Source organism: Acanthaster planci, linkage group LG13 (assembly GCF_054643075.1).
Source record: "Acanthaster planci isolate LZ-2023a linkage group LG13, COTS_SCS, whole genome shotgun sequence".
Lineage (NCBI taxonomy): Eukaryota > Metazoa > Echinodermata > Asteroidea > Valvatida > Acanthasteridae > Acanthaster > Acanthaster planci.
The window spans coordinates 8,561,970-8,706,148 of NC_141789.1; the positions used below are offsets into that span (position 1 = coordinate 8,561,970).

A 144,179-nucleotide genomic window follows, 5' to 3' on the forward strand; every position below is an offset into this window, starting at 1 on the left:
TTACAGATGTTAAGTAGTCGTGGCCCGCACCACCCTGCTTTGTGCTGCGAAGGTTTCGATTTCTAGCTAGGTGTCACCCCGAGTTAATCGAACCACTGCAATTTTGTGCAACCTGCTGAAGATGATTAATTGGGATGGTTGTTAATTGACATGACACCTCTGACACACACAGGGTTATCAATCTCACCAATCACCCATAATTTCCGTGTTACGAAGACCGCAGCATCCAAACCTTTGGAAAAGTTTTGAGAGCTTCTTGGGTGTTTTTAGCCTGTGGGAACTGCAACTTTAAAAGCCCTGGTTTTTGTGGCATTTCAGCCATCATCATTCCTTTTTTTTCTTTGTTTTGTCCCATTACATGATTATTATTCATTCACTTGTATTGATGACTCCATCGCCAATGAAACCCGGTATGACATGATACGTGTAATCTTGTATATTTACACTTTTGTGGAAGAAGTCTAGCCTCAAAATAATTTGCGTGGTGCTAATTACTTCGACAGAGGTTAACCCTTTACAGCAATATTTCGTGCCAATTGTTCATAATAATTGAATACGGAAAGACTGGGAGCCGGAACCGGAAATTAATGGGAAGCACTGTTTTGGAGAATTTCGGTTTGACCCGTCAAGTATAATTTGCGCAGTGATGGGGGCCCCTTAGCCACAAAAATGTATGGAGCATTTTATTCTGCTGCCGTGCCTGTTTCCATTTAAAAGATCTATAAAATCACTGACTTGGATCAATCCGACAAAACACTTCGATTTTCCTTTCCTTCTTGTTTGGCATGTTTCTCATCTAGACTTAATCCTAGTGAGACCACAAAGGGGAATAACAACGCCACTGAGTAAAACATCGCCTAAAATTGTCGAGGAAAAACTCTTATTTTTAGGCGAATGAGGGAAGGAGAAAATTGAAGGAGCGGGCCAGTCGATTTGCTGTTCAACTTAATGGTGGCATCAGCAGGGTATAGATTTCACTCCCAAGGCACAGGCGGTATCCATTTGTGGTCTAGGAGGAGTAGATGGCACCATCGAAGTTGCCATCAGTCGCGGCCCCACAAGAGCTAGCAATGTCATTGCCAATTTATTGCGGGGTTTTCTCCACTAGGGCGCTCCGATTCGGAGAGCGTATCACCAGCTCTGTCCTCGGCCTGCCAAACGATTACGGGATCCCCCGGTATTTCGATCCGTCAGGGATGTTTCTAATATTCATCAGCTTTCTCCCCGTCTCAGTAACCAATTAAAGCGATATGTTTTAATGGGCTTGCTTTTAGAGGGGCCGGGACAGTTCTCCTGCCCGTCATCAGGTGAATTGCTCCCGGTGGCAAATCAATCAGAGGCACGGTGCTTAGTAACGGAGCGCAAAGCGTATTGTCTCCAGATAATGACCCGCTACGTTTCGCCCTCAAAATATCAAATACCGCAATAGTGTGCATGATACATTCATCAACTTATGAAAGTGGACGCAAATTGCCACAAATGCCCGCTGCTGAACAGAAAGTACATGTAGATAGTCTTGGAGACTTCAGTGATCGTCTTAAAACAAAAAACATCTTGTTTCAAGGGCTGCAAACCGATTTCGCATTTGTTTTCTTCTGCAGTTATCACAGTTGATGCGACTGAAAAGATAATTTATTGTTAAAGTATATACTCTGACCAAAGTCTTAGGAAGTCTGAGTACAGCTGATATTGTAAGGTATGCATCCACATTAAGATGTATTAATGCTGAACTGAAAATTTATACTGACTTCATGAGGATTGGAGTAACTTGACAAAGCGACGATGTGGAAAATTCCGTTCATCTTTTTCCAATAGGTTGTGACCTTGCCTTCCTCGCCTTTTGTGCTTGAACTGCTTTCCTGTTCGTGAACTAGACCACAAGGAAAACGGACTATTAGTGATTCCTCTTTGAAGTTTAACAGAGATCATTAACTGCCAAAGAAAGCCGAATTTTTTTAATGAAAAGGCTCAAATGGTAAAAAGGGCAAAAGCACTCTTGAGATAAAAACCGAAAAACAGGAAGAAGAAAATGCATGGTAACCTATTTGGAAAGGCATCAGCCACCAGGCATGTTGAATGATATTGTTCTAAAGTAAACGAGAAACAGCTTTTTTAGCACGGTAGTTTTTATAATTTCTGGACTAGACAGCACTTTTTGTTGTACTTTTGCCAAATTTTGTTGCAGGTTGTTTGCTGGAAGGAGAAATATTTTCTCCACTAATCTACAGGTCAACGGCCGACCTGGCAAGTCTTTCTTAGTCGAGTTAGCCCCACGCAATACTCCCAACTAAATGAGCACCAGTCTTAACTTTCCACTCTGGAATAAGGACAGAAGTAAAATACCGAACCGAGACGACATTCCCCACCGGAATTCTTTCGATTTTTCGAGGGTCAACGAGCCGCCGCCTCTCTTGCCCCTGGAGCGTGACGGCCAAAGGGCTCGTGAACGAGCGGTTCTTCCTCCCAGCCTCCGGCCCAGGCAAGCCCCCTTTACAGGGCAACGGCGGTCTTCTAGGAGCGACGTGGAGGGTGGCATCCCGGGGAGTTGTAAATGGGTGACGCGTTACCGCTTGATCTCTATTTTCCGTCATTGTCCAATTGATGGGGGTGAAAATTGAAGTAAATGCGTTGTGTCAAGTTTGTGCACACATTACAGTCTCTGTAAGGAATTAAAAAATATTTTTAATGGTTGGTTGAATACGAAGTATCCAACATTGTGTAAGAAGGGAATCTGATCACACAAGACGAAATTGTTTATTACCGCACTTTTGTAGTAATTGTTAGAAGACGAAAAATATATTGATTCAGCCTGCATCTTACTTCTTTGTGCTTATTATAAACATTAGCTTTCCATGAAGCGCTCAGACATTTGTCAGTTTTAGAAGTGACTGTAAGTTTTAAATTAAAGAAAGTTCCATGATTTGCACAAACCATGAAACAACGATCAATGTACAATGTCAATGTACAAGTACTTCTTTGAAGTTGTTAGAAAAATAAATAAATATCAGGTTGGAAATCTAATTTTGGAAATCATTTGCAGCCTGTGCCGGTCTGTCATGACTCATTCATCATGGAACTGCTTGGTCCCTTTGTTTGAAGCCACCTCCTTCAGTGCCTGAGTGGAGTTGTTATGAATGGAAGGCATCAGTATATGGCTAGAAGGCCATGTCAGACTTCAATCCTCCCGGGATTTGGTGCTAAATTGACGCTTTCGGGCCATTTTGAAAACCACACCGTCACAGCGAGGGTACAAACCTGTGGAATTGAGTGTACTTCTTACCTTGACATTATTGAACACATATATAGTGACAAAAACAAAAAAAAGTTTTAAAGAATACAAATAGACTTGCAAGCTGAATTGCAGAATAAAATCGCAACCAATTATTTTCAGTTAATTTTCTTTTATTTTAACGGATAACCTCCAGCAGTAGGTGCTCGTGTTGAAAACCTATCCCTTATCAGTCGCTCAATTGTTGCCTCTTTCCATAATACATTTTAACCTACACTGTAAAAAAAGTTGGGCAAAACAGTGTTGGGCATTTCTAATTTGCCCAACCTTGGTTAAAGCTACATCACTGTTGGTCAAATATTGACCAGATATTGGGAAGAATCTGCCCAAAGGTTGCTAAGTTGATATTTTTACCAACATTGGGCAAAATACCAACCCAAAATTGACCAACCTTTTTACAGTGTAGTGGGGCACACGGATTTTGACGCTGCCAAGAGCTTGCGCTTGCTACCCCAACTCTAACAAACTTGCAATTGGCTAGATCTCCCCACATGAAAATAGCTCAATAGCGAGCTTAATCTTTCTCAAAGTGCTGTTGTTTGTTACATGTGTTGCCATAGAGAGTGCAATTCTGTAAACTATGAGGATGCATATCGGATTGTCGACGGAGGGGATGAAGGTGATGAATGGAGGAAGGCCTGGGTGTTTTTTCTACCCCTTTGATCCCCAGCAGTGACAAAGGGATAAAAGTTGACACATCCAAGCCTGTCTTAATTCATCACCATCCCCAAGTCGTTCAACTGATCTTCACCTGACACTGAAGCCCTTTCCCCACCTCTGAAATGTTTTCAATTCCTCCAACTTAAATCTGACGAAATCTGGTTCTGTTTAAAATTCTGAACAATAGCAAAAATGTGGGCCCTGAACTGATTAGTAAACTAAATCAATATGGAATTAGAAGAGTCGCTCTGGAGTGGTTCAAAATTATATACGGTAAGCGATAGGAAACAGTATGTAGTATGACAGAACACCACCTCTTCGTTTGCATCAATCAGATGTGGAGTCTCTCAAGCCTCAAGACTCGGTCCTATACTTTTTCTGATTTACATTAATGATACTCGTATCTGTAACTCATCGAGTTTACTCTGTTTTATTTTATTTGCGGGTGACACTGAGGTGTTTCATAACAGGCAACTGACATTATTAACCGGCTTAAATGTAATAAATTATCCATTAACTTAAACAAAACCAAATGTCTGTTGTTTTCTAATTTTAAGGTTACTAGGAATATCACTGCTTACTTAAATAATACTCAAATAGAAAAAGTTGATACCTGTAAATTTTTAGGTGTAATTATTGATAATAAACTTTCTTGGAAGCTACGTTGCCAAAAGGGCCTCATGTCACTTTCTCAGAACCAAGGCATCCTAAGATAATCAAAACATGACTTACCTTCAGATATCTTATTCTTAATTCATAATACCTTCTCCTTGTCACACCTTCAGTGGGGTTTTTAGCATGGGGTAACACGTTCCCCTCCTATATTAATAAATTGTATATAATGCAAAAGAAAACATTAAGAGTTTTTAATAATTCTAGATCCACAGAACATTCTGCACAGTTGCTTAGTAAATATAAAACCTTGTCAGTCTTTGATTTATACATATAGGCCTACCACCTCGGTGTATTGATGTATAAATTTTCAAACGAAAAATCTTCCCTTAATTATGTTCAATAATTAACAAAAACTCATATATTCATTCTCATAATACAAGATCAGCCGCAATACCTCTACTAAGCACGAACACCTCTTTAGTTTTCCACTGTCAGAAATCAAGGGCCTCTTCTATAGAACCATCTCAAACCAATGCCTACTTTTAGGTCACTGGAACTTTTCAACAAGTACATTAAAACGTTGCTGTTGTCACATTATTCTGATAATTAGATAACGTTGTCACTTTTGCCATTCAACATACTGTCCAAAATGTATCATTATTATTATCTCTGGCCACTTCCTTTTTTAAGTTTCTTTCTCAAATGTTCCGCTATCGTTTGTCATTCGGTTAGTTTTCCTTTTTCTTATTATTTTTTATTTGAGTAGTTTACTCCATCCCTTGTAGTTATTATCGTAGACACTTATTTAGTCAATATGAAACAGGATTATTGATGCAAACATGGACAATTCATTCTGTTTCTGATCTTGTAATAGGCCCTACTTAATAGCCTTTTATTTAAATAATTAGAAACAGGTCCAGATCTCGTATAAGCATTTGCTTCTTATCTGGACTCCTCATATTATTTCTGTTTTTTTGATACTAAATTCATGTGAATAGTTTATATAAGATATGGAAATAAATAAACTAAATTAAAGTGAAAAATTCTGTTAATACATGTTATGAGATAGAAAATAGATCTGAAATTTTCTTTCACGGATCTAGAGCCATTATACAAACTTACATGAACCTGGCTTTCTGAACGGTTGCCTAAACAAGAAAGAAAATCGTGTAAACTAATACGTGAGGAAGACCCGAAAAACTGTTTTCACCTTATTACCAATTACCAGAAGCATCTTTTTCAATGTCATGCGAACAATTTTCAATTTACAAAAGCGGAATGACATAAGGAATGCTTTACCTCAGACTTATTGTACTTTGTTGTCAAACTGTGGGCAGGTTACCATCAGTAATTGTCACTTCAGTGGAACCCCAATGTAACATTCTGCTAAATAAAACAACCACCTCAGTTGTTTGTAACCACACCTAAGAGCTAATTCAGTTTTTGCTGAAAAAGGCCCAAGCTTTGCCCTTGATAACGCAGATCACCAAATAGCACAGCATACACATACCCGCCCCATATTACACCACTTAATCAGTCCCGCGTCGTAAATTCTCACCATTGTCAGGGGGCGCCAGTGTAGGGCCCCAGATATTTGTCGAATATGGCGGCTTAACTCATACTAGATACAGGAAGAGGTCGGGGACCAGAGACGGTTGTGCTTTGAGATCGAAGGTGATCAAACAAGTACAGAATTGCAAGGTACATGTAGTGCGAAGTAAAGTGTGTAACTGGTCTACGACAGGTGAATCCTGCGCGATCAGTTGGGGAAAGTACAATGGTGGGTTTGAAAAAACAAGATGCATGCGCATTGACTTCCTTGAAATGAGATTTTCTCTACTCCTTGGTATAAGTTATGTCCTTACTCCTTATAGCACAAAGGGAGGATACATACATGTATATCATAAGGGATACTTGTGAAATTATAGTTGCAAGAGTTACATATTCCTGCTGCCGCGTACAATCTCGATTCAATGGCTTTATCATAATTGGCATGCGGTCCTCTGTATAGTCTCCAGGTAAAATGTTACCCTTTTTGTCTCCTCCTTTTGACAAACATCTTGATGAATAAATATAAACAGCATTGTCGATTTCGGTAGGTTTTCACTTCCAGTATTCTTTCCTGTATATTCCTCGATTCATTATTTCATCACTTCCTGTAGGAGACATGGTCTTCCCAAATAGATTGACACTCATAAGTTCATAACACAGAAGGACTTTGAGGCTTTGACTGAGTGACGTTGGTTGATCAAGAAGTGACAACTTTACGTGTATCCAAATACGAGTACAGTATACATTTTCTTAATATCTGACTAGCTTCAGAAAGGTAACCATTTTCCACCCAGACTCGCCAACTTCATCATCGCTTCAGAGTTCAGACAATATAAAGCTATTGTGAAGCATGAGTGATTGCATTTGACTGAATTGGACATTGCGAATTCCCTTCTTATCATTATTCATTACACCATTAAGGTGGGTAGTTTTAACCGAATCGACATGCTTGCCTGCTCAGCTGCAGGTTGTATTAATCTAACCTAATTCACTGCTCAAGACATCTTTAGTTCGTTTTTACTCCGTTAAGCAATCATAGTTGACGTGATCAACAGCCAAAGCGTGTATTTTTTCTCACTCTCTGGTCCAATTTTTCCCATTTAGCAATTACGCCGCATGAGTGGATGCACAAAGGAAAACACGTCTCCTAATGGCCGGCGAGCCAACGGAAGATTTTACCTCTAGTCTGCCTGACAAGCCTGGACGGCCTGTGTGCGTGTATACGAGGCGCCGCCCGCTATCCCTGCCACGCCATTACAAACACCAAGCGTCCCACAGGAGCTGAATGCTCGGTTACTGGGACCCATATTGTCTGTCAGGCGTGCTCCTCGCAGTGGGGTAAAGAAGCCCTTCTTACCCAAAATACGAATGAATGCTCAGTCACATGCGGAACCCAAGGCATTGTTTCTGGTTTTCTCCTATGACGGCTGTTGGTTTCGGCTAAAACCGAGTGTGCCGTACTGTTTATTAGAGCTATGCGCTCACAGAGCGTACCTTGAAAGGGAAAAGACAAGGTAGTCGGCATCATGTTAAAGCCACGACGTTACTATTTTTGGCTTGCAGTCTAATGTTCCTTTTTTCCTAAAGTTTATGTAATCACAACTTTTCGACTTTTTCTGACCCATGAAGAAAGGTGGGATGCATTTTTGGTAGTTCAGATAGCGTCGTGACGGGGTGCGCCCCCCGGAAAAAAATAAGGGGAAGAAGAAAAGGAAGGAAGGGGTTGGAAATCACCATTTTCTCGAATTTTCTTCGGAATTGACCCATTGCAGAGCTATTGGTTCGTAAAGTTGCTGGTGACGAGGCTTTGCCCTATCCTTAGAAAAATTTGGGCGAGGACCATAGATGGGACCCCTCGAAAAAGTAAAGACTTACCCCGGCCTCTATTATTCTCTCCACCCGCTTAACGATCTCTCTGTATTTGAGCGCATTTGTAGATACATTAATGTACACTTTAAAAGCAATAAATCTCTCCTAGTTTTCAAGATATGTATGTGTACTTCAATGACAGAGAAGGGAGGTCGGATACTACATGTGCTTGCTGTTCATTGCAATCCTGGGGTTTGGCAGTATCTTACGGAATGCCTGCAAATCATTTCGTGCAATAGGCCTATACAGTTGTATCAGAATTCTGATGACATTGATGCTTCTTCTGACACTTATTTGCCCACAGCGGTTGTTCAGAGAGGCACGTAAAAAGGACTGGCCTCCATCAAACATGTACAATGATTTGCCGCTTTATCACAAGGCAGTTTTGATAACACGTACAACTCTGGGCGTTTAAGGTAAAGTTACCTTCCATATCGCCTGTGGTAGCAGTCACTGAGTCAAACTACCGTGTTACTGTTTCCTTTCAGCCCGGACAGTCCCCCCTAGCCTGGTTGCTCCACACAGGTCAGCCCTTTTGTGACATTGTATCATGTTATAATAAAGTAACAATAGGATGTCTGCCTAAATTAGCCTACGTGATGCCAGCAACTAGCACCTGCAATCATATCTACATGTATATATACATCGGCTAAATCTAACCGATTGACTATCTAACCAATATCTAACCGATATTTGACTATATGTATTCAAAAATCGTTTTGTTGATTCCCCAAAACAGTATATTCCATAATCAACTGGACGACCAATAACGTCAATCAAATAACGAAGGCTTCTGGCCCTTTCTATGCTTTCTCATGTTTTTTTTATTATTGGTAAACTCGTCAAGAAACATCGAAGAAACTGCGAAAACTTTTTTGTAAATCGAAATGCCTATCATATCACAGTTTGGAAATGCCCCAGACTGATAACAGTTTCAACAAAAAAGAAAGAATAGAAACATATACATAAGGATGGTTTAAGGATGGCATAGTTTATAATCTTTTAATTTGTTCATAATACAAAACATCATTTGCACGAGTCAGGGGAAGTGTTAATTCATTATTTACATACATGTACATACAAATGATACATATACAGGAAATTTCAAATATGGGACTACTACTGCAACACTGTGAATAAAGATGAGATGAATTGCGATTGAATACAGGCTACAGTTTGAGTACACAAAATATCCAGGTAGAAGGTATACTCTTAACATTTGAACATGAAAATGACCATGAACACAAACACATGGGCTGTTGGTAAGGAATAATGCAACCAAAAGCCGTGCTGCATAAAAATGATGGTGTTTCAAGTAGATCTGAATTCATCGAGTTGACTTTTAAAAAAGATTGGATACGGAATATTCAGAACTATCCGGCGTCAAACAATTTGAAAACCTGTTGCTACTCCTTGTAGGTAGCAGATGCCTTCTCGTTTTATGGGGTTTCATTCGACGAAGTTTTACTTCTACAGAGTTCCACCCGTTTCGGAGTTTTTAAACTTTTACTTTATGTTAATTACGTTTCTTTTGCTACATGGGAGTGCAAAATGCACTTTACAAAACCGATATATTGTAAGGAGAACTCGGCGAACAAAATTCATTTGTATAACAACAAAAAATAACGTTACAGGAAGCTATGCATAATTTTGGTGAAATTCAGTCGAATAACAATCAAGGAAACTCTTGGCACCTTCAAACAAGTCTACGGCCACTGCTCCCCACCCAGACTTTCATATTCAATGGAGATGTCGCGCAAACTTTCCGTTTAATCTGTGAGACCATGTGCAAATTCACTTCTGTGTCGTATGATTTCACCCACCATAAGGAGCCGTACCGTAAAGGCTTTGGTATTCGGAATCTGGGCTGATTGAAAATCAGATATTGTTACAATTCACCATCATCAAAAGAAACAACCCTGCGACAGGCAGTTTGCAAGTATGCTTTCAAACATGTTAACTCCATACATTGTACATGTAAATTTCCAAATTCGTGTGGAGTCCAGTAGTCATGTACATGTAAAACTATTCACCCCCTTCAAAGTTTGAACCATCGATAAGTTGGATGGCGAACATGTCAGGTCACAATGTTCAAAATTTACCGCTGTTAATGCAGGTCATTGGGATCACAAATGCCCAACTAGTTCAGTTAAAAAACATTCAGTAAAAACTGTGTAAGAATCCCATTCCAGTACACCAACTGTGTAGCTACACAACAGTTTAGAAATGCTATTAAGCTATTGCACCATTGCACCCCTGTAAAAAAATTGTTTTACTCAGAATCGTCTTTGCACGCTGCAAAGAATGGTTGCTGTCCCATTTGCGGGAAGACCAGAATATTTATTTCACAAGTGTGGTTGGGTTCGGATATCGGTTAAAAGTGGGTGTTTAGTATGCCATTTTGGGGTTACGGTTTTGATTTGAGATAATAATAATTAATTTTACACTTTCAATGGCAATACAATTTCTGCACTATGTACATAATCAAAAGTAAATCACATTTATAGAGTTTAGATTACTCGCCAGGTAAGAGACATCAAACGTGGCCAAGGTGTGAGTAGAAGTGGTGGGCGTGAAGGCCTGGATAAGCCGGAGAACTGACAAGGTAAGACATAGCCCCTGAAGCACCGTGCAGGTAGGGTAGCTGTGACCCGTACACCAGTCCCGAATTGTAGGTAGTGTGTAAGCCGACATGATGGGGTGGCGGCGACTGAGGGTTGTTGGTGGGGGCATTCGGATCCATCCCTGGATTCTGTTTTTTCCACTTGGTGCGGCGGTTCTGAAACCAGATTTTGACCTGTGTTTCGGTGAGACTGAGGGACAACGCCAGATTGAGCCGCTCGCATACGGACAGATACCTTGTACTCTTAAATTTGTTCTCTAAGGCTACCAGTTGTTCGTAAGTGAATGCCGTGCGGGCCCGGCGGGGCTTGCCAGCCTTACCCGGATCCGAGTCCGACCGCTTACGCTTTTTCCCCGGTGAGCCGTCAGACTTGGCGTCACTGTCATCGCTGTCCACCTTGTCTCGATCGTCTGATGCGATGTCGTCGTCGTTATCAATGGATCCCTGATCTTCCTCGCTGTCCATACTCTCCCGAAATATATCATCTTTCGCTGTAACCCGTTCGTAGTTGGGTTCTTCTCCGTGAGATTGGTCTGATTCTACAAAAGAAATAATACACTGACCAATAAGACTATAATTTCTAAAAAAAAATGATAACGATGTGGAAGTACTAATGTACATGTACACTTGTGTGGAGGAAAGTATGCTTTACTGACATCGCCGCTCAGTTATGATTCAACCACAATAACTTGTGGCGACAGATCTTTCTTACCGTGTCAATTTCACAAATAAAGTTGCACGTCAATTGAAATATTGAAACGATTTGGCTCTGAGATAACAATCTCCCCTATTGCTCTAGCAAACCCACCAGTGTGTGACCAATCCCCATTAATTCCCCACTGATGCTATTCTTTTTAGTTAATTTTACTAAGACTAAAAGAAATAAACACAAGACTAACAAGATTTTGGAATTTTAAGTCTGATAAGAAAATACTACTTTCCACAATAATCCTCGCATTGTGTTTCTTTCAGGCCTAAGGCTAACTAAAAACGTAGTTTATTTCCAGTGATATAACCGCTGACAGCCTGGACGACAGCCCAGTGGCGAGCCACTAAAGCCCCTTCCCAGTTCATACGCCAACCGCTGAGAATTTGCCGTGTGGTCCGTAATTGGGTGACAAGCAAACGATTGAAAGATCATAGGCGGCTTCCAGGGACCCAGGGCTACCTGAGCACACAGAGCTATCGGCGAGTTGCCTTTGACTCACCCGCCGCAGCTATTAGGGTGCTGTTTTTTCAAACAGCTTGGCTGAGTCACCAGGCTAGGCAGGTTTACACCATCATCATCATCAAAAACGGACATCAACAATTCCAAAAATTTCACAAGGCTGCGTGAAATTCATTGGGCACATGTTGCTGTGCTTAACTGGCAAGTGGCAATACATGCCAAACAAGAGCTAATTCCCACGTAAAATACGTATTTCGGGAGACTTGACAAAGATTCCACGCTGCGGTTTTTGTTCATGCATTGAAGTTGGTGCCGTGTATCGTTCTTTTGTAAAACAGGCTAATTCATAACGTATTTTTGAAATCGATTTCTAAAGGTCAATCTTAATTGCAGCAAAGAAGTAAGCGTAGTTAGTAGCCTAAAATGGGCGATTCCTGACTCTCCCAAATGAACAACTTTCAGCAGAAAAGTATTCAAAAAGTGTTAAAGGGCGTTCAATGTCGAGCCCTCTAACTGTACAGAATTGCGTATTTCAGGTCAGTCAAGTCGTAAACAGTTCGCATCAGGTTTGGTGTTTTACATTTTCTTAATCAGACGCGCTTAGGAATAATCTTGCAGAAAAAGGGTTGAACAGCGTATGATAAATTATATAGTCTTACGAATAAGCGATGACTGAAACCATCAACAATACTGGTGAGAGTAAGGCAAAATAACAAAAAAAAGGAAATCTCCATCGCAATCAAGGCATTGTTACTGAGTAAAATCAGGAAAATATAATGCAAAACTCCGCAAAGGTGTGTACCAGTTTGATTTTCCATTTATCACGCGCTTAATAATTACGGTAAAATGAGTAAAATGAATATAGTCCTACATGTAGTTTCCTCTTCCCCTTTAGGCTTTAAGACGTGAATTTTTTCTTACAAAATTAATTGTTGCTTTCTTATAGCAACGATATACAAACCAAAATGCTCGCAGATGTGGCTGGCTTTCTGTGGCGATAAATCGGGATTTTTTCATGGTCCATGCATTGTGTAGCCTACATACATAAGTAAAGACTGATTTTGCGGGTGAAACTGTAAAACTGAGTTGCCCCCCATTTTTTTTACAACGAGATATGTCCGCAATTTCAAAATATCGTGTCATTAATCCCTAACGGGTGAAAGTTACCTCAAGCATGCCGCAACCTACCAAAAGGCGGCCCCTTAAGGCCGAATTACGTCGTCAGTCAACGCTTACGAACTCGTGGAAATGCGCGCTGTGGGATTTTTGGAAGTTTCCATTTGGGCTGTAGCTCAGCCGTGACTTGTGAATCATTAGTTTGAAATCCTATCGGGTCCTATGGCGCTTAGGATGGCACCAGAGGTTCCGATCGGATGGAGAGGGAGGGCTTTCTAGCCCTATGAAGGGTTAAAGTCAGCTTCCTAGCCCTATGAAGGGTTAAAGTCAGCTTCCTAGCCCTATGAAGGGTTTAAGTCAGCTTCCTAGCCCTATGAAGGGTTAAAGTCAGCATCGATGTTGGAACACGGTCGATATAGCACTTGCTCAAAACGCTACCCAATTAAAAACATAAATAGATAAATGAACTCGTACTCTTCGGGTGATTCAATTATTCCAACAACTGAGTCTGAATTTTCTTTTTATGAATACCCAAACGAGCGGTATATTAAGATCTTCTGCTCTGTATATTCCAGAAATAAAAACTTTTTTTTCATCCTTAGTTCTACACTGAGGCTTAATATTATCGACTCTTTTTAGACTAAAGAAGCTGTCCAACAAAACACCAGATTATGCAATGTCTGTTATCATCAGAAACGTTCGTCTTGACCTGCTTTACATTTACATGTAAACTGTCCAAATTATGTTCGATTTCTGTCATGCTTAAAGCTTTCTGGGTGGTGACTGGGATATAAATCTTCCATTTTCACTAAATTTTTATTCCTTTTGCCTTTGAAAGCAACAACAATAGGACATACACTTCTACGTTCGGCGGACATAAAGAGTTTCACACACGTTTCGTTTACCTACCACACATGTAATCAATATTACCATTTTACTTGTGAAGCCGCTTGAGCCAACTGGGTTACCGGCGGGCTTGTTTGAAGCATATACCGTCCATTTCCCTTGACGGCTGATGCTATTAAATCTCGAAGTGCGGCAAAGTGCCAATTAAAAAAAAATCTCCCCCTTGTCTTTATAACCCACAGAAGACCGGTCATCAGAGACAGTGATAATTAGATTGGGGAGAACAAGCTTATCGTGGATGACAATGATTAGCAGGTGGACTCGCATGACTGCGAAAATGTGATCACCAGATGTGTGGCATTATCATCATCGCACTCATTATATGAAACCCATTATTAAGTTGGCACACATCAATATCAATCAAAAATCAATTCTGATTGACGAACGCACAACGTTCATCATTAACACTTTTGTGCTAATTCACACTGAGTGGTGGACATGCACAGACACCACAATCACAAGATCGAATCATGCGTTAATTTCGGTCGGTCAACGTAACTATGTCATGTGCAATGCAAATGTACATCACAAATGCGAGCATGACCTCTTTGCCTCTCCAAATTAACGCATCTCTAGGCACAATTGACCATACTCACCAGAATTACCGGAAACCTTGTTTTCTCCGTTGCAGTGTTTATCTGCACTAACCCACGCTGAAGACCATGGATAACTGCTTACACTTTGCGGTGATGACGGCGGTGCTGCGGGGGACGCAGAGCTGGTCCGGTGATGACAGTGTTCCGGGACGGCGTGGTCATCATTGTAATCACACGGCCGGGGCAACTTGGAGGCCGGGCCGTTGAATTTGTTTGGGTTGAGAATGTCAGCCACAGAAAACGCGGTGAGTTTCACGGGTCTGTTGAGTGCTAGGGCCGGTGCCATATTCCTTTCCGGGTGCTGGTGGTGATTTTGATTCTGGTGATGATGGGCGCGTTGGTGTTGGCTCAAGTTCGGGGATGTCGACGGCGACAAAACTCGACGATCAATCTCTGCACAAGAGCCAGGCGAACGGGAACGCACCGTCGAAGACAAGTCCTCCGAGTCAGTGAGCACATGTTCTCGATCGGTACCTGTGGGTTGAGCAGATGGTCCGTGGCTGATCAGCAGGCCCATTTGGCCCACCTCTGATGCATCCATCGTCTGCTGGTGTGTCAGAGGGTCTAGACAAGACGGGGTCTCCGCTAACGGAGGTGCAGCTTCGCCTGCTAGCCTCTGAATCATCGCCCTAAGATTTCAGACAACGTTTATAACACAGTCCTTTGCCGTCCAGTGTGATGATTCGATACGCTGTTCAAATTTTAGCTTTGAGATGATTCGGTTTATGATTTTTTTTGCAAGAGATGGCAGTTTGCAGTGAGCACGAGTGGATTCCGCGGGCATTAGGTAAGCTCAGGTGTCTCCGACCGAATCCGTTGCTTGAGACGTTGACAACACAAGAAGCACTGTACACGTGCAGATGGTGGCCTAGTCCTACTTAGCTCTTGTGGATAACGCGACACGAGACCTTCGAAATAATGAGTGAGAGACCAACCCGCATGCGTAATAACGCGGAGTAGGCGGGGACTTGGGAAATTCAATGGCTCGCCTCGCATAATTCGGTTTAGTCATTAGCGGCGATCGTTTTAATTGGTTGGCAAATTAAGCAGTGTCACAGGGGAGCTGCTGTGGCTGTTGACCCCACTCACCGCCAGCAATTAGCTTGCTAAACACGGCGGTGAAAGAGCTCACCCGGTTTTACAATCGCGGACTTTCCGCTCGATCAAATGCATTTACACAGTTGCCCGTTCCCAAAGCCAGACTTCCGCGCCTATCCCTATCTTGCCGTTTAATCCGCACTACTTTCTTTCCAAAATAATCGAGTCATAAATGGACATGTTTTTCTGTGAGTTGGTTGGAGATCAAAAGTGTGAAGCCGACAGGCTGTTAGAGAATTGGCAGACAGCGTTATGGGGGCATTTCCTAGAGCGAAAGACAAAGTTAACTGTGTTTATTGTACGGCCTTTAAAGGAAAAGGTCCGACACTGGAGTTGGCCATCGGGGGAAATGGAACGATGGAAAAACTGCAGACTGCAGTCATCAAAAAAGAACAGAGAGATTTAACACCAGTTTGCATTTTATGGGGAATGCAATGAGACCGTGATATGTCGTCATCAAACCATTAGATCATGCCATATTGTGCTAAGTCACCGGAGCATGAGATGTGACAAAACACTTCCCCGCTTTTTTTTCATTAACACTCCACGAGTAGGCGTAAGGCGTGAGGTATCCAGCACTGTCCTCATGTGTAGTAGGCATAAAAGGCCCCTTTCACTATACATAGAGTGTCAGAATTCCCGAGAAATCAATATAATTGTTTTTAGAGCGTTTATCCAATTGACTTTCGCCTCGCTTTTAATTTTACGAAAAGCAATTATTCACAGGAGAAGGCGTAATTCTTTTGATGGCATCTGCCGAGACCGTGTTATTTTTCCCCCCACTAGCAATCAGCAAATCACGCTAAAAGCTCCCGTTCCGTCGGCACGAAAGGGCCTTACAACACAGTGATCTCCGCCGGCCTGGCAGGCCGGACGCGAAGGATACATAAATTCATTAAATATTGAAAAAGAGGCAATTACTTTGGAATCAATGCATACTGGGAATTAAGGCAACGCAGACAATAAGGGGGAAACTGACCGGCAATCCACAAAGCGAATTGCCTCATGAATACTAATAAGGAAAAGAGAGGTTGGGGAAGTGGCGTGCGTGTCTCTCTATGTATCAGAGCTCACTGAGTGTTGTTGCAAGGGGGATTTAGGCCCAGCAGCCTGGGCCCGTGCAAACACTAGTGTAATTGATAGTCGTAATCCTATTTACCCCAGTCCTTCTGTGCAACCACTCGGGGCTGGCACCCCGGTAGCACCTCCTTCACGCACCCCACTGTTATGCGCACACAAGCCAATTATAACAAGCTGATTTTCAAGGGGGTGATAAAAAGGCATTATCCCCAGAACTGAAAACGCCAATTCGCAGACAAAACAAGCAATATCCCATCTTAGCCATGATATCACCACATCACACGCCGACCCGCCGACGGCTTAAGGCCTGCAACAGTTAGCCCTGAAATTGCCCCTTTCTTAACTGAAGACCCCCTAAATAAGACCCCCTGGCCTTTTCGGGCGTGCCACTGCGCGGTGTTTCTCCACTTTCTTTCTTTGGTTTGGGTGTCACCATCAGCGAGACAATTACGAACGGCAACATCAGACGAATACTAATGACTTACCAACGATCAACTCTTTTTCCACTTGCGGGACGTCACAAAACAGCTATCCCCGGAAACATATAACAAAGCACGGGTGTTTTGCATCTTTGAATCGTTCCCAAAGAAATGAGGTGTCAATAGGGTTTCCAAGCCCAATTTTCCAGAAGAAAGGGCTAATTGAATAGATTGGGCTCATTTACAAAATGCGTGAAAACACGTATCTCATTTATTGTGAAGGCAGACCAGAAGCAGGAATCATCACTGATAGGTACTACGCTAACGTGAAAGAGTCAAAGAGAATTTTTCTACACGAGTTCGATTTGACAGGGATTGCATTTACAACGTGAAGAGAAAGCAAGTCCTAAAAACTAGGATTTAATCAGTAAAAGAATTTAACGAGCACAGTAAACCTCTGGTCATTCCGAGAATTCAGCACTAATACCGATTCACTCTGGATATTTTGCAGCCGAACAAATTCAAATCCCAGAAGTCACAATATCTTTAATTCGTATCACATTTCACTTAATATCTGAAGAAATAAATCATTTTTTATCCCATGCAATCAAGTGGAGTGTAGAGTTTAAGACTAGAGTTCGAAACTATAACGAAGAACAGCTCAAACCTCTGTTCCTGAAGTTTTGTCGTAGCAGATTCATGTAAATCTGAATTGACTTTGCAAAAAAAAAGAACTCAGTCACGTGGAAGTGAAATTATAAATCTGAGTGAACCGTTATAAAACCTCATAAACCCAATGAAAATGCCGACGAAAAGAGAAACCAAGGAAATGAGAAGTCTTTGATTGTAGGCGGTGGCTATATGGTAGCTATCATCACCACGTCGTACACAGCATATGTATGCTAGTAGCACCTAGAGGGTTTTCAAGGTGCCTTTCCCCTGTACGGAAACTCCTACACCACCACACGTGGCAATAGTTAGGTATGTCTCGAGCTGCCGCCAATTATCGTGGCGCGAAGCGTTAAGGCGGCGTTTGTCCCCGTCCCTTCGCCGTTACAGACTCTCGGTCTCGGTTATATAAAAAACATGCCCTCTTTCACTCTAGGAAATAATCACCCGGGGAATTCAGCACTTGAGTTTTTGATTTGGATAATGACATGAAAGTCATGAGAGTTTTGACTTAATGAGTGGTTAACATCGCGACGTGCTCATGTCTGCATGTCGTTTGAAAGATCGTTTAAATTTAAATCCTGAAACTTTGAATTCATGACAAGTTGATCTAATTATCCAGGTGGTTCAAACCAATGAAGCAGTTCCTTTCCTGATAACAGTCACTTTGGACTTTGGAAGTAATTCCCTTTGTCCCTCCACTTTGTCTCAATCCATTCTCTGGTCATTGACGTCTAATGTTAGAGTTTTCCGTTGCAGCTTGGCTTGGATGTTTTTACAAAGTCCAGTTTCTGCCGAAGACTTTGCTTTGAAATGACAACTTTTAATTGGATCTATCTTTGACTTTGTAGACATAACATCTGAGATCAGCATATAGGCCTTAATGTTTTTGTTACTGCCATCTGCTTTGGAGTGACAGCTTTTCATTTCCACCTCGTTCCCACCAATCAAGTGAAATAAAGGACCGGCTATTCACACCGTCGTCTCGGTCACTGACTGCATCGCCCTAGTTAAGTCCATTTCGACACCATCTCGTCAATATACTCTATTGAAAATGAAGGAAAGACCGTAGTTTCCCGTGCCAATCGGACACCATATCCTGCTTGAAATCCAAATAAAGACTGGAAGTTTCAGTCTCGAAGGCCCTGGATCCTTCACAACCCTACCTCAGAACTCGGGTCTGTTGCTTTCTTTCACTTTGGCATCCATGGCTTACGCACAGCCATCCAAACAGTGGGTTGGCGTATAATTATATCTTATCTGGTGGTAAATTCATCCTGGTGAAAACTGAGCACCCTTTGTATCGGGGCTCGCTGACATCTAATTCGCACCCAGATTGCATTTCAAGCGGACTCACTTGTCGCCATATCGCAATACCGAGATCATTAGCAGGTCCTTATTTGCCCAATTACCCACAATCAATCCCATGGCAGTCTGACCGACCACCGAAGGTCAGTACGTCGGATGTTTAACAAGGCCCAGCTAAAGTTGGTTAGTACCATGACCCCCCAAACAAGTCTTATTATGCGTATCATTACTACCACAGAGTTACTTGTTTAAGATTTAAGTTTTTGAACATTTTCCTACACTAAATGGATATTGGATGGCCTTCACTGCAAATTCCACTGCCTAATGTTAGTTGTAGACCTATTGAACTGTGAAAGTAGTTCTTTTTCCGCAGTGGAGACAAAAGAAAAGACAGTGGATCTTTACGAATTAGTTTTCTCCTAGAGAGAAAGTGTCATTGTTTGGTAGCTAGCAGATTAACACGGGAATTTGTCGTATTCCAAATGTGGGTTAAAGGACTGTGTAGGCCTATATGTACTGTTGAAAATCGTTCACTGCATCGCGCTCCGACCCAACTTGACTTTTAGGCCGTGTAAGCAATCAGCGATTCCAGATTAGTCTTAGTAACGAAGTCACACACACGCAGTTTGACATATCAAGAAACTTGATCCCGCTTTCGTCTTCCCAAACCAACGCACGAACAACTCAAGTCAATAGCGGAATAAACATTGCATGAATCCTCAAACACCACCATTTAATTAGAAAGAAGGCGGTTCACAGCTTGAAATGAAATCGTTTGACAGCCACGGCCGGGTTTTTATTCTGTAATTCCCCTTCCCGCTTTGTGGCAGGAAGCGCCGTAGCTAAACACAGTCTTATCCAAACCTTAGTCAAGAGAGCCTGGAAAGCAATTCTCGGCGCAGTTTTACTCGGTACCTGGAGTGATGTTCAAACTAACGGACTAGCCACTTGATTACAGGTCCGTTTATGCAGGTATTTTGGAAATATCTGTGGTTTATAATGAAATGAGAAACATCAAAGCATGTTTTTCACAAAAAATACAAGAAAAGCAAACAAACTTTGAGACAATTTAACGCAATAATTCTTTGCATTTGGCTACAGAACAATATGATGTTTTATCGTATAATTCGCCGTCTAAATATCTGTGAGATTAGGGGAATTTTGTCTTATGTAAAAATAAATTTATATTCCATAAAAATGACAAATAAGGACAAAGTTTTCTTGCCGGAAAAATCCAAATCTCATGCATTTCATAAATAGACACACAGCCAGAGGTTTATGGAAGCTTTTGAATTAGTCGTTTATTCTGTTTATATTTTACTTTTTAGCCGTAAAACTCAGGGGAAGAGCATAACCAAACGTCAAGCTTTTTAAGAGATACTGCACTTTTAAATAAAGTGCATCAAACCTCCGAATTACTGTCCAGAATCCATGCCTAAATTCAGTGGAAAAACCGACTTGCCTGAGGCTGGGAATGGTCGGACCGGCCCAGGCCGTCTCCGCCACCTTGCATGCCGCAGCGATAGGCGGCAGGCACAGTAGCCTTTTGATTTCAACACACCTCACCCCAGGCCCTAGCGGTCTCTCCCTTTGAAAACAACCAAACTCAGCCACGAAGGAAACACGGTGCCGTGTGTTTTGGTTTTTCCCTCTTTGTAAAAATACGCGTGAAGAAGTCCTATTTGATTCCCCGGGTTCGGTTCATGGCGCCCCGGAGCTCTCCGTTTTTCAAAAAGAAAGCTCTTGAGAAAGAAATCGCATTAAAACCGGTAAATTTCCAAAGGAGCAATCGAGGGTAAATTGCTGAAAATGAGTCGGCTATTAGTATTGATTATGGTCTGAAAGACCTGTACCGTGTATGTTGAAGTAGAAATTAGAGCTTATAGGTTCCGGTTTCGGAAAAAGATTGAACAGCAAAGTAAGCACTATATGGCAAACTTATGAACAGAAAACGTGCATGGTTATGAACATGGTCTAGGTGGCTGAGAGAATAGATCTGGGGTTTACCTACAAAAGCGAAGAGATCCACGGTAAGTACGGGGTGGGGATAAGTGTGTTTTTCTGAAGAGGTGTAATATTGGTGAGTTTGGTCATAGTTTAAAACAATAATAAGATCCACTTTTTGTCTTTTTTGAATTTCGAGGGAAAATGGAATGTTATGCTGCACAAGTGCCCTGTTTTGCCACTTGTAGTCAGTTTAGCAGTCTATGGTTACTGAGAACAGACTGATACACCACAGATTACAGGAAATTATCTTGGATCAGGTTTTGAGTGAATAGTTTGAAACATATTTACGATGGATCCACAGTTTTCCCCAAACGGAAATATCTAATTTCGAAGTGATACAGTCTTAAACACTTTCCCCCAAATCTACGACTGGGAATAACGAATTAATTTGCGATCCACATTGCACGATACCACTTGTAACCTAGCTTGCGGTACTCAGAAACATTATCACAGGATAAAAAGATTAAGCCTAAAGTAATTTCTTGACAGTGTTCAGTGCAGAGACCACGCCAGAGCAAATCAAAATAAAATGCCAATAACATACAGGACAAAGGCGACAATTCATACCCACTGGTCCGTGTAACTTGACCAAAACCCAGTAATTAGGCTTTGGATATAACCATTCAAGCTCTAGCTGGAGCGCTAGACATTTTCCCTGGCTCTGTTTGTCTGTGCACATGCACCAAAGATTTCCCTTTTCGTGCTGCCAACCGGAAAACCATTTATGCACGGGTCACTTAGCACGTCAGCGGGATACAAGCGCCAGTGCTCTGGCCTAAAACTGAACTCGATCGATTATGATCAGAACTCATGACCTCTGAAACGCAAGATTTACGGATTCTTATCATCATGATGCCGATGTTTGTCTTGTTCCATGTAGACCTCATTGGCAATAGTAATACAACTTTACACATTGGTAAAATACCACATACTATTTTCCATTCTAGCTTCAGTTCGGTTACGTTGGTTTGAATGGTAGAAAAGCAAGATGGCAGCCCCATGATAGGAGGTACAGTCTATACTGTCTCCTTTCTTGTTGCATCCCGCACGGTTCTTCGTGAAAGGTGGTTATTTGTTGATTGCACACGTATTTTATCCTGCATACCCGAGGTCAGGTTGCGCTTAATGTGTTTACTCCCTATCTTGGGGTATGTTAAATTGGACCACTTGGTCCAGCTACTGCTTTTGAAGGGATAACGCGTTTTAATTAATAAGACGATCCACCATTGGAACATCTTGCTGGATCTTCTGAATAGCTCAGGCCCATTCCTGCTGATCCCAGACAAGAATGTGACATATCCATACTGAGCACCGACATTTTCATTTCTTTCTCTACAGAATGAAAATTCGCGTATATCGCAACCAATTGTAGTAGTAAAAAGCCACTTGCATGTATGTCAACGCCAACGTGACCACCCCCATTTCTGTTTCTTAGGAGCCGCAACTTTTCAAATTCAAAAGGCTATGCATTTCAATGTTCCAAACTATTCTTGAAAATGCTTTTTTTCCAGTTAACCTCATTTAAAATCTTCGTTTTTCTATTTTAAAAGGCACGCTGGTGCCTGTTGGGTTTCTCCATCTTTATGAACAAAACTGTGATGTGTTCCTGGGAGAACCCTTTGATGTTTGTTGATTTATGCACAAAAGCTGCCGGATTTTTTTTTCATATTTTGCTGTTCTGAATTTCTTTTCTTTGGTGATTCACTGTTGTTTGAGTACATGGCAATAACTCAACATGCAACCCTTTCTCAGAAATGTCTTCCAATGAGCTTGAAAAAACAGTTCCCAATTTGAACAGAAAAATTCAGTATTCCCTGCTTGACATCGCAGCAAATAATTTTATAACTTTTAAAACGTGAACTTTTTACAATACTCTGTACAACTGAATTTTAAATTGTTTTCATAAAATGAAGGAGAGCACTGGCTTTCGCAAGAAGTGTGTCTTGGGAGAAAATGTCATCGCCTAGCCCCTTTAATAATGTTGTTCACTCAACCTTCAATGATGATTTCCGGCACCGAACGCGTGTCCCGTATCCATAGTACGTGTCCTAATGACCAGACGACTTACCTCCAAGGCTTTAGCCACGAGGCAAACTACTAATTAATGAAATTGTTACTCCATCCACAGGCTTGTTGAACCAATTAATACATCCCTTACAAATCATTATTTATTGTGGCTTCCTGTCCTGGCACCTGCTTGCAGGCAGCCAACGTTTTGCCCTCTCTTTCTGGTCGTGTATTGAAAACATGTCGTGCAAAAAACAAAATAAAAAAAGAAAAAAAAGCAGATTGCATCGGTTTTGTGTAACTTAAAACAGAACGGCGTTTGCCGAATGTGGTTTGATTATACTTAAAATAGCGAGAACGTATAAGGTTTTTTTTAGCAACCTGGAAACAAAAATATTCTATGCTGAATTTCTTTGCTATCACTCTTTAAAAGTCGGCCATCTTGAATCAAAAGCGACACAAAACTCGCAGACACCTTAAGATTGGAGACAAGAAGAAATAGAAATGACAACAAAGACACAAAAGAGGTTCTTTCAGTTTTCACAATGTATATATTTTGACAGAATACTTCATGCTTGGCCAAAAGTGAGTTCACATGTTTCGTGTGATGAAGAGTAGTTTATTTTACAATGTTAACTGTCCTAGATGGTTATATTCAGATGTTATAACTGTTCACCTATTTGCATTGTTCCACACTCCATTTACCCCTCTATATTGTAGTTTTAACTCTTAGTTATTTTATTCATAGATTCGACTGATCACAGTTTAGACTTTTAACCAATCACGGTCAAGTGTGCTAGCCAATCACAGCCCAGCTCCGACCTTGTCTTTCAGGTTCCGGAGACAGCCATCTCCTAATACATACATGATTTGACATGTATCATTATTATTATGGTTACTGTGAACGGTGGATATTGTTGCTCATATACATGTAGATGTGTGCATTTCATAATGTAAGGAGTCAACCACTCCCTCTTATATACCCATGGGGAGTTGGTTGTGCTGTATGTTCCATTCCAAACCATGGCTGTACTCCAGAATGATTGCTCCTGGGGCCCGGTTGTCTATTTGATGATTGGCCTGGGTGCCAAATGGAGATTGATGTACAGTACAGTGGACCTGTGTGTCCACTGAGTTAATGACTGGCCTGAGTGCTAAATGGGAAATTGATGTACATGGGACCTGGGTGTCCATTGAGTTAATGACTGGCCTGGGTGCTAAATGGAAATTGATGTACATGGGGCCTGGGTGTCTATTGAGTTAATGATTGGCCTGGGTGCCAAATGGAAATTGATGTACATAGGACCTGGGTGTCTATTGAGTTAATGACTGGCCTGGGTGCCAAATGGAAATTGATGTACATGGGACCTGGGTGTCTATTGAGTTAATGACTGGCCTGGGTGCCAAATGGAAATTGATGTACATGGGACCTGGGTGTCTATTGAGTTAATGACTGGCCTGGGTGCCGAATGGAAATTGATGTACATGGGACCTGGGTGTCCATTGAGATAATGATTGGGCTGGGTACCAAATGCACATAGACGTACATCGGACCTGTGTGTCCATTAATTGTGTGGTTGATATGTTTGGGGCCTCTCTAGCCCATATTTCTGATGCCAGCTTGCCCAAGCGAATTCGGTATCTGGCAATTAAGATTTAAAAAATGGTATAAGCTGTGGCAAGAACTTAGAAGCAAATAAGATTTTGTCTTGCGTTTCATACATTCAAGAGCTCACGTATAATAACCTAACAACATCATACTGAAATGATCATTCAAAATAGCTGATAAAATTGATTAATTGGTCTACATGTTTCGGTTTACATGTAACAAAGCAAACCCCGTCGTTGTCGTGAAAATAGTCTGAAACATTTGCATTCAAGAGTGTGGTAATGGAATATATGTAGGCCCCCCTACATGTAGATTTGAGAAGTATGATCTAAAGTGAGTTTCCAGTTAGACAGGCTCAGCCTGCAGGCCTGGGAGCTTGATCCAATTTTAACATAGGTTTTGTGTGATCTTAACATGTGCAATTTCTTTTATTACTCTTCCCTTTGGTCTCGACAATGAAAGATTAAACTGAACTTTCTTACTTTACACTATCATCAAAGTGTATCTGGGGCGCTGACAAAAAGGTTGCATGAAAAGAGTTGAAATTCCAATGGGTTTTATACCTGGTACAAAGAGTCAGGAAGACCTCAAGGCTCAAGTTGAAATTCTCTCAAACGAACTTCTAGCGTGACCGTTACGCCCCAAAATCTATGCGAAATGAGAAAAGGGCTGCAAACGTCATCAACTTTGTAAAACCATCATTTTTCAAAAACAATGTTAAATAAGACCTTATCTTGCAGTTAAAAACTTTAAGGTAACAGTTTGATCATAAGCCCTTTTACTCACCCTGAATATATGCAATGTAGAGACCGTCCCTTTTGTCGGCAGCGTCGACTAACGAAACCGAACAGGATAGTCTAGATAGCAATAACCAGGAGCCTGACCTCCCAGGGTCATTGACCGCCAAGAGGGTAACAGCGAATACGCCATGAACATTGTAGTCCATGGAACTTTTGTCAGCAAACTTCCTTAAAGGAACGGGATATTCCTTTGTTTGTGAATTTGTTCAGCAGAATTTTCGTATCAATGGGACAAAAGTTTGTCGTCGAACTTGAGTTATTCAAGTATGTTACCGCTTATAGCTATGACAACAACGTTAGTCCTCAGTGTTTTTTATTCACTTGTCCATTATGAGAGTAACATTTACAGTTTACTCTACACATGGTTTTCCATTAAGAATTAATTATGTTTGTTACCGGGTGGAATTATTAATTTGAATTTTAGACTACTTTGGGGGAAAACCCGAAGCTTTCAAGCAAGAAGAAGGGAATTTGAACTCAGGAAATCAAGAAAAGAAAAATGACCTTCAAGAAATTTCATCAGTCAAATGTCACTGTTTTTGGTACCATTGCTTTAACTAAAAGCTGCAACTTGCACGTGGAATTTGTCTTTTGCCGCAAAGTCCCCTCTGCATTGGAGTGAGTTCATGTCCGGTTGTTCTTCACGGCTCGAAATGGGGTATGTTACAACGCTCAACCCCACGAGACTCTCCGTCTGTCACCCTCTAAATGAGGTCTAACAACCAGACCATCTTTGGTGGTAGAAAGAAGCTACAGTTTAGTTGGCCAGCCAAATATTCTTGGGTATCCTGTGGCCGGTTTGGCACGCATGTGCCTCGAGCCCTCTACTATGGCAGTTAGTGGGTCCCGCCAACATGGTTATAGCCGTGATTCGGGGGTCTCGGCGCGATGCTTTGAACACACTTCGTGTCTCCAGGCATGTTATTTATGGCGGGATGAAATTTCCCGTCGGATTATTGTGGGAGGCTATTTTGGAATCGATCGGAGATGTTATCTGCCCTTTGTCGGTGCCGAGGTTGAAAAATAACAGCTTTATTGGCGTATTAACCTTTGCCATTGCCCGCTGAATCGGACATGCACCAGGCGCGGGTGTCCCGATTAACGGGCTTAAATTAATTCATGCACACACCATCCACATCTGGTTTGTCAATATTCCAACTGAATTACTGAAGGTTTTAACTCCCGTTTACAAATTACATCAAACTGTACGACAACCGTGGCACAGTCCTTTTTACCTTTCTGTGTGCCTTCTATTTTCAGTCTGTGCTTGTTTTTAAGTGTTTGAATTTAAGTACCAAAACTGGTCAAGTTCACTACCTGCGATTGCAAATTGTTTGTTTTTATCCTATTCGCTCAAACATTGTTCACCTGTACGCGCAGTAGCACACCAAGGTAACAAGATATTCTTCTGCTGTGTTTGGCATATTCATAAGTCTTGAATGTGCGTCGGCTTCTGGATTGCCATATTTGTTTTTGTGTCGTTAGCTGCATTCGTAGTTCAAGTAATTTTGTCGCTACCATGTTGGAAACCAAAAATCGACTGAAACTTTCCATGAGCGCTAAACGTAATAAGATCCAAAGTGAAAACAAACTTATTTGAAATGTCAACAGTCGCGATTGGTTGGCGGTCTCCTTGTCTTCGCGCAAGGGTAGAAAGGCGCGCAGCGTGGAATGTAACCTCAATGCTTTGCCCCGCGGTGTGGCCCAGACCCCCGCTAACACAAAGTCTTGCTAAATTAAAAAATTGTTACAAGGGGATATGTGTCATATTATGATAAAAACCACTCAGAGGAATTTTTATGGATGCGCTAAATTATATTGCAGTGTATCATGCAGAATTTATGTCACTCACACAGTTCATGGATACAAGTAACATTTTGCTACGTGAACTTTTTGCTTGTCTATCCACTCACTGAAGCTCTCCAACAAAAAACAAGGGCGTGGAGTTGTGTCAATGACCGGGTTGATGATGAGTGGGATACCTTCCATGATTCAAACGTGCATACTTACATCATGTACATATACACACATACATCAGTGTAGCAACCAAATTCCCTGCTGTTTGGGATGCCCTTTTGATTTCCCATTTCTACTGCTAGTTTCACTTGTCTGCTAGGTCAGATAAGCAGGAGGCCAATAATTATGATTACCATTTTGCGTTCAGTATAATTATTGCCCTCTTTGTTTTTAGGGGGTATTAAGGGGAGCTCAAACGGCCCATTCGGGGTGAAAAAAATTTATGTGTGGGACCGGGAGACAAGTGTATTCTTGTTTACGTCAACCCTCCCACAAAAATGGACATCTCGTGTTCATTCTCTGTGTTAGGACGACGTGGCCCGAAACAATACTGCATTCGCTTAAATCATCGTAGACATAATTTCGAAAAGTTGTGGTCATATTGGTAATTGGTGTGGAATCATTTTAGAAAAGTCACTTTTGAACAAAAAGTAGATCAAGCATATCAGATACAAAAACAGGTGAGCTAAATGCACTATTTGCTTTCTTTTTTTCCCTTTTTCAGTCGTACTGACTCCTTTCACATGCACCCGCGGCAATCTCGGTGTGAGCTTCAGCAGCTGTTCGTTATTCGATGACTCTCTCTAGAACTAGAAGCAGCTCACCGTCGATCTTTCTCACGCATTACCCACAATATCACAAACCAGTCTTGAGGTTTTCGGTTGACTTTAAATTCATACCATAATTAATTGTGAAAGTAAGATTAAGTCAGTGGAGGCTACAATAGACTCCTCTTTGAAACAATTCAGTATCAGCAGCGATCAATGTTAAAATAGTTCTTTTCAGGATTTTGGGAATGTGAACAAATCAATGACAAGGGTTGGGAAATTAATTTGTCAAACTATGAAACATGAAAAAAGTCAAGCTCGGCATGTCAATACATAATCATACATTCTACCACAACTTTACAGTTACTGATCTCGAACGAGTAGAGTGTCGAGTTCTAAATTAGAATCGCCACTTTGGACCTTTCGGTAGATTTCGGTCTTGGCAGGCAAATGACTTTAATTAAAAGTGTGGCATTGGTATTCATAGCTCACAAAAGGAGGTGGCCGGAGACATTACGAACCTGATCAAAATCAAGTTTTCTATTATGACAGATTTCAATTTTTTTAGACCTTGAAAAGTCCAGACTTTTCGTTTCGGCCTATAATCTTTTTGAGAGTTATTAAAACCCATTCGGAGAGATTCTCTCAAATTTCAGTCTTAACGTGATAACGCTACAGCTTTAAGATTTAAGAAAATGGTCGACAGTGAAACGATGGAGGGGGCTGGAGTGCAGAACAAAACAAACCGGGAACCTTCATTTTTAGTGGAGTTTTAATTCTATTTTAAAAGTAGCAATATTGGTGGATACTTTGCTATGCAAGGCTTGCGATCATTGTTGACCCTTATTGCAATCTTGCACGTGAACATCATTCCTCATTATCCCAACACAACAGTGGACTTGTGTCACAAGTCCATTGTGTTGATATATTTTTACTCGCCAACTCAAAAAAACCTGTGCTTAATGGCAAAGTAAACGACGATTTAAACATATCGTTCAGAATTCCGTACAACCTTCAAGACCTTTTTTGTGTTTAGTTTTGCTACTGAATGTTGCGGTTCTATGCAAGAAGTCTTCAATCTCACAGAATTAAGGGCAAATCTCAAACCATGGGGGAGGGGCGGCAGATAGGGTTGTTTGCCCGATGCATTGTATAATTTCATTTCATTGTAAATTCCTACTGATTTTGCTTCCATAAACAGCTCGGTTTTACTTGTAAAATCTCCAGCCCGCTGTGATCTGCTATTTTGTATCTCTGATTACACTGCTGACGCTGGTCATAAAATTTTTCGTCTAAAGATAAACGCGATACAGCAAGGGCAGATCTAGGAATTTTTTTCTGTGAAGAGATTTTTTTTGGGTATGTCTCATTTTTGCGGACAAGGGAAAACAATGATGAAACATTATATGTGACATACATTGGTATTGGGGCACTTACTTTAATTATTTCCTATTATTTTCCCAAATTCCCCCCTTTTTTGTCTCCGAGACGGGAAGGGTCGACCAACCATTGTGAATTGGCCGAATTGAGACACTCATGTCACAACTCTCCTTATAAACAGCTCCGCACAGAACTAGAATATAGCGCCCTCCAATGTCACCTTGTGCTTTTATTCGCAAGTGCCACTTCCATGATTTCAATCTTGGTGTTCCAGGAGGGTCCTCTGGGATTATTATTGAGTGTTGGTCCGGTAATTGGACGGAGGGGATATAAAGAACGGGTGGCTCTAAAACTTGGTTTATAAAGTGATTCAGTGTGTAACTGTAATCAGTATGAATCCTTGGGGAATAATTTATACAGCCAGCCGGGGCGAATGACCGACGGGGGTGGTGGAGGGTACAAGCTATTTTCGGTGGTAGATTTGTGATCTGGTATGCGTGAAATGGTTGAAACAACTAAAGGAAAAGGCCTGCAATAATGTAGCAACTCTTGGTGTACCGGTACAAATCTGGAAAAATCGGTTGGTGACAGTGTAGGCTATGCGTTGTGCGTGGGTACTTTTGAATGATTATTTTACTCCCTCTTTCGGATGGAACTGGGAGAATGAGGTACGATGTCGTAATTGTAAGTCTCTGTTATAAAATATAGGTACATGTACAAACAAGTGTTTAGAAAAGTGTGTAAACTCTAAGTGCTTTCTTTACACAATGTACTTGCTTAGCGTGATTGGATCTATGGATCATGCATAAGACACGGTTTACGAAATAAAGTATCACTCATGTTTTTGGCATGGTACTCTAACAAGACGACAGATCCACTGTTAATAATTGTCCATTCTTATTTCACAAACATACATAGCCTGACTGTAGTACATAATGCCCCCATGCACCTGTTTCTTTCAACACTGATGTGAACACCCAAGTATACGTCTCGTATCGCACACTTTTACGTTTACACGCTGCTACTTTTTAAAACAATGAGCACAATTTATAGTCTCAATGATTTACACCACAGTATGTGGTGCCTCCCTTGTCACTCTGTAGCGCAACAGCCTTCGCGTAGGTCCAACCTACCCATATGAGCCACACTGTGGTCTGGTGTCAGAGTTCAAGAATACCGTTACTTCGTGCAATTAGAGCTCAATTTCCTTTTTCTCAGGAGATTCAAATTAATTCTTGCCTAAATTGTCCCCTGTGGTGTTTGTTACCAATAATTGTGCGCTAGAATTGCAGTGTGTATGGTTTGTTTTTTCAAATGATTATGGAATCCAAGAGGTTTGGCTTTGAAATAGATCAATGCTTTCACAAAACAACGAGAGAAACAATAAGAGTGAAAAGAGGGCAAAATCACCGATTTACAAGAAATATCTCGGACAGGATCCTTCGGCGTCAATGGTTTATCGGTTTGCTGCTGATGAGTGCTTTGCCCCCCCTCCCTCCCTTGGAAGAAATCTTGCCCCCGAGAAAAATCCTAGTTACGCCCATGGATTCTGTCGCTTACAGATATCATTGGCATTGAGGTGTATAGAAATAAGCTGGGAACATCTTGAGTAACAGAAAGAAAAGTGTTGTGTACTCAGAGGTGATCGAAAAAAAAAATTAGCATTATATATGCCTGGCCGGACCTAAACGGTTATTGCAGAAATTTGACAAAACCAACTGGGGTCTTGTTTATCTGGTTTTATTGCATCAGATCACGTTGCGGTCTCTGTTTTATTTATTTTCATATCAACCATATCAGCCCGCACGATCGGCTGGCATTGCTTGAATCTGACCTTCTCGGGAATATTAGAGCTATAAGTACGCGGCATATTTGGTGGGGAAGGCCGCCTGTCGAGCCCCGCCGAAACTGTGTCTTTTTACTCGCTTTCCTCCTGTCTCGAACCTCGTGGGCCTCCCCATGGCTGTTTTTCAAGATACGAGCAGAGGGCCTGCCAGGTTAGCCATTAGGCAAGCATTGTGACGCGCGTGATATCCCAGTAAGGGGCTTGCGGGGCGTCCTGCGGCGCTCAATTAGACGTATTGAGGCACCGATTCTCATCCCGATCTCCTTCCGCATTGGCCCTATCACGGTAATTGAAAAGTAATATGTCTATTGCTAGCTGCTAGCTAGACAACAGACCAGCCGTCAAACTTTTCGATTGGTTCCAAAGTCCGATGATTACAGATTTTTATTCCCTTTCCCTTGATTTCAGTCATAGCACACGATTCTTAATTTGCGCAACATTTGATCAAGGTGGCTTGCCGTACACACAAGCAAAGAGTTGAACCCTGTTAACTGGAAGTCCAAAGCTTTAAACCGACAACTGACGGCCCGGCGCCCCAAACCGACCGCTTTCCAGTGATTTCATCCGGAGGAAGAAGCAAGGTTTTTTTTTCTTTCTGCTTCTTGCGGCTAAATCGGGGGTTCAATTTAGGAAAGTGGAAATGATTACTCTCGCCCCGGGAGACACTCGAAACCCGCTTCGATAATTGAGCGAAAAATTAAATTGTTTCCACACCGAGGCAGGAATGTCTTTGAAGTTTGCGATTGCCGTGGCTTGATGAAAATAACCTGGGCGTCTACTGCCTGGAAGACCCCATAGCAGAGCGGTCGCGCTCCGCTACATTCGTCCCCCGCTTAGCTGGTTGGAAAACTTCCCGGCCTTAGCGTTTCCTGACCCTAAACCGAACCCGCTCTGCCTGGAGAGAACACTCTGAAATGATACTAGGCTCCCGCTGTGTCTAAACATTGAAGAGCTGATTTTTCCCTTCTCTCTTAGAGGGGACCTCGCTAGACAGGGGATACGATGGTGCCGCTTTGGTTGACACAGGCTTAGTTCTTTTCTTTCGCATGGGCACCTTTGCAGAGTGTGAATAAAGGAAACAGGGAAGCCAGATCGAACCAAAACATATTCAACCAACTCACCTATTTAACCCTAATCCACTGTCTTGACTTTTTTTTTTACAATATCATCGCCATAAATTGTTCACGTGCTAAGCCTTAATTTTTTTGGTAATATTTAATGGTAATTTTGACACTATTTTTGTGAACATCAGACATACCGTGCTCGTGCAGCGCCCATTTTCCCAAGACAGATTCGCCAAAATTTGACACTTATCCCATTGACGTGCTCAATGCATGCGGGCTGATACGCGTGAAGCGATGAACTACCCATGGCTATCAGACTTGTACCCTTAATGTGTACTCGACCGAGTGTCTTATCATGCAAGCCAAATTTGAAAACACAAATATCGGGGATGGGACAGCCGAGTTGTGGCTCCCCGACTGATGCGAGATGGTCCAAAAAGCCGGTCTCTTTTAGGGTTAATAAATTGACCCGAATCTCGAACATACACGTCTTATTGCATTATCGGCTGGAGAGGATGCAACACTCATAGGACGTACATAACCACAGTACAATGACGAAGGGCAGTGTCATAACAGAATGTTATGGGAGAGGAACGTCACACTGGTGTATAATGCATAAGTATGATAATGGGAGGGCGGGTAAGAAGGCAAACCATCCCGAATTTTAGGGGTTACGAAGCTTATTGAAAAAAACCCCACCAAAACTGACTGAACTTTTAAAGCCAAGGTTAAAGAACCCAATACATGTATATCCCTTTGGGTATGTCTCGTCACGTGTCGAGGGTTGAAGGAGACATTTTGTGGTCATCGCGACTGGATAATTCGATGGGTCTTGCTCAGATGTACATGTAAAAGGTAAATTGGTTGTAGTTCAACTTCGACAAGTTTTAGAACTAGAGTTTTGTCCAAATACTCTTCCTATTACTTTCATACACCTAAAGGCATCACCACGATGAAATGAAATTGAATGAAAGTCGTTTACTAACAAAACCAGAACTGCAAAAGTTAGCGATCACTGTCGGTGTGTCGATGTATACCCCTATATAACAAGGATCGGAAAGACTGATATGCAAATCCCAAAGTCGGCAACCCGACACACTAAAGACGTCGTCGGCATTAAAATTGTATGGAGCGAAAATTGCCAGGACAAAAGCAAAGCATTAATCAGGGACCCGCATGGCTGGTCCTGCGAGTAATCAGCCCTTAATTTATTGGTCACGGCTTATAAGCGGTCTCCAATCAGAACAAATTACGGCCGTAATGGCACCGTTGAGATTTTGGTAATGAGATCTGATTAGGCGGTCTCATACCGAATTCGCCCGCTTGATACATGGTCGATGACGGCAACAGTCATAATTTGCTGGACTGAGAGTGTGCGAGATGCATAATTCAAAAGAAGTCAAGCAGCGTAATCATGTGGGTTTTTTCCTATTCTAGTTGGCAGGGTATCTTTTGAAATATCCGCATCAACGTAATGTAGTCTTTTGTGATTAAAAAAGCTATTGCAACCCCCCCCCCACTGATTGGATTTCTGCACACTGGCATAAATGGAGAAGATGGGAGTACCCGGGGTGCACACTTTTTTCCAAAGGGGCGCTTAAAGCTAGTGAAGCGTATGCATAGGTTGTAACCATTGTAAGAGTTCAAATGGGTGGGGTGGGGGCACGGATATCCACGAGGCAGCTTGTTACCGTACGTTAACGAATATAGAAATGTGATTGCAATACACAGAAATCTCTAAGGAACGCTAAAAGCAATGTGACAGCTATTGACTAGTCAAAATATATATTAATGTACCTGGAAGTGTCATTGGCAACCTAAAGTTTATAGCTATCTAATGTTCGGAGCGGACTCTCTTCAAGGTGTTGCACCGATGCAGATAACATGGTCCTGCTGGCACTCAAGACAGACCTGCATGGAACTTGATCTTTGCTTGTTTTAGATACTTGTCTGGAATGTGTTGGTCTCAGAATATTAACTTTTGGTGTGGCATCCTGAGCTGTAAGCAGCCAAGCACTCCGAGTAACACCTATTGTTCAACAGCGCTCGCAATGGTGATCTCCATTCTCGTTGGCCATTCCAAGTTGTTCGAATGAGTAAAGCTGTGGGTTGGTTCCCGATCCCTCCATTGGAATGTGATGAGCGGACCTGTCTTACTCAATTCCATCAGTTGGGATTCAATTTCAACCACTCCCATCACCAACAAAATCTTTATTTACAAAGCAATTCATTGTAAATTTGTATGTGGACGATAACTTTAGTTCTAAGGAATCTTATACACACACGTGCACTATAAACGAACGCCCGAAATATCGAACAAAATGGTTTCTACTTTCAATTTATTTTTGGATAATGTCGCTATCGTATCCACGACTATTTGGCTTGCATAAATGGCCTTTTAAAATAGATTTCCTGACGTAATGCGCAGTTCTCCGAGTGTACTCCTGAGCTCGCGAACATCTGGACTATGACCCGTACGAAAGCGAAATCACACTAGCTTAGCATCTGATGGTTATTTCAAAATGACAGCGGTAGAACCGTTGACCGTTTGCGCAAGGTGATCTGGGTGTAATGAGCATGCACCATTTTCATGCATCAGTGAGTATCCGTCGAAGGTAACACGCAAACGCAGCTAGATTGAAATCCTTATTACGTCACACATACATGTACATGTATGTACTTTATTTTCGTCGATGGAAGCTACCTGGCCCACTTACTGTTTGGACATGGTACTAGTTTAATGCGTGTACACGTTTAATTGTCGTGTCAGATTTTTGTGCACGTATTATATGGCGGACATGAATCCGGGCTTTAATTAGCCAAAACACCGTGCGGCGGGGCTTAACTGGATCGATCTATCCATAGAGGTAATACGGGCAGTAGACCCTATTCGTGGGGAACCCTGTTTTAGTCAGATTCCCCGACAAAGTGTATTCATTTCGAAATATTAAATTTTAAAACCCAGGCTCTATAGAGCCTGAAAGTTAACGCCTGATGGCGCGCTTTCGGAACCCTTGGATAGGAAAAATAGCGTGCAAAGATGTTAGAATTTGCAATATTTTTTTGTTCAGTTTCTTCTTTAAAAATTCCAACTTTGAAAAAGGGCTTTGAAAAATATTTGCTGGTTTATAGAAAATGAAAAATCCCCAGACCTAAAAGAGAAATATCCTGCCAAAAATTGACCCATCACTTCCAAAAATCTAAAACACATGAAGAACAGTGCAATACGGCAGTCTGGTACGCAGATGGATATTTACGGTTTGAAATTTTATGATAGCCTGTGGGGGTAAAAACCAAAATAAAAACAGATCAAAATATTTCAGATATTTTGATAATTTATAAGGTAATAAACATAAAGCAATATTCTACTTTTACGAAAGATTCTAACATTTTATCTAACCTTTGCTGACAACAACTGCGTGATGTCAACTCAACGGAATCTGGAACCCATCGGCTGCAGGTAGGTAAATCTTTGCCAAGTTGTACGAACTACGATCTCGTTTTCAAGAAAGCACGGCGAGTGAAAACAAACGTGAATGAACAAAGTGACCCAAGTACAACATCACCGGAGTGAAAGGACGTTATTAAATTCGTTTTTTACCAGTCTTTAAGTGACTTTTCCGAAATATTACTTGAGTCAGACAAAGGTAAAATTCCGACATGAGTGTTTCATGGGGTGGTTTCGGTATTTATCCAAAAATTATCGAACGTGATAGGACGGCCCAATGTAAAATCCAATAGGAGGACCGCACACAAGGGTTCCGGAAGCTCGCTGCCTGACCTTTTACTTTCAGGCTCTATTCTAAGATTTCATTCCGACCCCCACATCACCTGGTACCATCCCATTAAGAGTTTGAATTGTCTACAATACGTTCAGAAATACGACTGAAACTGGTTACCCTGCGAATACGGTCTATTCACGATGTCGTGCGCCACCAAGACGGCAGCGGGCCAGTCTCCAAGGGGGGGGGGCTTGGCAGGAAGCTGCGCCCCCAATCAGTAAATAGCATAAGCATGAAAAATATTTTGATTTCGATCAACCCTCACCAGCACCCCTTTTTTGGGGTGCTGCAAGGCGACGAGCGAACTGACACGGCCGACAATACCTGCATCTAAGAATGTTTCTCTTGGACAATCCTGCTTTAAGTGTCAACAGTAATTTTGATGTGTATTTCGTTCAATTGTGCACTATGTAAAGTGTGTCCTGAAAATGAAATAAATGAAATAACATAGCTTCCAACCCAGAGGGGCTTCCCTGGTGATCCTTGTGTTGTGACTGCACCATACTTGACCGTGGGCGAAACCTGGCCCAAGATTTTATCAAGAGTCGCAAGCACTATTCTGGTCAGGGAACCAGACTTACACGAAGTCAGGATTGGGCGATACCCGGCACGATATGAAGGAAGGGGGGGGGCTAATGTGATGCATAAGCTGTATACCCTATGGCTATTATGCCTATACTGCACCCCCTCGGAAATCTGAAAGGAATACATCTACACAAAAGAAGCCACAATTGAAGGGGGGGGGGTCCCCCTTTGCCACATATCTTGCATCATATGGATTTGGCATACCCCATGTATCTATGTGTATTGAATTTCCAATCTACTTTTCCATACCCCTCTCTCCCTCTAGGAGTCTTGTACACGAAGTGCACATAAATCGAAACCCGAAATTCCAGATAAAAGAATTTCCCCCTATTTCATCGTAAACTGAGCATTAAAAGTGTCTCTTAAATTTCAAACAGTCACAAGTCCAAGATGTCCAAATCTTCTGCAAAATAAATAGCATATTCAGTCTGTTTCGCCTATACATTCACGTACATGTATTTGTAACCAAGTGGTGCTGGTCTTCTCCGACAATAACGTGGGCAAACATTCGAAATAAATGTCAGAGGAAACCGTCGAAGTCGGTGAGTACAACTCATTATTTTATCGACTACTGTTGCGCTTCCCACTATTGCCCCGTTGTGTTAGTATTAATTGGCTGTCGAATGTAACAGCCCGTCTGTTAGGTTTGCCCAGGGATCTAACCTACACGTGGCGAGTGGCACAATGGGCGCCAGCAAGCGGTCCACCTGCGTTAGCCGAAATCCAGGGATGAAAGTCGAATCCAGTTGGACAGCGATGATAAATGGGGACACTGTAAAGGGCCTGAGCTGGACAAAACTCTTCCTGAAGAGCTGCCGAGGGTGCCATCAGGCCGTGGTCATAGAGAGACGATGGTAGCATAGGGTATGTCAGCGGTCGGTCATCGGAGCTAAACGTTTTTATGCTACCTGTGACGGCTGAGGGCGTGCTGCCAACCAGCGGTGGGGTGGGAACGATAAGCTGGTTGGTTTGACTTGGAGGGCCTTGCAGGGGTTTGACTACCTGGGTCCGAGAACGGCATGATGCTGGATGTTTCCCCGATCTAACATGCACCTGGGGGTGTTGACGCTTCCAACGCATGCGCCGATTTTGGAACCAAGTTTTGACCTATAATTATACACAAATTGGCAAACAAACGAGGAATAAGCTGTTTGAATTCATATACATGTAACTTTGGTTGTTAAAATGTTAATAATTATGTTTTATAATTAAAATCCCATTTCATGTGTTCACCTCAACATAAGAAATTCAAAAGAATGAGTTTTATGTAATTTTTCATTGTTTTATTACTCATTTTGTTCAACTGCCCCTCTAACATCTTCAAACTGTACCTGGTTGTCCTCAAGCATGAGTTCTTTGGCCAGTTCCCTACGAGCCCCTGTGGTGAGGTACATACTCGTCTGAAATTGCGCCTCCATTGTATCCACTTGCTCCTTGGTAAATGTAGTTCGCCCCTTCCTCCGCTTGAGCTTGGGCAAGTAGAACTCCTCGGAGACGGGCTCCTCCGATGCTGGCCCTGAAAATTTGGGAAAAGCAGGCAAAAATAATGCAAAGGCAAGGGGGCTTGTGTTTTAGTTGTTACTGAAAAATGGGCTCGATTCGGAAAGAATTCCATGTACAGAAGCCGTTTAACACGATGTGCAAAATTCCTATGAGTCTGGTCCAAAATACAGTGTTTTCTAAATGAATGGCTCAATAATTTGACAGCTAAATTTTTATTGCTTTCGGATAGCTAATAGTTTACTGCAGGTAAAAATAAGTGGCATGTGAAATTCATTCCTTCGATTCAGTTAAGTAGAGTTGTCACACAAAATTGGTACAATTATGTCCAAAATTTGTAAAGATTCGCTATCTAATAACCTGATGGCACGGCTGTAATGTTATTGTAATCAATGCATATATAAATATACGTCAGAAGTTAATGAGAAAGCGTGTCGACCAGTTATAACATGCACCAGTCTCTTGTGCCATGGGTTTCTCTATCTTTGATGTTCTGGGACTCTGATATTCAAAGTTCCAAAGTTTCGGCCCATATTTTATCTCGTCCGGAACCTGGGGTGTCAATGGTGTGTATAGGCCTATATCGCGACTGCCATTAGGAAAGGTAATTTAGCCTACACAGCACAAAACAATATAATACAAGAAAATAGACAAGCACATTGAAAACCGGTCTACAAGTAACATTTCTTTTGTGCTAAACAAGCTTTAATGCCAATGTCAGCGAGGCCTATATTTCCATGATGTGCCTGTCTCACTCTGAAGAAAGAAATGCGTAAGACTCCACTTCCTGGTGTAAAAGTTTGACTACAAAGTTGGCTATGAAAATATGATAATTGCACCTCTTTCCATTGTACGTAGAGATACTCCGTTGGCTTGATTTTGCTACATTTTTTTGCACTTGGCATAGAGCTGTGCCTGTCGATCAGAAACCTCCGAAGTTAGTCAGGGTTCAGATTTTTCAAGTAGAAGCATTCACATTGTTTTCGGTTGCAAAAGTACACTTATTCGATGTCAAAAGGATCTGATTGCCTGTACATAATCAGTACTAACTTTTAACTCCCACCGTTCTTCCACTTATGATTGGTACGACTGCCATAGTGGGCCAGCTGGTTGGCTGCTGTTCAGTCACCGAGGGAACTTGATGTTCAGGCTCCTCAACCGATTGTTTGTGCGAGTATACGTTGGTGGCGATCTTCAGGAGGCCGTCACCCGCGCCAACTGATCCCTGATGCGGATACTGAGAAAAATAGTCGTTACCAAATGATGTGTTAATATGGAGGGGTGTCATGATGCGTCGAACAGTAGCTGGATCCATCGTCTGACTCATCGGCCAAGACATCCACTGAGGAGTGGTCATTTTGAAGTAATCCACCTTGGAACTCACAGACACGAATGGAGTCGAAACGGAAACATTTCCAGTCGATATCACCGGTTGATAAGTGGTCGAAATTGCTTGTCTAGGACTTGGGCAGGATGGAGTACCATCAGCATTGGTGGTATAGTTGCTAGAGTTGTGTCCCCGGTCCGTGTGGAAGTTACTTTGGTCAGCAAGTGCGGAGACGGTGTCGAGGCTGTTCAACATGTCGGCCATGGTGTTGTTGTGTTGGCCGGTCTGAATAGTTAGCCCCTTGTTAACACAAAACCTCTGGATGAACGTTTCTCCACTCCAGACCTAAACTGGGTAAGCCACGGACATATATGTGTGTTTCCAGTGCAGTTTCAAAGAGCGCTTTTCCCTGAAAGCTGCATGTTGATTAGCCTATGCCGCTTTTGTCCCTCGAAGAATACGCACAATTAGGTCAAATAACAAGGGAATTAGTATTGCCCCTGAACGGAATTTGGTGGTTGTTAGGTGCTTAACTGTCCCAAACTAATGTGCTTTCTCTTTAATGCCTGCTTTTCCAAGTATTCCTACCTCATTGTGTCTCCAGATTATGGTGTACTGTTCGCGACACACATTTCCGCCTCTCCCTAGGCGACGCAACTACGCGACGAGACAGCACGACACGACGGTGCAACGGCACGACGCAACGCATTAAACCCAGCATAAATGTAATAAGAAAGGAGGTGACGCCACGACAAGACGGAGCAGTAGTAGCGTTGCATCGTAGTGTCGGGGCGACATGACGATGTGAAGCAATTTTGGCTGCTATAGAACACCATAGTTCAGGCAGAAGAAATGCAACAAGGAAAGGAAGTAAGACAGCACTATGCGACGGGCGACGGCCGACGCGACGCCCGACGCGACGCACGACGCGACGCACAACACGACTCGTCGTGTGTGTACACACGTAATGGCAAGAAGGCGACGGTGCAACGTGTCGGCATGACGCAAAGGAGTCGTCGTGCCATCGCGCCGTGTCGTTGCGTCACCTTGGAAGAGGCTAAAGAAAGGCAGAAATGTGTGTCGTAAATAGTACATCATACCAGATAGCACATGACTCATGTGAGACACCTAATTTAAATTATAAAAACCGAAGCCTTTGAACACTATAATGACTAGGACGCTGTTTAATGATCCCTCTTTGATGAAGTAATGGATTTGGGTTGAACAGGAATCGAGTTGTCAAACCTGTCCACTGTATGGTGCCGGCTCAATTAAAACCATCGCTTAAACTCAGTGTTCTTCCGAATGGGCTGAACGACGCTTCATGTAATCCTTTACCTTTTGAGCGTAGGCACATTATATCTCCTTGATCATTAAAGAAATTAAAAATTATCTACAATTTCTGTACTCGACTGCGCTAAATCTTCTGATCAAAAATCTATTTCGATCCAGCAAATAAAAGTGTTTTTGACTACCGAGTAAAAGAGCACTAAGCTGTAAGCGTCACTGCATAATTACTTCAATTATGAATGCACATAGATCCCTTATTATAGCATTTTTAGTTTGGATTTAAGAGATCTTATAAAGTCATAAAGCAAGGAATATTTCAATTCAATCTAAAGCAGGAACATTCATTTCTTAAAAACCCACGCCACTTGGTGAAGTTAAGTCATCATGAATATTCGAACACTTATTTTTTCAATAAAACTTTCCTCATTAGGTTACTTTTGTAAACACATAAATTAATTCCAAAGCTTGATGATTACAAGGAATACAGGATTGCCGGTTTGCCTTCGATTTCAAGCTAAAACGAAATACCAATACATGTTTGTTCAATTCAGTGCATATTAGGGAAATCCTCCGTGATTTTTGTAAGAATAAATGCAGCTTTATTGAAATACAATATGAAATGGAAACAGAGGATTTTGGACGTTCATTCCATAGGACACGAAAAGAAATGCTTCTATTACCAATTCATATACACCTTTTCCTTAATTGTCTGGGAAAACCAGGTCAACATATAAAAATAGTTAAAAAAGAGGGCATAACAGATCGGTAATGGCTAAGTCAGCTCAGAAAATAGTGATGAATTAAGTGTTCTGAGAATTTTGTAGGAATGTTTTCAGTTTGTATTCAAGTGTGTTATTCAAATGGCAGTTTGGTGCGGTGGAGGGTGATTCCAGTTTCTTGACAAAGATCTATTTGAGAAAGTTGTTGTATATTGAGGTAGATGAAATTTTAATGAGGACCCATAGTGTTATAATCATGCATGGGTCTAGTGAACCAAAAAAGATTATATGCAGTGATTCAGGAAGTTAATCATTTACAAATTTATAAGTTAAGACATTTTGTTTTTTTCATTTCGGAAATGAAGGGGTGATCTTTAAAGTGAATTTTAAATACAATCCAAATTGCCTTTTCTGCAGTTTAATCAAAATAATCAAGATTTGATTGTGTAAGCCCAAAGTACTGTACAATAAAAGAGGTAAGATTAAAAAATAGTATAAAGTACCTAGAATGCTCTATAAAAGAATGCATTTCAATCTAAGACACCTTTTTGGGGGGATTTTATTTTCTTTTTCTTTAATGTGAAATATTTCCAAAACGACATCCATCAAGACAGACCTGGGGAATTAGGTAGGTGATGAGAGTTGCAATATAAGCTGGTTTTTAATCTTAACTTGACAGTTGGATGTATTCAACTTCTTTTGACTATGGGACTATCGTGATCTGCTGGTGACTGGTCTGTGGAGCGATCGATGGAAGTTTGTCTTGACCGAGGAAACAATTGAAAGCTTAATCCAATTTCGAAAGAGATATTTTTGTGTATGGAGTCTTGGCCTACAGTTCTCTATTTTTCATATTTTCGCGAGAGGAGTCAGCTTACGTCACTCGCTGTTTCGTATGTTTCCAGCTGTTCGGTTGGAGGTGAATTTTCCGCGCGTCCAGCTGGGGGGGGGGACATCAAGGAACTGTTTCCGCTACGGTTGAGTGTTCTCCTTTGCAGAGCCTGCCCGATTCCCCAACCGTAAGATGTTCTTATTTATGCTATATAAGATCTTATACTTACCTTACACTTACTTAAGTTAATGTCGTTAATGAATCGCCATTGTTTCTTTGTTCTTTAAACCAGTGTGATCTTGTTTGATTTTTTTGTTGCCTCCGAGAAAACCAGGCTTTTAGAATAATTTACAACGACTATAACGGTTTGAAAATTTTAAGATCGGAGCACAACAAAATGTTATGATTTATACTGTCAGATGCCTTTGATAAATCTAAACAAGACACCAACATGTGCTTATTCTAAAGGAAGACCATATTCACTGCTATTTGTACAGCCATGTCAGTGAGTGATTACTCCTAAGCTCGTGTTGGACACTGTAAAAGATATCAATTTAGATTTGGAAAAAATGTTGTCAAGTAACTTGGAGAGGCATTATGAGACATGTACTGGTCTGTTACCAGTTTCACCCTGATCCCCAGTTTTGGGTCCGCTGTTTTAAGTTTATGAAGCAAAATACCCTTGGAAAGGGAAACATTTTTATAGCAGTATTGCATTACAAGCTCACAAACGGAGGAAGCCAAACTGAGATTTTTATAGCTAATTAAAAACGACGAAGGCACAAAAGAGATAAAAAGGTTCCCTGGCCAAGACTTTCGGCGAGATCTTAGTGTACAAATGGGTCAGATTGCTCTGCACCTAGCAGAGTGCGCCCTCCTGTGAGCTTTAGATGTAATATAAACAGTCTGGTGCTGCTCATTTTAGCACGTACAAGTTTAATTCGGATTCAGGATAACACAAGGTGTAAGACTCGCGGTTGCCCAACAATTAACAGGGTATCTTTGCATCCTGTGACTCGAAGTGGTAAGCATGCGCCTGTTAAAATCAACTTTTGAAAAAGCCCAGCCTGTAATTTTGTGATATGTTTTGTATATAGTCAGCCAGGAAAATTCTTGAAAGGGAAAGGTTGGCCAAGAACATGATTTGGAAATAGTTGCATCGTGTCATTTGTAAGTTGTACCATCTTCGACTGGTACTAGTGACTACTCCAATGACCATGACTCCTGCCTGTCACTGAGTGACAGTGTCACTAGTCCAAATGACTTTGACCTCACAAATCGCCTTTTTAAAAACATATGGACATATGGGCGATAGCAGGGACCAAGTACCTTCCATAGGCTTTTGCTTCCAATTCATTTTACTCAAAATACGTGTAGTTTGTACCACGAGACAAATCCTCCGAATTCACCTCTAAAATGTTCTTAAATTTAAAATGTCTAATGTAGTTACTTCCTGAACAGAAGTAAGGCACTACTTTGTAGCGTAGGCCTTACTGCACTCCACCTTTTTGATGGTTCCACACGCTATGGCATTGTGAAAGCTTCCCAGCAAATTATATCAGATATAACATCCGTTTGCGCTTGCTCAAGCAAATCTTCCCGTGAAGATTCTATAATGATAACCACATGTAACCTACAAGGCTACATGTATGGAACTACCAACACTGACTGAGTTGGAGTATATTTTGTGGTATTTAACCTACATTATTGGCAAAAAATGAGGTTTTTTTTCTGACATCCTCACCTGTCATCAATCAATCTCTCAATGATCTGCACACATCTGCATTCTCTGTGGCCGTTATACCACGTGACAAAAACAGGCGCACAATATATTGCAAAGAAAATATTTTGCAAAGATACCATTGTGAAGTTGTGAGACTAATAGAGTGTCCGTTTTCCATGCAATTCAGGGATTTATCTATTGCAAAATGTTCAAGCCAATATGTGATTAGTGTGGTTCTCTGAGGACAGATTTCCCAGACGTCTCTATACATAATCTAAGTGGGAGTAGTCGAAATTATGGGGACTGTCATCCAAAGCAACATTCTGTTCATTACACGAATACGCTGTGCCTATTTTTGTCACGTGACGTACGACCACAGAGAATGCAGATATGTGCAGGTCATCGAGGGATGAAAGGTGGAAAAAACCTCATGTTTTGCCAATAATATAGGTTAAGCGCTACAAAAAACACTCAAACCTGGTAGTTTCATATAGGTTAGCTATTATTATTGGGTCTTTAGGGGAAGATTTGCTTATAAAAGCAAGTGCAAACGGATGTTTTATCTGGTACAATTGCTGGGCAGCTTTCAAAATGCCATAGTGAGGAGAACCATCAAAGAGTGGAGTGCAGTAACGCCTTAGGAGTAGTGCCTTACTGTGCAGGAAGTATGCGCCCATCTATGGATTAAGTGCAAATCGGAGATCCTAATAATGATAATATATGATTTACTCACATATGAGATGAAAAGAGAAGCTCGAAGACGCAATCTTTCCTCAAATAGCGATTTAAACTAAATCCTGTTGATGAGGTCACAGTCATTCACAGAAAGCATGCTGTGTTGGCACATGCACACTGACAACTCTTTCCTGAGCAGCGTAATGTTCAGTGTTCAGTTTTGATGTGGTCACAGCCACTAGAACTGTGAGACACACTCTGTTTGCCTCACAGCTCCAAATTTTCATTGCTTTAAAATACCATGAGATTCTGAATGTGCCCGGTTATTGTGTCTAAAACTGGGCTCTCTCAACCAAATCTTCCCTTAAAAGCCATCCACTCTCAATAATATCTCATTAACACGCAGTCACAACGGTTTTTGGACCATCCACAAGCTATTTTGGGGTTTCCTGACCTTGTCTGTGATGTTGGGGTATTAATGTATCCTTCCAAGATAAGTTTTGTTTGAAAGGTGATGAAATGTATGCTACTTGTACAAAGTTTGCTCTAAGAAAATTTCTGCAAAAGACATTTTGGGCCAGATTTTTTATTCACGCTTTGACATTTTGCAACGGTTTGTTGAAAATCATGGGAGCCCCAAAAATGGACAAATATTGACCAAGTGGTTCCAAATACTCTTTCACACCCACCATTCAGTCACTAATGTCTTTTTAATCCAAATGATTTTTCGAGGTTTTTTTTTAAATGGGCCAAAAAGTGAATGCATATTTTCACCTAGTTTCGGATTACGCTTGAAGTGCATGCAAATACATGTATATTGTAAACTCAATTATGCGCAGTGCAGGGGATAGTTTCGTTGACAGCTCGCTGTACAGCTGAAAAAGTCAAGTTAGGATTTATGCAAGTTCTATTGTTTAATTAATTGGAATTCAGATATATGAACTAATTTTCTCTGAATTAAAAAAATTCTTCAAAGAAATCAAGTTGGTTCTGGCAGAAAAATGGATTTCCCATTGGTTTTTTATACTTGAAGTTTTTGCCATGATCCATATCTGGTTTAACTGATCCAGAACTTGGGAAAGTGTCATCATCACTTTCATCGATCCTGTAGGTTGAAATTAGAAGCTTAAATTTTGAAAATAGTATCTCCAACACACTGACCACCTTTCACTGGAATTTGAGGATTTTTGCCGCTGCAATCTGACTGAATAATTTTCTTGATCCCGAACTAAGAAAATGACTCTATTATTCGGAGTACCTTGGACTGCACAGTGTACGAATTGCCTTTTTGAATGCCATCTGCTTCATGTAGTGATTCATGTAGTGTTTGCCGATAAACATAAAGATGACGTCGTGATGCACTGGCCAAGCTAGCCATGTTATATGTACTTAGTAGAATGCAGTGTCTTCACACACACATGCCAACGACTGTTTCCTGAAAAGCACAACGTCCAGTGTACGACTTGATTTGGTCTCAGCTACCGAACATTGCACCACTCATTCTAGCTCTGCTTGTTGGTTTGACCTTATTGGAGGCGGGGGGGAGGGGGGTGGAATCTTGTTTTAATTGCACAACCATCCTAGCTGTGTGACTAGACTGATCAGCAGGCCGCGCAACATGCGCTGTGCTAATTGTGACAGGCAGCATAAAGCAGACCTTGTTTCTACCTCATCCCCAATGGTGTCACGCAGTGCATTCTTTGGGATATGCTAATTGTGACAGGTAGCATAAAGCAGACCTTGTTTCTACCTCATCCCCAATGGTGTCGCGCAGTGCATTCTTTGGGATATGCTAATTGTGACAGGCAGCATAAAGCAGACCTTGTTTCTACCTCATCCCCAATGGTGTCGCGCAGTGCATTCTTTGGGATATGCTAATTGTGACAGGCAGCATAAAGCAGACCTTGTTTCTACCTCATCCCCAATGGTGTCGCGCAGTGCATTCTTTGGGATATGCTAATTGTGACAGGCAGCATAAAGCAGACCTTGTTTCTACCTCATCCCCAATGGTGTCGCGCAGTGCATTCTTTGGGATATGCTAATTGTGACAGGCAGCATAAAGCAGACCTTGTTTCTACCTCATCCCCAATGGTGTCGCGCAGTGCATTCTTTGGGATATGCTAATTGTGACAGGTAGCATAAAGCGAACCTTGTTTCTACCTCATCCCCAATGGTGTCGCGCAGTGCATTCTTTGGGATATGCTAATTGTGACAGGCAGCATAAAGCAGACCTTGTTTCTACCTCATCCCCAATGGTGTCGCACAGTGCATTCTTTGGGATATGCTAATTGTGACAGGCAGCATAAAGCAGACCTTGTTTCTACCTCATCCCCAATGGTGTCGAGGAGTGCATTCTTTGGGATATGCTAATTGTGACAGGTAGCATAAAGCAGACCTTGTTTCTACCTCATCCCCAATGGTGTCGCGCAGTGCATTCTTTGGGATATGCTAATTGTGACAGGCAGCATAAAGCAGACCTTGTTTCTACCTCATCCCCAATGGTGTCGCGCAGTGCATTCTTTGGGATATGCTAATTGTGACTGGTAGCATAAAGCAGACCTTGTTTCTACCTCATCCCCAATGGTGTCGCGCAGTGCATTCTTTGGGATATGCTAATTGTGACAGGCAGCATAAAGCGGACCTTGTTTCTACCTCATCCCCAATGGTGTCGCGCAGTGCATTCTTTGGGATATGCTAATTGTGACAGGCAGCATAAAGCAGACCTTGTTTCTACCTCATCCCCAATGGTGTCGCACAGTGCATTCTTCGGGATATGCTAATTGTGACAGGTAGCATAAAGCAGACCTTGTTTCTACCTCATCCCCAATGGTGTCGCGCAGTGCATTCTTTGGGATATGCTAATTGTGACAGGCAGCATAAAGCGGACCTTGTTTCTACCTCATCCCCAATGGTGTCGCGCAGTGCATTCTTTGGGATATGCTAATTGTGACAGGCAGCATAAAGCAGACCTTGTTTCTACCTCATCCCCAATGGTGTCGCGCAGTGCATTCTTCGGGATATGCTAATTGTGACAGGCAGCATAAAGCAGACCTTGTTTCTACCTCATCCCCAATGGTGTCGCGCAGTGCATTCTTTGGGATATGCTAATTGTGACAGGTAGCATAAAGCGAACCTTGTTTCTACCTCATCCCCAATGGTGTCGCGCAGTGCATTCTTTGGGATATGCTAATTGTGACAGGTAGCATAAAGCAGACCTTGTTTCTACCTCATCCCCAATGGTGTCGCGCAGTGCATTCTTTGGGATATGCTAATTGTGACAGGCAGCATAAAGCAGACCTTGTTTCTACCTCATCCCCAATGGTGTCGCGCAGTGCATTCTTCGGGATATTGGGGAGCACAATTTTTGTTCACCAGGTGTGAAGTGAACAAATTTCATCCAACCAATATTATCACATTTCTAAAATTCTAATTAAAGTGGAGAAGTTTCTTCTAAGGGAACGTGGATACGTGTAGTAGCATACAGCAATAGAAAATTTAAACTGAAATTATAAGACACCTGTACACATGAGAGAAATTATTTCCTTGATCTTGCTGTTTTGAATCAGGATACAGGAAGAAGATTTCCTGTCCAGGAGTGACTGTAATATTGGAAGCCATGCTTAGAAATAAAGTAACCACTGGGGACAAGGTTGGCCTTGCCATGGACCTCGGAAAGGAGCGACCATGTTGCCAGTGTGATCAGTTTAGACCAAACTAACGCTTCACCTCTCCTTCAATTTAAACATAAAGTTACCAATTATCCTGGCACATTTTTACAAAAAAGAGATAAACATAGCCGTCTGTTATTTTTTCATCTGGATAAAGTACCCTGTAATTCACCATGGCTGCACCATTCCACTTAAAGACTAATTTGTTAAGTTACGTGTCACATATCAGAGTTCGGAAAGATGTGGATTTTGTGGTAGTCAAATCAAACCTGGGCAAACACTTGACATAAATGATGCAATAAAAAGTGTAATGAAGCGAGACTAATGTTAAACATGTTTTTTATTCTTGATCAGATAACAATGTTGGTGACTGCAGTTCCAGATGGCCTGTTACCGTTTACTCACTCCTGTAAGGCTGGTCTTAGCCATCTTGACTGTCTGCCTCACCAGCTTTATCTTCTTCTCTCTCAATGACGATTGCACCTGCACCAGCATCGACATCCTATTGCAGAGGATACGTAATCTTCAGGAAGAACTGAGGACTAAAGATGAAGCTCTCTCAAACTGTAGAGGTTCCAAGGGGAATGAGGAGGAGACTTCTGAAGGGGAGGCTGGCTGGGACCCTCATGTCCTGTGCATCTATGTACCCCATCGGGATCGATTTGAGGAGCTAATGGAGTTTGTGCCGTACATGGACAAGTTTTTGTCACAGCAGATGGTGCGACATAGAATTGTGGTTATTAATCAGATTGACACACATCGGTGAGTTGAGTGCCCGTGTGTACATGTTCTAGCACCTATGTGAATTCTACCCTTGCGCAGTGGTGTTCTTATGTTTGTGTAAGGCATAATTTGAAAAGGTCCTGGCCAAAGTGGCCCCTACGTTTTTCTTAAAACACACTTTTTGTAATTTGCAGATTTGTAACCTTCATCAGTGTATGGAAAACTGTATGGAAGGGTCCACTCTCTGGACAACAGAGGGTGCTGTTGCTGCGATATCATTCAAGAAAGACACTGTTTAGTTTATACGTTTTGCTGTTCAAACTGTGAACCCAGCATTTGCACATTACAAACATTTCTGAGAAAGGATTGCTCAGTGAATTACTGTCATGCACTCAAACAAGCGTGAATCAAGAAAGAAAAGGAAATTCAGAACAGCCACATGGCAAATGTTCCAGCAGTTTAAGAAGCACCAAACTTATGTGCTCAACAGTCTTGCTCTTAAATATTAAAATTTGTATTAGCTTAACAACAAAAGGCACTAGTAAAAAAAATACCTAATATAATAGCATACCTAAACGTCAAATAAAAAATAAGGTTGAATTGAAACTCAAAGGTATATTTTCAATGGCTGTAATATAAAAAACAAACTGCATTGCATAGACGCTTTGACGCTTTGCTGCCAGGTGGATTTTTCTCGAGCAAGACAAGATGCTGTCTCATTTTTGAGATTTTCCGTTTTCAATGTTCTTCAAAAATTCATCATTTTATTTAATGGCCGTTTATACCAAAATGAAGGACTCTTTGGGCACTACCCAAAAGCTGACAGGTAAAATTCATTGACTCCTGAATATTTCAGCGAGGCCTGCAGCCTTGGAAAAAGAGCCCAGATTGTGCGGTGTTACGTAAGATTCTTTTGTTCCCGAAACCGGCACAGCGCACTGCCGACTCCTTTTCAATAGGGTCCAGATTAGCTTGCAGCGGTGCTGTGTGGCTCATCGCTGCGGTGGTAGAGAGCTTTTGTCCCCAGTGGTAATCCACTCGCTCTAAATGCCTCAAACGGTGGTATACTGCTTCAAAACAAGGCTGGATTTTCTCCACTATTGAGGGCGAAAATATGTTGGTAATGCCCAGCGGCTCAGTCTTTTGTACTGAGCACGGTCTTTTGTTATAAGGCCCAACTCTTTTGTCCCAGTTCTGGGCTCCCCAGCTCTGCATATGCATAAAGCCTATGTACTTGAAAACGGTCACCCGGCGGGAAGTGGTTAACCTAGTGGAAGAAGCTGAATTCAATTCTGCACAACTCACTGGCCAAGTTTAATCAGTGATCATTTATCTACTAGAATTGATTTTGCCAAGTAAACTACATGTGCATGTTCTGGAATGCACCACCTACATGTACATGTGCTACCAAAACTAGCCAGTGGTTCCTTATCAGACTTAGTCCTAGATGTGCAAGATTTCAATATGTTTCTAGATAAGGGCACTTGAATGTGTGCCCATCTAGTAAAAGATTGGTCACAATCACCGCAGCCTTGACCGTGAGGTGTGTGAACCAGTGGAGCTGTATGTGGTCAGTAATCCCCATGACAGCATGCACAAAAAAAACACACATTATGCTTTTAAGGTGTCAAGGTGATGAATTTGTCTTTGACACACTTTGTGTACAATTTTACACTCATGTTAAACGTATGTAAACTATTTCGCATCCTTGTTTGGTTAAAGGTACTGAAAGTGCACTTTTTCAAACAATTAAATTGTACACAATTTCCTGAAACCGAGGGTGCTGTTGCCTTGCTGCCCTTCATAGAGGCCACTGTTTAATTACATATTTTCATATTCAAATAGTGAACCTAAACTTTGTTCCATTCTGTGGAAACATTTCTGAGAACTGGTTAATCAGTTGCACTTTGTCGTGTACTTACATGTACATGTACATGTATACTGTGATGAACCAAAGATAATGAAATTTAGAAAAGCAAAATATCAAATGTGTATTCCAGCATTTTTTTGGTACCGTTGCAGCGGGTACCGTGAACACCTATTTCCAAGGATGGATTGTGCCTGGGAGATGTTAATTAATTTTAGATTTTTGCCTTGCCCGACGTGTGTTATTACACTGTATACTCAGTGTTTGCCTCAGGAGGCTTGTGAAAAAACCATAAGCGTACCTGCTGCTACATCTGGTTCGAACCAGGCAGCCAACACCGGCAAGCTCGGTGGTCGAGGGTTAAGACATCTACACTACTAAGCAGAAAGTTGTGGGTTCGAGTCCCACCTGAGTACACTTGTGGTTTTTCACAAGCCTTCAGGGGAAAACACTGAGTATACAGTGTTAAAATACACGTCGGCCAGGGCAAAAATCTAATATTAATGATCGTCTCCCCGCTGCAATCCATCTTTGGAAATATTTAACAAATGAAGACCAATTTACTTTTGATTTCAATCATATTACTGATATGCAGTGACCTTTTTTCCTTCAGTGAACGGTCTAGCTTGTGCAGTTTATTCTGTGCATGTACACGTACCGGTACGTGATATATCTGAAGTGAAGAATGAAGATCTATACACCTGTAGTGACTCTTGTGTAAATACATTGGGTCATCATTGGGTCATCAGATTACATGGTAACTTTTTTTTCAGGAAGTACCACACATTATCTCCACGTGATGTGTCAGCGACCATCTTTTCAAGAATAATGTGTTGGTCTAAGTCAAATGATGGAATTTATTTTGTAGGTAAAAGGAACTGGAAATTGTTTCGATTAGTAAGGATTCATGACAACACATATGAGCATACAACGTGTCATTGATGTCATTCAGGTTTTGTTCTCTTTTGCCTCTTCTTTCCCCATCCAAGGTTTAATCGGGCATCTCTCCTCAACATTGGCTTCAAGGAGACTCGTGATAGGTGCAGTTACATTGCCTTGCATGATGTGGACCTTCTACCAAGGAACCCTGCAATTACGTACCACTATGCCAATGTGCAAGATGGACCCTACCACGTGTCTGCTCCAGACCTGCACCCAAAATATGACTACAAAGAGTTTATTGGTGGGATAATGCTGATGACCACCAAACAGTTTGAGCAAGTATGTACGCCTGTGTACCGATATCCACTGTTCAGAGGGTCCGGTTCCATGTGACTGACATGTCTAATTGCAATCTTTACCTTAAGTTTACAGTCTGGTATTCATCTTTGTGTTCAGAAAGTCAGGTCAGTTTTCAAAGTGTAGGTTTACATGGCAAGATTGGTTGATTTTATCAGAATAATGAAATGGAGGGGTATAGTAGAACAAACATGTAAATCTACAGGAGCAAAAGTACATTCAACTGTAAGAGAATTTCCAATTTGTAATACGGATGTTTTCACAATAATGCGCCTCCAAAAGTTTGCAACGCATTAGCCAATCACAATGTGCAATATCTGTCAACCCTTTTCGATCGCGCATTTGGTCAACAGAATTCGTGCATTGTGATTGGCCAATGCGTTGCAAACTCTTGGAGGGGTACAATTGTGAAATGCCCGTATTTAAAGATGGCTCCACATCACTTAAAATATTGAAACACTGCAAACGAGGTGGTGTCACAAATTTCTGGAATTTAAATGTACTCTTTCCAAGAAGGTTTCTTCAATTTTGTGTTGACCATTCTTGGTATCCTCTGTGATGTTAGCGGTTTCTCTGTCCAAAGTGAAAAAAAATTGTGGAAATCTTGTGCAGTTGATAACTAAACTGGCCTCAACCTCGTCCCCATGGTGTGTGCAGTGCACTCCCCTGCTACATGTACCTGCCTTCATCCTGTGTTTGGATCATTTGCATATCCAAAAATCTGGGATATGCATGCCAAGTGTAAAATGACAGTAGGACATTGGATATTTTCTGACCACTTACTACGTTTGTCCAACCAATCACAGAAATGCTCAGACAAAATGTAGACTAATGTACTTGAAATCATCGGTCCTGTCGTATACTGGTAAATCTTGTTTATAACTACTGGGGCAGATTTCACAAAACTCATCTTATCTTGCAACTCATCTGAGGACTGGTAAGATGTGTCCCTACTCTAAGATTGATTGTAGCTAAGACATGTTCTAAGATCAATTTCACTAAACCCACCTTAAGAAAGATGCATCATACCTCAAAGAACCAGGTTAATTCGGCTGATCTCTCAGCTGGGATTCAGCATTCCCCCAAAGAACTTAGCTGTGCCACGCTCGATACTGAGCGAAAATTGGCATGCATGTAACGACACTCTATCATCGCAAATGTAAAGTTTGAACTCAATCAGACATGTAGTTTTGTTGTCACTATCATTTGAAGTTCAAGGCTACATGTGCTCTAGCCTGCATGCATTGAACACAACAGTGGAAAAAGTACTTACCTTGACTGAACTGTCTCGGAAAAATGGGCACTGCACAATAACAGTGTTGTTGATTTTTCTCATACTGTAACTGGTGTCAAAATAACCGCAAAGAGTTACTCTAAAAACTCCTGAAGGCTCAGCTCCTGAAAGACACGCACTATGGTAATACCGGAAAGAATGTTGAGGGAGCTGATTCGTCCTCCCCTCCGGTGACACGTAAGGTTAAGACATACTGTGATGGCTGTTTCATGTTTCCTTATACCGCTTGATGAAACAGTTGTTGGAAGAATAGGGAACACTAACTTTTGGGCATAAAAATTAAGTCATTAACTAACTATGCAAAGATGCAATCTGCACCAATTTGTCCTTCCGGTAGCAGTCAAGATCAGTCAATGACATTATGTCTATGTACTGTAGAGGGAGAAATGGAAGAAATGTCTGACTGGATGTGACTGTTTAACAGCAAAGGAGGTTTCATGCCCCCAATTAATTTCATCATTCTGTTTTAAAAAGAGAAGTAGGTGTTTTATAAGAACAAACCAAACATAAGAAAGCTATCCAAGTCTGTCTCTGTAGCTGTTGGCAATTGTTAATTCGTGACACTTGTCTATCATTTCATTACGATTATTGCACACATTAATGAGAAAAGATGACCCTCTGGTAGTCAGATCCATCTTACTTCAAGATAGGTTGCTAAGGAAGTTAGGATGTATTGAATGCATCTTAAGTTTATTGTGATTGATCCTAGGACGAGTTGCAAGATCAGAGACATGACCCTTCCTAAGACACGTCTTTGTGTCTTGTGAAATCAAACCTATGCCTGTTAATTGTTGCTTTACAGAAATGCCCAAATCTCATCTAACCAATATGAGGTACATGTACTACATTTTTTATAATCAAAATGGAGGAGAGGGGATTGTTTAAAGGAAAGTGGACGTACTTATACTAATTCACAGGAAATGTGAAAAGGCGTAATGCACATTGGAATTAAACACCAGATGCAAGAGATATGACATTTTCTTGCTGTTGCTGTATTGAATCAGGATTCAGCATGTTCAGGAAGAAGGTTGCAACCCAGGGTGAATTCAAGTAGAGGGGGAGCGTAATGGGGACAAGGTTGAACCTGGCCTTTGTACCACTGCTGCTAGCCATTTAAATGCCATTTTGAAGATTTGCCTCTACATTCAAACCAGTAGCAATCCCTGTCATTAGGATTGGGTAACATCATTTTTCTAATGTGTCGTCACATAAAAAGATAGGCATCAGTCCTATAGTGGAGATGCTGACATTACACTATTGGTCAGAGGCAAAATGTGGGTTAAATTATATCTTCCTTGGTGATTTTTCCATTAATAGAAAATTGTGTCCTTCAAAAATGAAATAACATGTTTGCCTTGTCCCTTTTCCAACCTCTTACATGTACCAGTTGAATGGATTATCCAATCGATTCTGGGGATGGGGTAGGGAGGATGACGAGTTCTATATGAGGATACAAGAAGCACAAATGAAGGTTAGTAGTAATGTCAAGTTTTACATATATCTAAATGATGTCAGTGTTGTATTCCAAACCATCACAAGTCCTTGCAAATCCCGGCAAGTCCATCACAAGTTATTCAGTCTTAAGTCAATTCACAAGCTATTCAAATGAGCTGTGACAAAAGCATTCTTTTGTCATTGTTCACCCTTATGCTTAAGACTGGTCTTGTGAAAGGACTTGAGACTGGCCTTGTGACTGGACTTGTGAAAGGACTTGTGATGGACTCGAATGCAACACCAAATGATGCATTGCATGATGTTGTAATGGAACCTGTTGAATGGCATTTTAGTAAACTCATTAAATCTTGCTATCATTGGTATAAATCTGACAGAATTTATAAACCTGTTGAGTAAGGTCACATAGTTTTTGACCTCATTATTTTTAGTGATTCATCAATCAAAAGTAGTTTACCCAAGAACGAGGGTGGCAACAATTTGGAGCTTACTTGTTCGTGTTTTTTCAGAAACTTCTTTTTTATCTGACAAATAATAATGAGGCTGGTAACAGCTTGACTTATTTGGGTTTTCGTCTGGAATTACCTCATTTCATTTTGTGTCCATGCACATGTACATTCACACTGACGGAGCTAAGAGCAAATTTGAGCTTGTACTTTCATTAATCAGGTCTCAGCTAACTCCACTGGGATTGAAGATTATTCTATTCTTTCAGTCCAACTGTTTTAATTGGATTGAGGGGCACTGTCACATGGCTGGTTTTCTGTAGGCTTGTTGTAATAGAGTACGTAGGAAATGTTGGGGGGCAAAAATGGTGTAAGATCGCGTTAACGAAGGCAGCGAGAAATAAAGGGAGATTTAATTGACTGTGGGATTTTTCATCAGTGGTTTATCTTGGGTGGTTTGAGCAAATTCTATGCATCAGTTATAAGAAAGCAGTCTTTTTGTCTGGACTCCAATTTGCAGTGTGTGGGCTTTATCCAGTTATGTTCTGCTTTTATTGACTGCCTAATTTCTCTTCAGATTTTCAGGCCCCAGGGCATAACCACTGGCAGGAAAACCTTTTTTCACATACACGACAAGAAAAGGAGAAAAAGAGACATGAAAAGGATAGGTGATCAACACAGGGTGAGTAGCATGGAACAATAGAAATCATTCTGTGACTTTGGTCAAACAGCAGACTCTTTAAAAGTACAGTTGGCCATGGGGATAAACCTTATACAATTTGTGTTTTAGTTTGTCTGGTTTGTTACAGTAAGGAAAGGGAAATACAGTGTTTCCCTTGTCCAATAAACAGTTCTTGGAAAAGGAGATCATTGAGTAGTCATCATGCGGCTCAAGCAAAACCTAGCCATCTAAAAACAACAATTTTATTGTAGTGTTTATTGACTCTGAAAAAACTGATTTGAAATACTCACCAGCACATTGAACTGAGATCCTCTTCATTATAAGCAACCTGAGAAATGTGGATTCACATGATGCAGTTTCTGTCAAAAATGTCCAGGTAACACTTGGATTTCAGGTAGTATGCAGTTGGCTTAAATCTTGGCTGAGCAGCATAGCAGAAAAGATTAACAACCTTTGAGTTGTTCTAGGCTGCAAAAAACTTTAATTACTTTAATTGGCATTCAGGGCAACTAATTTAGAATTTGTTTAATGAAACATGAAACAGTGTGAATGCCACATGCATGGCATCTGTGGTGTTGCATGCAGAGTGTTAATTTGTTGTGATAGTTTAAAAGACAAAAACAAACTCTCAGTGCAGATCTTCATGTATTTGTGTAAAGAAAGGAGAAGAATAAAATCCCATGGTGTGGATGGGACATAAATGATTCAGCACAGTGAGGTAGTAATCATGTACAATTTAAGTGTTTGCTTCATATTTCTAATTTTGTTTGCCTTGAATCCAGTTAACTGTGGACTAAACGTTAGACAATTTAATTTAGAATCACAACCTTACTTGACTCCTGGTAAGTATAACAAAAAAGAAAGAGTCTTGTTGGATGCTGAGCACGATTTCTTTAACCCTAAAAAGGTTTGTTCTTTTGGACGTTTTTCTTCCCTTTGGCTTGAGCACCAATTTGGGCTTCCTCTAATTCAGTTCTAATATTTAATATTTAAGAAAATAGAATGCATTTAAAAAAATACACCAAGAACAGCTTTGTTTTATGTTTCACCTAACCATGCACCATTTAACCTTATTTTTTTATTGGGTTATTTTTTTGAAGTGCTTTTTCTTTTCCTTTTCTTTTCTCGTTTTGATTCAGGAGTCTTTTAAACGAGACAGGCAGACAGGTTTGCACAATGTCCAGTACAGTGTGCGCAGCCAGCAGGAACTCAGTATTAATGGTGCCAAAGCAACTTTGTTACATGTGAAGATTGACTGTGATGCAGAGGTTACACCTTGGTGTGACATTGCCTAGAGGGCATGCTAGGTGCTAAAATAATATTCACTAACTTGGCCCCCCCGGCGCTTTGGGGCAGCAACCTTCCTCAATCTTCCAAAACCTCCACCATGCACTGAACAAGTGGCTCATTCCTTGTTCTGCAACTTTCAAGGAGCATCAAGCCTCATTGACAGTGACTGTAGCTACGTTTACTTACTTCAGAGCTTATGGTGGGTTCTGAAGTATCTAGGAAAGTTAAAGTTGAAGAAATACATGTTGTATCTTGCCACTCATACATAGCGGGTAGGAAAGGTAAAGGAATACATAAGCTGCTCACAAAAAATTGATTAGTTATGTCACTATTTGATTGGGTATCTTTCAAGAAACCCACGTGTATACACCTGAACCACTTGCCGATGGTATTATTCCACAAAATGAACTTGTCCTAGGCACGGTATTAATTTCAGTAGAATATGCCTACTTTTTCAAAACAAGAAAACACAACCATAGTCCTGTACAAAGTTGAACTTTGCTCTTTTCAAGTGCGAACCCTTGGTGTTCATTTGTTCAAGATGTGCGCGATGTTTCTTACTGCATCGTTACTTTTTTTAAAGCTCCAAGACAATGTTGTGGCGCAATATTTGCTACAATGGCCACCTGTCACCCTCAGCTGCACGAGGGGGGTTTCATACCTGCTCAACTTCCAAGGACTAGCCTCTGTGTGTGCATACTTTTAATGACCTAAGACATAATGTGGCGTACTGCTTACAGCATTTGCAAGAACCATTCTCAAACAACACATTTATACACTCTCCGGCAAAGAGTGGTTAATGTTTTGATATGAAATGCACCTGGCTTGTAGTATGTCACATGAAATAACGACACAGTGTGATTTAATAAGCAACTTTTTTTCAGATAGACATGTAATCATGTACATGTATCACTTATGATGATATCCTTGAAGTCAGATCATGGGACCTGAGGATTAGGTCAGTTACTTGGACTTGGAGCCTCCCCTGTGATGCACCTAATGGATTACAACAACAGGGGGAATTTTTGTCACCTGTGGACTTCTGAGAATAACAACGCATTTCTATTTGGGAGACTTCCAACCGCTTTTGAATGACCAACTTCTGAACAGTCTACATGTATTTAGAAAGTCCGCTGTGGTGTTGAGGAGAGACCTCTTTGAATCTAGTGCTTCTCAGTTATTGCAAGTCCTTTCTAGGACACTGTAGACATTAAACTGAAACTGTCTTTTGAGCAACAACATGTCAGTTTTCATCGGCATTAACCATTTAACAGGGTATATATTTTTGTGTTATTTTAATAGTTAAAGGTACAGTTGAACACAGATAAGAACAGCACTGATGATATAATTTCATGTTTATAACAAGGACAATTTTTTGTCCCAAGTCTTTGTTCTTCTTAATTTTCCATTCCTGATAAAACAAGGTAACTATTAAATAAGGGAATTTGTGAAATCCCAAGGACCTTGTAAAAACAATGTTCTACTGTATGTAGGTGTGGCCATTACTTTAATGAGTCAAGGAATTAAACTCATTGTACATGTTCATATCATTTCCACCCCAACACTTGTTTATTTATTCCGGGACTGTAAACTTCACTTTCCACAGTTGAACACCTCACTCTATTCATTTATTTTCTTTTACATTGGTTAAACAGTAATCTGGTAGGTATCAGTCATTTATGGAATGATATATCTCTCCAGTATATGGCAAACATTCTAATTAATTTGAGGTGCATGTGATTTTTTTTTTCAGGATGCAAAGTCACTTTCGGTTTGGTTGTGTGAGTGTGTTATCTGCCCTACTCCTGCTTGCCAAATTAATCCATGTGCCTTGTTTTATAACCAAACTGTGTACCCTCAAACACTGATAACAAGAGCATTGTTAATGTAATGTCATGTTTGTAATTTTAGGTCCCGAGTCTTTGTTTTTCTTGGTTTTCCATTACTTGTAATGCAAGGTATAACAAAGTCATTTCCAAAGTCCCAAGGACCTTGTTTTATAACTGCAACCCCCCCTAAAAACTCAAAGAATTTGAAGCCATACATTTCACTATTTAAAATAGCAATTTATGGTGTTTTTACTGCTGTATATAAAAAGTGAGGTTGTACTAAAGTGGGTTGCACATTGATCGCAACCGCAGTGTTGACAAAGGCAGTACAAGTACATGTACAGGGCAACATACATATAACTGGACCATCCTGCTCCAAACGGTTGTCGTGTACACAAATGGTGAACATGCCTCATGCAAGTTCTAAACATTGCAACATGTCCCTCGTCAAAATCAAGAGGTATAAGGTATGTGTCAGATTACTTGTCATGCTGGTCATACGTGTTGGGTTTGAAACGTTCCCTGCAACTTGGTCTAGATGTACACGTATGCACATCGGACTCGGGTGAAGAAGTAGGAATGAAAGCCTCAACAATAGGGAAGAAAATAATCGCCCTTTGAGACAACAGAGCTGAAATACCCTTAAAAATGTTTGATAAGAATAAATTAGCTTTATTACATCGGAATACCAGAGGCTGAGTAAGCTGTATACAACTACATGTACTTTTGTCCAACCGTGACATCTGCACCATGAACAGCGCCCCCGACCGTGACGTGCATGCAGGTCAGCAATCTTCCCGTCAAATTGTGCCGCAGCCGGGAAAGCCCCATTCCCAAATCCTCGGCACAGATTAGTAATACGAGGCTCCGACGCCTAACGGTTCTAGACCGAATTTTTCGGGGAAAAACTCCCGTTTTCTTCTTTTTTTTGGAGGGGGGCAATAAACTTGGATTGTTTTCATGTAGCCTATCATGGCCTTCCCGATGGGTTCAGCAGTACATTTGAGCTTTTTTAGACCGGCGATGTAGTGCCCTGATGCACAGTCTCGGGTACGGTTGCCGTAAGGCTTGATTGTAGGGCCCTTGCCGTTATAGCCTAAAGGCTTGAGGGCAAAAACCTTAGTCTTGAGAGATCAATACCGCTGTATTTTTAGGGTCTTGCTCTCAAGGCTTACAAATTTTTTTTAATATTCCACACAAGTAGGGGCCAGCTATCGGCTGTGTGCAGTACCTGTTTGAATCATGTTATAACATACGGAGTAAGAAAACACCCAATTCGTACACTTTCACTTTAATTTCATTTCGTTACGACGACAGGCCTGTGGTAGCCTACATTTTGCTGCTTCCACTTATGCAGCCAGGGCGAGAATCAAGATGACTTCTCCCATGGGCGTGTTTCACTTAATGTTAGAATTTCTACACGCCCAGAATAATGAAATTCATGTCATATATAATAATACAATTCCGTGTTCAGTAACAACCAGTTAACACCAGTTTAAAACAGCTGTTCTTTTATTCCCCTGTTGTTATGCTCGGTCTAGATTAATGGTCATCAATATGGAAGCAAACTATTCTTTACGTTATATTTGAATGGTATCTTGAAGACGTGAACAGTCATACATTGAATACTTTGCAAGTAAAGATGAATTTTTCTTCCTCGATTCGTTATGATGTGCCATTTTAATTGTTAGGAACTTTATATCAGAAGGCTTTGGCCTTGATTGTTAAGTTTCACTTGGCCTTTGAACTTAAGGTCAAGGCTTTGGCCTTCACCTCGAGAGTCAAAGCCTTGGCCCTACATGTCCTTACCTTGAGGATGAAAGTTTTTGCTCCCGCATTGTTTTACACTCTTTGGGGAGGGAGGGAACTGAAATAGATTTCCCTAATCACTAATCACTCTCATGTTGTTCCAACAAAGGATCCTTTTTTGTGGGTCCCACCCCTGGCGAGTACCAACTAGGAACGAGTTAAATTGGAATAAAATCTGGTATACAGAGTTCTTTAAATTCACGTGAACATAAAAATTCTCCATCCTAAAGACACAGTTGCTATCATACCTCGATAAGCGTTTGCTTAGTTACACGAGAGCGCCTTGCACGAGTACGCAGTTTTCAATAGATAAGATAGTGTTTCCACTTTTAATTTTAAGGAAATTTCCTTATTTTCAGGAAATTTCTACGGAAATTAAAAATTAAAGGAAATTTTAAGGAAAATCCAAATTCTGAGGGGAATTTGAAAGAAATTTCAAGAGTAAAGAAAAAACTTGAAAAACTAGATTTCAGTTGTGTTCCAATCAGAAAATTGCAGATTCAGAACGGGAATTGGGTAGGCCCCTACGGGCCGATGTGTTATACGCGGCGTCTTGCCATTGGGGCCTACACTGCTAAAATTACGTTTGGCGGCAGTGTTCTCGCGGCTGTTAATTGACTGGTTCCCGTCCAAAAGAGGTCCGAAGATAGGGTAACCAATTGGCCTAGTCGGGTATGAGTGGTATTAAGCCCCCCCCCCCAATATTCGGTCTATCGTCAGACCAAAGTTCCAGAATTGATGCGGCGATGCGGGTTTTTGGTTTGTTTGTTTTTAGTTTTTTTCTTGGGGGGGATGGGGTTGGCTTTTTAAGACTGGCAACGGACACGGAAATGAGTGGCATATTTAATCAAAGAGCAAAGGCCAGAAGTAGCACGTCACCCGTCATGCCGCCATTGTTGTTGATCAGCTGGCTGTAACTTTGTAACCTGCCCGTGGACTACTCTTTGTGTTCAACATTAATTTAAGCAGTCGCAACGGCTCTATCACCGGGTACGAGCTACCCCACTGATCTCTATTATACTCAGGGTGCACCACTACAAATAAATTCCCATAGACAGAGGTGATAAATCCCCATACTTCACAAATATTTTAAAAATACTCCCAACTCTCACAGATGTTCAGGCTGCACAGAAAAATGATGTTTCACATGTCTCCGAGGCTCTCTGTGTTGAACTTTGTCGCGCGCGCCCGCGGAGTCGACACAGTGCATGCAGTATCCGGTTCGTAAGTGTGATACCAATTCAGTTTAAACCACGCCCGCTGCACAAGATACACGACCATCGCAGGTACGTTAGTTGGCGGTAAATTGCCATTGTTTTTTCTTTTGATTTTACGTATGGAGTCATCCTGAAAGACTCTTCCACAAAAATCTGCAGCCTGAAAAGTCTGAATTTAACACACCTATATGTATTTCGTGTCTTAACTCCTTACCTTCAATCGTCTGATCGTATTAAGAATTGAAGCTAACTTATACAGCCTCGTTTTCAAACGCGGAAGTGCCCAGATCGACGCTAAAAGCGTTGCACAAGCGGCGGTTATCGATTCGATTTTTTTCTTTTTCTGCCTCATTGTTGAAAATATTCTCACTACTCTTTAATCATTCATCCAAAATTGATCAAGATAACTAATGACTTTAAATACATCGCCTTGTTTGGGTACTGGCTGACGAGAGAAGGAAGTACCGGTGCTTCGCAGAAAACACACCCTCTTAATCAAATATATGTTTCCCGCTCGGGAACCCTTCCCTCTTCTCTCGACGCGCGCATTACATTTCTCCCAGCCTAATTAGTGCGTTTGATTGGCTTCCAGGAGCTCCCAAAGGTAAACGTTCGTCCCTACTGTCTCGCTTGTTTGTCACAGAAGGTATGACCATACTCAGGTCAGGTTCATAAGCTTAAATCCCGAGGGAAGAGAGGGTATCCCCACTTTTTGAGTTGGGGGGAGCTATTGAATCACCCCCCACACATTTTTTGTGGCGAGCCAGGTTGAAACGTGGGTTTTGACTTGTTGCGTGCACGTGCACACTGAGTTTTTAATTAATTAAACTTGTGTTTGAGTGTGATGGTCCTGCAGGATAGGAGTGCATGGCTGCGGATTTGTCTAGACATCAAGGGTACGGATCGACGCACGCGAAGCATTGTGACGGAGTCGGAGTAAAATCCACCGGCAGAGTTGAAGCCGAGATTTGGAAAATATTCACGAGAATGCGGCATGGTACCTAAACTTGACTCAAATGGGGATCTTCCGTGGCGTCGTCAGCGCTTACGCTTTTGATACGAAGGCCGCCCGTCGTTATTTACTTGGCACCCTCTTGTGCTAACTTATTACTGCGAGTTCAGAAATCCAGACTTGACGAATCTACCAGCTGTTTGCACACAAGAAGAAGTTATGTGAGCGACCATGTATGTGACGGGATGGCTGAATAGACTGGTGAAAAGACTTGATACAAGTCTACAGGGTGCGAACGCGTGTGTTTTTCTTGGGAGACGCATGGCTTTCCTATGCCTAGTCTATGTTTATAAAATGAAGGAAATGTCCCTGTCCAGAAAAGTATCGGTAGCCATTTTGAAAACCGTCCCTCGGCAAACGACCAAATACTGCTTCTTTCGGACCCAATTGCACCCAGTCTTGGGGGTATCTTCGAAAGGCGAATGAAAAATTCACGTGGCTATTCACCATAAAATTAAGACGAAAAGTGATCTTCTGGCCAGAATCTTGATTTCCAGTGAAAAATCGGAGGCCAACCTCTTCCTGAGAGTCACAACAGGCAGCGCTATTTTGGTCTGATTGCACTGTTTTCTGTGGGTTATGGGCGCGTATTTGGTGTAGTGCAGCCATAGGCACAGGCATACCAGGTGTGCGTGCCTGTCGTGGCGCCTGCGCCTGTTGAGTTAACATAGCGTATTCCTACCCAAATGGCACCTATGCGATAACAACATTTTACGTGTATTCACAAGAAGTTCTCAATCTTGCGCCGCTACGCGCGATACGATCTTTGGGCATGCCAATGTTTGTGATGTTTTGAAAGTAAATTCAGCGCATTTAATGTTCATTTCAAGTTAATGTTAATTCCAATCGGCCAATGAAGGAATTTTTTCCCACACTCTAAATGACCAGACCCTCCTCACACTCACAAAAGCAGGCATGCGTAGACTGGTCAAAATAATAATTAGCGTTGGGACACTTGGCAACAGCCATGATTATGTTCTCCAGCCCCCTTCCCCACTCCACGGTCAATGTCATGTTCAACCGGAGCGGACAGGTCCAGCAGAAGAGCTACACCTGTCGGCTAGTAAGGTCTAAGTGATTAAATTTGAAGTGTCCATGTGCGTCTGGACACACCATGAAATCGCTTGGGATATCTGTTTTATAGTTATTCAGTCATTTTGACGAGAAATGCAACGGTGATCCATGAAAACCGAAAAGGGGGGGGGGGGACTTAAGTTCTTTTACTGATGTACTTTGTGGCTCACTGGTGCACCGTTGGCAGTGTGCGTTATAGGTATCGCGCACACGCCCTGTTATTAAGCACGTGCTACGCGTTCTCTTGGGTGAGTTCGGAGATCAAAGATCGTATCAGCTCCCTTGAATGTTTTATTGTAAATTTATAACTGATACTCTTCTTACTGTATGATCTTAGTTTTCTTCACTCATATTATTTCAATTATTCTTAGTATTTTCATCTATAGATATGTAGTTTTACCAGGTTCAATTTTAATTCTCTTTTTCTCTTGTCCTTATGATTGTTCACTGGGACTCATGGGAGAACAGTTTGTTTTACTACGAACTGAATGAGTCATCAAGTATAAATAAGAAATAATAAAAAAAATAACAATTAGCATAGCGCCGCGCAACGCGCGGCGCAAGATGGAGAACTCGGCTGAAAAGGTATTATCACCACGGGCGTCATCCAAGTGTGATCGTTAATGCATAGTGCATTCCACCAAATCGTAGGATTTCTGTGCGCCCGAGCTCATGAATATTTGGTGATCCCACGTTTTTTTTACAATGAGACATTTCTTCAATTTCCCAGTTCCATGGCTCTTACAAGTTCCTAATATAAAATGTTTGACTGTGTAACTTGTATTAATGAGCTCGGCGGACGGCTCTAAGTGCCTATTTACTAAGGGTGCAACCTAAGGGTGCATGTGTTCCACTTTCATAGGTTTTACGTGCGATCTTATCAATAATTTGTGATCCCATTGGGATTTTATAACAAGAGGTGCCATCATTGGGAGCGATCATAGATATTTTTTTCAAAAATCACGAATTTGGGACTTCTAGCGTCCAACCTGGCGTATAGTTTACACCTATTTGGGGGCTTTTTTTCGGAGAAAGGCGAATTTTAAAAAAATCACGTGGCTAACTCCTATAAAATTAGAAAGAAAAATGAACTTCTGGCCATAATCTTGCCTGAATTTAGGGAAGCGGGAGGCCAACCTGCCTTGAGAGTCATGATGGCGGCGCTCAGTGTTTCTGTCCGAAAGTTGCACTGTCTAGGGCCAGGGAGCGTATTTAATAATGTAGTGCAACCTTAATTAACGCGTGCGATTAGCCCTGTCAGTTTGGATGCTGAATAAGTTTTTGTCAGGTCAGTAGCAATGCTTTAACATGAAATACGTTTCAGTGCGGAGGCAAATAAAACAAGTACCTATCCTAAGCCTCGTTTGATCCCAGTGTGGGAATTTATTTTTCAATGATTATCATCGATTAATCATTTTACGGCAAGCTATTGCAAATCAGTGATTATTGTGTTCAATTTTAGATAAATGAACAATTCTTGTGAAGTTATTTTCGGTACTAACGGACAAGAAAAAGCAAAATATACCATTAGCTCTTATTGCTAGATTTGTGGATTGAGAGGATATCGTTTCCTCTTTTAACCCGGCAGGATTCGGTTGGATAACATTAATTGTAGTTGGTACGAGGACGTCTGGAGACTACGTACGGGACGGGAACCAGTCTAGAAGAGTTAATTTCAATGGTACGCGGTGTGTACATGTACTTTTTGTACATCCGGCGCACACGTCCATATACACCCAAATGTACAGGACATACATGAGCCGGGAACCATGTAAATGTCAACATGGATAAAGATGCTGTAGATGGTTCGACTGAAAATCCGACGATTTTGGACTGTGTACAGACCGATCAATTTGGCTTGAGAACATTTGAAAATGAGCAAGGAAAACAGGAGTATCACGTGGTCAAATTTGACAACAATGGGGATTCTGGGCTGGTCATGAGCAATGTTCCTGTGACGCTGCCTCAAAATGTCTCGGTGCACGTCGATCAATCTGGAAGGTAGGCGGAATGGAAGGTGTTTCCGACACAGACGTTGGCTAAACATCTCCCAAGCACGGACGTATATAAAAAAAACCTGGACTTGCAACGCCTTTGTATGAAGGAGAAGCCAACCAGTGGCCATTTTACCGAGCCGAATACAAATGCGTGGGTTGGCTCCCTTCTATTGACGTCAGGAAGAACAAAGGCGGGCGTTGCCAGGAAAGCTTTGTATTCGGCTTCGTAAAATGGCCGTGAGTCCTGGATTCATTGATCTCTATAACTTAAGTAACCCCACTAGTGTGGCACAGACTGTCACTCCCGATCCATCCTTAGCCACACATCCGTATACGCAATTTCGTGTCGGCGTATTGAACATTTTGGCATAGCTACTTATCATCGTGGGCGCAATTTCTTTCTTGACTTTTCCGCTTTTTAAATACCATTTATTGAAGGAAATTTTCACTCACGTTATTCAGGTATTTTCCAGTTGTTTTGCCTTTATCCATTCAATCTAATGGGCTCGCTCTCACAGTCACCATCTTTAAAATAAGGTCAGTGAACATTACGTCACTTGACCCCTCATCGTTTCGACAGCTCTTCCATGTCAAGACATCTAAACTACTGCTAAAGTTTTGGAAGAGCCCATTGGTACATGTACATGTAGGGTAAGTGTGGGTATACTCGATCGGGGGGAGAACCCGATCAGCCGTGATTTTTTTCATATAGAAGGGCCTACACTCTGTTCATTTGATTCACGTCACAATCTGTAGGGCTTACAGACTGTGACGTGAATGAAATGACTTGAGTGTAGGCCCTTCTATATGAACAAAATCACGGCTGATCGGGTTCTCCCCCGATCGGGTATACCCTCACTTACCCTAGTGTCTTATCGCTCAGTCCATGTATTACATATGTCTTGACATGGAAATTTCGCCCATGATGACAAGTGGGTGCGCCGAAATGATGTGTGGCTAAGGATGGATCGGGAGTGAGAGTCCGTGCCACACTAGTAGGGCTACTCTATAAGCTGATTAAGGACATTGCAAGTCCAGATTTTTATAATACACGTCAGTGATCCCCAGGCCCCAGAACTGCCAGTGTGGAGTCCAATGTCTGCCTCGCTCCACCATGGGAGCGGGGGGACGTCGGACTCAACATTTCTAGGGTTAGGCTAAACAATCAGTGATAATGGGTCTAAATCTTTTTGACATTCGCAGTGCATTGTGGGCTTAGATGACAAACAAGCAAGACATTTTGCACTATTTTCCCACAGTCACAACTGTGTGGCCTAGTCCATTAATAGGACCCAGGTATTGGACTTCCCCTGTCATGCCTGCTCTGTACCCTTGGCCCCAAACTCGTGTAGGAAAAAGTGGTCAGACGTTGACCAAATTTATTTTTGAAATGTGTTTATCATTCTAATCATTACCTTCTACTGGGGGACATGTTTTCACTGCCCTTTGTTACTGAGATTGTGTACAGGGGTCAATTTTAACGGCAGTTGGCTGGCCCGGGGCCACCAAAAATTCATTGGGTCACTGCATTCTCCCGAAACGATGGCCCGGTGGGACAGTGGTCATTTGAAGAACTTGGCTACATTTTCAAAACTTTCATCACATTTGTTGCCTTGTGTTTCATCACCCTTTTCTTCAAATTAAAAGAGAGAAAGGATTGGGGTACAGATTTACTGATCTCTGATTTGGAGTTCATATAGGGTACATATAGCATGACCAGGTTCTTACATGTACATGCATGCACATAACCATGTGTTGAGACTGTCACAAAACAGCCAACTTGGACAGAAATAGCACCATCTATGAACAGGTTTGCCTCGGATGTTTCACTGGAAATTCAAGATTATAGTCACAAGTTCAGTTTTCTTTTCAACTGTAAAAGAGTTCGCGATACCCGCTGCTTCATGTGACTCGGACCGGCCAGCCAACCCCGGCAAGCTCGGTGGTCGAGTGGTTAAGACTCTGCACTAGTAAGCAGGAGGTCGTGGGTTCGAGTCCCACCCGAGTAAGCTTGTGAGGTTTTTTTCGCAAGCTCTCGGACAAGCACTGAGCATACAGTGCTTATTAATATACGTTGGGTAAGGGCAAAACCTGTTATATATAATGTAAAAGAGTTATCCACACAATTTTTTTTTATTTGTCATTCCCAGAAAATACCCCCTTTCCCAGATAATATTCCCAAATTAATTGTCAAACTACTGGTGTGCACTCAGGTCTGAATGTCCATGTAGCCGCCCATCTCTGACAACTGAGAGTACGAGAAATCATACATGTACCTCACTAACTGTGTAATACAACACAGTGCTCATAGAACAGAAAAATGAATGATACATGTACATTGTGCAACAAAGGAAAAGAAAGATCTGACCAGGCTGAGTTACATGTACATGTAGTTCATCAACACACACGGAACTGAAGTAAATCAGCAGTTAAGTTTGACTTGCTACAAAACAACTATGGATATTTCAACAGTTGTTGATAGTACATGTACTTTGACAATTGCTTTCGTGGAGCTCTTTCTAATTGAAATTTAGGGCTAAAAGAGACAGGGTTGTGGAGACAGGTGCTTTGTCAGAGCTGCCACTGCTTTGAACATAAAGGAGTCAGGATCATACACAAATTGAAATTTGTCTCAAATTCCTGTACGTGTACTACACAGCCATATGGTGGCAATTAGTCACCAGTTCCTTTTTGCTTTTGGGAAAACTTGGTTGACAAAATTGTTGATATAAATATGATATCGCAAATACTGTAACTTAAAAAAACTTGGCCATTTTATTTTAAAAGACACTTTTAAAAGAGAATCAGAAATTTTACAAAGTCTCTAAAAGGTGCTTTAAATTTACAGGTCAAATGTGATTGCAGTTACATGTAATTGCTATTTTTATCTCTCAAAGATTAATGCTCCAAATCGATGGTGGAGCCATTGATGGTCTAACAGGCGACTTGGGTGGAAGTGGAGATGCAGTCCCAATTTCTACAGGCCAGGTCACAGAAATGCCTACCAGCTTTCCTAAGAAGCTCCCCCCAATGCTTTTGCAATCACCAGAGGCATTGCCCAGTATCCGGACTGTGGATGGTGTGTTGCAGATGGGAAGGGTCTCCAGTGTTATGGGTAATGTAGCAGACTGCTTACGCTTGATGCCTGATGCTGATCCCCTGGACTGTATGGACACAGCAGTGCAAGCCACAGCGACACCAGCCACATCAACCCCTACCAGCAATAGCTTCACTGATGTCATTGCTACAATGCAAGGGTCCATCCCAAATGAGAGTGGAGATTGCTCCTTAAATGTCCAGGACACAGGTGATGTTGACACAGTGTCAGGGTCAACAGAACGAGTTGATGACTCGATTGACAATTCAGAATCTCTGATTGGTTCCTCAGAAACATTGACCTCAGTGTCCATGGCGGAAGTCATGGATACCATAACAAGAACGTCTGAACCACAAGTCACTGGTACCCTTCCCAGCTCTGTTCCAGTCGACACTCTTTCTTTGCCGTCCTTGGTCAGCATTGGTGTGCCAAATGTGGAACTCACCACAACAGGTACTATACATGTACATTCAGCACAAAAATGAACGTGAATTTGATGTGATTTGATGGCATTGCACTGAGCATGAATTACTGTATGTCGAGAATGCCCCTTGTGATAATGCAGCAACTAAGTATGGTTACAGTTAAAGCCTAATAAAATATGTCTTTAATTACACCTCTACCAAAACAAATGTTTTACACAGACATGGCTATAAAGCCAAGCATCGAAAATGATTCCCACACCAAGCACAGAATTTTACTAAGCAAAGAAAATATTTGCTTAGTGGAAGCAGACTAGTAGCTAACTTTAGCAGTTGATTCTCGTTATAACAAAGTTGCAGGAACCAGACAAAATTGTTGTAACCAGGACTTTGTAGTTAAAGGAGTGCAAAGACAAAGATAAACGGAAGAATTCCAGAAATTGGTACATGTATTCTTGAAATCTGTTCTTTATATTAGCATTTTGTTATAGCAGTATTTTTTATAAAGATAGTTGACTGTACATGATGTACATGTATTTTTGAATTATTTGCTCAGATGTTTGCTTGATGCATTGATTTGCTCTTCTGCGTACATGTACCTGTAGTTTTATGCAATGGAGCCTTGATTTAGAAATACAGTGGTCCAATTTGACATTCAGGCCTCCAAATAGTACTAGCCCGGTGTACAAATTCTAGTGAAAAATGCTCCGGGCTATCTAGACTTGGTTCCTAGGTTGCCCGGTGGGCTAGTGAAAAGATCAGTATATAACCTACCTGTAGTGTTAAAATTTAGATCAAAACACATGTATTGCATTTGGTGATAATAAATGCACGATTGCAAAACCTTTACCTACAAGTGCATGTGACATACAGCAAATCATGCCTCTTATTTTTCACATCAGCAGTTTTCACATCAGCATTTTCTTCATTGGTATTAAAGCTAACAATAATTTTGGGGTTTTTTTGTTTTTTGCACACGGGCTAGTAAAACTCCAAACGAGCTAGTAAAATACCCAGTTTATTAGCTGGGTGGGGTATCCAGGAAAAAAAGTTAGCGCAAGGCCTGACATTGTACGTGAACATGTACATGTATGCGCTCAAGTTTTGAATTACAGTAATAGCCTTTATACATACTAGTGTATCTCAGTATTTTCTTCATTGACAGGTCAATTGGTAATCAGTCGAGGTCCGATGGTTTACAGCGACCAGTCCAGCAGTCTTCTCAGCATGGCTTCCCCTGTTCCTGATATAACTAGCTCCCTCAAAGAGAACACCATTACACCAAATGTGCTCACTGAGAACCAACCTGCTGTCAAACCTAAGGTACATGTAGAAGGCTTCCAGAATTGACAATTGGTGGTGTCAAATATAAAAGTTGACCCCCAAGTTGTGGCATGATGCAGAAGGTTTCTTGTTCCCTGTCCACCTGTCTACAATTGATGACTTGTACTTGATATACCGGATTCCCAACACTTCTTTTGCAGGTTGCCTTGCACAGCTTTTCTCATGGCATGTCTGTAAAGATAAGCACACACATTATTTGGTCTATAGTTTTGGGATCTGTATGTGTTGCACTGTATTAAGTGTGAGATCCCAAAGACAATGTTGGGACACACCAAAGTCTCCACAGTCCAGTTTAAATTTCCCTTTGAAACCTCAAATTTCCAACAATCTCTAGAAAAGCCTGTGGAGATTCAAGTATGCCACATGCGTGTACGTACACTGTATGTTGGGTTGGTTCACTGAGAAAGTTAGTGTAAAGCTGCACGTATTTACCTTCCACTAGTATGACACTTTTCTCATAGCACAGAGTTGTGTCGCCAACAAGTTTTTCATTCTACATTCAAGTATACAATGTGCAGGGATGTAGAATTCCAAACTTTGTGGGCTGAGGAGGTGGCAAAGGAAGAAGTTGAAGATTGTATGCAGGTAATAGAATTCCAGTGTACTGTTTGATGCCTCTTTTCTGTCATTTGGGGTTCCTCTAGGTCAAGAGGAAAGGTGGCTGGCCCAAGGGGAAAAAAAGAAAAAAGGAACTTGTACCCAGTGTCCCCAAAGCACCAACTACAGCGTGAGTATCCCTAATGTGAATCCAGTCCTCGCATAAAGGAAATAATCTAAACAGTTGGAGGGCATGACGTTATAATAGCAGTATTTTGCTTGACTGCAAAGTGACAAGTGGATAGAGACATACAGGCAAGCAAGGAATCAGTTAAGCATGGAAGAATGTAGAAGGACCAACGGGGAGATGTTGAGAAAAGCAGTGATTAGACAAAGGGGTTGGGAACAAAATGGAGAGAAGAGTTTGAAAAGTCATGGATACTGTTCATGACATCCATGATGTTAGGGAACGTTTCATAATTACAGAAGGTGGTATTTACTGCGGTACCGCTGTTTTTTTTGTGGTACCAGCATTAAGCTCTTTCGGGTAACTAGTGCGGTGCCGCTAAAAAAAACAGCGGTACTGCAGTAAATACCGCCTTCAACAATTATGAAACGCTCCCTTAATGTAATCCTGAGTTTACAGAATACAACACATCAGCATTACTGGATATAATACTAAGGTAAATTACAGGGTTTCTGTCTATTGTCCATTGAAGAGGGCCTTATTACCGGTATTCTAAAGCAAGGTACATGTAGCTGAGTTTGTAGAGCTCTGCACTGTTAGTTACATATACATGCACTTGAATAATAGTTAACGGTACATCTAGGAGTAAAGTTCTGATTCCATCGTAGATGGGTTGGAGGCTCAGGACAACTTTATTCACTTTTCTTTGCTGTGTTCCTTCTCTTGAATTGTAGATGAAATGATTACAAACACGACAAATGCCATACAGGATAAAAACAAAACCCTACAAAGTGTACAAAGCTGGGAAATACAATTTTATGACACGAAATAAATAATCACTCCGCACAAACCGGATTTCTATTGTATTGATTAATAATTGTTTTTCTTTTTTTGTACAACTTTCTCTTTATCTCGCCAGGTATTCTGTGTTTCTAAATGAGCAGCTGAAACTTATGAAGGAAAAGCATTCCAAGAAGCAGTTTCCTGAGATTATCAAAATTCTGGGCCATACCTGGACAAAAATGACAGCTGAAAGCAAGAAGGTACCTAAACATATCCAGTGTGACCCTCTGTATGGGTGGATTGAGGTGGTTGCATTGACCCACACATACACATCTACATCTATGCATCACTTGCTACAAGTGACCCTTGAATCTCTCTGTAAATTTTGTTTAGTGGATTAGGCAGTAACCTTCATTACCCCACTCTTCGGGTAATTGTAGATATCAGGGGTCCAAAAGTGTGACATTTTTGTGTCCCTGTTACATCTGGCCTTTGTTATTTGACATGAAATATCACCGAACATTGCCAGAATTGATTTCAAACTACCGGAGCACTATTTGTTTGGTAGGTAATTTGCATTAATTCATGACTGTTGGAAATTAGAAAATGTGTTCTGAACTTACAAAATCATATGTCAGATGTGACAGGGACATGAAGCAAAATGGACCCCTAATTTCTGGAATTACCCAGTCATCTTGCTTATCTCATTCACCGTTTGTCAGTGGTTAAAAATGTCGTGTTTCACAGGTAGAAATGCATTGGCCAACATAGTAATATATGTAAATACATGTATTATGCCTACCTTTTCTGGCTAGATCAAAGGTTAAATAAATGACCTTTGACATTAAAAAAAAAGCCATGTCACATAAAACAATAGGGACTGTTAGAGATGATTTTTATGTGGGATACATACTGGTACAGGTATGCGGCTTGTGTATGTATACAAGCTTATTGATATGAAAGGCACATATCCTACAGTGTACGGGATAACATACATGTGACCCCATGAACCTTTGATGTACCCACCCAGTTTTCCAAGCTGCACACGTACGTATCCCATAAGCATGTCATCTCTAATGGTCCATATTATGACAACATGTGCATGTGAGCAACAGCTTGCACATTTCTGAGTCAGTGTTGTCTCTGCAAAAATGTTTATGAATAGTGAGGATGATGCCTCAGGTACAAAAACAGACATTTAAAATAAATTCCAGTGGTGATGGAGGAAAAAGATAGCAACGAGGAATATTTTAGGGCTGAGAACATCATTGGGAAAAGTTAACATTGTGGCTGCCTTGTCTTGGAAAATGGGCATTTTAAGAGGGTGGTCTGTCTCATTCTCATGAAATCATGGTCGTTCTTGTTACCAGTCACCACTGGAAAATCCTTGAAGGCTCAACTCAATAAAAAACAAGCATTACAATGGTAGATCCCCGCTCAGCTATTTTAAGGTTAACATTTTGTTGGTTCAGGTTTTATTTAGAATTTGGTATAAAATGCATTACTTGTCAGTCCCATTTTTTTGTCCATAAATAGCTGTGGTATAGCTTTCAGCAGCTTAGTGTACATGTATATGTTTTTCCTTGTTGAACATGTTTGAGGGTACTGGCTGCATGCACATGTACATGTACAAATGTAAGTAAAGAATTACATGTGCATCATTTCAGATGAGGCTGAAGGAATGAAGCAGGAACACGTGTGTGTTGGATCAGAATGTATTTCCCTTTCAAAGATAAATCTTCTTTGTGTAATTAGTGGAACGGTTTTAGTTTAGGATATAATAGCGCTCAGGAGTGTGGCCATCCTCAAATTTGGGTATCTCACGCAAACATAATGTGGGGATAACTTGAATTAGTTTTGAATTGTTCACATTGGTTAAAATGCTGCCCTTTACATAATGCAGAAATATGTGCATGCAGCAGAAGTGGACAAGAAACGCTATATCGATGAACTCCGGGCCTTCCAACACAGTGAAACCTACCAGATGTTGCTCAGAAGACAGGTTGCTAAAAAGATCAAAGATTTGGCAGGTGAGTACTGCAACAACATATAATACAGAAAAGCAATGTAGTGACAAATGTAGTAACACTTGGGAGTTATATGTCTCTCGATTGTAGCCCAGAAATGTCATAGAAAATATGTTGACAGGCTTCTGCTTGTTAGGCCTACAATACACAACAGAGGTCTGGAACCTTGGCACTGTTAGGGACTAAAATACGCTTTGTTTGTGATTTAAAGCTCTGCAAGCATTCAAGACTGTTGAAATGCTTTTTTGTTGCATAAGTTACACAGCAAATTTTGATTCGCTTCACTTAAGTTCCACAATTATGTACTGCATAGGACGGCACATTGTACAACAGTTCATTGCATAACTTAAGCAATCATTTTTAAGGGGCATAAATTACACCAAGATAATCAGAAATGAATTATTTTACCAGCGTTTTAGTACCCATACTTATGTGTAAGTACCACCAGAGTACCGTTTTCAGTTTACTGGTACTCGAATGCCGCGAAGCACTCGTACTTGAACTGATGGTACATGTCCATGGGCACCAAAGTACAGTACTCAAACTTACAAATCAATCTACATCTGACCTTGTCAGAGACGTTTTACAGGGTCCTTCAGTCCTAACTCCTTGCCTGCACTGCATTCAGTGACCCCAATAAACAGGACAATTTCTATGAGACAGTTGAAGCAGTGAACTCGTGAACAAAAACATCTTGTGGTTTAAAGATGGAGTCATATGTACTTGTACAGGTACTGTAGTTGGATGCAGCAAGTTTGCCACATGTTGTTCAGAAGTGTTGCATGCTGCACTTGTTGAAAGATGCCGTGGGAGCCCTCACTCCACCATGTCCACTGAGCTTCAAGGCAAAGCACACACATAAAGAAAGTATTGTGTTATTACAGAAGTCTTTTCTATGAGGTTTATTTTATATTTTTTGAATTGTTTGTTGCAGGTGTTGATGGTGCTACCATAGATCCTGATGTCAGTGCCTCAGTTGTTAATGAATTGCATTTAGAGGTGAGGCCTTGAGAATCCTTACATGTACCTGCCCATATAAAGAATTCACTAGACTATTAAATAGCTGTTGTCAACATTTTAATCTGTAAAGTGTGTAATTACTATGGAATGCTTTAATTGGTAAGTACAAACAGTAATAATCTAAACATTGAATTGAAACCAAGAAACTTGAAACACTGCTGTTTTTGCCCTCTCACCACCCTGCCCCCTGCCCCCTGCCCCCTCCCCTACCAAGTATACCTGCGGTTGTTTCCATTTTTTTTTTGCTTGGCACATTTGGAGTAACTGTGGAATTGAATTCAAAATTGCCATGACAGTCATTCCCAGACTGCACGGCATCAGCACAGTCTTAACAGGAGCCCATGTACCGGTGGTGATGCTTGAGATGATAGTGACATGTATCTCTGTGTTCTTTAGTTTGGAGCACATGAATACCCCCAAAGCTTGAAGGATATATCTCCCCTTTGTAGGGTCCATTTCACAGCAAGTCAATGGGGATTTTCTCAATGATAAAATAAAATCCAACACAGTGATTTCCTGTCGGCTCTGCGGGGAGAGCAAGAGAAGGCATGATTTTACATTGCAGCAATGGTCCTTTGGACTCACCATGCTGCGTAAGATTTTCAGTCTCTGCATTCATTTTTAGCTCATCTGTGTAAGTGAGCCCTTAAGCAATTTGAATTGGAAGCTATTTCTACTGAGATGAAGACCTTCTTGTGTGTCAAACGAAGGCCAAATCGGCATTCCACACTCCCTCTTTTCTCAGACAGGCACCTTCTCTACTACCTGCATGGAAACAATATCACCAATCTCTACACTTTGAAGATTTTGCATGTACACACATGGTATGCATGTACATGTGGTTAGGTAGTTCATTCTCTCAGATACAAAGGAACGTTCAGTATTAGATGACCTCAATTCTATTTTCCAGGAGGATGACCCTAGTGACCTGCTGTGTAAGATATGTGACCAGTATTTCAGCTCAGTTCATAACAAGAAAGAGCACATGTACGGCAAGCAACATCTCCTAACACTGACTGCAAAGCTGTGTAAGTTTCACTGCCTTGTTGTTCAAGCAAGGGCGTGCATTTGCGATCGTGACCAGAAACATGTTCGTATCCTGGTCAGCGGTTGAGCATTTTTCGCGAATTTGGTTATGCCTATGTAATGTCATTGTTCCAGCCAAATTAAATTGTGTTCATCGTAGCTTCAAAATGGCAGAAAATAAGTAGACAATTTTTTTTCAAAAAAGTGAATTATGTTCACCCAAATTTTTTTTATCTGCTACCTTGTACCCTGTCTCTTTGAGACAATGAAACCATGTCTAGTTAGCTGTTTTTTTATCTGCTACCTTGTTACCCTGTCTCTTTGAGATGATGAAACCATGTCTAGTTAGCTGTTTTTTTATCTGCTACCTTGTACCCTGTCTCTTTGAGATGATGAAACCATGTCTAGTTAGCTGTTTTTTTATCTGCTACCTTGTACCCTGTCTCTTTGATATGATGAAACCATGTCTAGTTAGCTGTTTTTTTATCTGCTACCTTGTACCCTGTCTCTTTGATATGATGAAACCATGTCTAGTTAGCTGTTTTTTTATCTGCTACCTTGTACCCTGTCTGTTTGAGATGATGAAACCATGTCTAGTTAGCTGTTTTTTTATCTGCTACCTTGTACCCTGTCTCTTTGAGAAGATGAAACCATGTCTAGTCAGCTGGTTTTTTATGTGCTACCTTGTACCCTGTCTCTTTGAGATGATTAAACCATGTCTAGTTAGCTGTTTTTTTATCTGCTACCTTGTACCCTGTCTCTTTGAGATGATTAAACCATGTCTAGTTAGCTGTTTTTTTATCTGCTACCTTGTACCCTGTCTCTTTGAGATGATGAAACCATGTCTAGTTAGCTGTTTTTTTATCTGCTACCTTGTACCCTGTCTCTTTGAGAAGATGAAACCATGTCTAGTTAGCTGTTTTTTTATCTGCTACCTTGTACCCTGTCTCTTTGAGATGATGAAACCATGTCTAGTTAGCTGTTTTTTTATCTGCTACCTTGTACCCTGTCTCTTTGAGATGATGAAACCATGTCTAGTTAGCTGTTTTTTTATCTGCTACCTTGTACCCTGTCTGTTTGACATGATGAATCCATGTCTAGTTAGCTGTTTTTTTATCTGCTACCTTGTACCCTGTCTCTTTGATATGATTAATCCATGTCTAGTTAGCTGTTTTTTTATCTGCTACCTTGTACCCTGTCTGTTTGAGATGATGAAACCATGTCTAGTTAGCTGTTTTTTTATCTGCTACCTTGTACCCTGTCTCTTTGACATGATGAATCCATGTCTAGTTAGCTGGTTTTTTATCTGCTACCTTGTACCCTGTCTCTTTGAGATGATGAAACCATGTCTAGTTAGCTGTTTTTTTTATCTGCTACCTTGTACCCTGTCTGTTTGACATGATGAATCCATGTCTAGTTAGCTGTTTTTTTATGTGCTACCTTGTACCCTGTCTCTTTGATATGATTAAACCATGTCTAGTTAGCTGTTTTTTTATCTGCTACCTTGTACCCTGTCTCTTGGAGATGATGAAACCATGTCTAGTTAGCTGTTTTTTTATCTGCTACCTTGTACCCTGTCTCTTTGACATGATGAATCCATGTCTAGTTAGCTGGTTTTTTATCTGCTACCTTGTACCCTGTCTGTTTGAGATGATGAAACCATGTCTAGTTAGCTGTTTTTTTATCTGCTACCTTGTACCCTGTCTCTTTGAGATGATAAAACCATGTCTAGTTAGCTGTTTTTTTATCTGCTACCTTGTACCCTGTCTGTTTGAGATGATGAAACCATGTCTAGTTAGCTGTTTTTTTTATCTGCTACCTTGTACCCTGTCTGTTTGAGATGATAAAACCATGTCTAGTTAGCTGTTTTTTTATCTGCTACCTTGTACCCTGTCTCTTTGACATGATGAATCCATGTCTAGTTATCTTTTTTTTAATCTGCTACCTTGTACCCTGTCTGTTTGAGAAGATGAAACCATGTCTAGTTAGCTGTTTTTTTATCTGCTACCTTGTACCCTGTCTCTTTGAGAAGATGAAACCATGTCTAGTTAGCTGTTTTTTTATCTGCTACCTTGTACCCTGTCTCTTTGATATGATGTCTTTCTGTAGCTGTTATTTTTTGCATCACCTTTGGTACATGTGTTGTTATCACAAACACGTTTCTGGTAAGGAGCTGCCAAAACACACCCCTGGCTTAGCAGGTTGGTATGCACTATCTTCAAGCCAATCTTGTTTTCTGGATCTTAATCGGTTGATCCATGATGACAGTAGTGTGGTGCTATGCTGACTACATGATCCATGCCACTCTCTACATACATGTATTTGCTCAATCCTATGTGTTGTGATATTCCATTTACAAATGCAATGCACATGACACTTTTGGCCACACCACTAGCTGTACGTGCAGCTATCCAAAATCCAATTGCCAGAATGCATTTAAAAAAATGGTACAGTATACATAACATTCAATTTGTAAGACTTTGCTGTTAAAGTTGCACTGCTGAGTACACCAGTGGGTTAAAGTTTGTGTTAATGTAGCGGCAGCGCTTGCGCGCCCGCTGGGGGCGGACCCTGACAATCCGGAGGGGGGAGACTGGTCTCCCGGTAAGGGATGGATCGGATCAGCTTGTAACACAGGTCGTCAAATAATCACCTCCAATTTATTCGTCAATGGAAAGAAAACCCTATAATTTAATACAAAAGCACGAACCCTAATTAATTACATAAGTGCTTTAGTTGATTCATGGACAATAATTAAACAACAATGACATCAAATGCAATGGTATTCTGCAATGGCATGAGTGCGTACTGCTTATACATAGCACACATAATACATAGAAGCGAATATGCTATTTAAGCTAACAGCACAACCCAAATTTCTATTCACGGTGGCTTTGGGGCTTTATGCAAATGCACTGACCACGTGACGGTACAGCGCGAAGACGATGTACATGTTGAACGTTTATAAGTGACCATAAATGGCAACGTATAATGGATGAAATTACAAAATAACGGCGCTAGGATATGCCAAATACCCCCCAAACCCCGACTCACCCAGACACCACGGGTTGCGAGACCTACAGTGGTCTGCAGGGCCCAGCAACTCCAAGGGAACAGGCTGAAAACTGTCCGAAATGGTCCCGAAATGTTGCGCTGTCTCCACCGAGATGGCCACGGAAAGAAAAAGGACTAAACGTGGTCGAAGGGTCGGTAACGCACACTGGGCAGACCGGCATATCCAAGCGTGGTATAAATAGTAAAAATGTTGACAATGCCCGTAATTACAATAAAATGAATCCAAGCGTTTTAAAACAGATAATGAAGTCGGTGGAAGGTATTCCGGCTAAATCTTATGTTGTCATGATAGAAATTAAATGGAGCTAATTCCAATAGAGGCGCAAGGCCACGTCAACGTGAAGGGTGAGGGGACCCTCTCAGTTGCTATGCAACAACGTAAACATTGAAAGGATCTTAAAGGCGTATACCATGTGCATGTAGATTATACATGATAAATATACGGGCAACTCCCCACATTAAAGTTCCTAACACATACCAGTACATGTACCTAAAAGTTAGGTACGGTAAAATCTTGATAAGTCGAAGCCCGTTAAGTCGAAACTCTGTTTACCTCAACATCTTTCTGTATTCCCGACAAAAGAATAGGCCTTTATGTACAATAAACTATCCGTAACTCGAAACGTCAATTCCACTAAAGCCGCTTATCCCGAAGTTTTGGCAGGCCAATTAAAAACCCACTGAAGAATGATGAATAAAAAGTGATGAAAGAAAGTTTGCCTTCATTATGAGTCATTACTTTCATGTGCACAACTTTTCTTTGATGAGCCGACCATGTTCACACGGGCTGCTATTGTCACGTCGACAAGCACTGGGTGGGAACAACCGCAACCGTAAAATTAGGCCGTGTCAAAAACGGGCTTCCAGAGCTACGGCTAGATCTATTGCCTGCGCGTCTCCATGCATTTCCAATGGAATGAATACCAAGACCTAGCTCCAGACGAGAGATTCGGATGCAGCCTAAATCAGGCACAAATGATGCGCCCTCAAGCGCTTTGTACATGTATCATGTGACCCAGCACGGAAACCCTGACCGACTGGCCCGTGCGTTGCGTTATGCGGTAACAGCCCGATCATGCAAGCACACAGGTACCTGTACATAACGTCATTGGTTTAGTGTTTATTAATGTACCACATAAAAACATGTTTAATGATGATGTTTGAGGAAATCTTGCACAGTACGGATAGCCTAAAATCCACTTCATGTTTGACTCAGCTTGCAGGCCAACTGCCGTAAGCCAGTAAGGTTGCATGTGCACTGAAGCTTGTAACTTTCAATAACTCAAACGTCGGATAACTCAAACTTTTCGTCCATTCCCCTGAGCTTCGACTTATCAAGATTTTACTGTATTTTCTTCCCTTAAACAACAGGTGAAATAGAGAAAGAAGTCCTGGAGATGCAAGAGAGCAACCAGCATTTGACCACCTCTAGCTTATTAGACCCTCCAAATCAAGCTATGCCAACAGAGCAATCCCTACAACCCCAGACTGAAGAGAGACACTCCACTGCAGCCGGAGGCGCCAGTAGTGTGTCAGGTACATGTACATGTACATGTACCAGGCAGCAGCATCCAACAACACCAGTCAAGATAGACATTGAACAATTCAAGGAGGACTTCATGGATATGAATCTTGGTATGTACAATGTATATCATTGGACTTCTCTACTTTATCTACCTAGTGTTTCTCTATAGAATTGACTTGTCCCTGTTTTACCTCCCAAATCAGTGTGAACCCAAAAGCAGCACCACTTGGGGTGAAGGAACATGTGAGTTCCTTTGAGTCGTGTTGAAATAAGACTTGTGCTAGCCTTGCGTAATTATACACTAAAATCAATTTGTATCAGTTCTGTTGTCCGATTTGGAATAATTTCACCTTTGGGGGTATCAACATTTTGGTTTCAAATAGCTGGTTCTAGTTGCTTAAGTGTTGATACTAGGCACTGCTAATGATTTCTGAGGAGAGTTTCATCCCTAGCCTAATGAGCTCAAAGGCCTTGCAGAAGTATCCATTGAGAGAGGACACTTTGTTGCGTAATAACAACATCCAACCGAGCCAAAAGCACATGGTACACAGCATGTACACTGTGTTAATGTAGTTGCCAAAGAAAAGATGCCAGAAGCAAACTGTGCCAGTTTCGGGAGCAAAAGAAAATTTCATACAGAATACCGCACAATCTGGGCTCTTTTACAAGGCAGCCGGCCTAGCTGAAATACTCGGGCATCAATAGATGTTGTCTGTCAGATTAGAGTAGCCACCAGACAGTCATTCGTGTGGATTTAAACATCCAGTAAATGAAGCTATGGTTTTTTGAAGAATTTTGAAAATGGAAAATCACCCGGTTTTATATCATGCAACTTCAAATTACACTTGGCAGCAAGTGGTTAAAGTGTCCGGGCACATAGTTGTTGCCAAGTGTTTGCAACTTTGCACCTTTGGAAGTGCACTTCCGCGTTTGCAATGCTTCCTCATAAATGGCTGCATCTTTTCAGCCTTTCCAGAGGAATGCGTGGCATTGTACAAAGTATGACAAAAATCGAGGACGAATTTTGGCTTGCAAGGCTGAGGTCAAGGTGACTAGTCATTTCAATGAAGGCTCCCCAGCAGCTATTGCACATGATTAGGATTCTGCAGTAGCTTGCTTGCAAGCTTTGTGCTTGACATGTTCCTCACTACGCAAGTGAGCTTTCACAGTGTCCACCCTTTTAAAATTCACACTTTGCTCACAGTACTTACAGAAGAAGATTTCCCCATGGCATAGAAATCTTAACTGAACTGCGTTGCATGCACATGTGTATTTACATGTACCAGTGGGGCCTATCGCCTGGGTTTACTTCTATTATTAACTAATGCCATTTTGTCCACAGATTATGTAGCCATTTTCAAGATGTATTTTTTTGCGTTGGGGAGATGTTAATTTATATAACGGGTTTTGCCCTTACCCAACGTATATTAATAAGCACTGTATGCTCAGTGCTTGTCCGAGAGCTTGCGAAAAAACCTTACAAGCTTACTCGTGTGGGACTCGAACCCACGACCTCCTGCTTACTAGTGCAGATGTTAAAAAAAAAAAAAAAAAAAAAACATCTTGAAAATAGTTTGCGGTTACCCGCTGCTTCACTTGATTGGGACCGGCCAGTCGACCCTGGCAAGCTCGGTGGTCGACTACACTAGTAAGCAGGAGGTTGTGGGTTCGAGTCCCACCCGAGTAAGCTTGTGAGGTTTTTTTCGCAAGCTCTCGGACAAGCACTGAGCATACAGCGCTTATTAATAAACGTTGGGTAAGGGCAAAAACCCGTTATTTAAATTATGTAGCCAGTTTGTTAAAACAACTGAGAGGCACCTGCAAAAAACTTGGCAACAATTTCTAAGCCATAGAGGAAAGTTTAAAACAAGTAACTGACACCTGTGTCAAATCATGTCATTTAAAAAGCCAAAACAAAAGCAAACAGGAAAATGCAGAAACTGTGTGCTCAACCTAATTCTCCTTCCAAGAAAAGGAAAGAAATACCCTGCAATGTTTCCAATGTTCTTTTATCATTTTCTGTTGTGAAAATTTAAAGAATAATTTTTCACAACTTTCAATAGCTATGGCATCCTTTATTTAAATTTCCTGCCTGTCACATCACCAAAACCCTTTTACAATTAATGAACGATTTGTATGACAATCCATATGTACAAAATCAGTTTATGTAATAAAATCATTGGAATCATTGCAACTGCCCTTGGTCACAATATGTTAATGTTGGACATTGACCTACCATTTTGCTTGACAATGGTGCAACGAAATTCGGAAAGTTTACAGTCAATCTGGACCTTAAAATTAATCTTAGTGAATGAAACCTTTGCTCTTCACCAAAGGCTTCCGTTGTCCTTAGGTGTGGGGCATAAAGCTCCATCAGATTTGTCTTTATGTTTTATTGATCATTTGCCGTGTGGTACTAGCCTTGTCTCAAGATATTAATGCATTGTCTAATTACAGATTGAATTTCGCATGTGTGCACTAATGCGTATGTACCTTGATTAATTGCTAGTATGGCGCATGTTAGAATGGTCAATGTGTGCGTCATGCCACATCACATCATACACAGGTTCACGCATGTCTCGGCATGTGTCAAAGTACATGCCGGCCCAATTCCTAGTTATGTGTTGGAGTGATACAGGTTGGCATGTTTTCAACATAATTCATTCACTTCGTGTAAAAGCAAGCAAGTACATGTTTGTATAAGGGTCAGGTAAGTATTTATTTTTAGTACGTCACTTTGTCACTTGTTGAAGCCATGATTTCTAGGGAATTTTGCGAGTTCCCTTTACAGAAGTGGATTCCCTCTTGAGGTGTTGATCTCGCGAATTCCGTACATTTTCCGTGATCACACAAATTATTGGCTCGAAATGTCCCCTCCTGGCAGTTGCCATCCAAAACTTTGACATTTGAGGTTTGTACAAACTCGCAAAGAAACAGCCGTAAGCCAGTAGCCTTGACATAAACTCACTCATTGGTCATATTTGTTTTATGTAATAGTGCTCCAGGAACACACCTCCCAGAAAGGACATTTTCATCACTGGAATTGAAGTTTCTATGGTTCATATGTGACTTTGCACACACATTGATTATGAGCTCCTATTGGATGAACACTCAAGTTGTATCTTAACTTCAGTTCCATGGTTCTATGTAAATCTGTGTGCAGTGGGCGTGGTTTAAACTGAAATGATGTCACACTTGTGAACCGGGATAGATGATAATGAGAAGTAAGCTTGTGAAGTGCCCCCATGCATAGTATCCTGCGCTATAGGCATATTGAATCTTTGTACTTCTTTACAAATTTTGTACACATGTACATGCTGTTAGTCGTGAGCTTTGTTTCTCAATTGTGATATCAATACAAACTATGAAGTCGTTAATAGGGCTGTGTTATTAGTCAAAATACATATTACAATGTGTAATATGAAGTCTTTTTTCTGAAGTATCATATATGTGTGTGTCAAACATGATTTGTTTTTTAGAACATGACGAATCAAACTAAAGTCTTCCTACCTCACCCAAAAAAAACTTGCTTTGGCCTGACCTATAAAAAAAGTTTTGTCAACCTTATCTCCGTCTGGGCTAGTCTGAAGAAAGTAAGGACACCTTGCAGGACTTTGGGGGGTGTAGCCATTATTAGTCTGTAGTTGGTACACAGTTACTGGTAATGTTGTAGTTGGTAACTGTACAATGCCCCCTGCTAGGAATCTGCACATCACCTATTGTATTGTAATATGCATTGTCTCTACATTACATCTTGGCTTTCACAAGTGAAGCCCTATCTGCTTATACATGTATATACCCAAATCCAGCTTGTTTTATGCAGTTGTCTGAAGCTGTAAGGTTGGCAATGTGTGTAGTGTACTTGAAATCAAATAGGAAGAGATACTTGTACAAGTAAATTTGTTTAATCTGCAACTGTAAGAAAAAATGCCCCATTTCTGTAAAAAAATGCCCCATTTCTGTAAAAAAAGGAGCATTGCACTTTGAAAGCAGCCTCCATAAGGATTTCACAGCATTCACTGACACTAGCCTTTTCAAAGCAGGCCTCATCAGCTGGACATTTCAGAGGGTTGGTTCTTTTGCTAGGAATACAGATGTGCCCCCAAGAACATAATTTGACCTGCCGGAACTCTGTCATGTCTGTAGAGGGCAGTGTTCAATAGCCTTACTCATCAGTTAAACAGATGTCAATCTGCTGTGACTGAGACAGCCAAGCGAACTCATTGATTCTAATTACACGGGAATGTCATGAAGGAGTGAAATACATGGATATTAGTTGTTTTTATCAGATGACACCATATTTTTTCAAATGTTCTTGAAAACACAATAAGTTATCTAGATAGGAACGAGGGCTATTTCCAGCAATTTCTTTGAGGTCTCTTTTTTGTTCCAAAATGTTAACTGTAACATGTCAGAATAACATAGGTCATCAAATTTGCCAAGTCCAAGCATGGTGTGCATGTGATATCAATTATAATGTTCATTATAAAAGTCCAAAGAATCCTTTTCCTCTATGCTTACACTGGACAGATGAAAACTGATATTTTTAGATTTGGATATTACAAAAAAAGTAGAACTTTTGTTTTGTGGATACATACACATAGTTCGAGAGATGGAACTTGGGGAGTTGCGGTGTCGGGACCAGGAACTCTTTGAACTCAACATGCAACTCAGCAATCAGTGCCAGCAACTTCAGGTAATGTACATAAATCTGGAAATCTACCCCAACAACATCAGACTTCAAGTTACATGTATCTTTTCATTGCTAAGATTTTTGCTGCTGGCAGGGGAAAAAACGTTTGTGATTGAATGTGAAATATCATGCGGCTGAGTGTACATGTAGTTTGATGCTGAACCGTGTACAGCAACTAAATGTTACTTACAAATTTTGTCCTTGGAAAGGTAGTGACTCTATAGATGTATATGTACACAATTTGTAGATATCTTTCTGTGATCACTGCAGTTTAGTCAGTACAGCTCTGGTACTAAATATACTTAACAGTGGTGTGCATTTGTCAACCGTTGTATTTTTGTTACTGATCATCAAGGGCTATTTGTATCTTGAGTCCAAAAAACTGGCTCCCTTTTTGTAAATTGAAAGTATGCCACAGTCTAAAAGTAAAGAAATATGTTTCCGAACTGTTCTCTTTACTCTCTGGTCTTCCTGTTGTATGGTAGGATGCAGTTGCTAAGGCAACGCTGGAACTGAATGAACTAAAGCGGGTGGACACTACACTCAGGGCCAAGTTGGAGAGTCTTCGAATGGTTCCCACGCTCTTTGGTGTCATCAACTTTTGACAGAGGCTATTCATTTGGATGCAGCCTTTGAAGAATTATTCGTATGATCTCCAAGATCCCCAACTTGGTTTTAAAACCAAATGTCAGTGTTTCTCATAATATTTATTCCAGATTTCTATCACACAGTAAGAATATGTTGTTTGTACAGAAGCCTAAAGCTCATTATATTATTCTATCTCTGTATTTATTTATCCTTTATGCCTTAATTTCACACTGAGAAAAACAACTCTTCCTTTTCACCCTCATGTCTAGGATGTTGAAAACAACTGAAATTTCCTGAATTAATTGAAAACTTGGACTAACTCATAGCCAATAACACAAATAACCATAAGCAGACATGACTTCAAATGACAAATGGGATACATGCATCCTATTGCAGTTCATCACTCATAAATGACACCTTTAATGCAAGATTGGTAGGTGAACATGCGTTCATTGCTGAGCAGCGAAGTTCCAGCTTTCCTGTTAGTATTAATTCTGCCGGATTAATTTCTGCTGAAATTAGAGCAAAAGGTTGAGTCCTTCTCATCCTTTTGTTCCAGACAAACTAGTTGCTTTGAGACAAGGACCAAGATTCAGCCTCTTAGCAATGCACACACCTCCATGTACGATTCAGCTTCAAATCAGCCTCGAGGGCAGGTTTTACAGTGATTCTTCACTGCTTACGGTCGGTTCACCCACACTGCATGTCACCATGAGTAGCATTCCGCTACTTAGAACTCACTGCCGCCAGATGGTATGAGGAGTACATGTACGAGCCTGCTGGATGTTTGACCCTTCTGCTAGAGTGGAGATGTGCTCACAGTGGCCTGAATAATTCCACTCAGAGGAAGAGCTGCTTTGTGGCAGATTAAATCCAGTCCCGTGTTAAAGATTGATATCACTCCCTCAATAAAATATCTTGAGGAAAAAAAAGTGGTACTAATGCTGTCTTTTGGATAGCGCAAACGGTGACAGGCAGTGATGCATGTCATGACTGTGCTCAAGAATATAGCATCATCTCAAGAATATAGCGTAGTGAACATAGTATCAGCTGAGAATTTTTCATTTAAGCATCAGACATGATGGGACATCACTTTGTGGTCCCAAGATAATAATGACAGTATGGGTTCCGAGTCATCACATCAAGTCATCAAGCACATCAACCCCCACCCCAAACTTTGACTTTGTCATTTCTGCCTTCTCATAAGTGAGATATCAGTCATTAGTTATGGGAGTCACTGAAACTCTGCTCTCATTATGAATTTGAATAAACCAAGTGTCAGTATATCAGTATTTGAAGCCTGCAGAAGGTGAACCCGTACACTGAACGTTTGAGGCCGTGTCGACCATTAACGGTATGCTTTGGGTTGACTGGGATGGTACGGCTGTATCTAGTGGGAATACTGTTGAAAGAAGTTGCATGCAAAAGTGAAAACTGGTCGTGTTAGTAATGTCCAGGTTAAGGTGGGTTCGTACCATGGTGCGAACACGAGCGCCAAATTGTGACGAGATATCAAGTATTCGGGCGTCGAATTCGCAAAAGTTTAAAGGCTGGTTCATATTTCATGCGAAAGCGAAGCGAATTTAACGCCGCGACAGGTTTTTAGCGAAATTTTGCTCGGGTTGAAATCTGTTCAACTTCTGCAAATCCGTAGCGCGAATATGTGACCTGACGTCACAAATTTGTGTTCTTGTTCGCTTTCACTTTTTAACACTTTTCAGCTCAGCGAATTTTGCAAGAGATATATTTCCTGACGTAAAATTCACTTCACTTTTGTGTTTGTCCGAAGTCCGGAGTTTAAAAAGGCAATTTTACTAACTGTTTAAATTCCCGCTTTCAGGTTTTGGAAAACGTTTCATTTTGTTCTTTTGTAGAATTGCCATAAAGCCGTTATCAAAGTGAAATGTGCATGAGCTTTGTATCTACAAAAACGCTTGCTTCTTGATGTGAAATGAGAGAAAGCCTTGATAGTCTTCGGTTAATGATAAGCTGTATTAAGACTTGTCTTGGGGCTAATTGCTCAGCATCGGGAGAAGATTGCTGCAGTACCTGCGTATTTTCGCTGGACACCTGGTCATAGATACATATACATGTACAGGTTTGAATATTTGCCATTTCATGTTTTGGTGGGTTTGTTCAGTTTTTAAAATCCCTTTCAGGATCAGCAACACTAAATTTTGGAGAAGTGAAAAAACTTGGTTTTAGCTCCATGGACGCTAATGTTGCGAAAACAGTAAACACAATAAATCCATTTATATACATTTCGCCTTCTTTGCAGTTGCCATACTCTCATCTACATTCTTAGGAATCGGATCGGGTAGAAATAAAGATTGGATGTCGAATTTTCACCATCTTGAATGGATCGAAAAGAAAAACCATTGGATATTTGTGAAAACACCTGTACATCTGTAACAAAGCATTGCATGACAGCCGGTTAGATGGAATAGTTCCTTGTCATCCTATCTCTACTTCAAACCTTGTAATTTGACCGGTTGTTTATTGCAAAGTAAAGAGGAATGGTGTTTTCGTCCCTTCAAATTTGTAATAATTATTTATCGCCAGAATCATCTACGAGCCGCAAGGAAAGAGTGATTCAGTCAAGGTCGAACATATACCTGCGGATGGTTCCTTTTCACTTTGGACTGTTTGAAATCATCTGCCTTTATAGCTTGTCTCAAATGCTATACTGTGTGAATACAAAAATATTTAAGACTTCCCATAAAGACCAGTGAATGTAAGTTATATATTGAATAAATATGAGTCAACTTGTCATGGAGCCTTGTGTGTATTCTTATTTGCAAAAAAGTGAGCATATACAAATGAATGCATTAAACTGAACCTTGATTTCGGAACTTGGTACTTGTAGTTTTAAAAAAATTCTAGTAGATTCCAGTCCATGCAGTTGCCATCAATACTCGGTATACAAACATCAGCAACGTTCAAGCTGCAAAAATGAAAAGTAGCAGTTAGTGAGGTTTTCCGTTACTTGCATTAGATTGGACTGTGGCAAATACTACGGTGTGTGTGTTTGTGGGGTGGATTGAAAGCGTTTACACTGGAAACAGCACTACCACCTTTCTGAAGAGAAAGGAGCAGTGCGGATTCCTTTTATGTAAGAAAAAAAGTGGCCTGTTGTTTTTACATGTAGAAAAAAAATCCCCCAAACTGGAAAACATCACAAGAGGGATGGGGAGATGGAGCGGTCATAGAGAAAGATCTTGATGTGGGTGATGAGAAAGGGTGAATGGTGAGACTTGGGCCAGTTTTATTAACAGACGAAATAAGCGTCGTTTCGTTGGACATTCCCGATAGCCTCCTATGACAGCAACCATAGCGTTGGGATTTGTGCGACTGTCACGGAAAAGTGCCCGCCCCTGTAATAGTTATTTCAGTATTCATACCGCCGGAGTGGTGGGGCCACTGCGAATGACCATAAGGCCGCAATTCGGGCCTATGCCATACTTTACCAAGTAGGAACAGAGACAAGTCACTTTGTCACGAGCCTGAATGGTCAGTTGTTAGAAGCTAGGAGCATATGTTTTGGAAAAAAAAATCAGTAATGACTAGGCTCACCAGGGATTAAACATCTGTCATGTATCATCCGCTTCAGGTAGAAGCACCCCTTCATCAGTTGAAAAGAGCCATATTGGTCGGGACAGTTCATGTTGGTAGTGATACGACCGTGACGCGTGCATTTCGTAATCGTTCAGTTCTGATCAAAGGAGGCTCCGTTGCTAACGAAATTGCGCCCTCTCTTGCTCCATCTCGAGGCTTATAGGATGTGCTTCATTAAAAAGTGTTTGTTGCTTTTCACGCCTTAGGGATTTTTACCCACGTCCCATCCCCCGTGGCGTAAATTTGTTCAGACTGGGAGGATTGAGGAGGGATGACGTAAAGAAAAAAATGCCCGGGGGTTGTTACATCTTATGACACTTACGCGTTATTCATGATGTACCGGTAGATAAAGATATCTTTAAAGGAACCAGGAAATATAAATATTTTTATAACTTTTACTAGAACCCTTAAAATTGCATCTTTGGCTTTCAATTAACCTATTTTAAATGTTTATTTTGCAATTTTAACCCATATTTTGATGTTTTTTTGGTTGTTATGCTAATGTACATTTGCATATTTATGAGCAGAACTATGATGTCATCCAAGGCACTGAAACTCAATGCTGTACTGATTTGTGCACAGAAAATTTCTAGATTCTTTTAACCACTGCTACGGCAGATTTCATTTTCTTTGGCAATTTATGTCTGCTTGAGTATGTGGCAATAATCCAGCAAAAATCCTTTTCATAGAAATGTTCCCAGATAGCAAATTTGGGGTTCACAATTTGATCATGAAAACATGCAACCCGAACCGTGTCTTCCTGAATTTACATCAAAGTAAAAGCGCCCTCGCTTGTCCAGAAAGGCTTGGTAAAGTTTAAATGTTTGAAAAAGTGCACTGTTCAGTTCACTTAACTCAAAAAAGACGTCAAACAGCTACACAAAGAGTGATTCTAAGAAAAATTCATTTCTTGGATCCTTTAATTAACATGTGCCCCTGAACCTTACATCAAAACAGCGTATTAAAATTTAGGGCCTATAGTTTCAGTGCTAATAAAAAAATTGGATTAGGCCTGAAAGGTCCGAGAAAGTGATCTCAGACTGTGCAAATTTGTTTTCACCACGAAAAAGGGGGATGATTCAATAGCCCATACCTACCCTCTTGTCAACAAGATGCGTATAGAGTGCCCCATGCCTCCACCCTCCTTCATCCGGATGCCCATATTGAGCGCCGCATGAACACTGGCGGCGGAAGCGGGGGAGGGGAGCCGTGGACTCCCACTTTTTTGACTGAGGAAGAATCCCCCATCTTTGGCAGGTCCTTCAAGGATTGATGCCTGATGCTCTCACAAATGGGCCCCTCTCTGAAAATCGTTCAGCCACCAATGCACATGCATGTACATAAAAATCTAATTAAGATATGTAGCTGCTCCCTCGTCATATATAGTTGGGGCAGGGGCTTGTTAATTGCATTCTAAACAGAAGCAAGAGCTTGGCATCGCTTGAAATCGACCGCCAACTCACGCGACAGGTTGTGTTCCTGTGCATTCAATTTGGGCTACTCCATTTCCATTCCCAACCACAGCCGCTTCATTGTTTCTGGATGGATGGCTGTCGATTGATTTTGTGGCTTCGCGTTTTTCCCCGTCTGATGCATGCTGAAATGATGAATATCATTTTCTTTGACACAGCACACCGGAGAGCGTAGCACGGATACGCGGAGAGGCTCTCTCGAGGCAAGGGATCTGTATTAACACAACGCCCCTAGGGGACGGCGTCGTGTTTACTGAAGCAGGCCATCGTGATATACGTTATGTCCCAAGGAAATGAAAACCATTTTGTAATACGAGTATACGTCATATTTTTTATTCAGTGACGTCAGTGAGGTATTACCTGAACTGAGGCCCAACTCCGCCCTTTCAGAAACGGTGACGCGCAGTCATCGACAAAAGTGGTAGGTGTTTCATCGAAATGTGTGTTTTCGAGCGCGTTGTTAATATTTTGTAAGTTTCAAGGATGTATGTACTGATAACCATAAAAAGAATTGCAGACAGTAATGCAGAACAGGTTTTATTAATTTTTGTGACCATCAGGCCGATCGCCTAATCTCTCAGTTGCTTACGTGAGGACTCTGATTGAGAACCAGCCGGCAATAAAAAAACAACAAAACAAAACAAAAAAAAAACCCAAAAACAAAACAAAACACACACACATAGCGAGTTGCCACTATTTACCCTTTAGTCAAAGAAATCTTTTAATTTCAAAAATTCAATATACGATAAGAGATACGCGCCACTCATTTCAGATTTCATGTGTTGAGTTTACGCGCGCAATCCCTTCCTGCTACTTGAAACTCAGGGATTTGAACTGATAGCTTTTCCAAAACTTGTGATAGTTTGTGCCTCACATTTTACATACAAAGGCAATACAACAGTTAATACGTGACGTGACGTGGCATGTATCATCATTAGTTTCGTCCTTTTCACCAACCTTCAATTTCTCCCTACTCAACTCTTCCTCATCACCCACCTGATTTTGGAATCTTTTTTCAACAATAATCCAAACTCCTTATCGCGGCATTACTTAATTTTGTATTCACTCCGAGGTCTCCATTTTATTTTCTTGCTATAATGTCTGGGACATGTTCTTTATGGAAAACCGGTGCACTAAACTAGTTGGCGACAAAATACACGGGCTGCATAGCGGACAGTTCTAATGCAAGGGTCGTTGCGAAACATGCATGACTTAAACATCCAAAGGTTTTGTGCAGTTTAAATGAAGAAGGTGTAGATATTATAATATACTCCGCAGATGTGCGCATACCCATGTCTATGAACACTCCAGCCCCGACTTTAGGGGTACACTGAATCCGTCCTTCGCTAGTACAAAAGTTTTAGAGAGGCTCTGTAAGAGGCAATATCCCACTACTGTTATCTTGCATGCAACATGCTAAAAAGGGGCCGTTCATATTAAGTACGTACGTGATAGGGGGAAGCGTTGGTGCCGTTGCGTACACCATGCGTACAGAAGGAGGGGCGTTCAAGCCAGTGCGTACCGTACGCAACAGAAAATTTGACTTTCATGAATCTTCATCATATCAATACACTTTCTTCATACAAATAGATACCAGAATCAGCTTTTGTGCAGCGAAAAATCATTCAAACACACTATCTTCCACCGTTCTTCCCATCATTTATCCTCATTTGCCAAAGCCCATTACCGCATCTTCCATAAAAACAAAACAAAAAATATCCCTGGTGCCTTTCTCCCTCTTATGCCCTCTACGTGCATAAGAGGGGGAAAGGCACCAGGGATATTTAGGTTTTGTTTTTATTCAACCTTTTCTTTAACCTAGCAAGTAAAAATTTTCCATGGCCGTTAATAAATAAATACCACTTGGGTGATTTATTTCACAATTTGCAAGCGACGTGCGAATAAGAGGACTATAGATTGACAATGCACATTTAATGATGCTAAAACAAGGTACCTTGAGAAATTAAAAGATAAATGTGGAATGAGTATGCGCACAGGGGGAGGGGGTTGGAGCCACTGCGTACGCCATGCGTCCGGGGGGGGTTGGAGCCACTGCGTACGCCATGCGTCCGGGGGAGTTGGAGCCACTGCGTACGCCATGCGTCCGGGGGGGTGGAGCCACTGCGTACGCCATGCGTCCGGGGGGGTTGGAGCCACTGCGTACGCCATGCGTCCGGGGGGGGGTTCTGAAAAGTTTCGGCATTTCGTGAGTACGTACTTCATGGACAGCCCCTAACGCCATTCCACAAACACATTAGAATTCCCTTGGCATACGCCACATCACGCGGTCCTGTTCTATCAACTGTCAGGCTGGAGTATAAAGCAAACCCTAGTTTGAACCGCTTCATTGTATCGTCAGGTCATCGGACGCACAGACTAAAGGGGCGACCTGCCGAAATCCAACAGCTGATTTTCACTGCATCTGTTTCCACCAGATCTGATCCTCATGTTCACTGGCCAGCTTAACAGATTACATGATTCAAAATGCTAGTTCCATAAAAACAAATGCCAAACGAATGAATACTCTTGGGAAGAATTCGATTAATCAATGGCATTTAAGCCAAAGAACCAATAAACCTATATACGACCAGTTTTTGGTAGATCCGTCAGCAACATAATCTCTGTGAAATAGTCAAGTAAAGGAAAAACCTGATTCATGTATTTCAAATTGATGGCTACCATTTTGCTACCATGCAACTCAGTGGTCATCTTGTAGCTAATCGTCGTAAAAGCGATTGGCGTATGTGGGCGAGTGACGGTATGGTAACTGTGCCAGTGAAAAACGGTGATCAGGTAATGCCCAGTAAAATGATGGGAGCAAAACACGAAGCAGTTCCATCGAGTGGCGGATTGTGACACCCCACATCCATGCCGCGCCAATGCATGGTGACAACTTGAGTGGTCAGTTGTTTTGCTTTCGTTTCCCTTATTATGTAGGCGGGTGGGGGTACCGGGTAAATAGGGCATATCGCAATGAAGTTACTCGACATGTGTTTGGATTTGTCGTGTTCAATTAACGGCTTATTTTATCCAGATTTGTTGGAAGTTACATGAAAGTTGACGGCCCCATTGCCAAGTCATTAATTTTCCCTCGGCTCATCTATTCATTAATTTAGCTGTGCCACGCCACCTTTGGTTTCACGTCGGACAACTCACCTATTAGTTTGATGGATGAGGTAGCCTTCTAGTAAAGTCATCTCCAGTGTATGCAAACAAGGACGATCATGTCATCATTTACGATCGGCTTTTTACTTGACTAAGGCCTAGTCGCCACGCCCCACTATGACACAGCGTGTCCGTAGTTCGTCACACACACCCCGCTGCTGCTGGATGCGCACCCCCATGCCTAATTTATCGATCTATGCAGCCCTGGCCGGCTTTCACTTGCCTTTCAATACAAAGTCGTCGCTGAGGCGTGTGTTTCGACGAAGACCAGCAGGTCGTGAAATCGACCAAATCACCTACGAGATAACCAAACTTAATTTCATGCACGGATATGATGGAGGAGTCGGCATAGGTACCGATGCTCCCTCGGCTTGCCGCCTTGACCAATATACAGAATCAGGATATGCTTGGTCACGCTTTGCACGGATATTTTCTTTCCGGTTTAGTGGTTGAGTTTGTGCTTCTTTTCGTCGTTCGATATGTTTGACGAACTGAATATTTTATTTTATATTGGTAGTAGTTCCGTGGAGACTGTGGCAAGAACTCTAACCCTAAAAGAGCTGGTTTCACAGCCGTGGGGGGGGGATTCCACCCCAAAGAACTTGGCTGTGCCAGCTTGATTCTTTGAACTTTAGCATGCATGTAAAGACACTCCTTATCATTACAAATGTGAAGTTTGAACTCAATCAAACATGACGGTGTTGTTACGATCATTTGAAGTTCAAAGCAACAAGCGTGCCAGCCCGCGTGCCTTGAGCACAGCAGACCTCTCTCAGAAAATGGGCCCTGCCACGAACGGTATCTTTGATTTCCACAAAATTGAGGTCAAAATGACTGCAAAGATAAACTCTAAAAATGCGTAAAGGCGAAAAAAGAATGCACTGCGGCGATATCAGGAAAACACTGTTTCTCGCGCCAATGCCTTTTACATACTAATTGTGTGCGTGATGTATTCACTTCGGTAATTTATTCGGTTTTTAAGTGTGACGTCACTTTAGTTTAAACTATGCCCACTGCGCAAAGAGTTACATGGAACCATGGAACAGAAAGTTAACGCGCAACTTGAGTGCTCGTCAATGATAGCTTGCAATCAGTGGTTTGTGCTCAAGTGGGACGAAGTCAATTACAAACCTTATTATTTGCCCATACTTTTCAAAATCACGGTTACATTCGCAAGACAGGTGATCTATGCGTTTATGTCTGTGAAAACGGGCGTTTCAAAATAGCACGTCTCCAAGAGCTTGCAAGCGTTGGCCAATTACAGTGCGCGAAATCTGTAGACCCGGTGCATGTTTGGAAAGGGTGGACTGATTTTGCGCAATGTGATTGGCCAACGAGTTACAAACTCTTGGAGGTACGCTATTGTGAATCGATCACCCGTATAGTGTAATTCGCCCATCAAAATTAGAAACCATTACTGCGGTGGCACAACGCTCGTTGACAGGTGGTACGCGTGCGTTACCTGCCTCTTCGACCAACAGGGTTTTATGATTTGCGAAATGCACGCGCGCGTCAAGCTAAAGAATGTGCGTTTGAGTGCGGTACCACTGCAGTTATGGCGTCTAATCGGATTAGTCTGTTGACAGTCCTTTGGTACCAACTTACCATATACGCGTCCAAGTTTATGCGTGTTTGACGCGGGCACGCTGAGTAGGTGCAACGAAAGTAATTTTGGAATGTATGGTCTTCGCGTGCACGCCGAAGCGTGCAAGAACCCGGTTGGAAAATTTCGTTCCATCTGTCTTTCTTTCGCCGGTGAGGTAGCACTTCAAGGCTGGATAACGGATTTGTATGTCTGTTGGATAACCACAGACAAATATAACGTATAGACCGCCAGACTAGCGTTAATAAACTCGATTCTGAAAAGTATGGGCAAACAATTGACGAATTAATTTTGCAAACGCACCATTTTGAATCTAGATGGGCCAGATTAAGTAAATACAGCATTTTTCACAATCAAAAAACGGCTTCATAGAATTGTGGGGCTGGACTTTATCAATTATGAGTAAATTCCCTGTGTCGAGGGTTGGACTTGCCTACAGTCTTGTTTTTAGTCAGGCGCTGCGCAAATCACGAAATGCTCCTGGATCTGGTGGTCTATGCGTTTTATATGTCTGTGGATAGACTGAGTACATCATACGCCGCCTCATGTTTTCATTCACAGTGACGTCAATATTACCAGCCCCAGATGCAATTTCATCTGCTTTTAATGATTATTACATATGCAATGAGATCCAACTGGGCTAGGAGGTCACAGCAAGGCCGACTGTACGATGCGAAACACGACGCGCGCAAAGCACGACGGAACGATGCAACGCATAAAGGTGCCTTTCCATATGCGCGTCAACACTTGCGCCAAGCGTTGTGTATCCATCAGAATCGCTCCCGGGGCGATTTTGACGGCCGAACGCAGCGCACATAATGTTTTGTGTTAATGGACTCTATTTTTTGTGTCCGTGAAAGTGAAGCGCATGAATTCATCGTGTACGTAACGCACCCAAAATGTACATATGGAAAGGCGTCTTAACACAACGGAAGGCGGTGCTGCGCGAGGGGCGAGGCCTGTAGCAACGATCAGACAGAAGTAAACGCAAGATGGAAAGGACAAAACAAAGGTACGACACGACGGTTGACAGCGCGACGCGACGCCGGAGTGTTTACAAAGGTAATGGAATGGAAGCGATGGCATGCCGAGACAGCACGGTGTAAGCGTTTCGCAACAGTTTATGAAACGCGCGTTTGGAACACAAATAATTAAATGCCGTGACATTAGGATACTCCTTACAGACACTTTTACTGTTACTTATTTCTTAAGGACAAGAATTCTCATAACTAATATTTGTTCCGTTTCATTTGATTATCGGGTTTCTTTTTTTAATTTGTAGGAAAAAGTCCCAATAATTGAAGTGGCTATCTTCAATGTAAAAGTTATATCTACAACCGATCTTATACAATCTTAGGAGCTAGTTCAGGAGAAATCCTGCTTTAAGTCCGTTTGACTCACCCTGGCACAAAATGTATGACAGAAAGTGCAGCGACCGATCAAGTCAAAAACAGTTTCATTGCACAATGCTAATCAACTCCGAGGCCGACACTCCGACCTCGGACACCAATTTGCCAACATTTGGTACTGAGATGCATGAAAATGGGAGGGGAAATCAATGACTCGCTTACCACAGCCCCACACTTTGCCAGTTTCCGCCCAAACGCTGCAACAGTACGTGCACAAGACGACACAAACCACGAGGAAAAGCAATTGTACTACCAAAAGAATCCCAAATCCATTTACTTCCCCTACTCAACCAAAGCACTATGTAGGTCCATCACGAGTGATTAAAACCTTCAAGTGAAGATAATGGTTTTTCTAAGCAAGATATTAAGAACCTTTTTTTAGCCACGAATTTTGAAAAAAAAAAGATGGACTGCTGGGTTAGCTGTTGAGCAGCGTTTTAGTGTCACGATCACGTCTCGCTCTCGATTAGTAGTTTCTTCCGTAATATCCAATTACGCTAGTTGATCAAAGATACATCTTTCGTGGGTGAGTCCAGCTCTCCCACCACGAACGGTTACTTTGTTCATTTGGGAGAACCAGCGCTATAGGAGGACGCCGGATGTGACAAATATAGTTCGAAGAAAGAGTCAATTGCGCACGCCTGGACAAAATGAGATCGCAGTCCAAGGGAATGATCTCATGTTGTTAGTTAAATGATTGGGTTTGCCGACTATGTCATGTCAAATTTCATTGCAAAGTACATCATTAATTAAAGAGGTAAGCGTTATTGAAGCCGAGAACCGAGTTTCCTGTGCCTAGTTAAAGGGGAGAAAACTTTGCCATTGCCAACAACAGGTGGCTACAACATGTCGGTACTAGCTCATTACTTGAAATTCTGTTCAAAGAAATCAAAGCGTGAGCCACTTATCTAAAAGGATTACAAGGGGCAGATCAACCTGCAGATATCTCAAGCCTATATAGGCAATTTTGAAAGTACTATTACAGACAGTGTCTCATTTGAAATTGGAGCCATAGCCTCAAAAATGCACTAAAACTATTCAAACTAATTGTACTCTCCCCCCTCGCACTGTCCTTCAAATCTCGCAGATTTTCATACCTGAACATTGCCCCTTCCGTCATCCTTTCGTGTCTCACCATCTTGCGTTGCAGTGTATATCCATAATATCCCTTGCCCCTCACCACTAAGCCGGTTCGATGTATTTCTACGGTGTACTTGTTCTTGCGGATTCAATTTCGATTTTCAAATTTAATTTTAAATTGAGCAGAACGCCTTTCATGCTCAAAATTATTGTCGATGATTATCAAGTGCCATTAAAGTCGGAGTGTTAAGTACTACGTAGCTCTATATGGCCAAGGTATGTTGGGTAAAGATCACATGATTTTAAAATCTGTTGCATGAATTGCATGTGCCTGAAGCATACTTGTATGAATTGAGACTGAAACACAAATCTATATGAATGAACAACAAAAACTACTGTGGTGCTTGTGTGTGCAGTAGAGCGCGCTTGGATAATACATACTGCTAGAAGCATTGATTACAATAAACTAAAAACTGGCTCCAAGGGAATTGTATGTTACTAAGCCTGCGAGTTCATCGATGGAAGAAAGTCAGACTTGACTTTGTGGATAATGGAGACTAGCTGTACTTTATCGGTGTATGATCTCTTCAAGATGAAGGTTAATCCAAAGATTGAGTCAAAAAATTTTGTTGTAATTGCAAATCATGCAGTGAAAATGGTTTTGATTGCTTGTTAGACGCAGACAAGATATTGCATCGTTTTGTTCATTACTGCATTCCCCCTTGGCAGTGAAAGTAAAAGGAAGTCAGCTAAAAAGGAAGAGAGAAAAAAGAATTAACTACCGTTGCCTACCAACGCTGGAAAGAAAACGTACAAGATGTATACTGATGTGTTTGAGGGTAAAATAACGAATCATCTGAAGCGTGCTTGAAATTATCTTTGACACCCTGGGCACTTGATCATGTCATTCCAAATGGTTTAATAATTTGAAGGGAAAAAAATAGCATTGTCGGTTGCGTGTCGTATTCCTTTGATGGGTATCATTGCATTCGGTTTGTAAGACGGTTATGCACATGCATCCTGACCAATAAAAGTCTGTTAAAGCAAGTAGGTGAGGCGGAAATTGACGATTTTAACTAGCTGAAGATAATTGCGGTTCCCCAAGTCTTCATCTCTATCTGAGGTTATGAATTTCTAGCTACTACGGAGTTTTAGAAGTGCCATCCGACGTGTTGAGATACTGACGTCCTTATAACTCAGGATTGCATATTCTAGGCACGATGTCGACATTCTGAAAATAGACACTTATCTATCACAGGTTGATGGCATCCTTTAAAATTAGATGGCGACATCACCAGATATTAAACGACATCCTACTTTCAGGAATGACCCTACCTTTGAGTCCCTTTGCCGTCTTGCATTAATACCACGTGCGTCATGCGGAGTCCCTTTGGCACCATATGCATGTTTTCCTATTCATAATATTGTCATTATATGATAAATTTCCGCAGAATGACAAATTTTCCATGTGGTATGTCACCATGTGCAATCAAACATGTCAGGACCTCAAAAAGTCGGATGACACTTCCAGGGCCTCGAACACATGTATAATGTTACCATGGTACTACACTCAGGTTTACACGATGAAATACCAAACGTAATTTACGAACTGCACATTAATTTTATGAACACACCACCTTAAAGAGTGCAACACGTTAACTGAAGTGATTATTTCTGCCGCGAGCTCATTAGCATGAAAAGTGCCCCCACAGTTTCTTTTGAAAAGAGGAGATTGTTTGGCCAAAAATGTGGGATTGTGCAATTATGGGCCAGGATCAACTCTTTGGCTTGCAGGAGCTTCCATTTGAGGGCCGAACTGATAACAGTTTCTGTTGAAAATGGTCCTATGCTGGAGAAACTAGAGGGATATCACTAAAAAATGGCTGCGTATACAGCTTTATGAACTATCGCTTTTCCAGGGAATGAGTTTGCTGTTTGTGAATAGTTAAAAATATATAATGTCTATTATTAATTACGTCATAATGTAATGAAAGTTCCACGTCTCATTGCTATTATTTAGAATGTGACTTAAAACATTTATGCACAAAGTATCAGATCCGTTCATTTATTCCTTCAGCTTCCACACAAAACATCCTCGGATTAAAAAAAGTATTAACAGATATGAGGACACTGAAGAGGGATTCATTAATAAAGCAATGCTTGTAGGCATGGGCCCCGTCACTGAGTTATATAAACCTACACAAAACAATAAACAGATTAACATTGCAAACCCGTACACAGCAGAACAAATTAGAGTTACTGTTCATTAATTTAAAATCACTGTTAGGTTACGTTTGAGGGCAGACAAATTTTTTATGCTTCAAGGAGTTAGTAAAAGAATTTCATAACCTGGGGCCCTCAAAGTTCATAGCTTTTTTGGCAAGAGAAGTGCGTATCTGAGCAAGACGGAAATGGGAGGTTTGTCGAGTAAAATAGCTGAGAACATCAGCATTCTAAAAAAAAAGTCCAAGAAATGGATTGATACATAAAGAACCCTGGCTGATGGCGATAACTATCGATTACTTACAATGTCTTAGTGTTGAAAAATTATGGGTCAGTATGAGTATTGTGATCAGTGAAAAGTAACTATCAAAAGGGCCCGTTTTTGTAAAAGTAAGAGTCTATACCTGATGAAGCTCCCCAAGCTAAGATTCCATAACTGGGATAGGATAAGATTAATGTAGGCCTATTGTACAAAGAATATAGAACAGGTGAAGGAATATAGGTTATAGGAGTACAGGTTATAGAACAGGTGAAGGAATATAGGTTATAGGAGTACAGGTTATAGAACACGTGAAGGAATATAGGTTATAGGAGTACAGGTTATAGAACAGGTGAAGGAATATAGGTTATAGGAGTACAGGTTATAGAACAGGTGAAGGAATATAGGTTATAGGTGTTAATAACACCTATGTTTTACATTATCAATCAGCGTAAATTACATTAATTTATAATGAGGTTTTTCCACTTCTTCATTTTGATTATCAGGTTCCCAAATAAATAAGTTAAACTCCCTTTCCATTCAATATCATAATGACCGACGATATAACAAGGCGATTGAAACTGAATAGGAATGAAACGCGTCCAAACGATAGTAAGGATACAGAAAGAACCAAACAACCGTAGAGTTATGGAAAGGCAGCCCTAAGCAGGTGGCCGTGAAGCGCACAGAAAATGAGGCCCGGTAATCCCGACTCTCTTATTCCACCATATCCTAGATAGGACAAGGTGTGATTAAAATTTGGCAGAGAGTGGAGTCACGCAGTTGTGTAAATCTAGATCAATTGAAAACAACAACCCAGAGCAGGTATACCTGATTGCGCAGTGCGTGTTCAATGAATCTAGGGGGCTTGTTGTGACTAAACTGTAAACCGAAACAGGTGATCAACTAAAACTGATGATTCTCCTGGAATATACTAGGCCATATACAAGTGCTGAAAAGTAAGCAAACTTTGTTGATATTATATAGCTTTTAGGATGGAGAAGTCAAATTCGGTTGCACTTTTAAATTTCTATAGTTTTGCCGTGTGAACAATGATGCATTATTACTGCATTATCTGTAATTAAAAATGCATGAATAGGGGTCAGTAGGTAAAACCTGACCCCCTTACAAACTATTTTAGGAGGAAAATTAAAAACATTTGCATGTTAATCGAGGCAAATTCATTGTTTTTCTCAATCACGCTTAAAGGGTGCGTACTATCTCTTTCATTTATTTTATTTTCTTGTACAAACTGGAAATATTGATTCAAGTAATTGCAATCTGAATATAAATTTCCCAAATACTAGTTCCCAAATATGAGGAAAAATTACGCTGAACTACAATACATTATTTGAGGGTATTGGTCTTTTCCAATTCATTTCCAAGTCTAAAATTTAAACCAAACCCTTGTAATGAGACCTCAGAGAAAAGGTTGAGTAAACAGGGTATGAGGGTTTGAAGAAAAATTTCAAATCAAGAAAAAATAGAAAGAAAACAGTGTGAGGGAAAACAGGTTTCTGTGAAGAAAACAGGAAAGAAACAGGAACTGGCAGACCAGCATTCGGCTTAAATAGATTGAGAACATATTTCAGTCTTGTATTTTGGCACAAAACATAATCAAATTATGTTTCAATTTAAAAAAAAAGGAAATTGTTCTTTTATTTCTTCCAGACGAAATTTCCCCACATGATGCTTCCAAACCGTTGTGTGTTGATAATGTATAGATAAATTTGTACCGTGATGTCACAACTTGGATCACTTTTTGCACCTGTTTATGTGTTGAGATGGTCATATTCAAATCCCTCGTCCAGCAATGTGAATGTGAAAACGGAAGGGTACACGTGGCGTAGCCAGGGTGTCATTGTGGAGTAATGAGTAGGGAAGAGCGATGGATGTCAAGGGTTGAGTAAGTCCCAATATTTTCTTAAAATACTAGTATTTTCCATGATTCCTATAAGTTTCAAGGTGGGGTAACTTGGGCTTATGACAAGGGGGACATACACCCTTCTCGGTTACACTACTGCTTGTATCAGGACTGACCATTGATATGCCTGTCAACGAAAGAGTATTCGCCACTTGATAAAAATTATATCTGATTATATCTGACAATTATGTCTCATTTTAGCTTTTCCAAAAACAGAAATATTTTTCTTTGTTGATTGGACATTTTTGTCATATGAAGCCTTAAGTCTAATTCAGTAGTACCACACATCCATTCACATCTTTTGATTGTGAGTTAGAGCTTAATTAAGTGCTACCAAAGTTACCCTGTGGTATGGGGAAACTTTGGCAGGTTGCTGGAATTTTAAAAAATAAAAATAAAAAGCTTATAACAAAGTTTTAAGCTTCCGAGTGTATAAAATTACTTTCACAGACACATTTTAGGGAATCTCATATATAGAATCTTATTCATGTAGCGTGTTGCGAATGCATAACGATTACAACCAAACGGTGTGCCTTGTGCCAAAAGTTACCCCAGGGTGCCAAAGTTACCCCGGTTTACGGTACTTTATTAATTTCCTTGCTTGGTTGTTCACCATCTTTGCTAATGCTCCTACTGATGTCTAACCTCTATTATATTTTCAAGATGTATGTCATCTCTATTATATTGCATTCCTTGATTCTAGCGAAGAGAAGTCTTGTTCTACAGGGTGTCCATATAAAAAGTATACAGATATAAAAATAACTGTATGGCAAAAGTACTTGATATACGTGATGGAAACGTCAGAGTTGAAGCTGATCAAAAATCGCTGACTATGAATTGCGATTTTCACAAAGACTAAACCAAATTAAAGTTGCAAAAATAACCAAAAAAGAAATTCATTTCATTTTACTTCACCATGTGTCGAAACTAATTCAGTTAAAATGTAACTGCAATGAATTTTTTTTTAGACACACAATTTTTCGGCAACTATGTACTCTTTGTCATGGTATAAAAAACTCATTTACATTATAATTGGTTAAATAAGTTCAAAAGTGCATTTTTTTTTAATACTCAAATTATCCATGTTTCACTGGACAACTCAAGGTGCTGTTGCTGTGATGTCATCCAGGGGAGACCTCAAGCGTTTTTGAAACGAGTGGATTCGGTTAGACTTCAGTTTCGCAGGTTCCAGTCAGAATTTGAACAGGTGGTTTCGATCGCTTCTTCAAAATGGCTGGAACCAGCAAAACCAAGGTCCTAACTGAGTCCACTCGTTTCAAAACTCACATAGAATAGCCATTTTGAAGCAGCGTTCGAAATCACATGTTTATGCTCTGACTGGAACGAGCGAAACCGAAGTGTCAGCCGACTCCACTTGTTTTGAAAACGCTCATTATTCAGAGCACAGTTTTTTCTGTTGAAATTGTGAACTTAGAATTTACTCACTGAGGACAACTCTGAAAAAGGAATTGATGCTCGCTCACCGCTATGAACATAAACAACAATGAGCAGGCGAAAGAAGAGAAAACCTAGCACAGTAAAATCTACAAAATGTAGCCCTTTTTATGACATCGTAGCTTTCTTCCTGGGATGACATCACAGTTTTGCTCATGAATATCGAAATGCTCATTAGCATAAAAACAAAAAATGGAGTGAAATACCCTGTGAAACAGTTAAACAAAAGCTGAAAATAAGGTTAACTGAGACACAGAGGTACATTTTGAAGGTTTGTATTAAAACAAATTGACTGCAACTACTCTTAAAGTATAACTTTGAACGTGCTCAAGATCCTGGTTTTTCACTGGTAAGCGCTCTAGTTTTCTTCATGTATTGCGCATGAAAAAAGCTTCCAGGCTAGGAGAAAGGAGGTAATTTGTAATTAAAACTGGCTGTCCCCAGCAAATAAAACCATATTCATTGATGTCGATTGCTCATCTAGAGGCTATGGGCATGGGCTCTTATATGTCGCAGACTGAAAGTATTGAACTAATGGAAGGGGTCAATTTCGAGGAATTTCAATAGAAACTGGCAATTTTCATATTCTTTCCCATTTGTTTTTCTATTCAGTTTCTTGCTGGCTAGCAATTTTTCAATTTGTTAAAATTTTCATTTCTCTGGGGGGCGGGTAATCACCCCTTACCTAATAGCACGATACCCATGAATATGACCTCCAATAAATTCAGAGAATAAATGATTTATGATTAAAAATCTTAATTCGTAGTCTCTTAACATGTATGAATCATTAAAAATCTGTAATTGTAGAAATCCTGTGCGTATTTTGAACAGGAGGCTTTGTTTATGTGCGCACATCACAGCACACCGATTCTGTTCTCAAATTATTCTAATTGTTCAAGCGTTGGAATCGCCTGCTAAGCTGTCTTAATTAAAAAAGGATTACACTTTGCATTCATTTTGTAAGGCAGCACAATCATTCATCAGTAATTAATCTATTAAATAATTAATTAACTATTCATAATACAAACAGATTCCACTTACATGTTATACACTATAATAAGTCCCTTTCCGTGAGGATGTGGGGAGATACACTACATTCTTTGTGCAAAACCCAACACACCAGTCCTCTGATAAAAGCGATAATGAATGAATACGGTACCACTAAGGAGTACTGCTTTTTAAGTTTTCTTATTAAATGATTAACGTGGTCCCTAACGCTTATTCATCACAAATCTTCAAGGGTGCACTGGATTTGAGTTCGACGTCAGCTCCCGAAGAATAGAAAAACATTAGAAACAATGGTTACAATATCGAGTCGGAACTCTCATATTCCACGCAAACACACAAAACGTTTCTCCTCGATGAAAAGCTGAACGAAACAAGCCCGTTGTTGGTTTGGGGCGGGATACAATTGAATCATTTCTCTGGTTGTCGTTCACCTTCTGGACAATTCCACATGATTTGATGTGATTTGATAAACATGTGTGGTAACGTAATAAACTTTCACTTGGTTCTTTCACAGACCTACTTTGACGTCGTTTCGATAGAGCTTTCGCCGGCTAGATGAAAGTGAAATCTGAGGGGTCAGTGCCTTGCTGTTGCCTTTAGAACACGTAGCTTGAAGTGATTTAGGATTTACAAAGGCAAGAGATGGTTTCTAAGGGGTAAGACTCGGAGTGCTGGTTTCAGGAGTTTGTCCTTCCTTTTTTCATCAGGACCCACCAGGCAAAGACTGTTGTTGTATGATAGTTATCTCACTGCCTTGGTGACTATGCGGCCGCATTCTGTCACACCAAGCCCCCGCCGCGAGCTACCCTATTGGGGACTTGCATATAGTGATGCTTATCGATCGTACAAAATCAAGCTGTCAGAAGTCTTTCCACCTACAGGCCAGGGAAACCAGACCAGTTTTAACAAAACCGTTGTGCGTCCGTCTTATTGCTCACCGTTATATTGGTATTGCACACTTGCTCAGTGCAGAAAACTGGGGATTCTGCTGCGTTGTTACGTGATTACTGAGGCATTCCTTCCTTGAATGCATAGCAAAATCAACTTGATGAATATAGAATGGGGAACACATTAAAGATACCACTTGAAACGTCTCAGGAATAAATATTCTGAACCAAAAATGAAAAAGGATGCTGAATTGGCTTGGAGCTTAAAAGGAAAACATACAATAGTCATCCATTTTTGCAGAAGCTCTGGTCTGACAAATTCGTTCCGTTAATATATTTTGAATGATTTATTGTGCTGCATAGGTTTGGATAGTGGCGTAAGTACGGGATTCACGGGAGACTCCCCCCCCCAGTGGATGCCCATGCCTCCCGCGTGCTCCCCCCCCCGTTTGACATCTGTGAATAATCTCCGTTGAGTTTATATTGCCATGCAGCTACAGCTTATTTTATTGTCGTGCCTCTTGAAAAAATTGTTCAACCCCTTGGTGCTCCCCGAACATGTTACGCCACAGAGTTTGGAGCGAGTAAGAAGGTAGTCGCGGTGACGCCATGGAAGATATCATAGGTCTAGATGAATGAGTATGATATGAACTTGAATACGCCTATGTTAAGAATTGATTTCGACCTATGAAACGGTTTAGGTGAGTCAAAAAGACTTCATGTATGACTGGTCGTCTTTTTGTTCTGACTCCCTCTCGATTACATTGATTTTTTTCTAGTGGTTTTGATTGAATTTTGTTAAAATAATCACTGTATTAGAAATTGTACATATGTACAATTTTAAAATATATGACCTCAAACTATTAACTTCAAACCATTTTGGTTTATTTTTAGATGTCCTACTTCTCAAATGGCAGGTGTCCTGTGTTCTGACACAAATCAGTTCTTAATTTCCTGGTGCATTTTGCAAGTTGTTTAAGTTAATATCACCGTCATTTGCCCACAATTAAATATTATTGAACGTTTCTTTGAAATCTCTAACTCCAACATCAGGAGCTGAATGAGTTATTTAGATCAATATCAGTTCCAACTTCAATTTGATTGTGAACGACACATCAAAAGTTAATGAAGACAGTAATTCAGTAATCTAATCCACTCACATAGCGCATGTTGACAACGTTTCGTTTCAATTTGAACTGAAGATGATGACCAGTCAACCGATCCTGTACATTGCTCTCTTATTTTTGGTCTTTTACGCTGTTTCCTGCTCCCAAGTTTACCAGTTGCTAGAGTTTCTTCTTCTGATGATTTGGATCACTTTCTTCATGGCCTACCTAATGGGAATGAGCTGTCAGTTCAATGTTCTTATTGTTTGTTTGTTGCTTCTTTGTGTGTCATCAGTTCTCCTATAGTACATGTTCATGTTTGTTTACCCGGATATTCAGGTGTCTGTTTATTTTATGTTATATTTGATGTTGGTTAATATGTTTGTCTGCGTTTTATCGTTTGTATTTGTTTCAATAGTCACTTCACCTGTGCTCCCCTGGGTTGGGATTCCCCTCCTTTCCCATAACATCTTATTTCCTGGATCACCGTCATTCTCCCTTACAGTTTTTGTTTGTCTTTTGTTTATTTTATTTTTTTATGATTTTTTTAAAATTTATTTATGTGCGTTCTCTATTTATTTAGACATGCACATACACATCCGTTGTTTCATTATTTAGTGTTTTTGTTTAGCAATGATATATGTCACAATTTAAATTACACTGTTTTTTATTTGAGTTTATTTATTTCCATTCCTATAGTTGGCGGTATTTCTGCTGTTGGATGTGGCTAACAAATAAATAAACTATTGCTGGAAATATGAAAGATACAAAATATGCCTGTCAGCCCAAAAAGGATGCATGATTACCTCCCAGCCCCTAGTACTTAACCTGAACCCAGCCTGAAATAAAAGAAATGGTTAAATTCATATTTTCAGCAGACCAAATACATGCAGATGAGCACTGCATTGATGCAAACTAAATAGAAAAAGAACACGTCATCATTTTGGTTTGGACCACCGATAGCCTATTGCTCCCAAACGATCGACATTCATACCTAATGCTTTTTAGTCTTGATATTCCTTCTGCGTCAAAAGTGGATATGTTTTCAAATTACTTTCAAAGCCGCAGGGAAATAAAACGTACTTAACGATCCGAAGAACTTTGACGGCTTTGTTAACCGAAGGAGGATACCTTAGAGCTTTTAGAGGAGGCACGTGTATGCTTCTATTCTTGCGATAGAAAATTCATCGACGTCATCAATACTTGAAGGAGTCCCACCTGGCCTCGATTGTTAGCCTGGGTTTGTTGTCTTTGTATTTTTGTAAGTATAGTCAAGTGTCCCAATATGGTGAATTTGATCAGCGTACAAGATCCTCTCACAGCTAGGCTTGGCTTATCACACCTATGTACAAAAACAAAACCAACCGAGCGATTTATATGCCTTATATGAGCAGTGTCAATCAAATTTTCTAATCATCTTCTCGCACGTTTGATGACATGAGTAAATGACATGCCTGCTGTCTTTGCTTGGAGAAGGACGCGTTGGGAGCAATGAGCAGGTAAATCAGACAAATATCGACCATTTAACTTGAGCAGATGAAGACCATACATCTGCAAAGACCTTGCAAGGAACGTCAAAGCTGTTTGAAATAACACTTATTATATTTTTACCATCAACACTTGTAATTAACGCCAGTATTTCTGCAGATTTTGTCCAAAATGCAGGCCAACAAACTCAATGGCTGGCAAATGATGTAAGTACAGCGTGGCAGTTTATCAAGATTTGCGGAAATTAATAAAGACACTACGACCCAAGGGACGGGTCTCTCAATTTGGTTCCTGGTCCTGAAATCCGGCAACATCAATAGCGAAACGGAACAGGGGAGAAAGAGATGCAATGATGAAATCCCTCCCTAGAAGTAAGGGCTAGCTCATCTCAAGAAAGAGCAGAGAAAGGCTGGGATCTAAGTGACTGAATGTGGGCCAGATCAATATTGGCACTGTGCTCGAGGTTGCCTTCCAGATATAATTGTTATCAAGTGACCAGCGACAGGTTTAGTAATTCTCTGGCACCTGTATAGGTACCCACATATCACTGTGTACTTCACACGGTCTTTATCAAACGGAAATGTACTCCGCGATCGTGAGTTTCTAACCAGTGAGAGGCTTCACTGATGAAGAGAGTAATAAAGGTTTAATCAAGGATGGACGGATAAGATGGAAAGAAGTCTTAAAGGCACTCATGTTGCTCGCAATTCAAGTCGGTGCAGGGTTAAAATGGTAGGCAAAGATCGAGCATAATGACCAATTGGAACATACATTAATTTTTCCACATGTTTGACTGTATTCTTTGTGTGACTGTCTTCAATATCAATTTGGAATAGTAAAACATTACAATTGGTATTTTCTGTATTTACTCCTCGTGAAAGTACGTAAATACTTTTGGTTAGGTCCTTCGGCAGTAAAGAGAAGGTTGACCTTAACAACCTGCTATACACGGCGGAATGGAGACAACACGTGTGAGCTTGATGAAAGGTTGAATTTTTATTGACCGATCATCTTAATAGAACAAAAAAACAATCGAAGAAATAATCATTAAACCACGAAGCTAATAATTCGCACAATAGTGGATTAGAGGCAGATAAATTGTTCTTTGAAAGAGAAAACCTTAAATGTTACAAGATAGCTTCGACACGAAACCTGAATGGTTTGTGACGCCATCGATGACTGAATAGATCTGCATAGGCCTACCTTAATGTGATTAAAATGTGCATTCCCTACGTTGAAAATGACTATAAATGCAGTAGTGGTTTTTTTCTTTGCAAATTTCAAATTAAAACATGAGGAGCTATTCTTCGAGGGCATCAAAATTCAATTACGAAGGTTGATGCATTTGCAGATAAAAGTTTCTTTCCGTCTTAGTTCAAACCAATATTGAATTAAAAGAGTACAGTTGTACTACGTGCATCAACGCAAGATATATTTTCGAAATAACACTTAAAGGATATCGCTTAGAGACTATCGAAGGTGCTTAGTTATCATCATCATTATCCCCGTCCCCATCATCTTTATCATCATCATCACCACCATCACCATCATCACCGTCATCACCATCCCCAACATTTTTACCATCACCACCGTCACCATCGTAATCACCATCACGAGAACATCGATCTACACGTATAATTTAGTTTGTGTTTCTACCATGTTATCAATTTAATGCGTAATTATTTTCGCTGACTTTATCCTGAACAGAAACAAAGAAAGAAACAATTAACCTGATTCTTCATATAATGTGAAATATTTGGCCTTTGATAAGTGTAAGATTTCTTCACGTTTAAAATGAATATTGTCATATATATGCATGTACATTGTAATTAAGGTGTCATAATATTGCAAATGTGTCGTATTTCCATAACAATAATACGCTTTTGTGTATTTCATTTTAGCAAAGCAGTAACTATTTCAAAGCACGTGCATCAACATATGTGCATCAGTGATTATTTACAAAGTTTTACTGTCAATTAAAGATCATCTGTCCGTCGTAATGTTCGTCGCCACATAACTGTATAAGTACCACTGTTCAAATTAAAATCAAGACTTTACATTGAGTTTTACTTACATGGTACTATACATGCATTGAGGCAGGGAGGGAGCAATATGGGCAACTTCGTCCGGTCAGCATTTTGGTTGATTTGTTTGTTTATCTTTATCGTATATATATAGGTTAAATGTATCAGGAATATAAGCGAGGATAAAATGCTTGACTGTTCAAAAAATAACATCATAGTTTGTACGATACCACTTTTAACTCGACCGACGGATTCCCAAGTGTTGGGAATAAACAGACCGGTATCCTAGCACAGCCGGGTGCCGGCTTGAAAAGTTATGACACGGTTGTCTTATATTGATTGTATTAATATTAACATTGGCATACAACTGAATTAAAAACACGGAATGGCGTATTAAAGACCAACATAAACCACACAATGACTTTTGAACAGTTCAAACTTCGACACACAAGACTTAGTTTTGACCTCGCTCCCGGATTCGTCATGGTATAAATGCGTCTATGTCCTTAGCGTTGCAAAAGAAACTCAGTAACAGAGAGTTAAACCCGTACGAAGTACAAAAAGCCGATTTTCTTGAGCTATTCATGAAAACGTCCCGACCACAATACACTGAGCTGTAGCATTATAGTGTACAAAGTTTCAGGCCCTACGACAAAAACTTCTTGTTTATTGACCTTAAATTAAATTATTGCAAAATCAAGAACACCGATAATACATCTTGATTCTGCTTTAGCGAGTGTGCTTCTCTGTCACGTTAAAATCACACCCTTTACTTTTTTGCAGAGATTCGTTATAGCTTGAGTTAGTTTTTTATATTCCGTGATTAACATGTTTACAAGCTATAAATGAACTAAATGTGGTAGGCCTATGTAACATGATTCATGTACCTGAACATGGATCATCTTTCTGGAAAGCAAGTTTGAAATATGTATTTCAAAACCGTGCGACGATCGTCTTGTCATTGTATAGTCAAATTTCGCATATCAAAACTAATTAGCACTACACGGAAAGAAATATTTCATTTAGATATCAATGCGATTGCAACAATTTTATTTGCCAGAAAGGAAACGTGATTCTAGAAAATAAGTAAGAACTGCCCAATTCGTTAGAAATGGACACAATGCAAAGCGACATAAGTTTCGTTGGAACTTCCTTTGCCACTGAAATATGACTTTAGCTCTATAGAAATATTAAGTCAGAATTTAAGGAGAAACTGAAACTGTTCTTAGTCCCTCATGCGTTGCACCGTGGATCTGCGGACTCCTTTGTAACGGTAGGGTTTTATTATCAAGGCTGACGCAAGAGGGCGTCTAACAGCCTCTCTTTCAGTCTATCCTTAAGTTCACGCTGTCCTGTTTCGGTTGTTCTGCATGCTGCGTCTAACGAACAGCTCCCTGGACAAAACGAAAGATGGAAAAGACTAGAGTTACTGACCGAGCAGTGTACGGTGTCAACGTGTCGATGATTATATTACATTTTATTACAAACAGTTTGCTTGCAATAAAAACTTAGTAATGTTTCCTTAATTAGCATAAATAGGGGTGGGTTAGACAGCATTGGATACTTCTGTTCCAAACAGCCAGGTGCATGGAAGCAGCGTGCCTGTGTTCACGACCACACTTCACTTTTCCCTGACAATTCAATTCAGTAAGAGTATAAACTTCCGTGACAACTACAGGGCTACCAAACCTCGGGGTCGTCTCCTTCTAAGGCTTCGTCCGTGACAATCAACTACTTTTCGGCATAAGATGTCCGAACCAAATGAAGAATTTTCATCTTTGTAGTCGATTGCATACATTTCAATGGGGTTTTTCTGGAAATATGATCTATTAAAACTCCAAAGTGAACGGGGTTAGATGTCTAGCTAAGCCACAGACAGTTCACGAAAACGTAATTTGCAAAGATTCTTACAAAATTGAACTTACAGTACGAAATCAAATCCTTACTTAGGTTTGCACACGTGAAAATGCAAACCCCAAGCACTAAAGTGTACGTTTACGACAGCGACGTTGACCAAGGTGTCCAGACAGGCCAGGATAAAGACGTATTGTATACACATCTTTTTTTCGCTTTGCCTATCACTCTTTGATTAAGTATCCTTGGGTGACGGCAAATGCACCAGCAGATCAGCGATTTTATGCAGTGACTGTAATCCTTCCTCTCATGCAGGTAACGGTTTCTAATGTCACATAGTACACATCAATTTATAACGAAAACTTCTATTATTTCAAAGGAGATCAAGAAAAATAGATGCGCCACTAAGGTGTTGAAAAACAATCAGTGCCTGCCAATCAGACACTGACAGTGACAAATTGTAAGTCTACAAACCTCCAACAACTGGGAAGGAAATTAACTAACTGGAGGAAAGCAAATAGACTAATGCTAATTTCAAAGTTTTAAAACTGATTAGCTATGGAACAATTCACAGTGTCTGTACTCTGCTGTTGCAAATTCTGTCTTAGAACTTGTAAATTAGTAGTTTTTCAAATATGCCTATTTGATGAGGTGATACCATATCCAATGACTTAAACAACATGCACATAAAAGGCCTTACTGCTGCTCAAATGAACAGCAAAATGAGTCTCAAATGGATTTATTTCAAAACACGGGGCAATGCCCACCAAGTGCTGCATGGAATTGTCATAATGACAGCGTGGTCCACTCGTGGTTTCATCACAGCGGTCAACTGACTGAGCGAATCTGGCGCTATTCTATAATAGCCTCATCATGTTTCAATCCTTCAGATAATTAGGGATGAAGATGGGCCCATCGCCCGGGGGGGGAGGGAGCCCCCCGGGCGGAAAACTGCCCCCCTCCCAATCGGAAAAAGCAGAAGCCTGAGAAATATATTTTGTTCTTCTGATGTGGCCCCCAGCTTACCCTGACGGGCTGAAGACAATGTTTTTCTTTTATCAAGAAATACCTCCCATTTTGTTGTCTCTACATGCAAATATTGATTTTTCCTTATTCTAAAAGTGAAATCAACGAAATGAACGTCCATAAGTCTTACTTCAGTTTTGACATTTAAATTGCACTGTTTAATGGTACTGTGCTCAGTCAAGATTCACCCAATGAAATGAAAGATGGCATCAATTAAGGGGGGTCAATGGATAGTTTGAAAACACTTACTGTCGTTACAACAGAATCCGTTTGAAACACACTTGCCACCGGCTACGGATTTGCACGTCTCGCCAACAACCTCGCATGGCGTAGAGAGCTCACTTTCTTCTCGACATACATAGGCCTCTTTCGTACCCAGAAAACAGCCGAAAGATTCACCGCAGCAAATGGCCAAGCCTACACACTGACCAGCACCGCCAGGACCACATGATAGGCACTAAAATGCAGGGATAAAAAGCACATTCACGAAACATGACTCTAAACTGAAATCCATGGGGATTAATTTTATGCAAAATTGGGCATTAGAAGGTTATTTCGTGTTGTACTGTCAAAGACTGGTCGTGTGACTTAGGCCCAAACTCAAGGAGCTAAAAGTCGGAAGTTTTAGTTAAATCCAGCTGACAAACAGTCTCAACATATAAGTCTCATATTAAATCACGACATTTTAATTGTAAAGCAACAATTTTTGCAAGGCAAATATCGTCTGTGCATGGCCAAATTCTGGAAGAAAAAGATCTGTGAAATTGGTCCTGGATGCAATATGCGTAAAGTGTTCAATCAACTGCCTTCATTTGTGTTACCAATGACCTAACTGAACTGGCACACTCCTTGAAAATGTATAGAAAAGGCAATAAAATTTGCCTGTCAACTCATGAACCTTCCAGGGTCAATTCGGGGCAAGAATTTAAATACTTCTCTGTCTTAGGTTACTCGCGCAATGGTGTCAGTTTACCTCAAAACCCAACATCACGATTGTGGAAAAAATTAAGTCAACAGAGCGCGTGGGCTGACACGGACTGTACAGGTGGAATGCGGCCGTGGCCTGGTCGCTAGGATGAGCGAGCTTCTTAATTAATAGCATAGGTGTCAGTTTCAGACTTGGTCAACCAATACTTGTCCTACTGATACGTCTGGAGAGAGCGTATCACTCTCCACAGAGACACCAAGGTGGGGTATATCAAACTCAGAATGCGTGTTACTTGTGGCAAACTTGAAGAATTGCTGTGAAGCCCAATAGTCCACTGAGATCTTTATTTCCATATATTTCCAGTGTAAGTGTTAATGCATTAAAAACACTCCAAGTCAACCGGTTTTCATTGTTGATGTGCCATTTTCAGGCGAATTTGGAGCTTTTTTGTTTAGAAGTTTCCATATTTATGAACAAAAGAGTAATGCCATGCCATCCAAAACTAAACAGGGTCTTGTGATCACGGAAACAGTGCCCTCTTTTGCGAAGAACGCGTGGAAAATTCTAAACGTTTTTAAAACGTGTGCGTTTCATACAGCATAACCAAAAAGGTGTCAGATGGCTTTCTGTCATTTGGAGTTATAGAAAAATTCAGGTTCAGAAGAAATTCATATTTCTTCGATGATATAATACAGCTATTTATCTCTTAAAAAGAAGCTTGCGTGTACAAATAGTACAGTTATTCCTTTGTTTTGAATACTATGACGTCATTGGCCTACACCGATCTCATGACCAGGCAGCAATTTTACACGACACTTGCACCACTAGACACCGCAACGTGATATCATTGATGAGTAATCGCCCTTAACATTAATCCAAACCTATCGTGCAGTAACCACTGACCAGCTACCATTCATTGGTTCCCATGCAATTTTTATAAACAGATGATTACGGTTAACTCTTGTGGGGGCAGCGAACTGGAAAAACTATACAACGAGTTATTGCAGCGCTGCAATTTTTTCCAACGTAAGTTGATGTTCTTTTGGTATTTGTTTCTTCGTGTAAGGTAGTTAGTACATTGTCTGCTGAGCTTGAAGACACATTTGAGACTTCCCTCCATAAAAGGTTTCTAAGACGTAAAGAACTTGCTTTCGAAGGAGATACACGCGACTAACACAAACTGATACAGCGATGTGCGAATCTGCACACGTCTTATAACTGTCTGTAAGCATGGATCGAGTTACTCATCAAATCGATTAAATTGGAGACCTTCGCCTCGGGTGCTATGAGTCCTTCGCTTGTTAAAACATCATGTACCACATCACAGCATTCAACAGTCATTAAGACTTGAGACATTAAGTTTAAGACTTGAAACATTCGGATTCCAAATTAGTCGTTAAGGTTCTTCTTGCGCTGCTGTTTTATATTAACCTATTGCGAATAACATTTTTTTCCAAAGATCTTGTTTTAACATGGACAGTTACTGTACAAGCACTAAATTTAAATGATTGGTTTTAGCAAGTTTCCACTCAAGATATAACGCCTTCGGTTATGACGGAAATAATTTAGGGCAAGACTAGTGTTGCATGTTGAAGTGATCAGAAAAATAAGTGCTGACGTCTTAAAATGCAAGACAGGGAAGATGTATTGGCCGTGGTCTCCTGACAAAATTCACTTTCAGTTTTGATTTTGATTTTTAAAGTGTAACCCGAAGATTGTTTCATCTGACAACCGGGGGTTTAGATGGGGCAAAACGTCGGGGGGACACTGGAAGCCAAGCAAAGCAAGTTATAGATGGCCTGCTTTCATTTCACGATTTCGGGGAGGAGGATCGAGGGGCACGAACGTCTGCCCACGTGCATCCACTAGTCCGCCCCCGTAATTTTGTCACCGATGACAATCGTTTCGAATAGATGATTTGTTAGAACCTGTTTGGCAGCCCTGGTACCCTCTGTAACTTCTGTAACTAAAGGTATTCACTAGTTGAACACGTTTCAACTCCAACCATTTTCGCTCCAAATGATTCGTGAAGTCAAATTGTTTCGTCCTAGTTTTGGCATCGAGTATAAATCAATCTTAGGTAAAAAAAAAGTCTCCAGTTTCTGGTCATCACGCGCGTCGCCAGAGACCTGTGCGTCGGCAAAATACAGAATTTTTTTCAATTTGCATGAAAAGATTTCAAAAAGCCGCAAAACTTCGGCAGGAATTCTGCTACCGCGGATTTAATGGGTTGGGTTGAGTATTATGTACAGTGAAGGAATCCAAGGCCTCCATACATTTCAGTCGGGCACTCTGATCAGGTAACGTCATTCGTGTATCTTTCCACGAAGGCCGTGCCCGAATCAGTTGGCTATGGCTTGATATAATGCTAATGCATGCATAATTCTATGGGAACTAGCTGTGGATGCTGCCAAATACTTGGTGTAATTTCCGGCCATAGCCAATTGATTCGGACCTGGGCCCACGTACGTCTGTGAACCAGACAAACAAAGTGGTCTAACGTCCTGCGTGAGTATACAAATTGAAAACGCTTTTGACCAACAAACCTTTAGGGACCAGTCTATTTCAGCGTTGGCGAGGCAGTGGCGGTACATAGGCCTACACATGCAGTGCATGTAGTGACAATAGACATGCATTGCGTTATGACAACCATACATGTAACAACTCATGTATCGTTGATCGTCACTCCCCAACATGTTAAATGCAGCTTGTTTCTTGCAAGCTAAACCAGAAAACAATGTGTACAGTATATCATTTACCTCATGAGAATTTTATTCTCATTTTGACTCTGGAGCTGAACTGTTTTCATTTATTTCTTCATAGGCTATTTGACGTACAACTTGTTTCCTCTAAGCTAAAGCAGAAAGCAACGTGCAAAGAATGTCATGATACTGCTGCCTCGTGAGAATTTCATTTTAAACCGGAAATTGGGGCTAAACATTTATTTTCAACATGTGATTTTTCCATGGTTGTGCAGTGCGCTGTATTTTAACAAGCTCAATCTTGCCAAGAATAGAAGCCTCTTGTTTAAGGGAGATGACTGAAGCCATTGCCTCTTGTCATATTTTATGGTCTTTTTATTAATTCAAAGTTGTTAATTCACACTTCTCGTAGTAACAAGGGCACGCGCTCTAAAGTATATGTGCATATACATCAATTAAATTAAGGGAAAACACACACACACACACAAAAACCACCAAAAAAAAAAACAAAACAAAACAAAAACACGTGTCACCGCACCACTTTTGAACCAAGCCCATGACCAGAAACCGGAGTCTTTTGGGGCCTTAAGCCTGAATATTAAATACATTATTTTGTCAGTGCAGTACTTTTGCACACGGCCGTGGCAGGTGGTAAACGTGACTTATATGCATCTGAGTCTACATTTTGTGGGGTTCCCTTCATAGTATAAGGACGTGTACCTGAGGCTAATAATTTTTGAACTAAAAAACTGGAGGTGGACTTGTATCCAAATTTCGATGAAAATGTCCCGAAAATACGTTTCTCAAAACTGACCACATTTACTGTCACGAAGAGCTTGGCTAAAATAGGGCCTGCTTTTTAACATCCCCGTCTGAGCCTTGAAGATCAGAGGTGCATCCACAATTAAATCAAATTTTATATATGAATTGCACAATTGCGAGAATCCATTAAACGAAGCTGGAAAACGTGCCTAAGCTTGAAATGCCAATGGAAATGTGCTAGATTGCCGATGTATCCATGACACTGTTCGTCCATTATAATTGCTTCAAAAGAAGCTTTCACGAGTGGTGACGTGGTCTTCTTAAAATTTGATAGTCTAAATGCGAAAAACTACACTATCAAACTCTTTACTAAAGACAACTTTTAAGATGTGCAGGCTTTTGAGGGAAAGCGCTCCAAAAGTGAAAAAGGTAATGGTACTGTTGTTATTGTTATCATGGTAAGTTCGTTTTGAAAAAGACAACACTTATACTTGCTAATGTAGAATTATTTATGATGAAGGTGCCCAAAATGCACAAATCATAAGAACAACTTCGTCGACTGTTGAATAAAAAAACAAAGAGATTTGTTTCTTTGCGTAATTCTACCTGGGAATCCTCGTATTTGAGGTGGGATAATGTAAATGCATTATCGGGCAATGCTCCCCTCTTGTAGTGCGCCTCGAGTGGCAATTCTAATCAATGTTTCGACCCCAATTTGCGGCGTGGCGCGAACTGACACACCTGGGGATCGATTCAAATTTAATATTGCCCACTGGCTCCTCGCAAATCACACGGACAGAATGTCTGGCAATACAATCGATTGCATTAAGAAATGAAAAGGGGAAGGAGTTACAAGGTGTTCAGCTGAATGTCTCGTAGCGAAAGGAAACAACCAACTTGTGTACGCCTTTAATCTCACGACTGAATTAGATGACACCACGTATGAGCATCACCGTGTGTGGAGACACCCCCAAATCAAAGCTGCAAACTTTACATCCTGCTCGTCTTCGTAATTTCCAGAATTCCCCAACGGCTTATAGTCACCAGGGAAACATTCCATCGGTTTTACTTTCACTGTCAAACATCAAGTGTATTAATCCGAAGTATATGCTCGGAAACAAGCCACTGCACTCCTTTTTAATATGAAATGGGCCTAACAAAAATAAAGTCGACCATCGAAATGTTGGGGATAATGGCTTTAAAATTTCCAGTTCAGTTTTGAAGACGGGCTATTGATATTTTTCTTCTCGCGGGCCGTGTCAAATTGTAATGGCTATTACAAAAACAGTGGGCCCGCTGATTACAGTTTTACATGACTTCCTATGAACTAATATAGAAATGTATGGCATAGCTTACACCCAGAAGGTTTCCCCCTCTGGATCATCCATAAATAGCGCGGGATGGTTAAGGCTGCGACTTAAGAACATCACCGGTAGAAAGGCACTGGAGACCACAGTTGAGATTACTAATAGGATTCGGTATAAGGTTTCTCCGACCCTTGGCGGATTTTTTAGGCTGCTATACAGCGACACTGTTACTCTGACCTAAGTTACTGTTACATCAAATTTAAACTTCTACAGAAGAAAAACCCACCACAGTCTAAGTGCAGATTCACAAGACCTAATACTTGATTCAAAATAGAACACATTACAAAAGGTACAGTTACTGAAGTATTTGTGAATCTAACACTCAGGACTCCATACAAACTGTCCAGATTTTTTAAACACAAACATTCATCTTATATTTGGTGAACGATGTCAGATACATGTAACTACCAGAAAAAAAGCTTTACATACGTCAGTGTCTGCTTGATGACGTAGACTAATAATAAATCCATAAATGAACCACGGAGGGTCGTGAAAAAAAATCATTAATCGGCAGGTAGGACTTAGTTTTATAAGGTTCGGCTCCGATCAGAGGTGCCGTCGGCAATTATTTCTGGACTGATCTTGTCCATTAGCCGTAGTACGGAGTTTTTAAAGGGACATGGGTCAGAAAAAAATGGGAAAAATGTTTGTTCGAACAAAAGAAAAATTCATTCGAAAGAAAAGAAAATTCGCTCCAACGAAACATTATTGTTCGAACACATTGCTATTGAAACGTCTGGCTTGTCATACTATGCACGCGCGCTCACTTCCAGGCAATCGAATTTTTTTTGTTCGAACGAATTTGTTTTCGGTCGAGCGATTTTTTCCCCATTTTTTTGAACTAAAGCAAGACAAAGGGGGATTTCTGTTGTTTGTGTCATGAAAACTACGGTATTCGTTGCCAGGCCCCATTCTCACAATGTTTCTTTTGTTTTAACTTTAAGTGTAAACATGCACTGCGTATGAAAATTCTCGGTTACAATGGTACCGTTAAGAGATGGGGCTCTTCAGACGACAGTCAAATTTGACTGACAGCAATGGAGAACATTAGGATTTAGGCTACAGACAGTGTGAAATTTTCAGGCTCCCACAAACAGTGCCAAGTCCGCAAAACGACCCTATCAGCTTCAATTTGGACTTTTAGAGCAATGGTTGAACTAATTTCACCGATACGCTACTTTCCATAATGTGGCATCTCACTTAACTTTTTTGTGTTGTTTTAAGAAGTTACTTGATAGTTACTTTAAGTTCTCCAACTGAACACAGCACATGGCGTGCTTCTCTGCATGCATATTTCAGCATGGGCGTGTCATACGATTAACAAAGGCGACGCTTTCTTTCCATGCATGGATACATGCATTTATGACTCACAACTTGTTGATAAAATTGGCTTCCAGATATGCTGCCTTCAGAGGCGGGTGTTTTGGCCACACTTGTTAACGCCGGCGATTGTTCCGGGTTTTCAGCTGACAGCCTCGTCTAATTAATCACAATTGCTCTCCTTATAGGCAACAATCGATTGCTAAACGCGAACGTCACACTTCACCTATAGGTGTGAAACTGACGAAGGGTACTTTGGGAAATTGTAAATGTGTTTGTGCCGCACTCGTGGATAGCCTGCCGCACTCTCTGCCCTTGACACTAGAGCCCCACGCACCAGCTGATTGTTAGGCCGTGCTATCCAAGATTCAATGATAGAAGAACTTCGGCAATTAATGTGATGACGCTTATTTCTTCCTGAAATTAATAAGTACGTGTTGTTTGACCTTATCTGTACAACGACCTATCCTCTGGATTCGCCTCCGCATTGACCTTCTGGAAATGACTTTTAGTATAATCCTAAACTGTACCGGTACCCTTTTGGAGTGTTGAAGACTATGAAGAAAGTGTTTTTTCAAACATTATCCGATTTAGAATGAGATTGCGTCATAACGAGAACACGAGAAGAAACTGGTGCTTAAATTACCACACATCACCAAAATGTATGAAAAGTGTGTTTAAGGTAATATTTATGACAATTTTGTAATTCATGTAAACAGACGTGTATCTTCTCCTTATCAGGTATATGCATAACTTATGTTTAATTTTATAGCACGTATACATGCTTGTGAACGTAGGTCTAACCTGCTCAGCAATACCATCTCACTGAATTCTTCTTGTTTATGAACTGATAAATTTGAGAAGAAATCTTTTCAAGGGAATACAGAATGATTTAGTCTCCAAGCCACGGCCTCTTTGAGGTACATTAACGCCATAAATTAAGTTCATAATGTCTACGTGACTGCGAAAATACCAAAGCAATACTTGCAGGTTCGTTCGCAGTTAGAGATGGTACCGCCCGATCCTCTCTATTCGATTCATCGACTGCCCGACAAGATTAAAATTATTTCAGTGGGTGTATGATTGGAGACAAGGGGATGTATTCTGTCACTTTGGTCAGTGTGAAGAAGCCGACTTCATGAGGAATGGTTTCCCCCTCGGGGGACGCTCGTTTCGGTCGTAAGAGAGGAAATGAACCAAAATGTACGGAGTGGTTAACGCTAGCAGCTTGGCCGTCCAGCTCCACGCAATCTAAATACAATATTCCCATCTCCCTTTCCTCCCCTCTATTTGCGCTACCTGTCTATTGTCCTCTCTGTGAAGCCTCTAGGGTATAAATTGGTGCGCCAATATCTTGCCCTCAGCACTGGGAAATCAGCTAAAGTGATGAATGGAAAACCCGTACAGTAAGAAGTGTGTGTCCTCTGTGGAGTTGATTTTGGGACGCTGTGACGACCTAACTCAGCACTAAAATCCATTTACAGAGGTGTGGCTGTCCAGCATTATCAAACAAACAAATTAGTAATTGATCGTAGCCGTGACGTTTCAGTAATAATTTTCTGAAGTGACAAGATTTTGTTTACTTATATTAACAATGTGGATTTTGCCCAGCAATCGTACGAGGGAATCCCGTTCTGAAATAAATGTTTGTATGAACTTTGATTGAAGCATGCTCCCTATACGCTCGTGTTTTTCATCAAATCCAATTGTGGGAACGAAATTAGCCCACATCGTTTCAATTGCAAAGTAACTGCATACCTAGCCTACTATCCCCACACAGTAAACAATTACTGAAACGTTTCGAAGGAATGGAAACTTTATCCAGGGAAAATGCGGTTTCCACAAGTATACCTGGCCAGCTAATCAGATTGAGTGGATTCGCAATTCAGGCTTAGGTCAACATATTAGGCCTTTGGTAACAAAGTAATTTTGACTTTGAAATTATTCCTGTACTGACGTGCACCTGAGCAAACGTGCATGGATTCTTCTCTCGATGAAACTTATCCCGGTTCATAATTTTTTTATCCATTGGTGTCTTTAAAACTGGAATGAACAAAGGCAAGAATGAACGTGTCCCTAATTAATTAGAAAATAATTCAAATATATTAAAGCTTTAAAAGCGTTTGGAGGGGCAGGAGGCATTTCGGATGTGCCTATATTATGCGTCCAATTTGCATGTGACTATATATGCGTCCAATCCTAACTCATCCAGTTACGTAAAACGTTTTGAAGATTTCTCACAATCAGTGAAGAAAATCCGTCCACCTTTTTGTAAATTTTGGATGTCGACCATTAAAATGAGCAAAGCTAAATACATCAATTACGAATAAAGTTTCAAGTCCATTTCTGACGGTCGAGTCTAAGTCAGGACAATCGAGTCCAAGTTCGTTTCTTCAGTCATTTGACGACGTAGCTGAAAAAAAAAGACCGAGACACTTAAATCTGATTCCGGAGGGGCTCCAGTCCTAGTCACAGGCAAAGTTGTACACAGCTCTTTCTACCATTTTTTTTCAGACTGCTTTGTTTTGTTACTTCGTTTATTGCTTTCATAAAGAGGTCCCCAAAAACAGTTTCAGTAAAACTGCCGCCAACCAACAGCTGAGGGTTATTTCTCCAGTATAGAAAGTTGGTAAACATGACATTTGACAACCGACATAAGAACTTTTGAGCAACAATAGCTGTACTTTAAAAACCTTCTTTAGCCAATAATAGCCAGATGAGATCTGGAAAAAATGGTCAGTAATTTATCAAAGTCGCAAAAGCATCATGATTAGGTGTGTTTCCTGGTCATTTTTTGCTTCTTTTCAGCAGATTTTACGAAAGCTACACTGTACAAAATGCACTTAGTTTTAAAACACATTTCAAAACACTTTTGTACCCACTTTGTGAACACGTTTCACCTACAACATGTTAAAACATTTTACGTTGAAATGCTCTTAAAGGAATGTGTTTAAGCTCAAATGATTCAATTCTAAAACAGAGTTTAGAGTTAAAACAGATTTTTGTAGACACTTTTTTACACGTGAACTAACAACATGTTTATTGAAATGCATTTAGGTATATGTTTAAATGCCAGACGCCTTTCCATGGTACACAGTGAGCTTTGGGGAATCTGCTTTAAAAGCCCTTTTTAAATACAAGTCGTACTACAGAGGGCCTTTCAAGGACCACTCAAGGTAAGGGCTACAAAAGCAACCCAACCTGTGAAGAATAGGTGGATGATAGAATAGGAAGGTGCGTCACGCTCAGTATGAAAGATGTTTGTAATTAACATTGTACTTGAACCAGGATATGTTACTGACATCTGGAAAATATGTCACACAGTATTCTGTGATTCTAATGAAGTATGAAGGAAGTGACTTGATTTTGTAATGAGTTGATGCAGATGGCCGAGTCATGTGAAATTTATGCTTGAGTCTATTCGAGTCACTGATATTTGAACATAAATAAGAACACAAGAAGAAATTAGTTTGGGATTCAGCAACTATTTAAATCTTCAGATCCAGGATCTGCTACTTAAGCTACTTCTCAGCTAGGCTACCATGATTCATCATAATGTTTACAAATTGTTTGGGGACTCAAACGATACAGGCCTCAGACTACACTGGAGTCAAGTCTTTGGATACAGGACTATAATGAGGTTGAGTTTTCTCGCAGTAACTGAAGTTGCATTAGGTCCGGTGGAAGAGTGTTGGAACACATGCCATGATTGAAACGATAAACGGTCGGGTAAATCCATTCTAATAATCAACAAACAAGAAAAACAGTTGAGAAGATAGTAGACGTCAATAAGATTTTGACAAGAGCTTACCTGTCTGATTGTGTTATAACCTGATCTTTTGCCCCCCTCTGGACAGTCTTGTACCAAACATGCTTGGCTGTGTAACCAGAGTGTTACCAGTACCCCGGTCAAAAGTGTTGCTGCTGCCCTCATGCCTATCGTCCGTTGGACGACTTTGCTGTCGGTAAAAACAGAAGGGATTGCTAAATTTTGAAAACATGTGCTGGTGTATCCACGATGACGTGTACGCTCTGGCAACCAAAACGTATTTTTTTCAAGTTTCAGGAAGTTTTGTTTGACTGTGGACAGTTGTGTCAAATATTAGAGCACACAAAATATATACATGTAGAAGGTCCAGTTTGGCTGAAACTTTGAAGACGTTTAAGCTGTATACCTGCTATGTATGTGTGGGTTCATACCTTGCTAAAAACAAAAACCATCACTGTATAGAATAGTGCTTCGCTGTAGAAATCCAGTATGCTACCTAAGATAAAGGATTGCTAAAGGAGACCTAGATTTAGAAGGTTTACTCCAGCCTTTCTTACATAGTACATCGTGTAAATCAATGGCAGGTCCTGCTGTAAGTTTCTGCAATAACTTTTAATATTGCTGCATGTCAGCAACGTTTACTGACGAAAACCATTTGACAATGGTCAATTAGTTGTAGACAAAGAACAAGGGGAACGTTATTATATAGGTTTTTGAAAAATGAGGAAAAATTTGCAGTGCGTGCATGGTACATGTACAAATACATTGTGCTATATATAAGCTGGTTAACTCTGGTAAACCCCATTATCAAAAGCCTCGAGCGGATGGTCGTTCGACAATATGTACTCACGTGGTCGTACCTTGTGATAAAATGAATAACATGGGTAACATTTAAAATAAATCATTTTTAGTCAGGGAATAAATACGTTGGTATGAATTAAGTCAGTGTGAGTGTGAAGACATACCTTCGTAACTTCGTAACATGTAGGCTATACGAGTAGGCTATAGATAGGGCCTATGCATCTGCCGAGGAAATGGTTTTTACATGAGATGCCATGCAGTTTTACGAATTGTGTCGTCTGCAAAAGTCTAATTATACAAAATAATGCGGTGTCGATACTGAAAAAAGCAAGTCTGTGATAATCAAATATGGAACGGGTTGCATTGAAGTGCCACCGTAGGAATTCCTTGATTTTAGTTAATAGTTAGGTCTTGTTCTACTTGATTTCAAACCTTTGCATCTGTTTTGCATATTTATATAATACTATATATGCGTTATTTTCACTAAGATTTGATCAATTCGAGCAGCTGTGTTGCTTCATTGTGTCAGGTTTTGGGGAGACAATAAGCAGGATTAAGGCTCCCTTTTAGTGTTGGACAGTTTCAGATTTTTTTTTCTTCTGATGCTGGTCAACTTTAATCTACCCTTTTGACCACTATCTGTTATTTTCCTGTTATGTCTTATGGATTTTGATTTCTATGAATTTATCAATTTTGAGTGGTGAAATAACCGAAGCGGAAGTAGAGTAATTCGGCCAACCTTGATGGCTGACATACTGCGTCCTTTATGACGACAAACTTGCCGCATTGCACTCACCCATTATCTTAACCTTCACAGTATCCCTCTTGGTGAAATAATAGCTCTCGAGATGAAGAACTCACGGTTTCATTAAATGCTTTGGCTTTTTTTCTCTAATCGGACGTTACTCTTTTTTTTACTAGTGCATTTGTCTTAACAAAGAGCATTCAGAAATAACTAAAGATGGAAATTCCTTTTCCACCGAGCGGAATACCCAATCAAAATGCATGACCAATGAGTAAGGCGCCAACTGACTCACGGAATGAGAAAGACATAGTTTTTTGTAGAGTTTAGAAAACGTTTAATCGATATCAGAATGTGCAGTTTCTTTTATTACTCTTTATTCAAAACTAAAAATATACGAAAAGTACAACATTCGCTGAACTGTATTTTGATCATTTCCTTTTAATAGTACATAAATACTTCATGCGCCTTTGCAGACATTGAACTGATCAGAAGCTTTTATGGCGCGTCTTTCTTTTTATTTGAAGACTACTTCGTGAAATCAGCCACTTACATGTATTATTCTCACAGACGTAAGACAAATTGCTGTGATACATTTATATGTTTGTGCAAATGGCTGTTATGGAACATTACCAGAAGGCTTTAGTTTAGAGTTTTGTTCTAGGGCAAGTGCATACCAATATATTACTCTCTGCTATAAATGCTTACATAAAACTGAACCGGCATTAAAGGCTGGGCAACACAACATATTTTTTTTATTTCAGGAAAACGGTGACGAATGCTGCGTGTACTTTGACACTAGGGTTTCATCCCATTATCGCAAGAGACTGCAGTCTTTCGATACTCCACTGATCCTCAAATGAAATCGGCTTTCCTACCCGTGACAGCGCCCTGACCCGTACATTGTGCTATACCAGGGACGCACGTCAGTGGACGAGATCAGTAATTACAGACGAAGGGGCTTAGAGTGAAATTGATTTCGGTTCTCTCCGTACAGAGGGGACATAATTGTGCCGTTACATGATTGAGGATTTTGCCACTTTCACGAAATAGTCCAATCGGGTGTCCTAAAACTACTGGTACAGACAAAAGGGCCCATGAACCCACAGAGCTGATCACAACAATCTCCAGACCCGAGGTAAGGAATGCACAAAAATATTTGCTCATTTAAGTATTAAGCCAAACAGAAACAAAACAATGGATCTTCGTGTTTTTTGTCAGGTACATGTATATGAAATAAATTTGTTACCACAAAATTTGTACACGGGTCTTTTCAACAGACACAATGCTCTAAAGTTAGGAACTATGCTGAATATTAAATTTTTTGGCCGGAGTACAATCGTTCCTGAGATTTTTACTTGTTGCAGTTGTAGACCCACTCAGGAAAACGGGAAATTATTACGTTACAAGCGGCAACCATTTATTCAAGTGAGCAAATATACGGAGTGGATGATACAGAAAAAAAAATGAAAGGAAGCCAGCAGCAGAACTAGGGGAATTAATAAACGATTCGGACTAAAAAGGGACATTGCCCCTAGTCTGAGCCCTTGAACCCCTCCCCCCACATGATATTAGGATATTATCTTTGTCTACTCTGTTTGTCTGAAGACCTGCGTTTCCAGACCATGAACATAAAGGAATATTTTGCCTCCAATTTTTTTATCGTTTGGTTTAATCTATGCGTCTTCGCTATATCCTCGATATTATTCATTTCCATGTAGTTTACTTTTCATTAATTTTTTGTCCACATTTAATAATGACAATGGGGTGATTAAACAGCGTGTAATTTATTCTTGGACAGTTCACTAAATTTTTAAACACAAAAAAAACCTTATCAATTACTCATGATTGAAGTCTTATTTTGTTTATGTGTGAGGCATGAGCAGGTTCCTGGCTAATGTTTTAATTGTTGATTATTAATTCATTGCGTTCGTTTATTATCATTTTACTTACTTCTGTGATTCCTCTGTAAACGCATCTGGCATGCACCTGTGATTTGTGGGTTTGAATGCAATAGAACGGAATGGAATGGACTAGGTGTGCTCCTTGGAACGGAAATGTCACATTCCTAAAAATTCCTAGATATATTTTAAAAAAGAAGTTGAGACGTTTATACTTGTATACAAAAAAAATACTTATTAGGGTACGTAGAAACGAATTCCGTTACTCGTTATCAGTAAAACAGCCCTGACGCTGTGAATGTTATTTAGGTCATGCCTATACCAATACAATTCACATTATCAAGCATGCACTAGTCATTCAGCACTATAGTCATTCATTTCTAGTTAGACTGCATTCGTTAGACACGATGTTCCTGTTTTCCTTTCTGTTGGAACAGGCTGATCCTGAAAACGAATATGTGTTTTCATAGGCGATCTAGCATTGACTGCAGGGTGCTTTAACCTCCTTAATTGGGAGCCACGTTTGGGTTTCAGAGATCAGTTGAAATAATAGAAACTTTATGCTGAAATGATCAATCTAATTTTTACCCCAACTGAAAAAACATCTAAAGCTAGCAACTTGAACGCGTGTTTGTTTTAGAGTAATTAAATGTTTTCTGATTGATTTTGGAAGCATTGGCTGTACTATGAGTCTCAGACAGAGATAATTAACATGGCATTTTTCTTAATGGCATTTATTTCTTGTGCAAATAAATTCAATTTCCTCCTGCTAACACCGGTACTTCACTATTTCCCCCTAATCGGGCTATCCCGATGCCCCCATTCCTAACATTAGTGTTGTCTGGAAAATGTTTACGGGAAAAAAACTAATTCACGAAATGCAAGAAATAAAATCATGCAATGCCAAAAAAGAAACAAAAATGAAAAAAAGGAGAAAACATTGCGATTAAGTCGTGAGTACGTTTTGAAGAAGGTTATTCAACAAGCAAATAATTCGTTTCTGGTGATTGAAAGGAGGGAGAACTGGGTAATTGTTTAGGAATTCGGGTCACTGTAAAGTAATTTCTCAATTGGAAAAGGATACGGTTTCACAACAACATCTGTAAAACGTCAGCCAAAATGAGACGAAATGCGCCCTTAAGATCATTGGAGCTTGCTCGTAAGATTAAACATTTTTTTAAATTCAGGTTTATGATGATTACTTTACATCTACGAATCTGCGGAACTATACAGAATACTATAACGGTACATTTATTTAAAATATATTACAAAAGACGTGCTACGATTGGATGTAAAAAGTAAAACTATACTTACAATAACCCACGGAAACAAATATTTAAACGAAAATGAAAAGAAAAAAGTACTGATTAAAAGTCATTAGATTTAATAGTTATCTGTAACATTGACGGAATAGGGGGACGGTAAGATTTGTTTACAAAAGGTTCCCATTAAACTTCCATTATTGCAGACTAAAATAAGGAAGATTATTTACCTTAATCATATTGCCCTTGTGTCCAACGTCAATAGGCTACCGTCATACGGTAAATTTGCCCCACAGGTTGGAAACTTTTTTTTAAATCGTGTCAACTAATCAAGGCAGTGAGGCAGTGTACATTAAAATTTTGCAATCAGTTAAAGTATCTAGGAACTGTGTGTTTACAGCGACATAATGTTTGCTGTTTTCTAAGACACAATTTTCCTGCGTATGCTTGTGTTGTGCAAGCATTCAGCAAAAAGTCAGCTCACGCCATTCAGCATGCTCCCATTCCAACTAAACAGCGTTATTAATTTGCGTATAAAGTGTGCTGTGACATGTCGTCAGTGCGGTAAAATCAACACAGTGCGTACAATATTATGTTGACACAGCACCACTTTTCAAAGTGCAATCTATTTGGACGCACCGGTCAAAGAAATAACGACAATCAGTAAAGCACACAAGAGGGAAAATGACATTTCCGTTCCTCAGTTACTTCAAGTAAACCGTTTAAAATATTGACGGCCCTGAAAGTAATGCCACGATCTATGCACCGAATTCGTAGAGTAATTCAACACTTTCCGACCTTCTCGACAGGAAATGCATTTGCAACTGCACTTTCACGTTGGTGCTAGTCTTTCGTCTGCTCTCAAGCGAAAGTAATTGGCTGAGTGGTAATTTCTGCAATCCACAACATTCCTTTAAGAGGCGCGAGGATAGCCTGATGTGCATTAATTTTTAAAGAAAACTTTCTTGCTATGTAAAACAAATATCTGTAAGGAATTTTAGTCGGTCAAAACTGTCAGCTTCATTCTTTATTTTGAATTGCATTAATGTAGTATCAATTAAAATGTCTTGAAGTTAACAAATCGAGACTGAAATTTATTGATAATTAAATTTGGTTATTAGTTGGGTACGGTATATTATCATATTTCTTGTTCTTTTCCTCGTCCAATGTAGTGCTTTTTGAAATATTTTGTTAATAAAATCACCGACCATTACCCCAAACCGAGACTTGATCTCTGAATAAAGTAAATGGTATATTGTTAATGGTTCATTTCTTACACTTAGTCTGGATTTTATCTTATTCTTGTAATCAAGGAATCCAAAAATTAGATTAATCAGCTCAATTGCAGTTCACCTTGTTGTTTGCAAACATAGTATCGAATGATCTTCCAACAAACAACACCCAGATACAGCTGGGAATCCTGTTACAATTAGATCCTATGCAAATATTGAATATCTTCTCACGGAGATTACAAAAACGGCAACAAAGCCAGTGCCTGCTCCTTCTTGAATTGGTCAGGTACTTTTCAACGCTGAATAGGCTTGTCAGCGAGAATTATAGTTTATCAGTGTTAGTTAGAATAGATTCCTTAGGAAGGGTAAAAACTCACGCATGAGCGTAGCGAAGGCGCGGGGCACATACTCTTGCCCCCACCAAAGATTGAAGTAATACTTAATGAATTAAATTCATTCCCAATACTACCCAGATTGTTTAAATTGCAGTGGTATATCCCGAATTCATACATTTAAAAGAGCTTTTTCCATCATCTCCATTATTCACTAGAACTATATACATGTACTTCCAAGAGAATGAAAAAAATGCGTACAGTTCCCCTACACAGGGTCAAAAATGCATGAAGATACGGACGAATTGAACAAGCGCGGGAAAGGAAATAAAAAAAAAAATCTAAAATAAAGATTGCATTCATTAGTGGACAGTTAACATACCTGTAGAATATTCCTCCGACAAGTCCTCGCTCAAAACAACAGGTTATTCAATAATCAGTTTTACGCAGTCAATTGTAGATTCGTCCTCGAGCGCTCTTAACACATGTGACAACAATGGTCTCCTGCTCTCCCTTTGTACCTCTGCTGACAGAATGTGTGCACGTACACCAATCATCACACTTCACGCCAAACTTCGTATCTTATACGCGCTGTGCTCGAATGTCACGTGATTACAACACAGATTTCTAATTGGTTGGGCTGTGGCAGTCTGACGCGGGTGAGGCAAGTTAATGTTCATTTTTTTTCTAGTCGCCGCAACAGAATGGTCGTTTCCTGTTCGGGGGTTAGAGGCTATGGTGTTCGGTCCGTATTTGCCACCGCGACATTGTGTTGTTTTTCAGAGTGACGTAGTTTGCTTTATTGATGAACTTTTACAAATGTGATAACCACATTGGATGTGGCACTTGTACAAACAACTCTGAAACACTGGCACACTATGACGGTAATTTTGATCGAAGGAACAAAGATCTACACCCCCGAGTCAACAAAATTACCAAATCTGAATAACGGAAGTTTTTAATGAACCAGCTGCGAACAGACAACCTGTTTGACGGATTTACAAACCTTCATGTATCCAAAGTACCTTTGATATCTTCTTTCATGGAAATTTTACATGCACAAAGTGTTGAGAAGTTAGTTTACATCTACATCAAACAACGATCTTTTCAACGCTGCCTGGTTATTACAGTCCAGGCTAAACGCATCACCGCAATAAGATTTACCTTTGACCCTTGAACAGTGTTTTCAAACAAATTGGTCATGGTCTCCCTTTTGAAAAGGTGTTTTCGAACAAGGGAGACCCTAAAAACCGTTTGTTTTCAACTGCCTAGTTACAAATTTCTCTTTTCATTGTGGTAAAGGTTTGAATTACCATATCTAAAGCAGTGCTGCTTTGACACTAAACATACATGCCGATTTGCAAAGACACAAATTAATGGTAACTACATCTTGCAATCATAAGAAATGACGCCAGTTTATCTCACCAGCCCCTGCCCGGGCTTAATATATGGATTAATTTCAGAATTTAGTTCCTAAACCTTGTCCAAGGAAACCGTTTGAGTGATACAGTACGTGAGGGCTACTGTAAAGCTTTTTCCAAGTATTATTAATACAAATTAGATGTAAGATATTCCACTCGAATTTAGACCATTGGTGCAGAATGTAGGCTTTTGAACTGCATGCTTGACAACAATGGCAATTGTGTGTGCTCTTTGTTTTTGTTTATTTGAGTCTTTTATTTGCTGGGTTTGTACTTTGCTGACATCGCTGCATTCGGAAGGACAACCGAGATAACTCTGAGGACAAAGCAAGCGATCAATCGGTCGGAAAGGCAAAGTAGCCGAAGATAGCTTCTTGCGATATTGCGTACCATAGGATAGGCTGCACTCCCGTAAAAACTCACGCATGAGCGTCGCAAAGGCGCAGGGCACATACCCTTGCCCCCCACCAAAGATGGAAGTAATACTTAATGAATTAAATTCATTCCCAATACTACCCAGGTTGTTTAAATTGCAGTGGTATATCCCGAATTCATACATTTAAAAGAGCTATTTCCATCATCTCCATTATTCACTAGAACTATATACATGTACTTCCAAGAGAATGAAAAAATGCGTACAGTTCCACTACACAGGGTAAAAAATGCACGAAGACACGGAGGTTACTGTAAAGCTTTTTCCAAGTATTATCAATACAAATTAGATGTAAGATATTCCACTCAAAATTAGACATTGGTGCAGAATGTAGGCTTTTGAACTGCATGCTTGACAACAATGGCAATTGTGTGTGCTCTTTGTTTTTGTTTGAGTCTTTTATTTGCTGGGTTTGTACTTTCCTGACATCGCTGCATTCGGAAGGACAACCGAGATAACTCTGAGGACAAAGCAAGCGATCAATCGGTCGGAAAGGCAAAGTAGCCGAAGATAGCTTCGTGCGATATTGTGTACCATAGGATAGGCTGCGCTCCTGGCCCCACGTCACATAGCATCGAATCGCAAAGCCCAAATAATATAATGCAAATTTCCATGCATTTATATAAATATTGTTAAATGATCTAGCAAATAACGAGTGATTTTATTTGAGATAATTAACATACAAAGCAATGGCACACGTAGATATCAATCATGCGTAAGGTTCTAAAGTAGACATTTGCTACGTCTAATTTGATTCAAATTAAAACTAAAACCTGGCGAAGACAATTATTATCTTGTAAAAGTAAAAGGTGAAATTTGAGGGTCTAGTAAAAATAATTAAAAGGCGAGCAAGTGGATATAGGCATCTACAGGTCGTGTTTTGATAAAATAACACCGGTACTTCTTAATAAATTGTGACCTGTATTGTTTAATTTCCTCAATTTTCAGAATTTTTATTTTGTAACCAATGCTGACTGCTTAAATACTTACTATATCAAATAGTCGACATAAACCAATGGTGGATGCAGAAACTAACTGTAACAAATTTTACCAGCGAAATTGATACATATGACATTTGGGCAAAATAATGAAAGTTATCCTTCTGTACAAGACTCGAAGTCTTCTTTTTAATTAAATAATCTTTTGATGAAACCCTATAGTTACTAAGAGTAACGCTTATTAGTTTAAAAATGTAACTATACAGATATCAGAAATTTCTTGAAATGCACACGAACAAAGCAATTCAGTGGATAGGTTTTAGCGTGGCCTTTTTCTCCATAAAAGTTATATTGGATTATTTAAATGGGTAATGAAATTTGCTTGCCAAAATAGCAACAAAATAATATTTAACGCATTTAAGGAAACACAACGTGAACGCGAATGGGTAGTGTTCAGGCAATTCAGTTTCAGCCAACTCACACGAGTTGGACACAATTATGTTGAATCGCAGGGACGAATTCGATTTGTGATTTCATCCTCAACGGATGAACTGGGCTTAATTACTCCTTAAGACAGATCATACTCTGTGCATAAAAAGAACGAAAAAGCATATTTTGCCCTTGAAAATTTCCGCAGTTTCTCTCGAGCCATGCGGTCACAAAACGAAAAAAGTAATTGACCGCGAAAATACACCTCGTTTGCTTAATGGAACAGCACATACTGGAGATAGAGAACTATCTGGCATAATGGTTGAACGAAACCCTGATTTTTCAGTCTCTAATTTGAGCCTGGTTCTCGGTCGTCTCAGAAACACACATAAAATCCCGCTATGTAGCCCCGTAATTGCATATTTTAGTCTGATGCTAACCTGGATAGACGGTTTAAATATGAGCAATTCCCATGTCCATAAATTAGACAACAGCTAATTAGGTCAGGAGCTTTAAAATGACATTTTCCAACAGGTAAACGATAAATCAGAATAATTATGACTGGGCCTACCAGATGAACGTTTGAAGGAGTCTTAAGTGAACGTATTTTAAGCCTTACCCTATGTACACTCCCAGTTAAAGTGGCTTTCATCCATTATGCTGTGATATATTATAACTTTTATAAACCACAACGAGTTTTCCTTTCAGAATTCAAGACCTATGTCTCCAGGTATTAGTGGATCTTTCTCTACAAAAGTGGCTCCGACTGGTGCTATTTACTTCGATATCTGGAATAGAGAATTTTAGAAGCCGTACCGTTACATGACAAATCCCTGACCTGCAATGCCCTCTGGCACTGTCGAACAGAAGATTAAATTAAAGGAGCCAAAGTCTTATGATATTAAGCTGTTCAGTCGGAAATGCAAACCAACGATCAGAAAAAAAAATAGCACGGAGAATTACAGCAAACCTGTGACGTGAGTTAATTCAATTGCTAGTAAATGAGAGTGTCGTGTATACAAGCCTTTGGGGACTCAGCATGTGCAAAATGTTGTTCATTTTCTTTTGCTAACTTGGACATTTTACGCCTCTGAACGGGGTCAATAATGCGAGATAAGGCACTCATATTTTAGTTTTATTCTGGCAAAGTGCAATTTCAAAGCGCAGCATAAGTGAGAAGATGATAACTTCAAAGACATCATTTCGGAAAAAAACAGCGCCTTGACGGGTCGTCATTGTCAGGGTAATTGTTGGGCTTCATTAATTTCAATTTATCTGCAAATAAAATCTATACAGACGTTGATCGGGGGTCAACCTCTCGCCATTCTATCGCCCCAAAATAAATGAAGTAACTAACTAACAAGATACGAATTGCATGTATAGTAATAACAGATGACATCTTGTTGGGGGTATTATTGATACATTAGTAACAATGTACATATAATGCATTACCTCTGTGTCTGCCTGTCCGTAACAATCGAAACATAACAAATCTAAGAGGAAACACTCCCCGGGACAATCTCTGGATCCGTCCTTGTCCAGTGGCGTAGCCACGGGGTGGCCTGGGGGCCCCTTCCCCTCCCAAATTCCCGGTTCCCCTCGGCCTCCCCCCTCCCCCCACTAAAAAAACGGATGAATGGATATTGAACAAGGCTAACTAAAGCTTGCCCCAAAAAACAAAACCACATAACGGAAAGTTGGTGCCCCCCATAAGGTGCTCGTGCCCCCCTTGTGCCCCCCCACTAGTAAAATCCTAACCCTTGCAACCCTTTGTTTTCCTTTTTTTAGTTTTTAAAATGAAGATGGAATGTATCAACACTACAGCATGTGCGGAATTAATGCTTTCACGTTTGCTTCTTAGTTGTGTCAAAACAAAGTGACAAGATTAGAGTTAACGTAAATGTAGGTCTACACACACGGTATATGCAACTTACTGTGCCATTGAAAACTATAATTCAGAATTGTAATTCAGAATTAGTGATAAGCATGACTTGTAAGACAATACTGCTTCGAACATTTAATTAGATGTGAAAGCACTTTACTTACGGTGCAATTTCTTTGGGGCAAGGTTTGGTTCAGACTCAACCTCAATGAACGATCTCAGATCCATTTCAAACGGGGAAACCTTAAATTATAGGTTCGTGTGGTACTGACAGGACACCGCACAAACATTTATCAATCAAAGGGCAACCCGCTTAAATAAAAATGACATTCCTTTGTAGGATCTCACTGCGTAGGCGAGTAAGTTTACGCGCGTTTGGCGCGGGGCGCGCTGAGTACGCGCAACGAATTTATGAAGGAATGTATATGGTCTTCGCGTGTGCTTCGAACGCGTGCAGGGACCCAGTTAGAAAAGTTCTCGCCAGCCTGTCTTTCTGTCGCCGGTGAGGAAGCACCTCAAGTCAGGGCGGATATATTTGTCACGGAAATGGCTGAAACTCAACTATGATCTGCAGTTTCAAATGTATCGCTGATCTCCAGCTGCCCTATATGGAGAAAGGCATATCATCTACACTTTTGACACGCAAGTCTGCATTTTCTACTTTGTTTTATATCCACTTTTGCCTTGAGTTTTTTACTTGGCATGTGACTATATTTTGTTACTCTCCAGAGCAAATCCCGTACACACTGAGAGAATAGTTATTTAATTAACTAGATTTGATCCTAAAATAAAAAGGCAACAATAATTTCTGAACTGATTCAATTTAATATCGTTAACACGGAAATTATTTGGCATTCAAACCGCAGCATTATAAAATATCTTAACATGGGAGTGGCCCCATGTAACACGGGCGTTTCACAGTAGTGCGCCTCCAAATGTTTGCAATGCGTTGGCCAATCACAATGTCGTTTGGAAAGAGAAGACTGATTCTGCGCGTTGTGATTGGCCGACTATTGTGAATCGCCCGTATTGTTTACGCTTGTATCTTGAATGTACTCCATCCAAGGCAGCAGTGTCAATTTCACAGCACAGGTATAGGCGCGCTGAGGCCAATTTATGTCCGCAACGCATCAAAACTTAATGGCATGTTGTGGTGTGAGAGGAATTTTCGAAAAAGCAAAATTAAAACTTGAAAATTTTTGTTTGTTTGAAGCGCACGACTGCGAAAGAAATCAGTAGGGTTCAGTTCTGTGTGAGCTGTAAAGCATATTGTGCGGTACGTTGGGGTATGATCCACCACTCTCAGTCGACGGCGTACATGGGAAAACAAACCTATACCAGTCTAAAGCTAGCCTGCAATTCACCCTGCATTCATCATAGTACCCTGAAGTACATAACTGTTTTGGACATAATCAGAAAGGAACCTTAATTGTTAATTTCTTTGCCCTTCTGCTCTAGGGGAGAAAGCAAAGACTGTTTTTTTTTTAATTTAGTGCAGTGTAAAATTGTTTCAGACCTTAAAGTAATAGCTATAATGATTTTAGAAGGTTTCCTGAAGAAAACAGTGCAGAAGCTGACAGAAAATGACGCTGAAATTTGTGCTCCTGTACATTTTTAATGGGCCGCTCAAGCTTTTTGCCTCCACATGCCATTTATGCACATGCGAACAAAAATTAGAATTTAATAGTAGAAGGGTCTGTCGGCCTATGCCAAGGTTTAAAAATCGATGCAATCTCCCAGTACTCTGAGAATAATCGTGTTGGGCGCTATCGATTAATCATCGAGATCCTTGAGCAGTCGACCGATTTTACCACATAAGTTGTCGATAATTCCGCTATCAGTCAGTCCCCTATTCGTTTTAATTCCCAGTTGTGGAAGAATCAGGTTTCAAAACAGCCGTCCAATGCATTTTAACACCTAAGCAAAGTAACTACGTTTGATTGTTAGGGCTTTCAGAAAAGCAACTTTTAGCACATTTTGTAGTTTTAATTTTTTCCCCTAATTTCACCTTTTGCTGACCTTATTTAGAGATTAACTGGGATGAAACGTGAGATGGAAACTTTAGTGTTAACGTCATTCAAGATGTAATTCAGGTGGCAATGAACGTGATGGTGAACGATAAGACGCAACAAGGTTAAGTAAATTACTTTCACTTGTAATTTCTAGGTTTCAGGAAGGATTTAAATTTTGTGCCAAACATGGATACGCATACAGCCTGCCGGAAGTCCCTCCATTTTCAAGCTATAATGCTGTGTGTCATTCAACATTCAACAACGCTCAACATTATTTTTTTCACTTAACGATGACTGACTGAAAAGACAGGTTTAAATCAGAAGGTCATAAAGAAGTGCCACAAGTGCACGTATATTGAAAAAATCTGGTTTAGTTGAACTGCGACTTTCAAAAGATTAAAATCTCAACTTCTTGTGAAAAAAATCGTGTGACACTCACAATTACTCCCGTTGCTTCTACTGAGTCTGCTTGGACGTAACAGTTGCCTTCACAACGACATCCCAAATAGCCACGCACTAGTGCGGTTGCCGCACCTCGAGTGTTTACCTGCCAGTCGAAGTTGGGGATCTCTCAGTAGGTTTGGCCGATAATTACAAGTGACACAGTGTCGGCCCTTATTGACTGCATCAGATATCAGCAGTTAGCGATGGAATAACTTCATGTTCGTGCCGCCATCCAGGTCAAATTTACAGTTGTTGTTTGAACATTATGGCGTCGCAGTTGCTGTAACGTGCCAGTTAATATAAAGAGGCCTTTACATGTTGCTTCGGTAGACCTTTAAAAATAGCAGTCTTTGTGATAGATGTCTTTAACATTGTATCTGTTGTGGTTTTTTAAATTTTATATTCAAGTTGGATCCCAGGAGGACTGTGCAAAAACATAATAATGATAGAATCCAAATTAGGATAAATGAGGAATGTGTCACTTCGACAAAAGATATGCATGGTCAAGCCGTCAACATGTTTCCTTAATTTATGTCATAACTTGAACATTTATTTCAATTTTGAAATTTTGATTTATTTTAATGTTGAAATAATTCGAGTGTGTGCTTGCTGAAATACACATTAGATCACACCAAACGGTTGGTCCAAATTTATGCTAATATATTTATATTTTGATCGAACGTCACAAAGATATAAAATTTGGTTCAATTTGTTTTAAATGTCCAATAATATTTCAAAATAGAAGGAAAATTCCCCCAATCAAATTACAATTTATATATATTTGGCCCTCTGCCAAAGCCAAACGGATTGACCTTTCAGATCCTAGACGACTTATGACAAAGTAGGAATTCCATATCTGCCGTCGCCCGTCGTCCGTCGCCTTTTGCTTTTTGTTGTGCACCAATTCTGCCATTTACCAGTTCCAAACATGCCATTTTCCGTCGCCCGTCGTGCGTTGTCAACCAAATGAGTTGCATATGGCATGGTATTCCATGTTGCCCTCTCAATTTCACCTTGAAATCCAGAAATACTAGACAGTGCTGTGGATAACAAACTGTTCACTAAATGTATTGTTAGGGGTGCAATTACCGCTTGGTTTAAGTTTCAGAAAATGTGACGTGTCGGTTTTTGTGGGTGTGTATGCCATGGTGGATAGACCAATGAGAACAGGTTGTCCAGCATATCAGCATTATTTATGGGGCTAACAAGTAATGTTACTGTTTAAAAGACTTCTATGAGCCTACCTGCAACTCAAGTCATGCCTAATTTGGGGTATACAGCAGATTTCAGGTATACCCGCCCTCAGAAAAAAAAGTTGAATCTGTTCGTCTATTTTGAAAAATATTAAGGAATCAAACATTGTAAATAATTTATTATTTACATTCCGTTCTGTGGGATATCATGCAGGGACAGACAGAAATATTAGATAGGCTATAGACCTAAAGTCTGGCTGTTAACGAGTAAAGTTATGTCTAGAGTAACTAAGTAACAAAAATGGTATTATTTCATATACACGTTACTTTACCGATGTCAGTCTTTAAAAATGAAAAGAAATTATTTTTTCTTTCAAGAAGAGTTTTCGTGCAACTGCAAAAACGAATAAATCTTCTAGTTCTACCGCTAAAATGAGAATCAGGCACGATAGATCGATTGAACAAGTATATGGACATGTGAAACGATCAAGGGTCTAAGTTAAAAATACCACTGCGCAATCGAGACGAAAAAAAAAAACGCACGACGGGCGACGCATGACGCACGACGGCAGATATGGAATTCCATAACAAGTGATAGACACATTAACCGTTTTAGCATCAAATTCAAATTTTATGAAATCCGCACAGACATTAGCTAGAAAATCCTTCAAAGCTTGGCAAGAGAGGTGTGTCACCAACAAAGAAAAACAAAGGAAATGGGGCGGACCCTTCCCCTCAGCTCTTATAGGATTTAAAACCCGTAGGCTCAGTGTACTGGTAATAGACCATTAACTGGTTTAAAAATACACTGATCAGTAAATGTTACAACCAGCGAAGTTATGAAAATATCTAATCCAGTCCTGCTTTTTTTCATTTGCTTCGAAAATGAAGGCATATTAAACCTTGCAGTTTATTAGCGTTTGCTCTTTACTTTGCCTCATTTGTTAATGCTGTAACTCTAAGTAAACTCTGCCGATTGGCATGCAATAGGTAAACTCGGTGACCCATATATAAATAGCTTACAGGGACTCTGCGAGGAAGGGCACAAAGGGTGCCGATACCATCGAACAGGATCCCAAATCCTAAAATCGTGCATTTGGCTTAATTCAGAATCCCCTGTGATATCCTTTCGACCCGGAAGAGCTGGACGTTCGTGATCCCTCTAGCCATGATGCCAATGGGCAGATGGATGTCGCTTCACCTCCAGATTCATTGCCCAATAAATATTGTCTCCAACATGTATATATCTACACCAGCTGTTCCGAAGAATTAAATGAAAGTCACTGCTGGTTGCACACTGTTTGCTGATCAGTTGTCTTCACAAGCACTAATTATGCTCGACTCGAAAAGAGAGACCCAGGCACTAAACGATTTTGAATGAAAATCGCTTCGAATTCAAATTGTAACAGTTTAAAAAAGAAATCTTGATAGAAAATCTCAATTTGTTAAATTTCGATCGAGTTTCTTGTGTCCCTAGTTTCAATTATCACTCTGGAATTTTTTGTTTCATTTCTGTGGAGGGATAACCGAGTGGCAAACGTTTTCCGCACATTGTTGGTCTACGCCTCTAACTACACGTTTTGCAGACAAATCAAAAGCAACAAAATTGAAACAAAGGAACAAACAACCCCAGCAAACAAACAAACAAACAAACAGACAAACAACCCCACAAACAAACAAACAAACAAACAAACAAACAAACAAACAAACAAACAAACAAACAAACAAACAAACAAACAAACAAACAACCCCAACAAACAAACAAACAAACAAACAATCAAAGACTGTTAATTCATACCAATATACCAAAAAACAGGGCAAATTGTTGCTTCATGAGATCCAGCCACCTGCTTAAAAAAAGCCTTAAAAATGAGGACTAAGCGTGCATTCCTATGTAACTTCTGGTGCTGCATTGTACACATGTCTCCTTCTATCTTCAAATATCATCAATAAACCCAAGCCAGCCATTATTGGAATGAGTTCCACCGACTCGCATCCCGATATTTGTTTCTTCAAACACTTGAATCGGCAAGAAACTAAGGCAATTCAGCTCCCTCTGTAGACAAAAGCAGCATTAGTTCAGTCCCCAACTGTTCAAGGGAAGACTGTCTAATTTCGCTACACTTAGCATCTGTTTGTTGACGGGAATTACTTTGATTTATTTTAGTTTGGCGTGACATAGAAGGCTTGGTTGACAGCATTTTGGGTACCTTCGGGTAGACAGTATTCATATGGATGTGCAATTCGACTTTGATGAAATTGGACTGTAGAAGGGGTCACAAAAGTCTTCACGTGCAGAAAAACAGTCGAAACCAGCCAAACCAGTCGAAGTGCCAAACTGTGCAAATCCAAAAACCAAAATATAAAGCAATCATGATACTTTAGTTTGAAACAATATATAAAAGAGATTGCTCTTCTTTTCTACCTAATTAGGTTCGATAATGTCACCACTTTAACCAGCACCCACTAGCCACAATCTGTATGATGCATTTTGGTGTCTTGTGAAAAAAAATGTCCTCAGAGAATGTGAGATTTTAATCACATAATCAAACCAGAATTATCAATGTAGAGAGATTAGCATTTAACAGAAAAACTACCCCTTTATTAATGATATTAATTCGCACATGTATAAAAAAATATTATTCCATTTTCCTTGTCCCAACTGCCCTTACGGTGGAATGACTAATTTCCTCATAATAAATGGCATACTCTCTTCTGAGCTCTTACAAAACAGAAATCATTTTAAGGATTGTAGCTGAACAGACTGCAGATTTGGTAAGGTGGTAAGTAACGCAAAATGCTTTGTAACGTCTCTGCACATTATTTCGTAAACAAACTAATGTACTAATTCGCTCGTTCGCTCGTGAATCGCTGCAGCAGGGAGAGATTGCACAATTATTGGGGATGACGGAAAAAAGTTTAACCCTCATTATCTACGCTGAAAGCGTGTAATGTTGAAGGTACACCTTCTGATCACACTTTTATAAAAAAAGGGAGGGCGTTGTGTCCATGGACAACACTCTGCTCTTCCCCAGGTCATTGCGTGTTGTAGCTACACCTTTTTGATAGCAAGAGAGGGCGCTGTGTACAAACGTGGACTGCGGAGACTTGATTCTCATTAGTTTCTAAAAGGAGCTAGTTTTGGCAGTAAAAACTAAAACTAGTTCTTCGTCTCAATTCTTAAAGACAGAGAGAAAAACATTTGATCTTCTTACTTTTGCTTGTACTTTTCCTGTTTTAAGGAGTTCTTTAAGGAGAAATAAAATGTGGAACAAAAGGTACAACTCCTTTGGAACTAAATGCCGTTATAAAAATAGTTTGAATGTAAATACATATAAAAGAAAAAATTATTACAAACGTGACTGTAGTGGAGTCAGTCATGACATGATGAACAAAGCCCAGCACCAGCAGCAGAAATAGATTCATCTCACTCTCAGTCTAAAGTGTATTAACAAGTCTGCGGCCAGTGGGTCAGGGGTGTGTGCCTTTTTCTATTTTCAATTTTTATGTTTTTCACACACACAAAATTATTTCACAAGAACAACGGTAGAATCTTTTGGTGTCACATTAAGTAGAATATACATATGCATGGTTTTTGCCGATATCGGTAGCCAGAAAAAAAATACCACACTTGACTGTAATAAAAATCTATGTTGAATGAATGCAGCTGCGGTACCATTCAGCTATCAATGTCGAAACACACCCTGCTCGCATCGTGTATTAAAGACACCGCACGCGGTGTTCACGGCCGCTATAGTGCATTGAGTGCGGTGCAGTAACACTCGTTCTGGTATTAATGCCATACCTTGGATTTCGACTCTTCCTGCATTGATGTTTGAGTGAAAGATTATCGCACGTGCATATTTTCAGCGCTGCTTTTGTACGCGTCAGCACATTTCACTTCTTTTTTAGCTGCTTAGGCACTACTGCCGATCAAAAGCAGCTGTTGTTTTCGTTGGCTGATTGTTAAATATAAGACACCACACACGAACAGAAACAACTCAAATTGTATTTCTTTTGCCAAGGTTCTACCAATGGCAAAGGCGGCCTGCAGCGTTTTTATTTCGAGAATTAACGTTTTAACACGGCGAAAAATGCGTTGTTTCGCAAT

The 144,179-nt window shown here is 40.5% G+C and overlaps 5 protein-coding genes and 1 long non-coding RNA gene across 8 annotated transcripts; 2 read left to right on the forward strand and 4 right to left on the reverse strand.

Annotated features, from left to right (window-relative positions):
- Positions 1-3,739: 3,739 nt before the first annotated feature.
- Positions 3,740-15,344, reverse strand: LOC110982505 (uncharacterized). Of its 2 annotated transcripts, XM_087145088.1 has the most exons (3): positions 14,394-15,344; positions 10,928-11,146; positions 3,740-10,763 (listed from the first exon to the last, which is right to left on the reverse strand). In XM_087145088.1, exons 1-3 carry the CDS (start codon positions 15,016-15,018, stop codon positions 10,495-10,497), a joined length of 1,113 nt encoding a protein of 370 aa, XP_087001214.1. In that variant the 5' UTR covers positions 15,019-15,344; the 3' UTR covers positions 3,740-10,494. The 2 variants fall into 2 exon arrangements, with proteins under 2 accessions (XP_087001214.1, XP_022096638.1); XM_022240946.2 differs by having other exon boundaries at positions 3,752-11,146; positions 14,394-15,330.
- Positions 15,345-36,398: 21,054 nt separating this feature from the next.
- Positions 36,399-41,079, reverse strand: LOC110982495 (uncharacterized). Of its 2 annotated transcripts, none has more exons than XM_022240933.2 (3): positions 39,162-41,079; positions 37,943-38,127; positions 36,399-37,718 (listed from the first exon to the last, which is right to left on the reverse strand). In XM_022240933.2, exons 1-3 carry the CDS (start codon positions 39,700-39,702, stop codon positions 37,275-37,277), a joined length of 1,170 nt encoding a protein of 389 aa, XP_022096625.1. In that variant the 5' UTR covers positions 39,703-41,079; the 3' UTR covers positions 36,399-37,274. The 2 variants fall into 2 exon arrangements, with proteins under 2 accessions (XP_022096625.1, XP_022096627.1); XM_022240935.2 differs by having other exon boundaries at positions 38,951-39,255.
- A 2,118-nt stretch (positions 41,080-43,197) lies between these two features.
- Positions 43,198-58,883, forward strand: LOC110982496 (beta-1,4-galactosyltransferase 7-like). The gene is made up of 6 exons (XM_022240936.2): positions 43,198-43,303; positions 48,700-49,107; positions 51,925-52,156; positions 54,856-54,939; positions 55,944-56,048; positions 57,188-58,883. Exons 2-6 carry the CDS (start codon positions 48,728-48,730, stop codon positions 57,341-57,343), a joined length of 957 nt encoding a protein of 318 aa, XP_022096628.1. The 5' UTR covers positions 43,198-43,303; positions 48,700-48,727; the 3' UTR covers positions 57,344-58,883.
- A 7,125-nt stretch (positions 58,884-66,008) lies between these two features.
- LOC110982486 (uncharacterized) lies at positions 66,009-89,370 on the forward strand. Its single transcript, XM_022240924.2, has 11 exons — positions 66,009-66,280; positions 69,174-69,826; positions 70,961-71,118; positions 71,784-71,866; positions 72,783-72,906; positions 74,550-74,676; positions 75,608-75,672; positions 76,604-76,721; positions 81,166-81,429; positions 85,924-86,015; positions 86,498-89,370. The coding sequence occupies exons 1-11, from the start codon at positions 66,063-66,065 to the stop codon at positions 86,615-86,617; spliced, it is 2,022 nt and encodes a 673-aa protein (XP_022096616.1). The 5' UTR covers positions 66,009-66,062; the 3' UTR covers positions 86,618-89,370.
- On the reverse strand, positions 71,114-91,084 carry LOC110982487 (uncharacterized). Its single transcript, XR_002598584.2, has 4 exons — positions 90,174-91,084; positions 89,440-89,544; positions 75,397-75,511; positions 71,114-71,310 (listed from the first exon to the last, which is right to left on the reverse strand). It is a non-coding gene; the product is annotated as an uncharacterized LOC110982487 (long non-coding RNA).
- A 19,182-nt stretch (positions 91,085-110,266) lies between these two features.
- LOC147796976 (conopressin/neurophysin-like) lies at positions 110,267-131,870 on the reverse strand. Its single transcript, XM_087145085.1, has 4 exons — positions 131,699-131,870; positions 125,089-125,236; positions 114,448-114,655; positions 110,267-112,712 (listed from the first exon to the last, which is right to left on the reverse strand). Exons 2-4 carry the CDS (start codon positions 125,209-125,211, stop codon positions 112,606-112,608), a joined length of 438 nt encoding a protein of 145 aa, XP_087001211.1. The 5' UTR covers positions 125,212-125,236; positions 131,699-131,870; the 3' UTR covers positions 110,267-112,605.
- Positions 131,871-144,179: the final 12,309 nt, after the last annotated feature.

Coding starts and splice junctions, on each gene's coding strand:
- LOC110982505 (XM_022240946.2), bottom strand. CDS start 15,018: ATGATTCAGAGGCTAGCAGGCGAAGCTGCACCTCCGTTAGCGGAGACC. Junction 11,147..14,393: donor CAAGGTTTCCGGTAATTCTG/GTGAGTATGGTC, acceptor TTTCTTTTGTAG/AATCAGACCAATCTCACGGA.
- LOC110982495 (XM_022240933.2), bottom strand. CDS start 39,702: ATGGCCGACATGTTGAACAGCCTCGACACCGTCTCCGCACTTGCTGAC. Junction 38,128..39,161: donor AAGAACGGTGGGAGTTAAAA/GTTAGTACTGAT, acceptor CCAAATTTTCAG/GGCCAGCATCGGAGGAGCCC. Junction 37,719..37,942: donor TCATGCTTGAGGACAACCAG/GTACAGTTTGAA, acceptor GTATAATTATAG/GTCAAAACTTGGTTCCAAAA.
- LOC110982496 (XM_022240936.2), top strand. CDS start 48,728: ATGGCCTGTTACCGTTTACTCACTCCTGTAAGGCTGGTCTTAGCCATC. Junction 49,108..51,924: donor AATCAGATTGACACACATCG/GTGAGTTGAGTG, acceptor TCCCCATCCAAG/GTTTAATCGGGCATCTCTCC. Junction 52,157..54,855: donor CCACCAAACAGTTTGAGCAA/GTATGTACGCCT, acceptor TACATGTACCAG/TTGAATGGATTATCCAATCG.
- LOC110982486 (XM_022240924.2), top strand. CDS start 66,063: ATGGATAAAGATGCTGTAGATGGTTCGACTGAAAATCCGACGATTTTG. Junction 81,430..85,923: donor CTTCATGGATATGAATCTTG/GTATGTACAATG, acceptor ACATACACATAG/TTCGAGAGATGGAACTTGGG. Junction 86,016..86,497: donor ATCAGTGCCAGCAACTTCAG/GTAATGTACATA, acceptor GTTGTATGGTAG/GATGCAGTTGCTAAGGCAAC.
- LOC147796976 (XM_087145085.1), bottom strand. CDS start 125,211: ATGAGGGCAGCAGCAACACTTTTGACCGGGGTACTGGTAACACTCTGG. Junction 114,656..125,088: donor GTTATAACACAATCAGACAG/GTAAGCTCTTGT, acceptor CCTGCATTTTAG/TGCCTATCATGTGGTCCTGG. Junction 112,713..114,447: donor CGGATTCTGTTGTAACGACA/GTAAGTGTTTTC, acceptor CGTTTTGTCCAG/GGAGCTGTTCGTTAGACGCA.